Source organism: Aethalodelphis obliquidens, unplaced genomic scaffold (genome assembly GCF_003676395.1).
Source record: "Aethalodelphis obliquidens isolate GAN/ISIS:26980383/991018 unplaced genomic scaffold, ASM367639v1 scaffold4, whole genome shotgun sequence".
NCBI classification, from domain to species: Eukaryota; Metazoa; Chordata; class Mammalia; order Artiodactyla; family Delphinidae; genus Aethalodelphis; species Aethalodelphis obliquidens.
Window position 1 is genome coordinate 15,823,863 of NW_020837948.1, and position 144,179 is coordinate 15,968,041.

General features: G+C 36.6%; 1 protein-coding gene and 1 non-coding gene across 7 annotated transcripts; both read left to right on the forward strand.

The window, feature by feature from the left end:
- Positions 1–30,880: 30,880 nt before the first annotated feature.
- CEP120 (centrosomal protein 120) lies at positions 30,881–109,668 on the forward strand. 6 transcript variants are annotated; one of them, XM_027099195.1, is made up of 21 exons: positions 30,881–31,133; positions 31,610–31,690; positions 35,373–35,529; positions 37,304–37,418; positions 40,536–40,677; positions 50,598–50,746; positions 58,355–58,552; positions 60,233–60,460; positions 61,431–61,647; positions 63,090–63,267; positions 66,352–66,501; positions 67,299–67,481; positions 69,300–69,396; positions 69,501–69,653; positions 70,213–70,302; positions 73,812–73,904; positions 74,962–75,123; positions 78,719–78,841; positions 86,057–86,155; positions 103,837–103,982; positions 107,814–109,668. In XM_027099195.1, the coding sequence occupies exons 2-21, from the start codon at positions 31,642–31,644 to the stop codon at positions 108,046–108,048; spliced, it is 2,964 nt and encodes a 987-aa protein (XP_026954996.1). In that variant the 5' UTR covers positions 30,881–31,133; positions 31,610–31,641; the 3' UTR covers positions 108,049–109,668. The 6 variants fall into 6 exon arrangements, with proteins under 6 accessions (XP_026954996.1, XP_026954984.1, XP_026954980.1 ...); XM_027099183.1 differs by lacking the exon at positions 30,881–31,133 and adding an exon at positions 31,257–31,363 and having other exon boundaries at positions 31,613–31,690; positions 107,814–109,667; XM_027099201.1 differs by lacking the exon at positions 30,881–31,133 and adding an exon at positions 31,349–31,363 and having other exon boundaries at positions 107,814–109,667.
- A 12,477-nt stretch (positions 109,669–122,145) lies between these two features.
- On the forward strand, positions 122,146–122,252 carry LOC113617741 (U6 spliceosomal RNA). Its single transcript, XR_003431750.1, has one exon. It is a non-coding gene; the product is annotated as a U6 spliceosomal RNA (small nuclear RNA).
- Positions 122,253–144,179: the final 21,927 nt, after the last annotated feature.

Here is a 144,179-nt window from a genome sequence, read left to right on the forward strand (position 1 = left end):
TAACAACAATCAGCTTACATATGTGATGTTCTATTTTATTTTAGGAACATCATCTATCCCTTGTAAATCTAAGTAAAAATTAGAGGCTGCTTATATTACTATAAATGAGTTAATATTGAAAGATTTCTAAGTATAGTTTGATTTGAAAGATAAATGGCTCTTTAACTTAGGGGTGGCTAATCAGTATATAAAAACACTGGAATTGTTTATTTCTTAATTTGAGCCCTCTAGCTAAATACTCATGAATAACTATCAAATAAGTGAAGCAAAATTAAAAATATAAAGAGGTCAGTTGAGGTAACTTGATGTATGGAATGGACATGAAGGGAGAAAAAACGAGTTCCATGTTGATTCCTTTGGCCACACTTTTTACCTTAATCACTTGAATTTCCTATGTGAGAGGTTCTGGTAGATGACAAGAAAGGAAAGAACTTCAAAAACCTCCAGAAATGTCAATTTATAGCACAGGAACTCAGTACTCTGTAATGGCCTATATGAGAAAAGAATCTAAAAAAGAGTGGATATATGTGTATGTATAACTGATTCACTTTGCTGTACACCTGAAACTAACACAACATTGTAAATCAACTATACTCCAATAAAAATTTAAAAAAAAATCAGAAACATGCAAACACTATTTCATAGTAGTAAGCTAGTTAAGGAATGATGGTGAGAAAGTAGAATAATACCAAACTCTGGGAAATAGGAAGGGCAGCCTTCCTCTCATTTAATTATTCTACCTTCGGAAAGTAGATGCGTTACAACTTGACGATGGTATCTGCATCTGATGAGAGAAATTTCTGCTTGATCATTAAAAGTGCTACAGATGTTTTTTGGATGTAGTATTTTATTTTCTTTAAGTTCTCATTTTGAGAATTTAGAATAGGGGTTAAGATTTTTTTCAGTCTTATCTGGGCCACTTCTGTGTGTATGTGTGTGGTAAGAACACTTAACATGAGATCCATTCTCTTAACAAATTTTGAAGTGCACAATACCATATTGTTAACCGTAAGGACTATGTTGTACAGCCGATCTCTAGAATTTATTTATCTAGTATAAATGAAACTTTATACCCATTGAATAATGGCTCATTTCCCCAACCCTCCAGCCTCTAGCAACCACTATTATAGTTTCTGCTTCCATGAGTTTGACTGCTTTAGATAACTCATGTAAGTGGAATCAGGCAGTATTTGTCCTTCTGTGACTGCCTTATATTTCACTTAATTTCCTCCAGGTTCGTCCACATTGTCACAAATGGCAGGATTCCCTCCTTTTTTCTAAAGGCCAAATCATATTCCATTGTACGTATAGATCACATTTTCTTTATCCATTTATCTGTCAAAAAAACGTATGCTACCGGCATAAATCAGACATATAGACCAACGGAACAGATAAGAGAGCCCAGAAATAAACCCACATATATATGGTCAACTGATCCTTGACAAGGGTGCCAAGAACACACAATGGGCTACATTCTGTTTAAGTTTTATTCTAGGCTTAAGAAACAGACGCAAAAGTGAATTTACTTTTCTTTCTGGCTTCCCATGATAGACAAAAAGGAAGGGATTCAGGGCCCCAAAACATTGCCCAGGTCTAAAAGCTGACTTAAGCTTGAGCACCAGCTCACAGGACCTTAGACAAGGGGGGAGATCAGAAGGGGGATAAATCCCAAAGACTCGAGTGTATTGATTGGTTACCATATGTGAGGTGCCAAACTTCTGAGTCTTGGTGTCTCACCTATAAAATGATAATAGCATTATATATTCTACTTACTATATTGTATTATTATTACATATTCTACTTACAGAGTTTTTTGATAATTAAATAAGATGACGTGTATGTGAATTCTTAGAAAACTATGAAGATCTTGTTTTTAGTAAGCAGTTATTGAAATGTATGATTTTATATTTACTTGCTATCAGTTTTCATTAATAGTCTTGATTATCTTAATATAATAGGGTTCTATATTAGTAGCAAAATCAGGGATATTACAATGTATTTTAGAAAGTAAAGGTCTTACAACACAACACTCTGCACTCTTATTCAAGCCAAATGACTTTTTCTTCATATATTTTTATTCTTTCCTATTCTTTTCTTTTCATGACTTGAGTTCAGGGAGTATTGGATTTATCTTTATTCTGAAGTTCATGTCACTCAGTAAAATATGTGATGCAGATGAATGAAGATGCAACCAATCAGTGATTCATTAATAGTCACCAAGGTGAACATGTGAAGGAAATATGATAGAATTTTCATCAAGTGAAAAGTGTAGATTCTTAAATAAGTTTTGAGAAGATGAAGTTTTGGATTATTTGTTAAATTACTAAATTAAATGTCCTCAACTCTGGCTTAATGTATTTAGGGATACAAAAATTCTTTCAGGCTACCAGGGTGCCTTTTAGTTAAACTAAAACTCTCATTTGCTAATGGTACCCTAATGACCTTTAAGCATTAATGAAAACTGACCGATTTATGCCTGAGGCTAACTCATTCATCAAGTGAAGCCCTGCCCAGAGAACAGAGCATAAAGAGAAACAGGGTTGGGCGGCTGCAGGGGCAAGTGGGCACCTGCCCAGTGCCCCAGGAGGCAGGATATTGAAAAACACAGCCGAGAGGGAAGAGATGTGGGCCCCAATCCTGACTCTGCCACCAGCTGGCTGTGTGAGCTTGGCAGATCAAGGCCTGTTCCTTCATCTTGAAATGAGCAGTGGCTCTCAACTGAGAAAAGCATACAGGTAGCATAGATGGCACACCTGAATCTTCTGAACATATTCTAAGATGTTATCGTAATGGTAGAAAGTACAAAACTTTTCAGAGAAAATTTTGTAGTTTGGGCTTTGGTTTTTGCTTTTGTTTTTCCTTTTATGATGGGACCCTAGAGCTTGTAGATTTATACCACATAGAGTGTTGAGAGCCAATGGAACCAGCTAATTCCAGATGCATCTTCCAAACCACAGGTCTGTAATTCTAGTCAGTTGCTGGATGAGTGTGTGGAAGGAGACGAAGCTGGCCAAGAGCCAGAGTTGGTTCTGTTATCAAGCCAAAGCCTGCCCTTCCAAATAATGAACTTTTGAAGAGGCCCAAACTGGTTTTGTTCTTTCAGTGAGCAGCCTGCTTATAATGAAAGGAAAGCAGACTCCAAGTTAAGAGTGTTCCACTGCCTATAAATCTAATATCCACATCAAATGAATCTGCCATAGACAATTATCATTGCAAAATTAGAAATGATTGTCCCTTAGAGTTTAACCATTTATGACAGGGAACATCTTCAAGGTTACCCACTGTATTATAAAGACAACCACTCTCTTATTCTGTGTAAAATGCTAAATGCTTTTTTTAAAAATCAAACGAGATAAAATGATCATTTTCTACATCTCATTGAGAAAAAGAGAACAAGACAGTATGTTCCAATTAGCATAAACAGACAATAGAGATTTTCTTTTCTACTGCAGTCTCAGATCTCTGATAGGAGACATTATGTCTGGCACAAATTATCAAGGAAGGATTAGAAGTATTTTGTAGCATGACATAAACAAAAGCTCTGAAAGCAGAAGGGAGAAGAAAACTGTAACCACCATAGTAATAATGAAACAACATAACAGTTTGGTAATCTTTCAAAATACCCAAGATTCGGGAGTGACTCTAAACTAGTGAGTTGTTTTGCAGGATAAAATCAGAATCTGAACATTTTCTAACAATTCTAAAGGTGGAAAGAACAGAAACCATATAATCATTATGAAAACTTACAGTGATGGAAATAATTAGAAATATCAAGGGGGAAAAGAGTCAGTATTTGAAAGGATATGGCATTTTATGTATATATATATATATATATATATATATATGCCATTTTTCATTCTTTATTATAACAAATTTGCCTTTATCTCAAAGTAGACTAGGCTGGCTAATAACTTTTATCTCTAATTTATATGAAGAGGATTCTGGAAGGACAAGATTTCTAGAAGTAAACCATTAGCTTATTCGTTAATATTTTCAGAACTGAGAAGTTTTGCAATATATACTTGTTGGGAGACAATTCTTTGGAGTCTTTCATATTTCTGCACATATTGTAAGTGAGGCACCGATTGCTCTTTGTTCTGGACAATCTCAAGGATGTTTATAAAATGAACACACTTGCAAAATGGAGAAAGTGTTGCCCTTTGGAGCAAAGGGCAGGTTTACTTACAGCCTTGAAAGATAGGGACAGTATCAGCCTCCAGAGCAATGGACAGGCATACTTAATATTTTGTATAGCAAAGATAACATCGCCCTCCAGAGCAAAGCACAGGCATAATCACTGCCCATTATAAAAGATTCTGGCTCTCTAGGCTCAGGGTTCCTTTACTTCAACACACCAACTGTGGGTTACTGCCGTCCCCTGGCCCTCTTCCTGTTGTCCTGTGGAGACAGGGGTAAGGGAACCAGCACAAAAATGCTGGCACTTTAGCTACTGCTACTGTACTTCATCTCTCATCTGGGGATCTTGTGTTTTCTGCCAGCATCCATGATACTGCTGGCAGGCTAACTTGTGAGCTAGCAGGTAGAGTAAAAAATCTCAGAACCTTCACAGTTCTTGACAATACTTATATTGGTAATTACTTTGGAAACATAGTGGTCTCTTCTCTGGAGTTTCGGTAAGTAGTGAAAAAACTTCATGTATTTCAAATTATTTTTCAGGATGTGTACTATAGAGATATGGATGTGTGTATAGAATCTGACTGACCAATTCATAAGCCCTTAAGGGTACTAGTACTTGCTGATCCAGAAATTCTATATTGTCTGGGTCCTTAGAGTTGATACAGCTCAGAGGACTAACAAAACTTATATGAGACTGAGATATAGTCCATAGTGGTGATTTATTTATATTTAAAAAAAGAACATTTCAAAGCAGATCAGAAGTTTGCCAGAAAAGAAAGGTAAATGCATCTCTCTCCCATATGCAAGTCAGTTGTAATAATCTAAGTGTTAATTAAGTGTTCTCAATGGTTAGTGTCATCAAGTCTGATACATGCATGGCCACTTTAGGTTGTTGATTATTCATACCAGTTAGTCACATTGTTCTCTCTTCTGGATAGTACCAAATAACTACAAATTTTACCTTGAAGGATTTCCTTTTCCAGAGTCTATATAGACCACTCCTTCTCTGTGAATAGCTTTTTTCTTTCTACAGATTACAATTCAACCGATTAGATTTCACCTCTGTGTCACAATCACTTTTTAGTAATTTAATCTCATTGAAGGTATGACCTTTGTACCTTGGCCAGACTTTGTGGTTTCCACATCATCTCTGTCACACATTTACAGATAAAAAAAGGACTAGTTTTGTGAGTTGTATTTACATGGCAAAGATAAGATGTTCTGGTGACACTTATATGAGGAAACGATGATGCTTACTAAGCAGCCTGTGTTATATTGAAATCTCTCTTACTTTTGCTCTTCATACCAGAGAGAGAGAGAGAGAAACACATGAGTTCCAAAGATACAATGTCTACTTGGGAACTACATGACAAACCATAAACAATTAAATTGATATTATTCCAAATTGAAAATGACATAGAATACGTGATTATATTAACAAAAAGAGTTTTGTGGCTATTAGAGTTTAATTCATAAAAGTAGATGTGTGAGCTTTATAGATTTTCATTGACATGATCATGCTTCTAAGGATAAAAATGACCATGCGTTAGGGATTGGTCTTTGTATTAGTTCAGGTCCTCTCAGAAGAAGATGCCACAGTAGGATTAGACATGCAAAAAATTTACACGGGAAACGCTTATGAAGGATAAAGGAGAGGAAGTAGGAGTAGGCGGGGAGAGCCATCGGACCACAGTGTAGGTCTAACACCTGTGAAAGGTGAGGGGAAAGCAAAGAGGTTTGGAAAGAAGTCTCAGACTGTAGGGACCTAAGCAAACTTTGCATTCCAAAGGGAGTCCTTGAACAAAATTTGCCTTGTAAATGTGCCCTTCTGCTGGCAGCAGTAGGCCTGCACTAGCAAGTTCTCTGTGCTGAGTCACTGGCTGGGAGCAGCCCAGGGGAAGTGTGTCCTCAGCCCAAACCCTGAGGTGAATCCAGAGGGCTGGGCTGTCCATCAACTATGCACCCTGTAGCAGGAGATCTGAGTGGTGCACTTTCATAGCTATTGGGGTTTTCAAGTGATTTCAAAAACATAAAAGCATAATTATGAAAATACTATATACTCTGTTCAAACTACATAGTTATCAAGACATAGTGGTGTCATACTTCAGATCTTCCAAATCATCTTTCTCATACTTGGAAATTGTTGAAATGAATACAATAAATAGCAACTAAGATATTTTTAAAGGAATTTAGTACTAAGATTTTTGAAAATATGGTTTGAGACCAGAATGTTCTAATGTATCATGTGATGATTAATATAATAGCTTGTATGTATGCACCCAATGTAATTCTTTCATGATTGAAGAATTGAAGGACTTCTGGTTGCTTCCAAGTTTTGGTGATTACGAAAAAAGCTACTATAAATATTCATATGACAATTTTTAACTCATTTGGGCAAATACCATTCAGTTTAAGTTTTTAACTCATTTGGATAAATACCATGGAGTGTGGTTGCTGAGTCATACAGTAAGAGTATGTTTAGTTTTGTACAAAACTACCAAACTGTCTTTCAAAGTGGCTGTACCACATTAATGACTTTTTTATAAGAGAGATTATTGTGTGGCCTCTTTAAAAAGCAAAATAATACCTTTGTGAAATCTTACCAACTTCCCTATTAGCGATGCAAATCTGGTTTTCTCTTCAGGTAGTAGAAGGCAACAATAAAGCAGGGAGGACAGGTAGAGGTGTTCTCTGCTCAAGACACCCCCAAACCTTTCTAGCACAAAACAAAGCTTTAATCATAAGTGGGAATTTCTGAAGGGAACTTAGTGTTTATGTCTGTTTTCATCTTAACCTCAGCTATTAATTAACATCCTACTGGCAAGTAAACTTTGAGACTCTGGCCTGAGGCAAATCTTGTATTTCCAAAACTTTGTGAACAGTATTGTTGGTAGTTTCTAAATATATATTCACAGAAAATAACAGCAGAGTGCTGTTATTGTAGGATGCTGCATTGTAGGAAAGGTATTAATTTTCTTCTCCTAGATTTTCAGTCAATGAGGATGGATTTTAAATCCTTTTCCATCCTCTTAAAAAAAATCTCTACAAAGAGAAACAGATGGAGGCAGGGTCAAAATGGCGGTGTGTGAAGATGCAGAGTTAGCGTCTCCCTGCAACTAGGGTTCCTGCTGGCCACTGGTGGGGGACTCTGACACCCAAGGAGATGGGAGGAACCCCAAAGTGAACTGGCAGCTTGCGGGATCTTGGTTCACGATCCTGGGGTTGGGCTGAAGCTCCTGTGGTGGGAGCTCTGAGTACAAACCACTGGACTAACAGAGAACCTCAGACCCCAGGGAATATCCATCAGAATGAGGCCTCACGGAGTTCCTCATCTCAGCACAAAGACCAAGCTCTACCAATAGCCTACAAACCCCAGTGTTGGAAGCCTCAGGCCAAACAACCAGTAAGACAGGAACACAATCCCACTCGTTAAAAAAAAAAAAGAGAGACGGCAAAAAATATGTCACAGATGAAGGAACAAGGTAAAAACTTACAAGACCAAATAAATGAAGAGGAAGTAGGCAATCTACCTGAACAAGAATTCAGAGTAATAATAGTAAAGATGATCCAGAATCTCATAAATAGAATGGAGGCACAGACTGGGAAAATACAATAAATGTTTAACAAAGATCTAGAAGAACTAAAGAACAAACAAACAGAGATGAACAACACAATAACTGAAATGGAAAATACACTCCAAGGAATCAATAACAGAATAACTGAGGCAGAAGAACGAATAAGTGAGCTAGAAGACAAAATGGTGGAAATAACTGCCAAGGAATAGAATAAAGAAAAAAGAATGAAAAGAATTGAAGACAATCTCAGAGACCTCTGGGACAATACTAAACGCACCAACATTCGAATCATAGGGGTCCCAGAAGAAGAAGAGAAAAAGAAACGGTCTGAGAAAATATATGAAGAGATTATAGTTGAAAACATCCCTAACATGGGAAAGGAAATATTCACCCGAGTCCAGGAAGCACAGAGTCCCATACAGGGTAAACCCTAGGAAAAACACACCAAGACACATATTAATCAAACTAACAAAAATTAAATTTAAAGAAAAAGTATTAAAAGCAGCAAGGAAAAACAAAAAATAACATACAAAGGAATCCCCATGACGTTATCAGCTGATTTTCAACAGAAACTCTGCAGGCCAGAAAGGAGTGGCAGGATATACTTAAAGTGATGAAAGAGAAAAACCTACAACCAAGATTACTCTACCCAGAAAGGATCTCATTCAGATTCAATGAAGTCAAAAACTTTTCAGACAAGCAAAAGCTAACAGAATTCAGTGCCACCAAACCAGCTTTACAACAAATGCTAAAGAAACTTCTCTAAGTGGGAAACACAAGAGAAGAAAAAGACCCACAAAAACAAACCCAAAACAATTAAGAAAATGGTAATAGGAACATATATATCAATAATAACCTTGAATGTAAATGGGTTAAATGCCCCAACCGAAAGACACAGACTGACTGAATGGATACAAAAACAAGACCCATATATATGCTGTCTACAAGAGACCCACTTCAGACCTAGGGACACATACAGACTGAAAGTGAAGGGATGGAAAAAGATATTCCATGCAAATGGAAATCAAAAGAAAGCTGGAGTAGCAATACTTGTATCAGATAAAATACTTTAAAATAAAGACTGTTACAAGAGATAAGGAGGGACATTACATAACGATCAAAAGATCAATCCAAGAGGAAGATATAACAATTATAAATGTTTATGCACCCAGCATAGGAGCAACCCAATACATAAGGCAAATGCTAACAACTGTGAAAGGAGAAATCGACAGTAACACAATAAGAGTAGGGGACTTTGGCACCCCACTTACACCAATGGACAGATCATCCAAACAGAAAATAAATAAGGAAACACAAGCTTTAAATGACACCATAGATCAGATAGACCTAATTGATATTTATAGACATTCCACCCAAAAGTGGCAGAATACACTTTCTTCTCAAGTGCACATGGAACATCCTCCAGGATAGATCACATCTTGGGTCACAAATCAAGCCTCGGAAAATTTAAGAAAATTGAAATTGTATCAAGCATCTTTTCCAACCACAACGCTATGAGACTGGAAATCAATTACAGGAAAAAAAATGTAAAAAACACAAATACATGGAGGCTAAACAGTGTGCTACCAAATAACCAAGAGATCACTGATGAAATCAAAGAAGAAATCAAAAAATACATAGAAACAAATGACAATGAAAACATGACAACCCAAAACCTATGGGACGCAGCAAAAGCAGTTCTAAGAGTGAAGTTTATAGCAATACAACCCCACCTCAAGAAACAAGAAAAATCTCAAATAAACAATCTAACCCTATACTTAAAACAACTAGAGAAAGAAGAACAAGAAAACCCAAAGTCTGTAGAAGGAAAGAAATCATAAATAAATAAATGAGCAGAAATAAATGAAATAGAAACAAAGAAAACAATAGCAAAGATGAATAAAACTAAAAGCTGCTTCCTTGAGAAGATAAACAAAATGGATAAACCCTTAGCCAGACTCATTAAGAAAAAAAGGGAGAAGACTCAAATCTATAAAATTAGAAATGAAAAAAGGGAAATCACAACTGACACTGCAGAAATACAAAGGATTATAAGAGACTACTACAAGCAACTATATGCCAATAAAATGGACAACCATAAAGAAATGGACAAATTCTTGGAAAGGTATAATTTTCCAAGACTGAACCAGGAATAATTAGAAAATATAAACAGTCCTATCACAAGTAATGAAATTGAAACCATAATTAAAAGTGTTCCAACAAACAAAAGTCCAGGACCATATGGCTTCACAGGTGAATTCTATCAAACATTTAGCGAAGGGCTAACCCCAATTATTGTCAAACTCTTCCAAAAAATTTCAGAGGGAGAAACACTCTCAAATTCATTCTATGAAGGCACCGTCACCCTGATACAAAAACCAGAAAAAGATATCACAAAAAAAGAATATTATAGACCAATATCACTGATGAACATAGATGCAAATATCCTCAACAAAATACTAGCAAACAGAATCCAACAGCACATGAAAAGGATCATACACCATGATCAAGTGGGATTTATCCCAGGGATGAAAGAATTCTTCAATATATGCAAATCAATCAATGTGATACACCATATTAACAAACTGAAGATAAAAACCATATGATCATCTCAATAGGTGCAGAAAACGTTTTTGACAAAATTCAACACCCATTTATGATAAAAACTCTCCAGAAAATGAGCATAGGGAGAACCTACCTCAACATAATAAAGGTCATATATGACAAACCCACAGCAAGCATCATACTCAATGGCGAAAAACTGAAAGCATATCTACTAAGATCAGGAACAAGACGAGGATGTCCACTCTCGCCACTCTTGTTCAACATAGTTTTGGAAGTCCTAGCCACAGCAGTCAGAGAAGAAAAAGAAAGAAAAGGAATATGAATTGGAAAGGAAGAAGTAAAGCTGTCACTATTTGCTGATGACATGATACTATACATAGAAAATTCTAAAGATGCCACCAGAAAACTACTAGAGCTAATCAATGAATTTGTTAAGGTTGCAGGATACAAAATTAATGCACAGAAATCTCTGGCATTCCTATACACCACAATGAAAAATCAAAAAGACAAATTAAGGAAACACTGCCATTTACCATTGCAACAAAAAGAATAAAATACCTAGGAATAAACCTGCCTAAGGAGACGAAAGACTCAGAAAACTATAAAACACTGATAAAAGAAATCAAAGATGACATAAACAGATGGAGAAATATACCATGTTCTTGGATTGGAAGAATCAATATTGTGAAAATGACGATACTATCCAAAGCAATCTACAGATTCAGTGCAATCCCTATCAAACTACCATGGAGCTCAATATCAAAAAAACAAACAACCCAGTTAAAAAATGGGCAGAAGACCTAAATAGACATATTTCACCAAGGAAGACATACAGTTGGCCAAAAGGCACATGAAAGGATGCTCCACATCACTAATTATTAGAGAAATAAAAATCAAAACTACAATGAGGTATCACCTCACGCCGGTCAGAATGGCCATTATCAAAAAATCTAGAAACAATAAATGCTGGAAAGGGTGTGGTGAAAAGGGAACCCTCCCACACTGTTGGTGGAAATGTAAATTGATACAGCCACTATGGAGAACAGTATGGAGGTTCCTTAAAAAACTAAACATAGAACTACCATGTGACCCAGCAATCCCACTACTGGGCATATACCCTGAGAAAACCATAATTCAAAAAGAGACATGTACCACAATGTTCATTGCAGCACTATTTACAATACCCAGGACTTGGAAGCAACCTAAGTGTCCCTTGACAGACGAATGGATAAAGAAGATGTGGCACATATATACAATGGAATATTTCTCGGCCATAAAATGAAATGAAATTGAGTTATTTGTAGTGAGGTGGATGGATCTAGACTCTGTCACACAGAGTGAAGGAAGTCAGAAAGAGAAAAACAAATACCGTATTCTAACACATATCTATGGAATCTAAAAAAAAAAAAAAGTACTGATGAACTTAGTTGCGGAGCAGGAATAAAGATGTAGACATAGAGAACGGACTTGAGGACACGGGGTAGGAGGGGGGAGCTGGGGCGAAGTGAGAGTAGCATCGACATATATACACTACCGAATGTAAAATAGTTGGCTGGTGGGAAGCAGCAGCATAGCACAGGGAGATGCTCGGTGCTTTGCGATGACCTAGAGTGGTGGGATATGAAGGCTGGGAGGGAGGCTCAAGAGGGAGGGGATATGGGGACATGTGTATGCATATGGCTGATTCTGTTTGATGTGCAACAGAAACTAACACAGTATTGTGAAGCAATTATGCTCCAATAAAGATCTATTGAAAAAACAAAAAAAGAGAGAAACAGATGGTCTACCCCACCCAGCACATCTGTTTTACTGATTACTCTTAGACAAAGCTTCCAACACAAAAGACTCATGCCGATTTACTAAAAATACTGCATAATTATAATATGCATGTTCCTCTACAAAGTGTAAAGGAACTGAGGTGTCTTCTAGTTTTATTTTAAAATATCATTGTCATCAATAAAAGATTTTACTTCAAAACTGAGGAGAGGTCAACTGCTTTTTCTTCAAACTATAAAAGTAAAGCATGTTCAGTGTAATAATTTTAAGAATGTGGAAAAATATTAAGAATGTGATAAAAACCACCCCAGATTTCAACACCTAGAAATAATCACTATTAATATTTTGGGTAACATACTTCCAGGTGTCTTTCAACATATAGGCTTATAAAGTAAGGATAATATTATATAAGACGTTCAGTAATATGTTTTTTAAAATCTGTGTTATGTTCTATACTTCTTTCCATGGTAAATACAGACATAATTAATCATCATCATTTTTATGGTTGCATAGTATTCCATTGCATGTTTATATTATAATTTATTTTATAAATCTCTTATTGATTAACAGTTAGCTTATTCTAATTTCTTAGTTTTATATGCAAATGTTATATACCTATAAAATATTTTTTAGGATTTATTTTATTATCTTCTTCAGATAAATTACTAGCAGTGTAATTATCAAGTTAAACTTGTATAGTGTATTGAGGTTGCTATATTTTGCCAAACTGCCCTCCAAAAGATTTGTACCAGCCTAACTCTTACCAACATGAAAGAGTTGGCATTTTCTCAACAACTCACCAACCATGGGCATTTGATAGGTTAATAAAGTACTTATAGGTGAAAAATTATATTTCAGTGATATGCCTACTTACATTTATTTAAATTTGAAGTGAAGCATATTTTCATTTGCCTGTTGACCATTTGTTTTAATTTTGTCCTTTGCCCATATTTCTATTAGATAATGTTTTTCTAATTGAATGAAGATCTCACTCTATATTAAACTAAGCAAAATGAGTTTATTGAATTTTTAAAGGAGCTGCTTTTCTTACATTTCAGTTTGGAAGCCTCAAATTTTATATTTTATCTCTAACTGTACAGGCAAATTACTAAAATTCTGCTAAGAAAAAAAAATGCATATTGCTAGGACAAAATGATTCAAAAGGCTTTCTTTTCTACTCTCAAAAGAGAGTTCAAATGACAGTTGTAAAAAAGTAATTTCTAATAGTCACTTTCTGACAAATTCAGTTATTCACTAGCAGTGAAAATCAAGGCAAACCAAAGAACACAAAACTAATTTATGTATGTACATACACCACTTTCAGTGTATGGTCCCTGTGAATTCTTTTTTGCACTCTAAAATGATAGCATGTAATGTCTACTCTCTGTATCACTTACAGAAAAGAACTGGAACTGAAGAAGTAAATTAGCACCAGAGCATGCTCCCTTTGTGACAGAGCCACCTGTGTCCCCAGTTATGCTTAATTAGTTAGTCCACGTCACCCCCAGGAGAGCAATCCACCCTAAATTAATGCTTCTACATTGTTTCCTGAGGAACATGGTAAATTCAGACATCTACTCAACTAAGTCTCCAGGTTCCACATAATTATTCCACATTATTCCAGGGGCCCTAGATGAAAGCTTTTCTTATTCTCTCTGAGCCTAGAAAATAAGTAGGTGCCACCCTCTGAGGTCTCTAGAGAAGAGTCGAAAAACAGAGAGCAGAAGTACATCATATGTGGGTTTGTTGCCACTGGATGGATTTTTTGGTTAGTTTTTCAACCTATCAAGGATGTACTACAATATATGCAGATTTCCTGTCTGTATAGAAGAATTGAGTAGAGATTTAGGCTTATATTCTGGGTTATCAAGAAACAGATCTACAACAAAATTTCTTAGCCTTTATAAACTGTAAAAGAACACACCTCATGGAGACAGGAAACATCTTATTTAATCTGGCTCTGTTTTTCATCCCTTTCCAGTAGAAAACATGAGCTGTTTATTCAATGCATATGCATAGGATTATTCTGCTCTTGAAAAGCATAGGATCATTCATCCTGGTCAAGCCACAAGTAATACAAAATTAAAAATGAAACTGTGAATTTCTTCTTTCTCTAATTGTCTTTTAGAGAAAGGATGTGTGGAGGAGGTGTCAAACGTTTGTATAAAATCAGAAAAAAGAAGTGATTTTTGTGTTTGTGTAAAAGCCTGTCTTATTCATATGTTCACTCTTGGTTTTATGAGAATATCTTATTTCCCAGTTAGATTGCAAACTCCTTTTGGGCAGCGACTTTATCTCATAATTTTCTTGTATTCTCTCACAGCATATACAATGAGTATTTGCTTATAGATTGCTTTACAAGGCTTTGGGAAAATGAGCTAAACATTTCTACAGTTATGTGACAGAAATTATTCATAATAAAATAGTATCTTGAAGAAGATATTATAAACTCTATTAAAGAATTCTGCAGGACAGGTTGTATCTCAAAATAATTTAAAAAGACATATTTAATAGTTTCATAGACTATAGTGAATCTCTACTGAAAATAGGCCATTATACATTCTTTGTGTATGTGTGTGTCTGCATGCATTACCTACCATGGTGTAAAATCAATTTTAATCCCAGACATGATAAATAATTAAGGATAGAAACACAGCACTTGATAAGTTTGATTCCTAGGTTAAAATACATGATTGAAAACATTTATTTTTCCTGCAAAAATAGCAATCAAATCGAAAACTGACTATCAGCTATTTGTTCTTCTGTAAAAGGCTGCCATTAGATATATCTCTAAAGCCAAACTGGAATTTCAAGTTTCCTTAGCCTCTCTCTTTAACTACAACCCTTTATATTCAGAGGACCCAAGAGTTTATGTTCCTGAAATACACACCCACACACCTACACTCGCTTCTAGATAACAGGTGATTAAATGACATTTTACTGCATGCATTTTTCAAACAGAAGTGTTTCATTTAGATGCTTATATAAATCAGTCATAATCTGAAGTTTTCATAATTATTTGCATTAATGTCAGGATCCTATATGGACAATTCATAATGGGTAAAGATGTGGAATGCTCTGTTAAATACATAATAATTTTTAAAATAGTTTAATACATTTTTATGCTGTAATTATTTTCAATAAATGTCTTCATTAGCCTACATAATAAATTATGAGTTAATTTTGCATAAAATATGTCAACTAGATTTGAACACCAACATTCTAAAATAAAAATAATAGACTATGATTCTTATAACTAGTACAGTATAAAATGAGCATTTCCAAACATAAGTTTTGGTGGTCAGGATTCTTTTTTTTAATAGGAATCTACAAGGCACACAGAAAAAAAAGAGGTAGTAATAATCAATGATTTGTATGATCTGCTTTTGCCCAAACAGTCCTTTCTCTGTCAATTAAACAAACAGATTCCATGTTTCTGTTATCTTAGAATAATTATAATGATACTAGTTTTTACTAGGCACTTATGTACCAGGTGCTACGCTAGCTCATTGAATCCTTAAAATAACACTACAAAGTAGGTATTACTATAACTACCTCACAGGTGAAGAAACCAAGGCTTAGGAAGGTTAAATAACTTGGCCAAGGTCACAGAGCTGGTGAATGGGACACCTGAGATTCAAATCTAGTTGCTCTAGCTTCATAGCCTCTGCCCTTAGCTCTTATTTATTACTTCAGAAAATACTTCTTGGGCATATACTATGTGTCAGGCACTCTACCATATACTGAGGATAAAGTAGTCAACTAGAAAATTCCTGATCTCAATGGGGCTTAGCAGGAGAGACAAACAACAAAAAATTTAAAAGACGAATGACTAAAATAACTACATTTGTGTGAAGTGCTGTAGCACAGGTATATATCTCCAGAGAATGAGGCCTTGCTGAGTTAGATGGTTCTCCCTAACATAACTGGGACATCTAGTTTATGCAGTAGCAACTCTTTGATATTCTGCTGTCCTGCACTGTCTCCATTCTCAAGGAGGTTGAAGTAACAGAACACAGAAGAGCCTTTAGTGTGTATTACTCACAAGTTTATCAGTGGCACTATCTCTTCAACCATAAGGGAAATTAGAGGAATATATGCCTGGATGGATGATCCACATTTTATATCGGAAGTTTGCTGTCAGCCTCAGGAGTCACGCCACCCCTCAAAGTGGCCAGAGTGGGTCTCAGATCCACCTGGTAGACTGGGTCAGACTTTTTAAATTGTACACCAGGACAGATGGCTATCACTTGATGGAGACAACCCAATTACTATCCCATTTATGGCTTATTTTATGATTTTATGGAGGCCTCATTTTGGAATAAGTTCCAGTTGCATCTTGTGGCACTTCTAAGAAGTCTGTCAGACAGACTCATGTCTCCGTTTTTACCTGAGACTCTTTCCTCACTTGCAGTACACACCTCATGACATACCAATACACAGGATTGCTTTTAATCACTTGAACTGAACGGGTCCCTTATATATGTATTACTGGAAGTCTTCTTACACACAAGTTTCATTAGTAGCCTTAAAAATACCCATTACTACCCAAGGAAGCTAATCCAAATGGTCTCCACAGGAGCTCTAGACCTTAGTACCTTTATGATATTTCAGGAAACAAGTCAAAGCAGTTGTACACAATTCATCTCTTGAATTTTGTACCACTAGGAAGGTGTATTAATTTGCTAGGGCAGTCCTAGCAAAGTAGCACAGTCTGGGTATGACAGAAGTTTGTTTCCTTACAGTTCTGGTGGCTAGAAATCTGAGATCAAGGTGTCAGTACAGTTTGTTTCTTCTGAGGCCTCTTTCCTGGCTTGTTGCTGGCTGTCATGCCTCTGGGTCTTCACATGGTTTTCTGTGTGTGCGTGTGTATGTGTCCCAATTTTCTCTTCTTATAAAGACACCAGTTATGTTGGATTAGGGCCCACCCCTAATGACCTCATGTTAACTTAATTACCTCTTTAAAGGCTCTATCTCCAAATATAGTCACATTCTGAGGTACTGGGAATTTGGACTTCAACATGTGAACCTGGAGGGGGAGTGGGGCACAATAGAGCCCATGACAGGAGAGTTTACAAGAAATGAGAGTGAACCCAGTCCAGTCTACCATTCACTTACAGAGTATAGGGGTTTATGGTAACTCCTCAACTCCTAATAGCTCCTAAGTATGGCCTAAGAGCAACACTGGGATCCTCTCCCTACCCCTTTACAGAGGGCAGCTTCCCCTAGCACAGTGCTTGCTAGAGAGGCGTGTACACTACTGGACAGGAAGCTAGGTGGTATAAATAACATTGAATCACTTTGTGAAAGTGATTTCATTCCCTTGCAGTTCTTCTGAAGGAGTCCATGGGCTCCTGGGTTTGTTGGTCATGTTTTTAACACTTGCTAATTCCTCCCTACCCACTCCCCAACTTCCTTTCCCTACACAAACAGAAATCAGGCCTCAGGCTCAAGAGCCTTTGGCAAGCACCAGTATCTAGCCCTAACTAAATACTGTTTTTGTTGTGTATTTGTTTTCAGTGAATTCATGAGGTCACCCACCATTGCATTTGTGGCAAGTGATTCTGTTTTCCATTTAAAATCATGATATATGTTTTAGCTAACATAAAGTATTTAAGTTAAAAAAAGTGAGTCAGTTCAAAGAAAAATATTAATGATAGCACAGGTGGTAGGCAGACATGGAAAAACCATGAAGGTGGTCTACAAGAAAACTAAAGTCTTAGAAATGTGACTCTAACATGTAAAATAAACAGAGATATTGGTCTTACTGACTCTTGAGTTGTTCACTAAGGGACATTCCTTAGAAAAATGGTACTTCCAACTCCACCCTGAGCCTCCACTGCCAGTCAACTCTTGCTGCCAGGGGCCTGGTCCACTTTCCAAAGTGACATGACTTCTCCACCAGAACCCAAGAGAAGACAGGGTAGGACAGAGCTACCTACCTCTTTTTGTCTCCTAGAAACTCCTCCATATCTAGCATCTAATCAGTCTCTACCCACAGGACCGAGGTTCACTCTCTGGATCCTTTCCCTTTTACTTTAGTTCCAAACTTGATGTAAAGCCCTCACCTCAATTAATGAGCAGCTAATAACAGAAGTTTAGTGCAGACACATGTAGACAAAGTATTTTTGACTTGGATCTGAAAACTTCCAGGAAATTCCAGTACATATCTGATTCATAATTCTTTCCCATGCTTGTTTCCTCTGTCACACTTTTGTTTTACAGTTTGGAGTTTCATTCCTAGCTTTCCATCTGGATTTCTGGTTTAATACTAACTTTAAGACTCAGGTAGTTCATATAGGAGGCTAGGCTTATGTTTGTGTTGGACATTCTAGCTTTGTAAACATTTGTAAAATGTTTTATTTGCAAGACTAAACTATCTGCCCACTAGAGACTGCTTAAATGATCTATCGTGTAGCTATATGATGGTTTTAGAAGAATTATTAATACATGGGGGAAGTGTTCATGGTATAATAAACAAAGAAAGCAGGTTACAAAAACAGCATTTCTGGTAAAGTACTACTTTTTAAAAGCATTATATATACATATTACAATTTATTCATCTATAATTGGAAGACTATGCTGTAATGTTATCAATGGTTCTTTAGCTAGAGAGATTATGAGGATTTAAAATTTTGTTCTTTATATGCTTCTATATGTTCTTACTTTTTTTTGGACTATACTTTTTTTTTGCAATTTTTAAAATTGAGGAATAGTTGATGTACAATATTATGCAAGTTTTAGGTGTATAACACAGTGATTCACAATTTTTAAAGGTTATACTCCATTTATAGTTATTATAAAATATCAGCTATGTTCCCCATGTTATACAATCTATCCCTGTAGCTTATTTATTTTGTACACAGTAGTTTGTACCTCTTAATACCCTACCCCTCTCTTGCCCCTCCCTTCTTCCCTCTCCCCACTGGTAACCACTAGTTTGTTCTCTGAATCTGTGAGTCTGTTCTTTTTTTTTTTTATATTCACTGGCTTTATTTTTTTTATTCCACATCTAAGTAACATCATACAGTATTTGTCTTTCTCTGTCTGACTTATTTCACTTAGCTTAATACCCTCCAAGTCCATCCTTGTTGTAGCAACTAGCAAAATTTCATTCTATTTTATGACTGAGTAGTATTCCATAGTGTGTGTGTGTATATCTATATCTATATTTATATAGAGATGTAGGTATATATCTCATATTCTTTATCCATTCATCTGTTGATGAACAGTTGGCAATTGTAAATAATGCTGCTATAAACATTGGGGTACAAGTATCTTTTCAAATTAGTGTTTTCATTTTTTTCAGATATATACCCAGGAGTGGGATTGCTGGGTATTATGGTAGTTCTATTTTTAGTTTTTTGAGAAACCTCCATAATGTTTTCCACAGTGGCTGCACCAATTTCCATCCCTACCAACAGTCTTTGAAGTTTATATGTTCTCAATTTTCTGCATTGAATTTTTTTTTTTTTGCAGTACGCGGGCCTCTCACTGTTGTGGCCTCTCCTGTTGCGGAGCACAGGCTCCGGACACGCAGGCTCAGCGGGCATGGCTCACGGGCCTACCCGCTCCATGGCATATGGGATCTTTCCAGACAGGGGCATGAACCCATGTCCCCTGCATCGGCAGGCGGACTCTCAACCACTGCGCCACCAGGGAAGCCCTGCATTGAATTTTTATTTTGTTTAAAATTAGAAAAAGAAATCATTAGATTTTAAATTAGCTCACGTAAAAAGAAATTCTCCTATTCAAATGTTTCCAAGATGAAGTCTATACAATGTAAAAAGGTGACCACTGCTGGTCAGGGCTTTTTGAGAAATTATTTTTGCCTTTTTTTTTTGAGAAAGGGCTGACAATGCTACAGTTACTCCTGAACCATCCTCTACCAAAGAGACACAGTCTGAGGTGAGATACAGGGTCAACAAAACAAAACAAGTTAGGCTGCTCTCCTTATCACTAGGTTAGGTGAAATCTGGTTTTTTGCCTTTTTTTTTTGAAGAGATATTTTTAAAAACCCAGTAATAGCCTTTATCACAGGATTTCTGAAACCAAAACAGCAAGTGAAAAGAGGCTGACATCAGGATGAAATATGAATAACCAGCTACATTATTTTATTCCTTTACAACCATTTATTTTGGCCCCTCACATTAAAAAGTTTTTTCTACAGCCATAGTTCTCAATAATTTTAAAGTCTTCATCCATCAGATCCAACAAGTCTCCCAACAGTAACTAATTTTCAGTGGGACAAGGAAGAGAGCCTCATACAGGTGCAAATCAGAATAGGGAGGGGAATTTAACTTCAATAAAAATGGTTTTAGATGCTTGTAATATCCCCCTACTTGGATGATTACTGCTTTATATTGTTTTGTTGCCTTTAACTGAATATTTAGTTCAACATCACAGGCAATTACCTATTTAAAAAAAAGCTTTATTCTGCCTAACATTGTTAGTGCTCCTCCATTCTCCATTCTCCCTTCCTAACTGTATCCTATCTTGCTGTCCTGTCTCTGCAAACCATGTGCTTCAGAGAAAGGTGACTTCATCTCCAGCCTCCGGACTAGACCTGGCTGGTTTAAAGCTAATCTCAAACTCTTGCAACAATGTCTGGTTTAGGAATAGGGTATAGACAAGTCAACTGTGGCATTCCCCTGGCCATAGGATTGTTCAGAAATGAGCCCGAGGGAGAGTGTGAGCCCATGAGATTCCAGCTGCTTAAAAGGGAATGTCCTTACTGTTAGGAGAAAGCCCCCCCAAAAAGATGCTGTTTCTCTGGAAATCATTCTGTGCTGTTACAGTCTCTCCCCAGTGAGGGATACTGACCTGAGGATGAAATAACTCAAAATGAAGAGCACAGGCGATGGACTTGTAGGGATTGCACGAACCCTGAAGCTCTCCCTACTTCTAAAGTACCAAGTACAAACATTTCCTTATGCTATAAACCAGTTGGGGTCAAGTTTTCCACTTCTTGAAGCTAAAAGCATACTGATACTTATACAAATATGGAATATTGAAGAATTCCTCAACATACTGTTTTATAATTTTAGTGTGAACTGTTTCACGTCATAGGCTGGAATAATAGGGAAAGAGAAGCTGCTTGAATCTCTGTAATTATCGATTTAAGTTAATCACTTTAAATAGCATCTGAAATATTAATTCTAAAAGTTTCCATTAAATACAACATAATAATATGGCTGGTTATAAGAGACGAGGGCTTTTAGCAATCACAAAATGCCAAAGATCTTAAAGCAAATCTCAGTAATAGGATTTGTGCTTAAACTATGTTTTACCTACAATGTCCTTGAGATCTAATCTTAAAATATCAATGCTGATAAGAAGTGATTAAGATACATCTCTTCCTGAATAATTTATGTACTACATCATCAAGTTGAAGAATTACATTGAAGAGGGAGTTCAATAACTATTTATAGTATTACAAAAATAATCCTTATGTTTTTAAAAAGTGGTCTCTTTTCAGATAATTCATTCATTCCTTTAACTTTATTGAAATATTTAAAAATAACATCAAAAATCCAAAAATAGAAGCAAGTGACCTTTAGAAATGAACTTAACTTTTTCCTTCTTTGGTGAAATTTTGTGTTTTGTTCCATAGCTTGGATGTCTAGGAAATCAGTATCTTTAAGGGTATGAGGAGAGGGGGAGGTGATAAAAAACAGATGGAAGGTAATCCACATGATTGTTTTCTAGCAGAAATGTAACTGCATTGAAAATATATGCTTTTGAAGATTACTTAGGTGCCAAAATAATTGTGGAAAACTTGTGCTGTATTTTGATAGAAAATCTTCTGCCCTTCAAAGATGCTTATTTTGGGGTTTCTACGTTCTCTCCATTAAACTCAGCAGTATTTATTCTGCAGACTACAGATCCATAGGCTCTTTGGCATCCATCCTCCATTATTTACTTACACTTAATCTGTTGGATTCATAATTCCTACATATTATAATACCATGTGGCCACAGAGGAAATAAAATATTCAAGCTAGCTAAATACTGATCATCTAGATTTAAATTGATTTCTATTTTGCTGATATAAGAAAGTAGAAAAAAGATAGAGCTTCATCAAAAGAGAAAGTTCTCAAATTAAGGGAAATGTATTAAATTAACTCTCTTCTTCTTTTGTGTTTGGTGGTTCATGTATGAGATTTTAGAATGGAAAGCAGTATCTGATAAGGTACAAACAACTAATATAAGCAGATTTGTTGGTTCTGTTTCCAAAAACCTGTAACATTTTAATCCAATGAGATTTTGTTTTGGGGGGAGGACTTGTAAACAAAATGTCCCAATGAGTGAAATTTTGACCAAAGTAAATAACGTATCTGGATGTTATTATCTTTGAATATAATCATGGATGATTTGAGGGGAGGGACAGAAAAAAAATGTATGGAATAATTGCCTCATTACCAGGTATCAGATTAAATTGTTTGATTTAAATGAACGTGAAGGTAATGAATACAAGGAACTGCTATGAAGTTCCACCTTTTCTTATCAAAATGATAACATTAGGCACCCATACTCATGAGAACCAGGCTGGGTAGGGAGAAAGCTAATTGATCTAGGCAGAAACCCTTCAGGGGAAAGGACAAGAAGAAAAGAAACCTGGCCACCTGTGTAAGATGAGCACTCCCTAAGCTCTACTCTGAGAAGTGGTAAGTTAACCATTTGGATGGGCTGATAATTGGGTCCGTTGCAATGCATTTGTTATACCATTTAATACTTTTTAAATGGGAACAAATTCAAGCCCTGGAATCTCTGCTCCGTTTTCCTAAAACTTAGAAGCTTACTTTAATTAAAAAAAAAAAATCACCAGTGAACTTGACTGAACATAGATATATGATAAATTTATTCAATTCCTCTGATTGAGTTCAGAGGTAAATTTTCCAAGATAGACGGCAATGTGAGTTTGGGTATTTGAAATTTGAAGAAACTCCTGGGAATCTTACGGTTCTATTTTGGTCAAGGTAAGAAACAAGAGAAAGTCCTTGAAAACTTCTGATTGCTACATTAAAAAAATTGAAGTATAAAAGTTTGACAAAAGTAAGCTACTAGCTAAGTATAACAAAATAATATTATAGCATTTTATTTGGAAGAAATGAATATTCCAAGAAAATGTTTAACCTTTTGATAAATTTATTTTATAATAGAGGATATTAGTCAAATAGGTCATGTCACGTTAGGTTTAGAGTCCATCTACTGGCTAAAATCCTTGTACTTTTGTCCATTCATTCAACAAATATTTATTAAATGCCTACTGTGTGCCAAGCACTATTCTAGACCCTGGGGATAGAAAGTAGAACAAACAAGATCCTGTCTCATGGAACTTAGATTGTACTTCATTGGCATGTGTTCTACTAATATAATGACTTGTTAATTTAAACAAGGATTTGGGATGTTGTTAATTTAAACAAGGATTTGGGATGTGCTGTATCAAAACAGTGTTAACATTCCCGACAAGAAAATAATAGCAAACAAGTAGTAAAATATCTTTTTAACTTCTCCCTGTTAAAAAGACATCATTTTGGCATGTACATATTCCTTGATAGAGATGACAGAAGCCAGTTTGTTAATAAACACTGCTGGATGGTGGCCAAAACTATAATATTCCATATCTTGATACAATGCAAATGTTGTTTAACTAAGAATTATTAGAACTGGTTGATAAACACTTTTTAAAATGTATTTCGAAAATACGTCTCATTGTGTCTATAACTATTGGTTTAAATTCTGCAGAAGTCTAGATTTTAAAATAGTTCGTTTTTCTTATTTTAAGTATCCTTCTCACTCCCTAATGGAGTAATCCTCTTTCCTTGTCAGGCTTCTTGAGAACACTAATGAAACATAGAATTTAATATTATATCTTCTTTTCCTTTTCTTCAAATTTTCCTTTCTCCTCTTAACACGTGTAGAATAATCACTTTTTCAAGGGTAGCTCACTCACTCTCATCCTTGACGTCCTTGACGTCATCTCTTTATTGTCATCTCAGCCTTTGAGCCTTTCCCAAAGCACCACTGTAGGTCTTTCTTCTCTCCTGTAGTCCAATAAATCATTTCTTTTCATATTGTTAAAAAGTTGCTGAAACTAAATGGATTACACAGTGTTTTTAATGTATCAGAGAATGGTTGGTGCAATCTGATCAAGAAAATTTCACAGCTACACTTCTTGAGCTGCACCGAATTATGTATTCACCTCTGTCCTCTGCACACGTACAAATTACATCTCTATTACTCTCTATAACTGATGCAGATATAATTCTATGATTGTTGTAAATTTGGCTTGTTTACTCAATAAGAGTGTATTGATCCTCTACTACACATTTACTCAGCACTCTTCCAGGCAATAACAATAGGACAATGAACAAAATAGACATGTTTTCTAACTTACTGGAATTTACATTTACTGATATTTGGAAGATGGTATATTTCTGGTTAACGTTAGGATAAGCCACTCAACGTTAATGTTGCAGTTTTTAGCCAAAATTTTTTTTTAAATCACTGCTTTTTACTTTTTAGTCAGCTCTCATCTGGGACATTAATTATTTTTATGATAAAAAACCAATTCACAGTTGTGAAAATTAACAAAGTGCACTAATATTCCGTTATCCCACTCAACTATCCTAAGAGTACCCCTCCGCTGAAAATGTCCAACCATTTAAATCTGGCGTAACTAGAATATCAAAGTCAACCTTCCTAAGGACTTCATTCACTGTATTGAAATAACAATGATTTCAACATATAATTAGGATGACTTTAATCTTCTCTAACCCCACGGAGTGTCATGTGGAAGTAGGATATTACTTCCCCTTGGACATTGTATTTCCTCCTTTCACTATCGCAAGCAACTTTAAAGATGAATCTAGCTCAAGAGTGTAAGTGAGGGGCTTTTCAAAGGGTCCACTAAATTACCCACTAACTGGAGAGGAGGGTTAACATGGATGGAGTCTGGGTTAGTCGAAGGCTGACCGTGTAGTCCAAAGCAAACTTCTTTGAAGTGTTATGTTCTATCTTTAAAAATCATGCAAAATGTTCATTGTATCCATATAGTTTCATGCTTGTTTTAATATAAAAAACATGTTTTCATTTCTCACCACTGATTAACATTGTTGCCCCACAATGTGATATAGAAATTTCTACTCCAGAGCTCTGGCACAGTTCCATGTTCTCAGGTCATATGTGTACCCCAGTTTGAGAATCACTAGGGTACCTTAACAGAAGCACTCAGAGGACCTGACCTCTGATGGTTATCAAATTGTTCAAGTTATCCAACTTCAGATTTTCGTATCTGTTGAAAAGTGGTAAAAACCCTGCTTTATTCTCCATAATGTTGCTGGAAAGATCAGAAGAGTCAATAGAATATTATTATTATCATCATCACCATCATCATCATCAAATGACTGGTTTGTTCAACAATCAGAACTTAGGTCAGGGTACAAATATGAAATGGTTCCTTTTTTCTGCAGTTACTGCTTTCAACTATGCAGCATTGAGTTTCCTTCTCCCATCCCTTTATGACAGCTTAGTCAGACCCCACAGCTTTCTGATCACTTTCAGCTATTAAAATATCAGTTCAGTCCAATTTATTTCCAGTTGAAAATTTTACCTCACATCTGTTTGAAATCTCATCTCCTCCCGCCCTCCCTGTTTCAGTGAAGTTTCCATTTAAGTAATTTAGATTGGGAAAGGAATGGGATCAACTGTTCTATTCCCTTTCCTCTCTTTCTTCCTCTCTTTTCTTTCTCCAAAGAATTGGGATCAAAGATGCAAGTATCCCTAACTCAGCAGATACAGGTGTTATCCTCCCTTCTCCGTTGCTCTTTCTTGGTTCAAGACCCATCTATCCCTGATGCCCTCTGAGTGGCTCCCGGCTCAATGCTGAATTTCTCCTGGGACACATGTGTGAGTTCTTGTTATGCTTACTAGAACCTGCTTGGAAAAGTACACATTTATGCAAATAAAAAGTATTATGTTGGCAGCAGGAACACATATAAAAATTCGGGAAGTATAGTATTGTGATTTATGCAAAATCGCATGGGATAACAGTGTTGTTGTACCGCTCATGAAATGGTGTGATGCAGCTTGCTATAGCTGCTGATTAGCGGAGCTGCTTGTGCTACGGCTTAGGGATGTGGGTGAGAAGTTAAGGGAGGCTTCTGTCTTCTCTGAATCTAGGCCATATGTTTAGAGACTTTCTCTTAATTTAAGAGGTGGGGCTGTAATTATTTCTATGTAATTTGTTGTGGTTGGTTCAGTCTAACACAGTGAGGTAGGGAATAGCGTTATACGCTTCAGGTGTACTTGTAACATCAGCATTAAATAGAACTCTTGTGCCAGGGATATCTTTTAGCACAGAAGACTCTGTTACCATTTAGTGGGGTCAGACTTCTATGGGCCCAACACTCACCCAGAAGCCTGGGGAATTTCTCCACCAGACAGCTGAGTAGACTGGCACCAGCTCTTCCACCAGTATTGGTTTCAGTTTTTCAAAGGGGAGCATTTTAGAGAAAAACAAACAAAAAAAACACATCAGACATTACATAATAGGTGAAGCAAAGTCCCACAATGTCACATAATGTTTCTCAATGTCAGTGTTACTGTGGCGGGTCTTTCATCCCAGCGTCTACCATCTGTTCTATCCTATACCCCTAAAATGGACCCCTGAAAGTCTGCTGCCCCTAGTATGTGGCCACTCTACTGATGGCATAGTCTTTGTAAAGCAAAACTGAGCAGCATTTTCTATTGGCCTGCAGCCCTTTCCACAGTTCCAGGAGTGTCTGCAGCTCTTCTGTCTTGAGTAGGGTGCATTCTCCCACTCTCTACTCTACACCTTGCCTCAGAGAGAGCCACGGTGACAACATACCATAACAGGGTGGCTCAAAGCTCACCTCAGCCTAAAGTAACCCCATGAAGCTTACTCCACATAGGAGAGAGTGCCAGAAATGTTGCTTTTCTTTAGACTCTTAACTTCAATCCGAAGCTCCTTTCAACAGCAGAAATTCCATTTCAGTCATCATTGGAGCTCCCCTCATCCACGCACAAAATGTTGTGCAAAGGTGCTAAGGTTCTTACACCGAGTAAATATTGAGGAGGCCTTGAAAATTTTTGTCCTTGCTGGTCACTGCTCAGCTGTCTCTCATCCAAGCCCTTGAAGTCTAGTGAATTTGCTGATTCTATGTGAAATTAGGGGCATAAGAACCTGTGCCAAGGATGGTAAATTGGGGCCTAACTCCTCACTTCCCTCCCCATTTCCATCCCCTCCTGAGGGGTTTGCCAAGAAGTGGACTGTGGGTCCCCACCACGTTCCCCTTCACTCCTCTCCTTCCCAGCCAAAGGCAACCTCTTCTCCTTTCCTTACCACTCTCCGCAGTCGGTCAGGGACAGCTATTAAGACCACCTTCATGAATTTAGGTTGGGAGTGGGGGATGAGGTGTGGTGTTGGTAATTAACCTGTGGCTGGCAGAAGTTTTGGTTTGGTTCCTGCAGTGGGTTTTTTTTTTTTTTTCTTTAAACTGAAATCAGTTACCAGCATTTAAAAATTGAATCGTTTCACGTAAATATCTATAATGCTAGCTTCTTATGGAAATTTGGAAAATCTGCCTATTACTGCATGACAATACCCAGCTGGGGCAGAGAAGGGCTGTCTCTGCTTCTGCTCAGGCCAGGCCCAGCCCACTGCACTAGTTAACAGCACCTGCCTGACATGAGGAGTATCTGACTTTGGAAGGTTCTGCTGTGGTCTTTCACAAAAGGCAAGGAGAGGGGCTGTATGGGGGGATATTACCCCAGAACATAAATATAGGCATAGGTGGGGGGGATATAGAGGATCTGGTTATTTCTGAAGAACCAGAAAAGGAACAAATCACAAAATAATAGCAGAATAAATTATCCCTCCACATTCACAATAAAAATAGCTACCATATTCAGAGATTTCATCACATCCTAGGCCCTTAAAAGAGGCAATGCCATTTAATCCTCACAAAAACCATGTGAGGTGAGGACTACTAACTCTGTTTTACTGATGGGAAAACTGAGGTTCAGAGCAAAGTAATTTTGGCTAAGCCGCAAGGCTGATAGGTTGAGAAACTTGGAATGCAGGTGTGTATGACTCTTTACTATGAGGCTCCATTGTCTCCACTACCATAGATATTAGTGGTCCTTCTTTAAGGGATTAAAGGCACAGAAATTAATGACCAAGTTTAATGAGATCAGACCCTAGATTGGAAGTCACCTTGACACTAAGTGAGTACTAGTTATTAAGTCTATTCCTGCTCCCTCTTCTAGAAGGAGGCAATTTTCTAAGCATGCCTTGAAGGTCAGGGTGGCACCATGCTTTTACAAATAGCAGTTATTCAATAGATATGTTAGTTTTATTAGTCCTTGGAGCTTGCCTTAAATTTTACTAAGTGTGAAAGTGTGAGTATGTGGGGAGGGGACAAAAAGAGGCAAGGGGCTGAGGAAGGGGAACACAGCTCATGATCCCTCCTGTGGTGGCCACAGACGTGTTGATAAGAAATATAGAGACATACTACTAGGAAAGAGGTTTGTGGGAATATAAAATAGCTACAGAAAAAGAAAGGCTTGAAATGAGTCAAAATGCTTTGTTTGGTTCTGGGAAATCCCTAGAAATAGAAAGCTACCTAATATGATAAGCTTTTAGGTTGACAAACATGATTTCAGAATCAAGGATTTAATCAAACTTGTTAGTTTGAATTTGCATGTTTACAGTGTAATGAATCTCACATTATGTAATAGACACAAATTTTATATCTTATTAGCACTTATGTATTTTGAAACAGTATTGATACTTTATAAACTTATAACAAAATTTCCTCTCATGAATTTAAGCTAAAATACGATGATTTATGCAAGAACTGAAGTTATTACTGCTAAATATCACATATGAGAGGAAATTAGATTGTAGAATAACAGATAAGGAGGCTCTAGATGCTGATAGAATTATAATTCCATTTCTAGGTGGGATAAATGAGAAATTTCATGTCATTAGTTTTATAGTTGTAAAAACAAAAAAACCATGCCAACTAAGTTGATGACTTTTCATTAGCTGTGATGAGGTGATTTTAGAAGTAATAGTGTTGTTTTGGGGGGAAAATCCAGAGAAAGAGCCATGTGAAAATTTTACCATGTGAAAAAGTTTCTTAGTTTATGTCGACGATTTGTCAGATTTTTTTCTCACCTGAGATTATTCTCTGGCATTCAGCGATGGTTTACAATCCAGGTTTTCAGCCCTGGTGGATATCCTAAAGCAAAACAATGAGGTATATTGATGGCAGTTCCTAGTTCTTTTACAGCTACTATTTAAGGTCTGAGATTGTTCATATAAAAAGGTAACAATTAAATGGCATTTACTACATTTAAGTTCTGAACTAAGGCATCATCTATGCTACCACTGTATAGCTGAAACGGAGGCTAAAACAGATAGTGACTTGCTTAAGGTAACCCAGCATGCAAATTGGCAGAAGTAGGTCCCAAACTCTGATCTCTTTCCACTGGAGACCCTTAGTCTCATGCTTTGACCTCCCTTTTTCTAGAGTTTAAGGCTAAGTAGTGTTTTACACCACTGATAACCTTGTATTTTGCTTGTTGTTCATCTGTTTGCTAATATTCTTTGAGTATTGTCAATGTGGACATATTTATTAGACTGCTCAACAGAGGATATGTTAAATAACAACATTGGTATTGCATCAACAAAATATTGACAGGGGTAAACTCTATAAAATTACGCGGCCAGTTTCCTCAATGAAGAGTTTCAAGGAAAAAAAAAAAGTGGAGGCGAGTACCTACAGATTAAAAGTGGCAAGAGATAGATCAACCAAATACATTGTGTTTTGGAACTTGTCTGGGTCCTGATTTGAGCAAACCAACTGAAAAAAAATTATGAGACAATCAGGGAAATTTGAACAGTGTATATTTAATTGTATTAAGGAATTATTGTTAACTTTTAAGGTGTAATAATGCAATTGTGGTTAAGTATCTAATATTTTAAGATATTTTAAAAAATCTTTCTTTTAGAGGTACATATTGAAAGAGATGAATTGATATGACCTTAGGGATTTCCTTCAAATCCCTGCTCCTCTGCAACAGATGAAGATGATTGGTCTTTAGTTGACAATTTCTGAAGCTGCGTTCTGAGTACCTGCTGGTTCATTATACTATTCTACCTACTTTTGAGTCTGTTTGACATTTTCTGCAAGGGAATGTATTGTTCAATGATGAACCCAAAGTAGATCACTACTTTGATATTATTTTGCATAATGCTTTCTATCAGGGAGGGCTCTGAAGGGGCCTGAAAGGGTCTTAGAAGTAGTGTGGTCTCCACATCCTCCTTTTCTTTGGGGCACAAAGCGGAGGTCGGGGTTGAGTTGGGGTGAAGGAGTGGAAATTATTCTCTCTTCCTCCTCCCTCCCACCTATCCCGCCCAAGATCGTTTCAAACTAGGTGCCCTCCGAAAGATTTCTAATGTTTTCTAAAATAAAGGCTGAAGTGTGTGGGGAAGAAGGGGTAGAAAGAGGAAAATGTCGGTTTACAGCTTTTAGATGCCTTCTTTATTCTGGTCTTGACTTTGCTCATTACTTTGTCGTCAGGGGGTAGAAGCACGTATACCTTTAATTCCCCGGCCCACGTGACAATGTTTTTGTTTTAGGGTAAATTTTACTGGACAGGAAATTCTCAGAGAGCTTACGTCATCGCCAACAGTTTACAGCAATTACCGTATTGACGCTACTTGTTTACAAAGCATGGAAACTTGAGCAGCCGCGCGAGGACAATTTTAGTTGATTTTAGAGTTCAGACTTAAATCATTATTTTTATGTGACTTAAATCTTAAGCAGTATTGACAATGAGGGCCTGAACAGAGCTAGTTTTTTTTTTTTTTTTTTGTAATCTCTATTGATATATTTCCCAGGCTGTGTCTAGGGCGTAAAGCAGAGAACAAATCCACTTTCGTTTCTGGGGAACTTCCGGAAGCGTTTACTGCAGTAGTGCGCCTGCGCAGTTGGTCTCCACCAAATTGCCCGCTTTCCTTCGTCCGGCTAGCAGGGGGCGCTGTGAGGTAATGGCTAGTCTTCTCCTCAGGCCTCTGGAACTTTGCGTAAAACGGTAGGAGGCGAAGCGGGCTGAGGGGCGTTCTATCCTCGACTGCCCTGGTCTCTATGACCCTTTGTCCTCCAGCCTCGCCCAGGCTGTGGGCCTGCGGGCGTGGTTGCTAGGTGGAAGCGGGGCGCGGCGGCGGCCGCGGCGGCTACCCGGGCGTTTAAAAAACTGCTACGCAGGCGGCAAAAGGTCCTCAGGCGGCGGACTAGCGTCTCCCTGGAAACAGGCCGGGCCGGGTGGCCGAGCGGCTTTTGAGTCGGGGCCGGGTTGCGGGTGGACTGGCGGCCCGGGGCCGGGGAGCCGGGCGCGCTGCAGGCGGACCGCAGAGCGGGGTCCGGGTGTCCCGGGCCGCAGGCGGGTGGCGGGAGCCTCGGCGGGAGTCCAGCCGGGGGTCGCGGGCTGCCAGCCACTCAGCCGGGCTCCTTTTCCTCGCAGCAGACCCCGCCTGCGGGCCGCCGACCGCGACCATGGTCTCCAAGTCCGACCAACTGCTCATCGTCGTGTCCATCCTAGAAGGTGAGTGGCCCGGGACTTGGCGTTTGCGACTGCTGCTTCCTGAATTTTAACAGAGTAGTATGGGACCGAGGCTTTATTAACCTGAAAAACTCTGTCATCTTTGCTTGTGCCGTCCCCAGAGACTTCTTCAAAGTTGTACACAGTGAGGTCTATTGGCCAGTTGATTTAAAAATCCCCCAAGGGAGTGTGAGAGCTCTTAGGGATAGGTGATATTTAGCGTGACTAGCCGTAGACCCAGAGAATGTTGGAAAAACGATTTCCATCAGAGGCAGCACGTCGATGACGTATATTATGAGCCGAAAGTGTGCCTGGAAAGCACGTTCTGTTCAGCAATCTCCTGGTAGTACCATTGGTGAGAACTTTACTTTGACTCGAGTACACGTTTCCTGCATTTTCAGAAGTGTTGCGGTGGCTGTTCCCTTTACAGCTCTTGACGGGGGACGTAGAGGACTACAGTTGTCGAGAGGGTCTATTACACATGCCTCGAAGTTTGGTTTGTTGAATGAGTGACAATTGTTTATTTGGAGACTCACTGAGTGTCAGGCACTGTGCTGGGAATGGAAGAGTAAAATAGTTCTGGTTCTAAAAGCTAAGGGAGTAGCATGGAGAACAATAATCCAAATAATTCATCATGATGTGGAAGAGAGAATGACCACCTCTGTCTGGGGAAGAGCTGGGAAAGGTTTCCCAGAGGAAGTGACATTTATTTGGGTCCTACAGGATGATTAGAAATTTGTCAGGCGCAAAGAAAGGAAGGAAGGGCATTCCAGGCAAAGGGAAGAGCCAGTGGCGTGTTTAAGGTATAGAAAAACAAGGCATGTTCTTTGATTGCTTGAGTTCAGTGTGGTTGGAGAGCAGGTTGCAGGAAAGTGGAGGGTATAGGAGTTGATAGGTAAATTGAGGATAGGTTTTGAATAACATGACGCGAAGACGTCATCTTGAGTGGTGAGAGGAATGGCTGGGGACCCCTGCCCTGCCGTGGGAGGTATCTTGTGGAGACCTGGCACCATTTGGGTGGTGAGAGGAAAGAAAACATTACAAACCCAAATTTTGAGTTTTGGAAGAGAAGACTGACCAGAAGCTTTAGTGTTGGGGCAGATTTAACTGTTAGGTTACTGACTGTTTAAAGACATACGACTGAAATCCCATTGTAATTTGGTGAACGTAAGCTTTTGGACTTGGAACTGTGCCCATGCTATGAGGTAACAGTAATGTCAAGTGCTCTCTCCCTTCAAGGTTGTAGGGTTCTGTCTCCTTGGGGAGATCAAATTAATGTGCAGGACATATGTTGGGATGTAATATAAATAAAATAAAAATAAATGATACAGGCTGTAAATGCAGGTTTTGGAGGTGGGAGAGGATGATGGCTGAAGTGCCTTGAGTGGTAGGTAAGCTTTAGATAAGCGAGGATAGAAGAAAGTCATTCCGGGAGATTGGACAACCCAGGCCACTGTGGGATTGAGCATGGTGGGTGGAACAGTGAAGAGGTCAGCAAGGTGACCAGACCCAAGGAAGGTGAATATTCAGGAATATTGTGGTAAGAAATAAGCTTGTACAGATAGAGTGAATAGGCCTTGGAGGACCTTGAAAGCCAAGGAATTTAGGTTTAATGTTCTAAAAAATAGGGAGCCAGTGTATATTCCTAAGTAGGAAAGAGTTTTTTTGCAAATGTACTTTAGTAGCAGCATGCAGGGAAGAGAACCTGGAGTCCGGAAGGTCAGTTAGGGGTTGCTACAAACATATCTAAAACTGGCCCACGGTCCTCCAAACTGTTCCTCCTCTTGTGTTTGTATTTTCATTCATTGTAACCACACTGTTGCATCAAGCCAAGACCCTGGGAGTCATCATCTTCCTGCGTTCCCTCTCCATCCCCAACTTATAAATGGTCACTGAGTGTTGATTTTATTTTTAAAATAATAGTACGTGCTTCACATAAACTTTTAAATGAATGAGTTTCCATTCTGGGTGTCTTGCTTTGGGCCGTCATTATCCACCTAATCTACTGTAGTAATCGTCTCAGTAATCTGTTTCATGAATGTTTTCTTTTCAGAAAACACTTAGTGTCCACCTTACTGTCTGGGGATAACCTTTCTGAAGTGCCAATCTAATTTTCTTAAAATCCTTCGGTGTGCTGAGGGGTAAGGTCTGTACTTAAGAGTGGCGTACATGGCCCTTTATGGTAGACCTGTTGCCTATCTTTTCAGCCTCATCTCCCCTCCTGCCATATGTTCATGTGTTCCCAGTCCTTCAACTATATTGAGCTGCTTGCAATTTCTTGACCACATTTCTAGAAATGCCCTTTATTCAAAATAAAATGATTGGCTTTCTACTATGAGCAAACTTTGGGCTATTTACTGGATTCCAAGGACGAAAATGACAGCGTTTCTGTTCTCAAGGTATTCATTGTCTTTGGGACGAGGCAGGGACCTGTTTGTTCTATTGCTTATCCTCTATTTTCAAGTTTATTGGAGGTTGTAGTTAGGATAGTCTGAAAATACAGGGTTTTTTGACATATATGAAATTCATTTGGGAAACTTAGTGATCTTTCAGAGCAGCTGAAAATGAGGTCCAGCGAGAGGCCTCCAATTAGTGCTAATTGGGAGAGCCATGCCATGTGTGGTAAGACTCTTAATAGGGAGTTTCAAATGAGAACATCAGGTTGAAACTCACAGGTTTGCAATCAAGCTCTTTCTGGCCAGCTTAATTTCTTACTAAGTGGCTTGTAGCAGGGTGAGTAGCAGCAGGGATGTATTTACTTAACAGTGGTTAAAACTCCCCTAACTGAAATCCCGCTCACCGAAATCCCCCTCACCAGACCTGGAAACATGTTGGCTGTAAGACTCTTAGTGCTTCTTTCTTAGTTTTTTAACTTTCTGTTTTCAGTGTTTTAAGTTTGTCTCTTTCCACTAGACCCTCAATTCCTCAAGAACAAATACTCTGTTTTACTCTTTGCATCCCATTTTCTGGCGTATACCCGACTTTGAATATGCCTTCAACAAACAGTAAAGGAATGAGGTCAGGCAGTACAAATGGACAGTAATGTGTAGATAGAATATTTTAAGATTTCTTGATAATATACAACATTGTCCTTGAAAATAACATGAATGAATAAATGTGTTTATTTTCCTTTGGCTAATTTGTAAAGTATTCTTAACTGTGTTAGCAGGAAAATTAAGATGCAGGTGAATTTGTTTTTGCTAATTTATTTCTCAACTCTCCAGATGATTTAACTGTTCTATATTAAGTACTGGTATCGTAATATCTAAAATTGGTGTAATCACATTTTTAACTCTTTAATTCAAATGTTATTAAGATCATTGCTGCTCACAGTGTGAACCAAGGACAACACCATGGACATCTCCTGGGATCTTGTTAGAAATGCAGACTCTCTGGCCCACCCCAGACCTACTGAACCAGAATCTACATTTTAACAGGGTTCCTGGGTAATTCATTGCACATTAGTGTTAGAGAAGCACTAATTTATTAATTATAGCTTTCAATTTGATAAATGTTTTTTATGAATCATGAATTTGAGTGTATCTGTGAGTATGTGCTAGTGAGGTAGTTTATGGACTATACAAGTCAACCACTGTTAACATATGTCAGTTTTTAAAACACATGCTAAATGATCATATTTGATTTTTGTACACTTGTGGTTAACCTGTACAGTCTTTTTTTCTAGGTCGCCATTTCCCCAAACGTCCAAAACATATGCTTGTAGTAGAAGCAAAGTTTGATGGAGAACAGTTGGCTACTGATCCTGTGGACCATACTGACCAGCCAGAATTTGCTACTGAGTTAGCCTGGGAAATTGACAGGAAAGCACTTCATCAGCACAGGTGACTGTTATTTTCAACTTGTTTGGCTCTTTTTCAGTCTGTTATAAATAAATACATATATATCTCTAAGTAGATAATAGTAATATTTGTTGAGTGGTTTTTTAATGTGTCAGGAAATTTGTAAGTACTTTGCAACAGTAATTCATTTAAACATCAGACTAACCCTATGAAGTAGGTATTATTTCCCCCGTATTACAGATGAGAAAACTGAGGACTAAGAGGTTAAGTAACTTGCCTTAAGTCAGTCAGCTGGACCGTGGTAGAGCCCAGCAGCCAGTTCAACTCCAGAGCTAAGCTTTTTTTTTTTTTTTTTTTTTTTTTTTTTTGCGGTGCGCGGGCCTCTCACTGTTGTGGCCTCTCCTGTTGCGGAGCACAGGCTCCGGACGCGCAGGCTCTGCGGCCATGGCTCACGGGCCCAGCTGCTCTGCGGCATGTGGGATCCTCCCGGACTGGGGCACGAACCGGCGGCGTCCCCTGCATCGGCAGGCGGACTCTCAACCAGTGCGCCACCGGGGAAGCCCCACTGTAATTTTTATTAATAAATTTATTGTATATTTTACCTGGCTTGCCAAGGAGATATATATATATATATATATATATATATATATATGTAGTAATTATATAAGGTATTCTTTCTAATTTTACACTTGATTTTAGACCTCTAAATACTTTATTGGTATATAAAACATATTTAAAGTTGTTATAGCTTCTTCTTATTTCATGAACTATTACGACCAGAGCAGGCAAGAACACTAATACTTTTATTTTAAAAAGAATTGAAAATATGGTTCCTCTGGGGAACATAGAATCTCTTTAATATTTGTTCTTTCTTAGTACTAAATGAAATAAAAGTACCAAGTTTAAAAAATGAAAGCAAGGAGAAATTTAATTTCTTCTATTGTTAGATTAGTCCATGGATTTATTTGAAAGGGTATCAAATTCCTAGAGGATATTAGAATTTTGTATTTCATCTCAGTGCCTTCTGTAATATCTGCTCAGACAGAGACTTGATATATTAGTGCCTGCCTTGGTGGTTGTGTATCTAATTGTGTTAGTGCAGAGTGGTAGCACTCTGTATTTTGTAGACTGAGAAAATAACACAGATAAATTAAATATAGAAATGATGATCTTGTGCCAAGTGCAGGTTTCATAGTCATTCCATTAGATGACAGTGGTGGCAAAATCCAATCAGCTTACTATATGAGTGGCCAGTATAGGGGTTCCAGACTCAAAAGAAGCCATGTTATACGAGTGAAGGTCATGCTTATATGACCTTATCATCTAGTAAATTGAATTGTTGTTAACTTAATTTTAATAATTTGTGATATGACATTTGATTCTTAAGTTTATTTCATTTTTTTAGCAACAAAAAGAGCTATAAGCATATACGCGTGTGTATTTGAAGCTTTATGTGTGTGTGACAGTCTAAGAAAGACAATTTAAAATCAATCTTGAAAATTCATGGTAATTTTTGACTTTAAGAGTTTTGTATGTTACAGAAGCTTGAGAAACATTGATCTAGATGTTAGCTTCTTCGATGAGAGACTAAAATTTTTGACATGTTTTGTATATTACTTTAGTTGGTGTATAGATAAGTAGACATAATTAATAATTACGCCAGTTGAAGAGTTTTTCAGAAAATATAGAACAGATATAGGTTATCCAACAAAATTATAATTGTCTTGATAGTAGTAGGCTGCTTTTTCAAAGCTAATAAAAAGTTCAGTATTAAGCAAAAGCGATTTTATTTATCACATAAATTGTTATGTTGCAGGCTACAGCGTACTCCTATCAAACTCCATTGTTTTGCCTTGGATCCTTTATCTTCCTCCAGGGAAACTATAGGTTACATTGTTCTAGACCTAAGAACTGCTCAAGAAACAAAGCAGGTACTGACCTTTTGATGTTTTGTTACTGATTATGTAAACAGTTGGTTATATTCAATAGATAACAGATTGATGGAAAGAACATGGAATATTGGACCTAATAGATGATGGGCTTGAGCCAATATGGTAGTTCTTAGTTCTTATGATGAATTTGATTTAGAAAATCCTGACCTTTTGGTCATTCTTTTGGCCTAGAACCATCTCTCTCAAAGAAACTTCTCTCTGAGTTCAAATCTGTGTTCAAGTTGCTATTACCTTTAACACGTTCAGCTCCTGCACTTCACCTTCAAAGGTGTACCTCTTTTAGAGTTCCTTGCTTCAGTGGATGGTCACCACCCTCCTACCAGTTAGGGGAGCTAGAAGTATAGAAGTCTTCCTTGACACGTCCCTTTCCTGGCCTCCTTGGCCACCCTTTGCAGTTGGTTTTCCCTCCTGATCCATCTGCTATTCTGCATTTTCACACTGCCATTTCAATTTAAGCCACTATCTGTGCTTCTTACCTTGGCTGTCTTAATAGTAGCCTTCTAACTGGTTTCCCTGCTTCCCGCTCCTTGCATTCCTTATGTAGTGGTTAGAGGAAGGGAATTTCTTGAAAGACACTTGTTATGTAAATAGTACTCCCACCACAGGAAGGAAGAACAACTCGGGGTCTTGATTCCTGTGCTTTTTGTTATTGAAAATGCTTCTTATGTCTTTTAAAATATCTTAGAACCTTTTTTGTGTGTTATTGACTTTAGAAATTCTAACTTTCAGTTTTTCCTAATGACTTTTTTCTGGTCCAACTTTCTTAAGAAAATAAAGTAAAAAAAAAATTTCTTTTATTTTTAAAGTCCTCAATTGACTTGAATCTTAAATTAGGATTCTGTGAAGAAAAATTTACCTGTTACTAACATTTTTGGTACTGATAGCAACGATAGAGGCATACCTTGTTTTATAGCAGTTCACTTTATTGTGCTTCACAGATACTTTTTTTTTTTTACACCAATTGAAGGTTTGTGGCAACCCTATGTCAAGCAAATCTGTTGGGGCTGTTTTCCAGCAACATTTGCTCACATTTTGGTAATTCTTGTAATGTTTCAAACATTTTCATTATTATATTTGTTACAGTGATCTGTGATCAGTGATCTCTGATGTTACTATTGTAAAAAGATTATGACTCACTGAAGGCTCAGATGATGGTTAGCATTTTTAGCAATAAAGTACTTTTTAAATAAGGTATGTACATTGTTTTTTTAGGCATAATGCTACTGCACACTTAATAGACTACAGGATAGTGTAAACATAACTTTTGTATGCACCAGGAAACCAAAAAATTTGTGTGACTCACTTTATTGCAATAGTCACTTTACTGTGGTGGTCTGGAACTGAACTTACAATATCTCCAAGGGGATGTTTGTATTTGCAAATGAGCCAGTCAACCTGGCCCAAATTTGGAATTATTCAAAAGAAACTGAACTGCTTTAAAAGAGGACTTGTTTCTCCTCCATCTTTAGGTACTCATCACCTCTCTGCCCCCAAGTTCTGAAAAAGGTTTTCCTTCTTTAAGCTTAGACCCTGATTACTTCTACAGTTGCTTTGGTTAAAGAGAAGGTAAATCCTTTCAGGAGGAGGATATCTGAGCTGAGATCATGCCTCTAAATGCTTTTGGTGTTCCTTTTCCCCTTGTCTAGTCCTTTAGGGCAGTTTGTCATCGTATTGGTGAACAAAGTTAAGGAGAAATTTTTTTTTTTTTTTGCGGCACACGGGCCTCTCACTGTTGTGGCCTCTCCCGTCGCGGAGCACAGGCTCCAGACGCGCAGGCTCAGCGGCCATGGCTCACGGGCCCAGCCGCTCCGCGGCCTGTGGGATCTTCCTGGACCGGGGCATGAACCTGTGTCCCCTGCATCGGCAGGCGGACTCTCAACCACTGTGCCACCAGGGAAGCCCCCGAGAAATTTTTTTAAATTATGTTAGTTTTGGGAAAACCAAATATTGTCTTGTTTAATGTCTTCTGTTTGCCAGCAGAAGAAATATTTGAAGTTGGATAGTAGAATATTTGAATTTCAAGATAAATTGATTCTCTATAAATAAACACAAACAGAAGAGCCTAGATTTATTTTTCTGAGTTAATAACAAAAATATATCATAGATCCTGTGAACAGCTAAAAATCTTTTTTTCCAGGCTTATATACTTAAGATTAGAAAATATCTGTCATAAGAAATACAGCAACAAACTGAGTTTTTGCCTTTAAAAAAACTTGGTTGTGGAATTTTTTTAAATACCTGTGCGCTAGTTCACTCTGTTTTACTTACAAACATAATTTGAATATAAAGCTGCAGTTTTTGGTTTTGATCACTATAAGCACCAGTTCCTATGCCTTTATATTACAGTGGTCAGAGTAAGAATGCTGTTTACACGTATTGAAATGGTGCCCCTTCACTAATGATACACGTGGTCTTGGGCCATGAGATTTTGATTTCGGTATTAGAATTCTTGAGGTGACCTTGCGGTTTGGGGGAGGAGGTGGCTATTCAGGTAATTTAGGATACCTCATTCTGTGAGAAACCCTTTCTATTTCAGTTTCAGTCAAATACATGGTTCATAACCCAGAACTCTACCATTAGACCTTACTTAAGTATTTTGTTAGTATTTTTATTAACACTAAGCTTTTCGTTTTCTGATTTGGTATAAACAGAACAAAGCAGAAATGTGGCAGGCAGAAAACGTATAACAGAAAAAGTGAAAAATTAGGGGTTAGGAATGGAAAGTTGATAGTCTTTGTTGTTGTTGTTATAAGGGATGAAGTGAGATTAGGGATATGAGTGAAGATAGAAAGAAATACACATACTGGGTTTCCTCCTCTTTAATATATTATCACCTGTTGAAGCATAGGAGTAGAAACAAAGAAGGCAATCTAAACTTATACTTAATTTTTTCACGAGGAAATTCAGTTAGTTTCCTAAGCAGGATTAATTTCTTTTGAGGAAAATGGGGAAAGAAAATACTTTAAAAGAGGAGAAAGTACTGAGAAACTACAGGAAATATATTTAGAACCTTATAAAACATTTCCCACCTACTGTATATTTCCTATTAACAATTAAGGAGTTTTGCTTTTATTTTGTTTTGTTGTTACTCTCTAGGCACCAAAATGGTACCAGTTGCTGAGTAATAAATACACCAAGTTCAAGTCTGAGATACAGATAAGCATTGCTTTGGAAACGGATACAAAGGCACCAGTGGATAGTTTTAAAGCAAAGGGAGCCCCTCCTCGAGATGGAAGAGGTTTGTACATCATCTGTAAGGTTATTCTCTGAGAAGTTACATCTGTGCACTGGAACTTGAGGAAGGGAGGGGAGGAGGTATTATAGGAAGATAAATGCAGGAGTGTAAACTGATCTTACTCTAGAGCAGCAGACAAACGTTGGGACATTGTTACACATGAACGCTTGTTGCTCTTATCTCTTGTTTACAAAAATTAGAAATAGGGAAAGATTGTCTTTTCTTTATTTGATATGTATAACAGAACAAAACAGAATTTTATATTGTTTATAAAAATAGCTATTTAGGAAAATTTTCTTCCTAGGATGAGTGCAGGATAGCCAAAAATGCTTATGCTGGTCTCTGTTAACTCAGCTTTAGTTTAAGAAAACCTTCATTTTTTTTCCCCTTTATTTTTAAATTAATAAACCTTTTTTTTTAGAGCATTTTTAGGTTCACAGCAAAATTGAGTGGGAAGTACTAAGTGTTCCCAGATATCCACATACACACACAGTCCTCCCCACCACTATCAGCATCTCCCACCAGAGCGGTACATTTGTTGAAATCGATGAACCCACATTGACACATCATGATCACCCAGTATCCATAATTAATATTAGGGTTTGTCCTTGGTATTGTATAGGTTTTGACAAATGTGTAAGGACACATATCCATGATTGGCGTCTCCTACAGAATAGTTTCACTGCCCTGAAGATCCTCTATGTTCTGCTTGTTCATCCCTCCCGCCCCTCTGACCCTTGGCAACTACTGATCTTTTTACTATCTCCGTAGTTCTGCTTTTTTCAGAATGTTGTATTGTTGGAATCATGTAGCATGGAGCCTTTTCAGATTGGATTTTTTCACTTAGTAATATGCATTTAAGTTTCTTCTGTGTCTTTTTGTGGCACGATAGGTCATTTCTTTTTAGAGCTGAATAATATTCCATTGTTTGGATGTACCACTGTTTATTTAAACACTCAGCTACTGAAGGATATCTTGGTTGCTTCCAAGTTGGGGCAGTTAGGAATAAAGCTGTTACAGACATCTCTGCAGGCTTTTGAGCAGACCTGAGTTTTCAATTCATTTGGGTAAATACCAAGGAGCGTGATTACTGTATCTGGTAAAAGCATGCCTAGTTTTATAAGAAACTGCCAAACTGTAAGAGTATATGGTAAGAATATATTTAATTTTGTAAAAAACCAACAAACTGTCTTCCAAAGTGACTACCATTTTGCATTCCCACCAGCAGTGAATAAGAGTTCTTGTTCCTCCATGTCCTTGTCAGCATTTGGTGTTGTCACTGTTTTTGATTTTGTTCATTCTAATAGATGTGTAGTGGTGTCTCATTGTTTTAATTTGCGATTCTCTAGTAATAAATGATGTTAACATCTTTTCATGTGCTTACTTGCCATCAGTATATCTTCTTAAGTGAGGTGTCTGTTCAGGTCTTTTGCCCATTTTTTAATTGGTTGTGTGTTTTGTTTTGTTGCATTTTAAGAGTTCTTTTTATATTTTGGATAACAGTCCTTTATCAAATGTTTCTTTTGCAAATACTTTTTCCAGTCTGTGACTTGTCTTCTCGTTCTTTTGACATTGTTTTTAGTAGACCAGAAGTTTTTAAATTTTAATGAAATCTACCTCATCAGTTCGTTCATGCATTGTACCTACAGTGTCACATCTAAAAGGTCATTATCATACCCAAGGTCATCCAGGTTTTTCCTGTATTGTCTTTTTAGGATTTAATAAAGTTTTGTGCTTTACACTTTGGTCTATGATCTGGTGGGGTTTTTTTTGTTTTTTTTTGTTTTTTTTTTGCGGTACGTGGGCCTCTCACTGTTGTGGCCTCTCCCGTTGCGGAGCACAGGCTCCGGACGCGCAGGCTCAGCGGCCGTGGCTCACGGGCCCAGCCGCTCCGCGGCATGTGGGATCTTCCCGGACTGGGGCACGAACCCGTGTCCCCTGCATCGGCAGGCAGACTCTCAACCACTGCGCCACTAGGGAAGCCCTGTGATCCATTTTGAGTTCATTTTTGTGAAGGTTTTAAGGTCTGTTTCTGTATTCATTTTTTTTTACATGTGGATGTCCAGTTGTTCCAGCACCACTTTTTGAAAGAGTATCTTTGCTCCATTGTATTTCCTTTGCTACTTTGTCAAAGATCAGTTGACTGTATTTATGTTGGTCTATTTCTAGTCTCTCTATTCTATTTCACTGATCTTTGTGTCTGTTTCACCAGTACCACACTGTCTTGATTACTGTAGCTTTATACTAAGTCTTGAGGTTGAGTATTATCAGTCTTCCGACTCTGTTGTTCTTCAATGTTGAGTTGCCTGTTCTGGGTCTTTTGCTTCTCCATATAAACTTCGGAATCGTTTTGTCCATGTCCACAAAATAATTTTCTGGGATTTTGATTGGGATTGCATTGATTGTATAGATCAAGTTGGGAAGGACTGACATCCTGACAGTATTGAATTGACCTATTAGCATAGAATATTTCTCCATTTATTTAGTTCTTCTTTGATTTTATTTATCACAGTTTTATAGTTTACCTCATATAGATCTTCTGCATGCTTTGTTAGATTTATTCCTAAGTATTTAATTGTTTTGGGTGCTAATATAAATGGTATTTTATTTTATTTTTTGATGGTACATTTTTAAGAAATTTTATTTTATATTGGAGTATATTTCATTTACAATGTTGTGTTACTTTCAGGTGTAGAGCAAAGTGATTCAGTTATACATATACGTATATCTGTTCTTTTTCGAATTCTTTTCCCATTTAGGTTATTACAGAATATTGAGTAGAGTTCCCTGCGCTATACAGTAGGTCCTTGTTGGTTATCTATTTTAAATATAGTAGTGTGTATATGTCGGTCCCAAACTCCCAATTTATCCCTCCTCCCCACCTTTCCCCTTTGGTAACCATGAGTCTCTAAGTTTGTAAGTCTCTGTTTTGTAAATAAGTTTATTTGTATCATATTTTTAAAATTTCTACATATAAGTGGTATCATATTAGTCTTTCTCTGTCTGACTTCACTTAGTATGATAGTCTCCATCCATATTGCTGCAAATGGCATTATTTCATTCTTTTTAATGAGTAATATTCCATTGTATACATGTACCACATCTTTTTTATCCATTCATCTGTGGATGGACATTTAGGTTGCTTCCATGTCTTGACTATTGTAAATAGTGCTGCAGTGAACATTGGGGTACATGTGTCTTTTCAAGTTACGGTTTTCTCCAGATATATGCCCAGGAGTGGGATTGCTGGATCATATGGTTGCTCTATTTTTACTCCATTGGTTTGTTTTTGTTTTTGTTTTTATTTCCATTACTCTAGGAGATGGATTGAAAAAGATATTCCTGCGATTTATGTCAAAGAGTGTTTTTCCTATGATTTCCTCTAACAGATTTATAGTATCTGGTTTAGGTCTTTACTCCATTTAGGTCTTTACTCCATTTTGAGTTTATTTTTGTGTATGGTGTTAGAGAATGTTCTGATTTCATTCTTTTACATGTAGCTGTCCAGTTTTCCCAGCACCACTTATTGAAGAGGCTGTCTTTTCTCCATTATATATTCTTGCCTCTTTTGTCGAAGATTAATTGACCATAGGTGCGTAGGTTTATTTCTGGGCTTTCTATCCTGTTCCATTGATCTATCTTTCTGTTTTTGCGCCAGTACCATACTGTTTTGATTACTGTATCTTTGTAGTATAGTCTGAAGTTGGGGAGCCTGATTCCTCCAGCTCTGTTTTTCTTTCTTAGGATTGCTTTGGCTCTTCGGGATCTTTTGTGTCTCCATACAAATTTAAAAAATTTTTGTTGTAGATCTGCAAAAAATGCCATTGGTAATTTGATAGGTATTGCATTAAATCTGTAGATTGCCTTGGGTAGTATAGTCATTTTGACAATATTGATTCTTCCAGTTCAAGAATATGGTATATCTTTCCATCTGTTTGTGACATCTTTGATTTGTTTCATCAGCATCTTATAGTTTTCAGAGTACAGATCTTTGTCTTCTTAGGTAGGTTTATTCCTAGGTATTTTATTCTTTTTGATGTGATGGTAAATGGGATTGTTTCCTTAATTTCTCTTTCCGATCTTTCATTGTTAGTGTATAGAAATGCAAGAGATTTCTCTCTATTAATCTTGTATCCTGCAACTTTACCTAATTCATCGTTGAGCTCTAGTAGTTTTCTGGTAGCATCTTTAGGATGTTCTATGTATAGTATCATGTCATCTGCAAACAGTGACAGTTTTACTTCTTCTCTTCCAATTTGGATTCCTTTTATTTCTTTTTCTTCTCTGATTGCCGTGGCTAGGACTTCCAAAACTATGTTCAATAAAAGTGGTGAGACGGAATGCTTTCAGCTGTTCCTGATTGTGAATGGTTAGCTGTGGGTTTGTCATATATGGCCCTTATTATGTTGAGGTAAGTTCCTTCTGTGCCCACTTTCTGGAGAGCTTTTAATCATAAATGGGTATTGAATTTTGTGAACAGCTTTTGCTGCATCTCTTGAGATGATCATATGGTTTTTATTCCTTAGTTTGTTAATGTGGTGTATCACACTGATTGATTTGCAGATATTGAAGAATCCTTGCATCCCTGGGGTAAATCCCACTTGATCGTGGTGTATGATCCTTTTAATATATTGTTGGATTTGGTTTGCCAGTTTTTTGTTGAGAATTTTTGCATCTATGTTCATCAGTGATATTGGCCCGTGTTCCTCCATGGGTTTATCCTGCCTGGGACTCTCTGCGCTTTGTGGATTTGAGTGTTTCCTTTCCCCTGTTAGGGAAGTTTTCACCTATGATCTCTTCAGATGTTTCCTTGGGCCCTTTCTCTCTCTCTTCTCCTTCTGAGACCCCATGTAATGAGAATGTTGTTGCCTTTAATGTTGTTCCATGGGTCTCTTAGAATGTCTTCATATCTTTCCATTTTTTTTCGTTTATTCTGTTCTGCAGCAATATATCCACCATCTGTCTTCTAACTCACTTATCCATTTTTCTGCCTCATTTAGTTTGCTATTGATTCCTGCTAGTGGGCTTTTTGTTTCAGTTCTTGTATCGTTCATCTCTGTTTGCTTGTTCTTTAGATCTTCTAGCTCTTTATTAAACATTTCTTGTATCTTTTCAGTCTCTGCCTTCATTCTTTTTTGGGATCTTGGATCATCTTTACTATCATTACTCTGAATTCTTCTTCATGTATATTGTGTATCTCCACTTCACTTAGTAGTTCTTCTGGGGTTTTATCTTGTTCCTTCGTCTGGGACATACTCCTCTGGCATCTCATTTTGTCTAACTTTCTGTGATTGAGGTTTCTGTTCCACAGACTGCAGGGTTGTAGTTCTTGCTTCTGTTTTCTGCCCACTGGTGGATGAGGCCCAACTAAGAGGCTTGTGCAGGCTTCCTGGTGGGAGTTTCCTGCCCACTTGTGGGTGGCCTGGGTCTTGACCCTCTGGTGGGTAGGGCTGTGTCAAGGGATTTGTTTAGCGGGAAGCTGTGGGCTCAGAAAGACTCAGCCTGTCTCCTGATGGGTGGGGCTGTGTTCCTGCCCTGTTGGTTGTTTGGCCTCAGGTGTCCCAGCACTGGAGCCTACAGGCTGTTGGGTGGGGCCAGATCTTGGGGAGAAAATTGCAGTCTCCAGGACAACTCACGCCAATGAGTACTCCCCAGAAGTACTGCCACCAATGTCTCTGTCCCTGCAGTGAGCCACAGCTGCCCCCCGCCTTTCCCGGAGATCCTCCAGTACCAGCAGGTAGGTCTGGCCCGGGCTCCTATGAGATCACTGCTTTTTCACCTGGGTCCTGGTGTGCCTGAGACCTTGTGTGCACCCTCCAAGAGTGGAGTTTCTGTTTCCTCCGGTCCTGTGGATTTCCTGCGATCAAACCCCACAGGCCTTCAAAGCCAGTTTGCTCTGGGGGCTCCTCCTTCCCATGCCAGACCTCCAGGCCGGGGAGCCTGACATGGGGCTCAGAACTTTCACTCCTGTGGGAGAACCTCTGTGACATAATTATTTTCCAGTTCGTGGGTCGCCCACCCAGGGGGAATGGGATTTGATTTTACTGAGTTTGCGCCCCTCCTACCCTGTCTTTGTGGCTTCTCTATCTTTGGATGTAGGATATCTTTTTTGGTAGGTTCCAGCATTTTTTTTGTTGATGGTTGTGCGTCAGTTAGCTGTGATTTTGGTGTTTTTTTGGGAAGAGGTGAGCTTACATCCCCTACTCTGCCATCTTGTCTCCGTGGTGGTTAATTTTCTGCAAATGGTATTTTAAATTTCAAATGCCACTTGTTTATTATTGGTCTGTAGTGAAGCAGTTGACTTTTGCATATTAACCTTGTCTCCTGCAGCCTTGTTATAATTGCTTATTATTAGTTCCAGTAGTAGGTTTTTTTTGTTTTGTTTTTGGTCTTTCCATAGATGGTCATTCTACAGTTACTTGCAAACAAAGACAGTTTTGTGTCTTTCTTTCCAATATGCATGACTTTGTTTCTTTTCTTGTGTTCCTGCATTAGCGAGGACTTACAGTGTGCTATTGAAAAGCAGTAGTGAAAGGGGACATCCTTGCCGTACTCCTGATCTTAGTGGGAAAGCTTCTCACCATTAAGTATGATGTTAGCTGTAGATTTTTTGTAGATGTTCTTTATCAGGTGAGGAGGTTACTCTCTATTTCTAGTTTGCAGAGTGTTTTATCATGAATGAGTGTTGGATTTTGTCAAATGCTTTTTCTGCATGTATTCACACAATCATGTGGTTTTTCTTCTTTAGCCTGTTGACATGATGGATTACATTAATGGCTTTTTGAATGTTGAACCAGTCTTGTGTACCTTGAATAAATCCATTTGGTTGTGGTGTATAGTTCTTTTTACACATTGTGTTGATTTTATTGGCTAATACTTTGTTGAGGATTTTTACATCTATGTTTATGAGATATTGGTCTGTTGTTTCCTTCTCTTGTAATGTCTTTGCTTGGATTTCATATTAGGATAATGCTAGTCTCATATAATGAATTAGGAAGTATTCCCTCTGCTTCTGTCTTGTGGAAAAAAAAAATTGTAGAGCCTTGGTATAATTTTTTCCTTGAATGTTAGGTAGAATTCACCAGTGAATCCATCTGGATCTGGTGTTTTCTGTTCTCTAAAGTTATTGATGCAATTTCATTAAGTGATATAGGCCTATTCAGATTGTTTCTTCTTGTGTGTGTTTTAGCAGATTGTGTTTTTGAAAGGAATTGTCCATTTCATCTAGGTTATCAAACTTGTGGGCATAGAGTTGTTCATAGCATTCCTTTATTAAACTTTTAATTTCCATGGGAATCTGTAGTGATGTCCCCTTTTTCATTTCTGTTAATAGTAATTTGTGTCTTCTTTATTTTCTTAGGCTGGCTAGATGCTTATTGATTTTATTGATCTTTTCAAAGAACCAGGTTTTGATTTTGTTAAATTTTTTCTCCATTGATTTCCTGTTTTCAATTTCATTGATTTTTGCTCTAGTTTTTATTGTTTCTCTTCTTCTGCTTACTTTGGATTTAATTTGCTCCTCTTTTTCTGTTTTCCTAAGATTGAAGTGTAGATTATGGATTTTTTTTTTTTGCCTTTTAGTGTGCCTTGTAATTTTTTATTGAAAGATGGACATGATATACTGGGTAAAGGAAAATAGACTTTTAGTAATATAGCGGTAAGGGGGAGGGGAAGCATTCTATAGTCTTGTGATTAGGTTTCAGTCTTGGTGAGGCTGTGTCCCCTGTACTGTTTGGGCTTGTCTGGTACTAGATTTTGGTTATGCATCTTTGGCAGGCCTATTAAGATGCTCTGTTCTCATTGCATCTTATCAGGTGGCGCACTATTTTGATGTAGTCTCATTACTGATTATGTTCACTTGATTACTTGATTATGGTGGTGTGTGTCTGTGTTCTCAACTATAAACTCTTGTTTTCTTTTGTACTTAATAAATATTTTGTGGGGAAGATTTAGAAAATTAGAAAAATATTTATTCTTCATTATACCTTCAATTTGTTCACTTATTTGTATTGCCTAAGTATGGACTTGACAGTTTTCTCTTTATTTAGCGGGTTATAATCTTTAGCCATCATTATTTGTCCCAGATTTGGGCATTGAGAACCCCTTCAAGCTGCTTCTGTTTCCTTTTTATGATCTCAATAATCCTTTGAGCTTTTTTAAAAAACTGTTTATTTATTTATTTATTTATTTGGCTGTGTTGTGTCTTAGTTGCAGCACATGGGATCTTCGTTGTGGCATGCAGGATTTTTTGTTGTGGCTCGCGGGCTTCTCTCCAGTCGTGGTGCGGGCTCTAGAGTGCGCCGGCTCAGTAGTTGCGGCACATGGGCTCTCTAGTTGTGGTGCACGAGCTCTAGAGTGCGTGGACTCAGTAGCTGTGGTGTGCAGGTTTAGTTGCCCCGCAGCATGTCGTATCTTAGTTCCCTGATCAGAGATCCAACCTGCATCCCCTGCATTGGAAGGCGGATTCTTTACCACTGGACCACCAGGGAAGTCTCTTTGAGCTTTTTTTTTTCCTGGTATAAGAAGATGGTCCAGGTTCATCAAATAATTTTCCTATCTCAGCCCTGGATTCAGCCATTACTTTAAGGAGCCCTGCTTCTTTTTAGAAGAGAATGATGTTTACAAGTCAAGATCCAGCTGCTAGGTGTGCTGTTGGGGTGTTGTTCCCATGTATGTATACATACACACGCAGACACATGGATACATTTACACAGACACACGTATATATACATATATACTTTATATATCGATTTGCCCATATATATACTGAACAACATACATTCACATTGACACGTTCAATCCTTTTAATCCTACACCACAAGATTTATCCTAGTGTTCTCCCTTTCTGATAATGCGAGACCTGTCATAGTTAGTATTTTGACCTCTTAAGCTCTGCTGACCTTACTATTTAATGGCTACCTTTATTAAAGTACTTAATTGTCAGGTACTGTGCTAAGTGCTTTTGTTATCTAATTTGATCCTCTCAACAACACTGTAAAATCTTTGCAGAAGGAAAAATGGAGACTAAAGGAGATCATATAATTTTCCCATACAACTACTGAATGACAGAACTAGGGTTGGAACTTTGGTCTATGTGAATGTAGTGTCTATACTCTTAACCATTAAACTATTTTTAGCTAGTGCTACTGTAAGCACATTTCTTTTGGCTTAACTCCTGAAGGAGTCGAGGATTGCTGGTTTACAGGGTATGCATATATAAAATTTTGATAAGCCCTGATATATTACCCTCCAAAAGGTTGTACTAGTCTGTACCTACCAACGTGGAGAGTGCCAACCTGCTGGCAATCTCCCTGACACTGAATATTGTCTATTATTTTAGTTTTGTGTAGTTTTGTTTTTTTCATTAATCAGTTTTGAAAAATCCTTGTCCCTCTCCAGTCTCTTCATAACGAAGCCTATTTGATTATAGCTCTTCTCTCCTCAAAATTGTTTTATTGTTTTCTCTTATTCTTAGAAAACTATCCAAATGTTTCAGCATGGTGTTCAAGGAAGCTCTTTATGATACGGCCTCTCCCCACTTTCTCTCAGTCTATGATCCAGCATGCCATATCTATTTCAGTTCTCTAACCACATGCTTTCTCTTGCTTCAGTGTCTTTGTATATATTGTTTCTTCTGCCTAGAACACCATTTTCCACTCCCTCATTCTCTATCTAGTCACCTTGCTCTTTTTAGCCAAGTTTTACTTATTTTTCAGTTCGCAGTTTAGATTTACTTCCTTGGGGCAACCTGTGATACCTTTTCTACATGGTTTATTAAATTGAAATCAAAGGAAACCTTACTGAGATGTTAACTGTATCTGTGAAAACTGCCAAGTAAATTAAAAAGTATAACCAGCTTTCAAAATCTTATAATGGTTTATGGCAAACTACAATGTAGTTTAATTGTGTTTTTTTCCATAAAGTACCTGCCGGCCTGTCTGGACTTGACGCAAAGGACATTGTGGCGGTGCTGAATGAGGAGGGAGGCTATCATCAGATTGGACCAGCAGAGTATTGTACTGACTTCTTCATGATGTCCGTGACCATAGCATTCGCCACCCAGTTGGAGCAGGTGAGATGAGTGATTCATGAAGAACTTGAAAACATTTTATTTTTAAAATCTGTCTTTTAGGTATTAAAAAGACTTGCAAGTAGACTTACAAAAATAATTTAGAAAAATGTTTTCTTTCATATCAGAAAGCATTTTTGTTTTAGGAAAAGAATAAATTGGGATGATCTTGGTAGTAAGAGAATAAATTAAATCTCTTAGAATTTAGAAGAAAGACCATAAATAAGCATTGTTTCACATTGTATTGTGTGACATTGTAAAGACTGTTATGAAATGATTTTTTTCTAAGTGTTAAATACTTTACTTTTTGGAGAAATATACAATGTTGGGAACATTGTCTCAGTCAGACCTTAATAGCTGTCAGGTCTGGGATTAGATTTTACCTTATTTACACACTAACAAATTAGCCTACATACTGCCAGAAGACAGAAGATTCTTGGGTCAGAGAGAAAGGAGTGTACTACTCTTAGCACAGCAAGCAACATGAATATCAGCATATTGCTTGCAGTTCCCCCTATCCCAAGTCCCATGGAGGTGACATAGAGGGGCTCAGGTGGTTGCTCCACACTCATTGGGAGCGTATCACAGCTGAGGAACACAGAACTTAGGGAATGTACGACTTTTACTGTAAGTAGTCTAGGTCTTTGTCTGGGAAGACACGTTGCTTTATGAAAGTTATGAGCTGCATAAACAACGCTGGGAGATGGCCTGGGTAAGAGTGGTCAGGGCCTTGCATTCTTGTTACACTCAGCAAGAATGTGCAGGGATGCTCAGGGCCTGTTGCCGATTGCTTCCTCCCAGCATTGGTACAACACAAAAGTAGCTGTTATTTCATTGTCCTTTTCAGGATCGAGTCCAGATTTTTTGACATTATGTTGATCTATAGCACCTGAAATAAATTAATACTTTAAAAAATAGAGAATATGGCTTATGACTTTAAATTTTTTATCAGACTATTCACTTCCTTAGTGTTATACATTTCCCAGATAATCCGCATTCATAAGTGAAATATGAGTTAGTGACCACACTAAATCTTAATAAGATCTATCAGGTAAAGATTTTTCTCAGGAAATGTGTTTAGCTCTGTCACACTGAATTCATGCCCACTACAAAAAGTACTTTTTATATATACGTATTCTTTGAGCTTTTTCTCTCCCAATTTGGTACTGTCATTTTCTCATTGACACTATATGTATGTGATTTTGTCTCTCTCCATCAATTTCCTTTTTTTCCTCTCTTCAAAAAGCTCTGCTTGTGGATTGCCCCGGCTTAATATGCCACCCTGGTTGGGGGGGAAGCTAGATGTCCACTGTTTGTTCATTAACCACATCAGAACACACATTAGATAGTGAGTTTACTGTGTTTTTACTGTGTTATTATTAAATACCTGCAAAGTATTTTAAATTGCTACTTTATTTTTAAAAATATTTTTTCAACTCCCTAGGAAGGCATAATTTTACTTGTGTTATGTTTTGTGAAATAGGTATGTATTCACTACTTTGCTAATGTTGTATTTAATCCTAGCACAACTTTAGGGGATTATTTTCATTTTTGAGATGAGGAAACCAAGTTTTGAGAAAGTTTTTTAGCTAGTAAATATTCTAGGAATTTCTGGCCATATGGTCACTCTCCACATTCTCTTGTTCCCATATTTTGCTCTCTTGTCTCTGAAGGGGTTTTGGAGTAAGATCAATTTGAGTTGGAATCTAATTCTCACTACTTACTGGCTTCTTTAACTTAGGCAATTTACTTAACCTTTCTCAGACTTGAATTTTCTCAGTTGTATGGTGGCAGTAGTACCAGCCTTGTGGGTGTGCATGAGGAATGAGATAAAACTAATGTGCTTAACATGTAGTTTGTATGTGTGAACCTATATTTATATAGTGAAAGCTTGTGGGTAATTGACCTACTGAATCCACGACTAAAACTAATACAGTTCTTGGTAATACAAAGTAACTTTTTAGGACAAGTCACTCAGTTTAGTTAAAAATAAAAAAACAGATTGATGTCTGGCAAGCTATTTGCTATCTCTGATAAAAATTAAGCCAAGTAGGTTCCTCAAAAGATTAAACAGAATTACCATAGAACCCAGCAATTTCACTACTGGGTATATATCAAAAGAATTGAAAACAAGGTATTCAAATAAAAACTTGTACATAAATGTTCATAGCAGCACTATTTACAGTATCCCAGAATATCACAGAAATAACCCAGATGTCCATTTATGGATGAATAGATTAACAAAATAAATAAATACACATGCACACACACACACACACACACACACACACACACACACACACTCTGGAGTATTATTTAACTATAAAAGAAATGAAGTACTGATACATGCTACAACAAGGATGAATGTTGTAAACATGTTGCGTGAAATAAGCCAGACACAAAAGGTCACATACTGTATGAGTCCATTTATATAAAATATCCAGATGGGCAGACCCATAAAGACAAAACGCAGATTTGTGGTCACCAGGGGAGGGAGAAGTTATGGGGGAGTGGAATAGGAGTGGCTGCTCAGTGGTTCTGGTGTTTCTGTTTGGGGTGATGGAAAAGTTCTGGAACTAGGTAGCGGTGATGGTTGCACAACATTGTGAATGTACTTAATGTTCCTGAACTGTACAGTTTTTAATGGTTAAAATGATAAATTTTCTGTTATGTGTATTTTACAATAATTTTTTAAAACACAAAAAATTAAGCCCAATAATTTATTCATCCCTTGATACTGCTTAGTATTACTTGTTTGCTTTTTTCACTCTTTATGGACAAGCCAAGGATTTTAAAAAATAGTTTAGTTTTTTTCTTCTCAAGCTAGTCAAAGGTAGTGTGAGAAAGCATCTAGCAATAAACAAACATACCTTTCAGATGCAAACAAGTGACTGAGAACATTGATACTATAAAGTAGTAGAACGCAGGAATGAAATTAGAGTAAGAATACTGGATTGTGATAATCTTGCTTCCTTTTTAAATATTGAAATTAGGGCAAAAAACCTGTTTCTAAATCCAAGGATGATAAAGGATTTTTAAAAGCATCTCTTCTCTTAGTGGGAATTACTTAGAATTAAATGTGCTATGAAATATAAAAGGGCTATCTTCATTTCTTAAAATTTTTATTGCTTTCTAACTATGGAAGAAAGTAAAAGAAAATGAAAGTCTCTTTTAATTAAACTCCTCAGAAATAATCACCCATAAGAGCAGTATATTCTTTTCCTCAGATATTTTCCCATTCACATAATAGCTGACTGTGTGCTAGGCCGACTTGTAGACGTGAACATGTATTATCTCTTTTAATCCTTCCAAGAACCCTAAGAGAAATGGAGGTACAGAGTGATTAAGTACTTGTCTAAAGTCTCATAGCAAGCCATTGGTGGAACCAAAGTTGAGGGTCGGGGCTTACTCCAGAATTTGCACTCTCAACAACTAAAAGTGTATAGGTGTTGGCTCTCAATAAATATAAATCTACATGATTAAAATCTAATCAAACAAATACATTTTAAAGTATAGGATTAAAGTAATAACTTGCTTTGTATATAAAATATGTTTAATATAAAATAAATAACTTTATTGACTATTTACTATGTGCTCAGTACTGGGTTGTTTTAATCTAAGTGGTTAGTACTTTTATTTTCACAAACTTACAGACTTACAAACTGTCCTGTAAGTTTTTTTGACCTAAAAATATTTTAGGTAACTTTCATGTCACTATATCATTATTTAGGAGCCATATTGTTTGATAACTATAATATTTTTAAGCCATCTCCTGTTGCAGAACATGTCAGTTACTTATAGTCTGTTACTTTTAACAATGTGCTAGCAAACATTAAAGGTCTGTTAAAAGGTATTTTGCATTTTATGGGACAAGCATCCCATGTCTTCATGTCACATAGCCAGGAAACTACCAGCTTTGAGAAATAACACTCCTAGTATGGAAGATATCCTTTCTTTTTTTTTTTTAATTTTGTATTAGACTGTAGTTGCTTTACAATGTTGTGTTAGTATCAGGTGTACAGCAAAATGATTCAGTTATACATACATACATATATATATATTCTACTTAAGTTACTACAGAATACTGAGCAGAGTCCCCTGTGCTATACAGCAGGTCCTTGTTGGTTATCTGTTTTAAATATAGTGCTGCGTATATGTCAATCCCAAACTCCCAATTTATCCCTTCCCCCCCACCTTTCCCCTTTGCTAACCGTAAGTTTATTTTCCATGTCTGCAGATCTGTTTCTGTTTTGTAAATAAGTTCATTTGTATCATTTTTTTCCCACATATAAGTGGTATCATATGATATTTGTATTTCTCTGTCTGACTTACTTCACTTAGTACAATAATCTTTAGGTCCATCCATGTTGCTGCAAATGGCATTGTTTCATTTTTTTTAATGGCTGAGTAGTATTACATTGTATATGTGTACCACATCTTCTTTATCCATTCATCTGTCAATGGACATTTAGGTTGTTTCCGTGCCTTGGCTATTGTAAACAGCACTGCAGTGAACATTGGGGTGCATGTATCCTTTCAAACCATGGTTTTCTCTGGATATATGCCCAGGAGTGGGATTGCTGGATCGTATGGTTGCTCTATTTTTAGTTTTTTAAGGAAACTGCCTACTGTTCCCCTCTGAGCATATTTGTGTGTGGATGATTTACTACCTTTACTTTATGTTTGCCTTTACTGGTGAGCCTTCCCATTTGTAATTTTCTTTTTTGTAGTTGTGTCCTTTTCTTTTCTACCTAGAGAAGTTCCTTTAGGATTTGTTGTAAAGCTGGTTTGGTGGTGCTGAATTCTCTTAGCTTCTGCATGTCTGTAAAGCTTTTGATTTCTCTATCAAATCTGAACAAGAGCCTTGCTGGGTAGAGTATTATTGGTTGTAGGTTTTGCCCTTTCATCACTTGAAATATATTGTGCCACTCCCTTCTGGCCTGCAGAGTTTCTGCTGAAAAATCAGCTGATAACCTTATGGGGATTCCCGTGTATGTTATTTGTTGCTTTTCCCTTGTTCCTTTTAATATTATCTCTTTGTCTTTAATTATTGTCAGTTTGATTAACATGTTCTCTGCATGTTCCTCCTTGGGTTTGTCTTGCCTGGGACTCTGCACATCCTGGACTTGGGTGACTATTTCTTTTCCCATGTTAGGGAAGTTTTCAGTTATCTCTTCAGATATTTTCTCAGGTCCTTTCTCTCTTTTTCTGGGACCCCTATACCTACATACGAATGAGTTCTGTTCTGAGAGTGCATTTGTAAGTACTATTTGTTCGTAAGTCCAATGAAGTTAGCCTAGGTAACCAACTAACACAATCAGCTGTATAGTACTGTACTGTAATAGGTTTATAATACTTTTCACACAAATAATACATAAGAAGAAAACATTTTTACTCTTACAGTATAGTACCTTGAAATGTATGGTAGTACAGTACAACAGCTGGCATACAGGGGCTGGCATCAGGTGAACAGGCAAGAAGAGTTACTGACTAGAGGAGGGAGAGGAGGTGGGAGATGGTAAATCTGAAGGATTATCAGCAATAGATGGAGGGTAAGCCGCAGTTTCACTCATGCCTGACATTGATGGCACAGGTTCTGGTTCCTTGCTGGAACCAGATGCATGTTTGCATCTTTGAAATTTCGCAACTTGAAAGTTCGTATGTAAGGGACTTACTGCATTGCGAATGTTGGTGCTCTTAATGTTGTCCTAGAGGCCTCTGAGAGTGTCCTTGCTTCTTTTCATTCTTTTTTCTTTATTCTGCTCTGTGGTTGTGATTTTCACCATTCTTTCTTCCAGGTCACTTATCTGTTCTTCTTCCTTGTTTATTCTGCTATTGATTTCTACTAGTGTATTTTTCTTTTCAGTTATTTTATTGTTCATCTCTGTTAGTTTGTTCTTCAGACTTCTAGCTCTTTGTTAAACATTTTTTGTGTTTCTGTGGCTCCATTCTTTTTCCAAGACCTTGGATCATCTTTCCTATCATTACTCTGAATTCTTTTTCGTGTAGATTGCCTGTCTCCACTTCACTTACTTGTTCTTTTGGGGTTTTATCTTGTTCCTTTGTCTGGGACATATTCCTCTGTCATGTCATTTTGTCTGTCTTTCTGTGATTGTGGTTTCCATTCTGCAGACTGCAGGGCTGTAATTCTTACGACTTCTGCTCTCTGCCCCCTGGTGGATGAGGCTGGTCTTAGTGGCTTGTGCGGACTTCCTGATGGGAAGGACTTGTTCCTACCCACCGGTGGGTGGACTTGGGTCTTGTCCCTCTGGTGGGCAGGGCCATGTCAGGGGGTGTGTTTATTGGGAAGTTGTGGGCTCAGGAAGTCTTTAAGCAGCCTGTCTGCTGATGGGTGGGGCTGTGTTGGTTGCTTGGCCTGAAGCATCCCAGTACTGGAGCCTAGAGGCTGTTGGATGGGGCCAGGTCTTGGTGAGAAAATGGTGGCTTCTAGGAGGGCTCATGCCAATGGGTACTCCCCAGAAATACAACCACCAGTGTCTTTATCTCAGTAGTGAGCTACAGCCAACCCCTGCCTCTACAGGAGACCCTCCAATACCAGCAATTAGGTCTGGCCCAGGTTCTTATGAGGTCACTGCTCTTTCCCCTGGTTCCTGGTGCACACAAGACCTTGCGTGCACTCTCCAAGAGAGGAGTTTCTGTTTCCCCTGGTCCTGTGGATTTCCTGCGATCAAATCCCTCTGGCCTTCAATGCCAGATGCCTTGCAGGCTCTGCCTCCCGATTCCAGACCCCCAGGCTGGGGATTGTGATATGGGGCTCAAAACTTTCATTCCAGTGGGAGAACCTCTGAGATATAATTATTTTGCAGTTTGTGGGTTGCCCACCCAGCAGGTATGGGATTTGATTTTATCGTGATTGTGCCCCTCCTACCATCTCCTTGTGGCTTCTTGTTTGTCTTTGGATGTAGGATATCTTTTTTGGTAGGTTCCACCTTTTTTTTTGTCGATGGTTGTTCAGCAGTTAGTTGTGATTTTGGGTGTTATTCTTGAGAAGAGGTGAGCTCATGTCCTCCTCCGCCATCTTGTTCCACCCCCAGTAAACATTTCATTTGTGAAGGGCTCCATTTTCCCCCTGCAGCAGCTCCTTACAGTGGGCGGAAGACAGCCTTTTGTAACTTAATTTATAGGTCTCCAAGTTTTGTAAGAGTAGCTACAAAGCTTTTTTTTTCCCCATCAAAAGAAGTTATAGTAAATAGCTTGGATTAAGATTTTTAAAAAACCTTCTCTCATTTACAGAGAGGATGGTGGAGTAAGGATATGTGGAAATAAGGAAAGCTCAGTGTAAAATATTTGACCACTTTCTTCTAAAAGAACTTTTATGGAGTTTTCATCGACTAGTTGAATGAAACATAAGCTTTAAAACAACATTAATGTATAAAAATATTTTAGTCTCTGTGCTTGTGTAAGATAAACCTTTAAAAATTAAACTAGTGATTTGGTAGTAATTTGGCAGAGATTTAGAAATTTTGAGTTATTAATTTAAGGCTTGAAATAAAAAATCATTTTAGCAAATATTTTTGGAGGTTGTCAGACATCTTTAAGGATGTTTAGTGGTTTATAATATAATAATCCTTTTTTTTCTTAAATATTTAGTTAATTCCATGTACCATGAAACTTCCAGAAAGACGGCCTGAGTTTTTCTTTTACTATTCTTTACTGGGGAATGATGTTACAAATGAACCCTTCAATGATTTGATCAACCCAGACTTTGAGCCAGAGAGAGCATCTGTTCGAATACGTAGCAGTATAGAAATTCTTCGTGTTTACCTGGCTCTTCAGTCTAAACTACAGGTAGGTATGGCAGAGAATTGTTTCCTATGAGATGATTTTTTAAGCATTAAAGAGGTACCCAAACTCTGTCTTATTTCTGAAGTGGATATCATCTTTCTGCCACATCTTTTAATTTTTAAGGAATTATCCTGACTTGTACAGTCACAGCATGACAGTTACTTCAGAATTTTAGGAGATATACCGCCTTACTTTGTTACTGTGGAAAGAGGTAGATCAGTTATCGGTCATTTATAATAAAAAGTTGTACCTGGAGCTTAAAGCTGCGGGCACCAGGCAGGTTTTATTATTGTTAGTGGAGATTAGCTGTCACCACACAGATCACACTCTAGATTTCAGAATTTATACACCTTATTGCTATTAAAATCAAAGAGATAAAACAACTTTCTAAAACCTGTTCTTGAACTTGGTAGTTTTGTAAACCAGTTTTATATTGGACTTTATTTAAAAGTGAACCTTATCTAGTCCAAAATTACTTTTCTGTTTGTTATGATTAATTTTAATCAGACTGAAATGGGTGGTGAAGTAGGGTGGGGTAGTCATTTTTTTTTATAGTAAAGTGATCATTCATTAGACTTTGCGTTTTGAGTGGATAGTGAAAAGAGGCATTAAGAAATTTTAGTGGAACTAAATTTTAGAGGTGGTTCTGCTAAATCCAAGGTATTTATTTAGAAAGTTGAAGATGATATAAAATGAAATGCAGGAAAAAAGCACTTTGAATTTTATCTTATAAAATTCCTTACCAAAACTATTTATTAGTTTGATTCTCATGGACATTTAAGTCATAAAAATCCTTTCTCTCCAGCCCATTAAAAATATCACACCTAATAACATTAGGACTGTTATAGGTCATTGCTGATAGTAGAATTAAAAGTTTTGTTTTGTTTTGTTTTGTGGTAAGCGGGCCTCAGTGAATACCTAGTATCCATTGTTCATATGAATACTAGGTTTGCTGTGGCTTCAATGTAGTAAGGGAAAAGAATAGTTATGTGACACATATCTGGAGCAGCCTTTCTTTTTTTTTTGGTCGTTGCAAAAGGTGGTAATGTTTAAGTTTTGATTAGCTAGCAGTGATTAACAGTACATTCCACCACCCCAGAGGTATTCTCTTTTACCTTTCACTGTTAAGCACTCTGTTTTATATATAAAGTTTGAAAAGCAAAAAAAAGAGAGAAAGAAACATTCATGGTGTTTTATGGGTGAATAAAACAGAATTATTTGAGGTTCTTTATTTTCCAAATAGGGCTGGACCCATTCACTTATTTTTTAAGAACTGTGTTTAGTGTTATAATGGAAATAGAAAAGATGCTTGATGTATTTGTTTTCCGTTTAAATTCATATATTCATGATATAATTTGCATATGTAAGATAGCATAGTAAAATATTAAAGTAACCATAGCTCACCAAAGAGACAGAAAAGAGAACGTGATAACATAGGAGGGTACAGTACTGAAAGGAAAAATGAAAAGAATTAATAACTTTATTATTGAGTTCTGGGTAAATTTTGTGCTTTAGCAACAGTTTTAACAATCATGTGTGAGTACCTTAGTCACTGCAGGTCAATAAGATAATCTGCATTCTGTTTTCCTTCTATGGATCACTTTATAACTTTTTGTTAAGTTTGTGTGTTTAGAATAAAGGAGAAAATATAAAGCCTGATTTTGATTTTCCCTGTCATGTTAGATCCACCTCTGCTGTGGAGACCAGTCACTGGGAAGTACAGAAATACCCTTAACTGGACTACTGAAAAAGGGTAGTACAGAAATCAACCATCGCCCAGTCACAGTTGAAGGTGCTTTTATTCTGGACCCTCCAAACCGAGCCAAACAAAAGCTTGCACCTGTTCCTGTGGATCTAGCCCCCACTGTGGGAGTGTCTGTGGCTCTGCAGAGAGAAGGCTTAGATGCCCAGGCAAGTAGTGACCCTCCTTCCCCTCCTCCAGCTTCTTCGATGTAGTTCATGATTAGTCACAAAAGTTGAGCTTCAGAAGCATTACCCCGCATAAGAAAGTATTTATTATTCTTAGGTAGTGGCCTTCATTATATGATAACCTCCTCTCCAAAAAGACCCTTCTGAAAAGTGCTGTGGCTTCTGCCGCATTTCATAGGTGACACTGTCCAGAGCCCTTCAGTCCAGTCTTTTCATGTAGTGAAAACCATTCCCCACACCCGCAGCTCGTAGTCAGTGACTGTGGCAGAAGAGGGACTACGGTAGAAGAGAATATTTTTAGACCCAGTTTCTGGTAATCTGCGTTAATGGATCCTTTTTGGTTGACTCAGCCTTAGCTAAGATAAGGTTTTTGGCTCAGTATTTTATAGTCCTCATATTGTCTCTAGGCAATAGAGACATTTATTTGAACATATATGTTTTTTGATTATATATAGCCCCAGAATCAACTTTAGTGTCATGGTTCTTTTAAAGAACTGATTTTTATGTAGGCTGAACTGAAGTGAGAGTTTAAAAAGACATATATGCATGTATTTTTAGAGGATAGTGGAGCAAAGGAAGAAAATCATACTAGACTTCTGGGTTTTTGGTTTTTTGTTTGTTTTCTAGTAATATAGACCTCCTTTGTATTGCTTTGGTAGGAATAACCATTACCAAGGACACCTATGCCTGACTTCTTTTACTGAATATCCCTTCTTATGCATTAGGATGCATTTTGATACGGAGCTCTGGATATCATATTTCCTTCCTGTTCATCTTCCTTTTTATGGTCCTAGATGCTATAAGAAAATTTGCAAATTATGAAGAGAAATAGACTAGGAATGTCCAAACTGGGAAAGGAAGCTAATATTTTTTAAAAACAACATCACGATTTTTGCTTAATTATGAAGGAGAGTTCTTTGCAAATTATACTTTATTTAAAAATTGTTTTTAGTCTTTAATTGAATTAAAGACCCAGAATGAACATGAGCCACACCATTCAAAGAAGACAGTTTTCACCCCCACAAAGGAGAAGACACACACTGGGGCCAAGTCTCCACGCATGTCCCCTGTTCCACCTCACAGTCAGTCACCTCCAACAAGAGACGACGCAACAGAAAGTGAAGTGGAAAGCTTACAGTATGATAAGGACACAAAACCGAATCCAAAGGGTAAGGTATTCTTTTCACAGATCTTTTAGGTATAGATTTTTCAGCCATCTAATAAATGACTGTGCGAGTTTTCATGGGTGCTAAGTAAAAATTGAGTTTTTTAAAAAGCCAATGTAAAAAAAAGAATCAGATTAAAGTAATTGCAATTTACTTAACTTCATAATAGAATTTGCTAAAAAGTAAGAGAATTTTTCATTTATTTTCATACTAGAAATAGTAGCTTATTCAAAAGAAATTAAAGAATATAGTTCTTTCTAATAGATCGTTAGCAAACTCTTCAGTATCTCAATTTCACTGGAATTTTAGAGAAAAGAGATACTAACTGCCTCTTATAGTAAACTTAAAATAATCATTTTTGATCCTAAAGTTGAGACAGTCTGAGAATGCATATTTATCTGGTCTTATAAAATTTTTCTATCTGTTACGTAAGAATCTACAGTTAAATTTAGTAGTATAAATTGTAAGAGCAGTGGTGGATTAGGAGTTAGAAGTTCGGGTGCAAGTTATAGGTCTGTCACTGAGTAGCTATAGGACTTGGGCCATTCATTAAACATCTCTGGTGTATAATAGGATTGGACTAGATACCTCTGTCTTTTCAAGTGTTTTTGTTTGTTTTTAATTTTTGTTGGAGTATAGTTGATTTACAAACGTGTGTTAGTTTCAGGTGTACAGCAAAGTGAATCAGTTATTCATATACATATATCCACTCTTTTTTAGATTCTTTTCCCATACAGGCCATTACAGAGTATTGAGTAGAGTTCCCTGTGCTATACAGTAGGTCCTTATTAGTTATCTATTTTATATATAGTAGTGTGTCTATGTCAATCCCAATCTCCCAGTTTATCCCTTCCCCTCCCCTTTCCCCCTTGGTGACCATAAGTTTGTTTTCTACATCTGTGACTCTATTTCTGTTTTGTAAATAAGTTCATTTGTACCATTTTTTGATTCCACATACAAGCAATATCATGATATTTGTCTCTCTGTTAAGTTTTAGTTTTTTGTTAGACATAGTCTAACAAACTACTTTTTAAACCCTAACCAAACTACTTTTTAAAAAGTGATGTAATTATATCTGCAATAAGTCTCAAATACAACCCTTCAAATACTAAGCTATATTCACCTGTCTCTTAGAAATATTAGTGCCTGCCAGGCTGCTATCATACATTACCGCATTGGTACTGTATGCTTTTATATTTTGCAATATATGTTGAGAGTGAGAGTAAGCTCTTTTTTTTACACAGTTCTATAATGGGAATTAAAGCCTACATAATATTGGACAAGTCACTTTAAGAAGTTTATGCCTCAATTCATATGTTTATAAAATCAGATAGTCAAGTCTTTGCTTGAAGGTAAATGAGATGATATCTTTAAATTATCTGAATAAACTTAAGAGAAATTGTTAGCAAACAGAATTTTTTTTTTAATTTTTATGTTCATTTTAGCTGTCAGTTCTTCTGAACCTGCTTTACTGGCCCAGCCAGTGACTACATCCATTGCTTCAGGAACAGCTTCAGGACAGAAAATTGCTGTTCCTGCAACATCACATCATTTTTGCTTTTCAATAGACTTAAGGAGTATCCGTGATTTGGAAGTTGGTTTTCCAGTCAACTGTATATTAAGGTATGATTTGATTTTGTTTCAGAATATTTTCTGAGGAGAAATGCCTTTCCTCTGTTTGGGGTTTGCAGAGGAGAAATGTCACCAAAGAAGTTATGACATTTGTTAAATCAGTGGACTAAAAGGGTGTAAGGCTATTATGTCCTAATGACTTTGAACTTAATCAAAGGTGGCATTGGTAGTATGAGAGGTAACAGTCTTGCCAGTAATTGTAGGTATTGATAATAATTTGTTAATGTTCCTTTTTAAAATATAGTGACTCTTGAACTTAAAGTGTATTGTTTCCAGAAAAGGTGCCATAGGTCAAAATAATGGGAGTATAGTGTCTGATTTTTCTATAAAACTGTGTTATAATGGGAGGTTATAGTCTTAATATCTACCTTTTATACCTATGAATCTAAAAACCATACCTAATGAACTGGAAGTGTCCACACTGTTCAGTTTAGAGAATTGAAATATATATATTTCAGTCAGTTAAATGGCTTTTACATAATGGCTTGTTTTTTTTGTTTTTTTAAATTTATTTATTTTGGGCTGCGTTGGGTCTTCGTTGCTGAGCTTGGGCTTTGTCTAGTTGTGGTGAGCAGGGGCTACTCTTTGCGGTGCATGGGCTTCTCATTGTGGTGGCTTCTCTTGTGGAGCACAGGCTGTAGGTGTGCGGGCTTCAGTAGTTGTGGCATGTGGGGTCCAGTAGTTGTGGCTCGTGGGCTCTAGCACAGGCTCAGGAGTTGTGGCACACGGGCTTAGTTGCTCCGCGGCATGTGGCATCTTCCCGGACCATGGATCAAACCCATGTCCCATGCAGGGAAGTCCTAGGACCAGGGAAGTCCCCATAATGGCTTGTTTTTAATAATATTACATTTCCATAGACTTTGTGGCTAATATATATATTAAATGTAATATAATTATGTGTTTTAGTTTGGAGTCTTTAGGTCCTCATAAATTACTTTGGAATAAGCATTAGCATTTGTAATAAAATTTTTGGTCTTTATTTGATTAAAATGAGAAAATCAGAAAATCTTTCCATCATCTTGGATTGCCATTCCCAGGAATGTCAGCAACTTCTCATTGCTTCCTGCTGTTATTTGAGGCATGTCTGTCTTTCAAATGCATAAATCAACTCCTACTTGTATCTAATTTTTCAGTTGTTTGATTCCTTATCAAGTTGTTTCCAAAGTCCTCTGAGCTTTGGTGTGAATAATGGACAGAATCAAAGGGACCCAGCACTGAGTTCACACGGTGAAGTCATAGAATGGAAGTCTGTCCTCACAGCCTAAGTTCTGCATTTTACCTCATGTTAGAGGCTGAGAATCATGACTAAAATGTTTTTTTAAAAATTGAAAGCCAGGAAAAAGTTTTCTGCCATAGACATAGCTTTTCTCACAGGGTTTATATAACATAGAACTGTTCCTTTTTCTCTCCTGCTACTACTGGAGAAACTGATCTTAGGACACTTAGAGATGATGTTGGCCAGAAGCACAGGGATGATCTGAGATTGGATGCTGTGAGGGAGGAGCCTTGAACAAGCCCAGTTAGAAAGCACATATTAGTTTTGTGTTTCCTGCTTGCCATAGGGCCATTTGTTTAATCATTAAGTGCCTACATTATGCCAGCAGTTTGTCCGGTATTAGGGCATGGGGCATATAAACAAAGAGCTCAATCTAGTGAAGACGACAGAGTCAGAAATATGTCAGTACATGAGGGAGGCTACTAGTTCACTTGACAAAGAAAAGGGAAAGAATATACTACCCCGAGGAAATAGGTATGATCCACTTAATACTCTATAGAAATCACTTGAGGACTACTGCTTGTCTTTGATTCATTTTAAGGCTTTTTTTTTAAATGTTGGGCATTTTATGTTTGATAGATTTTATGTTATCATGCTCTGTGTTGATATGAAATTGTAGTGTACAATTGTCTAATGGAATTTGTGAAATAACTGATATTAGAAAAAATTTAATGTGTTTGCTTTTTTTTTTCCTTTTAAATCACTACATCTGTAGTAGGGGGTTAAATTTCTAGGGGATGAGCTCTCTGAGATGACCTAAATTCAGTTTATGTAATTGTGTAGGAATTGAGTTTATGAGCAGGATTCTTCTTGTAGGAAAAGCAATTTCTACTAGTAGAGTTTAAAGTCTAGTTTTATTAATGAATAACAAATTATAAAATGAAATTTAAGTGAGCATTACAATATCTCTATTTGGCTTTACGTACAAAATAAGTTCAGCAGTAGTCAGACATTCTTCTATTTAATCTGATGTGACTTTTATGATGAAAGAAAGTAATAGTGTTATGCCACTCTTTGATTCATCTGTAGTATATTTGAGTTGCTTTCATGCTTGCTTCTCAATTCAGAGACAAAATACCATGAATGCATCCTTTTGGAGTTGACTAAGGGTTTTTTTAGCTCATACAAAATCAGGACATTATTATATAAAGAAAAATCGGTTTAGAAATTAAATTTAGCAAGCATTTCTTGACAGTTTACTATATGACAGAAACTGTTCTGGGAGCACAAAGATGAAAAAGGTAAGACCCATGCCCTCAGGAACTCTTTTTTTTCCCCCCCCCACATTTTAGTATTTATTTTTTTATAAAAATATTTTTGACATATTACATTGTATGAATGTAATGTGTACAATATGTTAATTTGCTACATTTGTGTACCTCAGGGAGCTCTTAACAGATGGCAGCTCTGTCTTTGTTTAGTGGAGTCATTTTCACTTCTGAATCTTTGTCTTATTTGAAGTGTATCAAAGTGACTGTCTCTTTCTTATTTGGTGTATTGCCTTCAAAATACCAGTGTATACTCCTCCTTCCCCAGAGGATCTTGTAAAGGAACTTTGGAAACCAGTGCTGTGCAAATAATGCATTTTCTCTATAATTTTCTCTATAATTCTCTATAATTTCTGTGATTTTTATATCAACACTGAAAATATTTGTATAATTTTAAAGTTGGTGATAGGATTAAAACCATAATGTATTTGTACCATTTATCTATGAAAAAATTTTTATTTAATATTCATATTATACTTTTTAACAGACTAAATTTGTAAACTATAGGATTTTGTTTTTCTTAAATTCTAGGTACTCATATCCTTTCTTCGGAAGTGCAGCTCCTATTATGACTAATCCTCCTATAGAAGTTCGGAAAAACATGGAAGTTTTTCTTCCCCAATCTTACTGTGCATTTGATTTTGCAACTATGCCTCATCAGCTGCAGGATACCTTCCTAAGGTAATGTATACATGGTGTGTATGATATTATATTATGATATTATTTTCTCAAATCAACTCTTGAAAATTTGTATCATATTAACAAGAGGAATTCCTATATTTTTACATCCATAGCTGCTTATGCATTTGCGAATCTAGAAACAAATTTAAAATCTGTGACACTTGTGGTTCCACTATAAAGTTTTATGTGGTTACGAGGGCTCTTTTTAGATCTTCATATCTTGTTTGCCTGAGTTGGGATATTACAACTTTCTTAAAACAATATATGAATAATGAAGGAACCTTGAAAAGTAATCTTGCTTTTTCCTAATATAATATGTGATGATAAATAAACTGTTTAGTTTTTATTATTGATTTACTTAATGACTAATGCATTATTTGCTTTTTCTGTTTCTTCATCTATATAAAATGGAAATGTTGATCCAGCCATCTGAAATGGATTTGTGACGAAAAATGAGATCTGTGAAGTGTCTTTTTACTTTCTCAGAGTATCACAATTTGAAAAGAATTTTAAAAGAAAGAATGAAGAGTAACTAAACGTTATGTAACCATTTGTGGGAATAGTAGTGTTCGGAAGGGTTTTCTTTATTGCACAGGAAGCGGTGTAAAAAAATCTAATAGTATTTTCTGTTTGTTACCTGTGGAATTGAGCCTTTACATTCCAGGTAGCAAAAACATCTTTGGCTACATTAAAGGAATTCAAAAATTTTAGTCCAGAAAAGCCTTAGTTCAGAGTTGATAGAAAAGCCTTAGTTCAGAGTTGATAGGTATGAACATATGTTTCTCTTTTCCTTTTAGGATTCCATTGCTGGTTGAATTATGGCACAAGGATAAAATGAGTAAAGATTTACTTCTGGGAATTGCCAGAATCCAACTTTCTAACATCTTGTCTTCAGAAAAAACTCGCTTTTTAGGTTCTAATGGTGAACAGTGTTGGCGACAAACTTTCAGTGAAAGCGTGCCTATTATAGCAGCACAAGGGTAATGCATTTCCTAGAGCTGGTCTTAGCTTTGCTTTTTATTCTGTTTAGCCAGCTACAACCTTATCCTTTCATGTCATTTTTTTTTTTTTCTGATCTTTTTTCTTTGACCTATGGGGGTTATATCCCAGTTTGCTCTTTAGCTTTCTGATACCTACTATATCCTCACAGAGTGAATCTGTGCTACCATAATACTGTTATACTTAGAGTGTTGAGTAAGTATTTCTCTCTCCTCTCTTTAGACTGATAATTTTAAGTTCAGGATCAGTTTGTTTGGTTTTTTTTAGCTTAGTAACTCAGGGTCAAATTTATAATGTATTTTTACATTATTTTGAATTTTTCTACTTGAAAAATATTTAAACTTTTGCCTCAAATATACTTGGAGAACGTTCCAAACGTTCGACACTTTTAAAAAATGAATATTCTTTTTTTGCCCTGAAATTCACTGCCACAGTGAAAAACTTGAGTTCACATATTTTACACAAAATCATTCAACAAATATGTTATCTTTTTATATTTAACAATAGAAATTTAAATTGACTTTAACCTTACATATCACATGCCTTTATTTTTAAAGCATAGTAAGACTGTAGAAGAAAATCAGGCCCAGTAAAAAGCTGAGATGTAGAAGTATTATTGGAATTCTTCCGTTACTTTTCCTCATCCATGCCACTTCCAGAGAGTGAAGGGTTTAGTAGACCTTTATTCACTTGGAGATCTGGGAACAGGTTTTTAGAGAATCACTTATTCTGGTTAACTGAAAATTCTTTTAAAAATCAGCATTCTTTTCTCTTATTGTAAGTAGAATGTAATGAAGATAATCATTACTTGTTGGAAGTTATTTTAATGCTGATTGCTTTGAATAACTTTTATCGCCCTGCTCTGTAGACAGACATTTTAAGAGATTTACCTAAGTGAAAACTTCAGAGATGATAGCGCTTCATTTTATTTTATTCATTTCTTCTGAAATCTGACATTAGAAGAAGAAAACGTAAAAGTTATTAAGAGTTCTAATCATGTGGGATCCATTCATTAAAGCTTTGTTTGATTTAAACAAAGCCACATTTTTTTGTTGGTAGAATTTTATTTTCCTCTAACATTGTCCTTTTATTTAATGGTAAATGCTGCATTCAGGTTCTGTGATACAGAAAGGTATTCGTTATAATACAAGTAACATAATTATCCCACTTCTAGGATTTAATCCTGAAGCAGTGCTCATATCCAGTAAAAGATTTATGAACAAGGCTGTTCATTCCAGGCAAAGTAGAAAAAGAGTCTAGAATAATCTATATATAATTGAGTAGGGGAATTGTTAAGTTTTTAAAATTTTACTACATAAATTCATTAGTGTGTTTTACAGGCATTAAAAATTATATTTTTAATTAATGTTTGTCATTACACAGGAGGAAAATGCAGGAGGATAAATGGGGAAAAAAGGACAAAACTGTATGATTTTATGTGCATGAGTACATGTGTATCTACAGATCTAAAAAAGAGGAAGGAAATGAAATTTTAGCAGTGATTATCTGTGGGCAGTGAGATTTAAGATTTCTCTTTTATACTGTTCAGTTTTTTCAAATCTGTAACTGTTGTAGGTCATTTTGTAGTGAATGTAAGTATGTACTTCATACTGTGTTTGTGATCATATAATATCACATATATAGAAGGTCTTGAAGTCTGCAGAAGCTGTTGCACTTTGAGCAGCAAGTGTCAGGTGCAAGACATGCTGTCTACTCAGTGCTCTAGCATTGGGGAAGTAAAAGGAAATAATATAAAAGTGTTTCCATGAGTTTTAAAATATTTCTGATTTCATTTGTAGGTCAAATAACAGGATAGTAGATCTTTCTTACACAGTGACTTTAGAAGATTACGGACTAGTGAAAATGCGTGAGATTTTTGTTTCTGATTCATCTCAGGTATATGTCATTGAATCTTATGAAATTATTCTTTAAAACAGACCTAACGTGTATATATGCGTGAGTGTGTTTGTTTTAGTATGCTTCTTTCATTCATATCTTAGGGTGTATCTGCTGTACAACAAAAGCCATCTTCTGTTCCTCCAGCACCTTGTCCTTCAGAAACCCAGACAGAGCCTCGTGAAACCTTAGAGTACAAAGCAGCACTTGAGCTAGAAATGTGGAAAGAGATGCAGGAAGACATTTTTGAAAATCAGGTTACTTTTTAAATGTTAACGTAAAAGATTTTTTGTCTATTTAGTATATTTTCCCTTCTCCATAGTAGGCTTTTCTCTCTTTTCCATGGGTACTCTGTCTAGTCTCTTTGAATTCAAGAATGCCTTACTCTTTAAAAAAATGAAGAATTAAAAATTACTCAAAATGTGACAGCTTCACAGAAGCCACTCAGAAAGGATTCTCCTAAACTTTCTCCATGATTTGTGGGCAAAATTAGCACTGAAGGTTAGAATTCAGAGGTTAAGGACTTGAAGGTTTCTTTTAATTTCAAGATCTCATTTATCATACCCTCCTGGAAGCTGGAATCATTAGTTGTTAAACAAGAGAGGTAGAAAACAGCTGTTAACTTTATACTGTCCTGAATTATACTCATATGGGTATTACTCACCTCAGGCATCCTCTGTTTTGTTTTAAATAAAATGGAATGTCTGAAAGAAATATATCATGATCAATATTAATTATTTAACTGAAAACAGCTGGTTTATTTATTTGAAATATTTAGGGTTTCTCTTTTTTACTTTATTTTTCTTCCTTTGACAGCTAAAGCAGAAAGAACTGGCTCATATGCAAGCTCTTGCAGAGGAATGGAAGAAAAGGGACCGAGAGAGGGAATCACTAGTAAAGAAAAAGGTAATGACTTTTATAAAAATCGAAGGAGGAAAGAAAGAATATTAATGATAGTATCTTCTATATACATTAAAGAAAATCTCTGGAAGGAATAACTAATTATAGTGGTTATATATTGGCTTGGATAAAGTGAATGAATGGGTCAGGGATAGGAAGAAGGGTTTTCACTGTAAGTTGTTTTGTACTCCTTAGATTTTGAACCCTGCAAATGTGTTACCTGTTCAAAAAGTGAATAAATATAGAAAGTGAATACTTTAGAGAAGAAGCCTATCTCTGTATTTAAAAAGAAAATAGAACATTTAAGTATATATAAATATTACATTATAATCTATTAGTTAATAAAAAGGACCAAAAACTCTTAAGCTGTTTTAAAAGATTGAATCATGAAATGTTATAAGTCACATCTTTTAGAATGATAACGTGAGACCATCTGATCTTATCCAGAAAGCCAAAATTTAATATTTATCTATTTATACTCAAGGTATTGAGTAAAACAACCCTGAAAATTAGACTTGTCTAAAATATTCCAAATTCAAGTCTGTAAAAATACTCTCAAATTAGTGGTTAATGAAATGTCTATAAATCAGGGTAGTTTGCTACACTAGATCAAGAGACAGGACAGGGTATGGACTAGAAAATTCTTTAAAGTTTTTTTCAGCCATTTATATTTAATTATTGACGTGCTTGGGTTTAAATCTGTCTTGCTCTTGGTTTTCAATTTGTCCCGTACATTCTTTGTTTTCTCTCTTTTCCTGCTTTCTTTTGCATTCATTGAATTTTTCTTTTTTTTTTATGATTCCGTTTTATTTCTACAGTTGCCTTATTAGCAATCTCTTTTTTTAGTGATTGCTGTAGGGCTTACGGTATGCATCTTATCACAGTAAGCCTTCAGATGATACAGCACATTTAGCTTTTAAGACAAGTTGATCTTTGAGCCATTTTTTAATGTGACTGATGTGTTTTTCAGTGTTGATGCTTACATGTAAAAGCAAAATATATGATGAAACTAACACAAAGTATGGAAGTGAGGAAATGGACAAACACTGTTGTAACGTTCTCATATTATTTTACTAGTTTAAGCAATCACAATCTCTTTCCTAGATAACTACGTTTACTTCTTTATTTATTTTTATTTTTTTTATTATTATTATTTTCAGCCGCACCGTGCGGCATGTGGGATCTTCCCCGCTCGGGATCAAACCTGTGCCCCCTGCATTGGCACTGCGGAGTCTCTGCATTTACTTCTTAACTTGGTATCCTGTCCTCCGTTACTGACCCCTGTAGCTTGAGATATCAGCCCAGAGTAGAGGAAGTCAGATTATGTACTCCTCCTCCTTAAAACACATCATACTCCTCATCACATTTAGAATAAAACTCAAAGTTCTTACCAGGACCTACAAGGCCTTTTGTAATCTGTCCCCTCGCTTTCTCTGTGACCTCATCTTCTGTCAGCCTTCTGTTCACACAGTCTATTCTAACCATCTTGGCCTCTGTGTATTTCCTCAAACATGCTAAGCCACCTCTCTCCTCAGGATCTGTAGACTGCTTTTCTTTCAGAGATACTTTCTGGTTTCTGCTCAGAAATGTGAGCAAGGCCTTCTCTGACCACTGTATCCAAAATACTGTTCTCTTCCCCTGCCCCCAGGCACTAACTGTCCCCTCATTCTGCTGTATTTTCTTCGTAGCATTTACCTACTATTACATTAAATATTCACTTCTTTGTTTATAGTTTGTCTTCTCTCAGAGTATGGATTCCACATGACTTTGTTTTGCCCAGCATCTGCTACGTATACAATAAATATTTGTTTAAATTAAAAGGATAGGGCTTCCCTGGTGGCGCAGTGGTTGAGAGTCTGCCTGCTGATGCAGGGGACACGGATTTGTGCCCCAGTCTGGGAAGATCCCACATGCCACGGAGCGGCTGGGCCCGTGAGCCATGGCCGCTCATCCTGCGTGTCCGGAGCCTGTGCTTCGCAACGGGAGAGGCCACAACAGTGAGAGGCCCGCCCGTGTACGGCAAAAAAAAATAAATAAATAAAAGGATAATGAATGTTTTCAGGTTTTATAGTTTTGAGTTTGATATTTATGGGGACTCTTGGCATGTTCAGCAGGTATTTGGATTTACAGGTCTGCAACTCTGGAGGGGGGGTTGAGTTTGCAATATAAATTTGGGAGTACTTCGTATCTGTGATGGTACATGGATAAGATGTTTGGGTTGCCAGAGGACGAACATGTGGTTTGAATACTTCCTCCCCATCCTGTTTACCTGTCTTTCTATAAGGCTTTTTTACATGTGGCACTCAGAATTTGACACACTTATATTAGTGATTTGGTTAAGAATTTAAAGATGAACCAAAAATCAGTGGTAGAGTTAACAGAATTAATAAATGATCTTGCTTGGTTGGTATGTTGAGCTAAATCATCAAAATAAAGTTTAATAAAGAAAAATGTCATTCTGTAGTCAGAGTAAAACATTCACTTGGACAATGGGTGTAGTTATTCCAAGTGTAGTTATTCCAAGTTTAAAAACAAAGACCTTGGGGATTTTCTTTGACATAATGAACAGTGTGACTAGGATCCTCAGATAGCAAATGCAATTTTAGATGGAGTTAAAATTAGGAGACATTTGTTGACCTGTCTTTAGCAGTGCACATTCTTTAGTCTCTGAACTAGTGAGATCACATCTGGGTACCATTTTTTTTTTTTTTTTTTTTTGCAGTAGGCAGACCTCTCACTGTTGTGGCCTCTCCCCTTGCGGAGCACAGGCTCCGGACGCGCGGGCTTGTAAAGAGAAAATCAGGTTGGGGCCTGGGACCTGGAGACTTGTTGGTGAGGAGGACAGAAAATTTGGTTCAGAAAGTCCTAGTAAATATGATCAGTCTGAACTAAAAGATAGAAAACCATGAGAGAGGATCCTATACAGGCCAAGCAGGTAGACCTCTATCCTTAATGGGACTCACATCCTTAAAGACAGAGCAGAGCAGGGCTTTAGGCTTGTACAAATTGGGGTACTAGGCTAAGGTCCCAAGCAGGAACTGTAGCTTCAGAAGCAATTAAGAACTCAGTTGTTTAAACTGTAATAAAGGACTAGATCTCAATAATAGGAGAACTGACTTGAAACTGATTGGTGATAGCTGGCCTATCACCAGTCTTAGTTCCAGAGAAAGAGCATAAGTGACTAAGAGGGCTTCAGAAAAATACTGGAATATTGAGCAAGGCAGATTTTTAAGGAGCTAAGTTTTTACTAAAACACAAGATTTTACTGGCAGTCTAACTTACCACCCAGTGGGAGAAGGGCTTCCTCAGGAGACTGAATATTACTAGAGATACCCAAGCAGAAGCTAGATTGGCTTCCTTCCTTAGAGTATAGTGGAAAGAATTTCTGCTTTGAATTGGTATATGTAATTCATGATTTTCCTAGTCTCAGATCCTGTTTCAGTAAAATCATAATATATGCATTTTTGAATTTGTGTTTTGAATTTGGGGAAAAGATAACTTTTATTATATTTTAGGTTGCTGAATATACTGTTCTCGAAGGAAAACTTCAAAAAACCCTAGTTGACTTGGAGAAGCGAGAGCAGCAGCTGACCCTTGCAGAATCAGAGGTACTCTATTCATCTATCATGTCTTTATTTCACAGAATCCATATATTAAATTCATACCATTCATTTGTTTTTCCTTTGTACTGTATAAAGTATATTTCATGGAAATAGTCTTTCAGACATTATGGAGAAAACTGCTATTCAACTAGATGAAGCATGTTTTATATGTTAGAAGGTGAGGAATTAGGTAGAAAACTGTTATTTGAAATTCTTAACTATTATTCAGTCAGCTTTGGCTGACTTTTGCAATAGTGGAGATTTTTGGTTACCTTTGCAATTATGTGGAAGGAATGGATAGTTGCACTACCTAGAGAAAAGAGAAAATTAGTATAGGCTCAGGGATCTAGAATCATGACTTCGTATTTCACTAAGAAGGGAATATACCTCCTTCTTGCCTATTGAAGATTAGATCCCAAGAAAGGATAAACTTACGTTAGTACCATGCCTAGTTAGCATTTTTGTTAGGTCTTATTAAATTGTACCCTAACTACTTTTTAAAATTACTATAAAGTTCACCTCAAATTATTAGAATTTCTTCCTTGTGAAATATTATGTGCCCCTTCCTTACCCAAATGTTTCTTAAAATTTTCTCAGCATATCACCCTAGCCTTATCTCTACACATTCTCGGCAATTTCTAAATTGATTTAGATTGTTAAACCTAAACATAATGTGTATTTGTTCTTAATACTAAGGCTTTGTTATCTTCTATGTGATTAGGTAAAAAATAAGAAGTTTCTAAAGACGTAAAGAAACTTGGGCATATTTGCTTACATAATAAAATGGGTTTATTCAAATAGGGGTTTTAAGCATTTAGGGCCTTTTCAATTGAATTTATGCATCATATATGGATTTTGGGATATACTTTGTATTTTAGGAGTAAATGATTGAAAATTTATAATTTAGTACACTTAAACATTAACTCTCTAATACCTGAAAATGATATAAAAATCACTTCATAAAATATTCTGAACATTTGACCATATATAAGGGTAATAGAATATTGACTAGTATAATGCAGGTAGTAATAGGTCAGCCTCTTAAAGATGTACCTGTTTTAAGCTTCAGAGAGAAAGAAGGGAACTGAAATCAGAACGTGAACGGAACCTGCAAGAACTCCAGGACTCTATCCGTAGGGCCAAAGAAGATTGTGTTCACCAAGTAGAACTAGAAAGGTTGAAGATGAAGCAACTAGAAGAGGATAAACACCGACTTCAGCAACAGGTTGGATGAAAATACCTGTCATCTCTTTAAACTTAGAGTTTATTTGCATTCTAGAAATAATAGAAATCATTCACTAAGGAGTTATAAAAATTCCCAGTAATTTGGATTATTAATCACATTTACTACACTGAGAGTCAAATGTAAGTTGGATCTTCTTTTCCTGAAAGCTGAGGACTATATTGGAATAATCTTACTTCCCTTATAATTATTTGTATGAGATTGTGCTATATTTTAGTTAACTCTCATCTTAAAATTTTTTGCTCCTTTGAGCAAATGTAGATATTCTTCATATATCACTGGACCAAGTTCAGTTAAGAACCAAATTTCATGAGAGAATTATCTGTGCTCCTTTCCATTTTCTCACCTCTCAACCCATCCACCTCAGCTTTCCATCCCCATTGTCCCAGCCAGCCAGTTGTCAGAGAAGCCACCAGTGGCTCAGTCATTAAATTCAGTGGGTGTTTTTCATTTCTCATCTTACTCAAACTTACTGACAAACTTATTGACAACATCAACACTGTTGTTCTTGTTTTTATATATTCTCTTCTCTCAATTCTATAACATCACTCTTCTTGTTTTTCTCTACTTTTCTGGCCATGCCTCAGGTCCGTTGCAGGTTTATTTTCCTTTATGTAGCCATTAAATATTGGACTTCCTCCAAGCTCCAGACTTACACTGTGCTAAACAATCTTATTCGTGCCTGTGGTTTCAGAGACAGTCTGTATCTCTGAGACTTGTGCATTTATATCCCAAACCTTTCCTTTGCACTCTCAACCCATTTATCTCATTGCCTTTTAGACATCTCTACTTGGGTGTCTTAAAGGCATTTAAAACCCACCATGATCCTCCTATCCATACTTGACCTTGCTGTAAGTATTCTTTGTGTCAGTAATGGACCCCTGTAACCTGTTCTTCCTGTCGCAGCCTGAGTGATATTTTTGAAATTTGGAATCATGACACCCTCCTCTAAATTCAGGGTTGTCTTAGTGCTCATAAAGATCAGAATTACTACCTTGCCCTACCAGTCTTTGCATAGTTTGGACCCAGCCTACCTCTCTCACCTCATCTCCCACTCTTTCACCTTTTCTGTGTGCTCTCCAGCCACACTCGTCCTCTTCAGGTCCTCAGGCATACCATGCATGCTTCACCCTTAGGATCTTTGTGTGTGCTGCTTTTTCTTGGCCTAGTGAACTGTACTAACCCCTCAGTTTCCAGCTGAGGTATCACTTTCCCAGAGAAATCTTCCCTGACCCCTGCTGTCCAAGTCTAGGTCAAGTTTTTGTTATATGTTTTCTTGGGGTATTATTCTCTTATTCTATTTCTTTATGATATGTTATAGCAGTTTGTTTTTATTTTCATTAGTGTGATAATTTGATCAGTGTCAGATTATTAGTTCCATAAAACTGTTTTGGTTTCTGTCTGTATGCCTGGAGCCCAGCCAGTCTTCAGCACATAATAGGGGCTTAATAAATATCTGCTGGAAAAAGGAAGGCTCAGGCTTTTAAAAATGAAGCTTATCTGTCTTGAAACATTTCAGTGTAGATTAGATATGTATGATGAATGCCTCTGAAGTCTTTAGTAAATCCTGGCATGAAGAATAGTTTCCATAGCAGTTCAGGGTCAGTTAAGATCATATTATTTAGGTGGTTATAAATATAAATTTGATTGTTATTGTGGTGGTCACATGTAAATTTATGAAAGATAAAGTTGTAAAAGTGGGCAATTGTGATGGGATTCGCCGGTAATGCTGCTCTTCTACCACTTATCAGGGAGATTCAGCCATCTAGAACAAAGGCTTCTAACATGTATTAGAATTACCGGGGGAGCTCATGAAAAAATCCACGTGTCCACCCTGTCCCAGACTGGTATAATTAGCTTACAACGTTGTGGGAAGAACCCTGGCAACGTTGTGGGAAGAACCTTGGCGGGAAGAACTGGTATTGTGGAAAAATTCCCCGGGGCACTTCTAAAACATAAGCTAAGACCTGGGGAAGAAACTGTGGTGGGCAGCAGAAGTTTCTGGGATGCCCAAATTGCAAAGTCCATGACTATAAACATTTCCCCTTTTATATATAAGAAAACTTTTTAGGCCCTTACTCTGAACCAGGTTACATGTACTATACACACAATTCTAACTGGACAGGTAGAAGGGACAGATAGATACACTGTCAGTGCAAGGTGATGAAGATAAAGTATACATATTCAAATATGTAAAGGCAGTTATCAGAACTGAAAAAAATCAATGTAGTTTATAGGCCACTTAGCAAAGGAAAAAGAACCCAGTATGCCTAGTAGCTTGATTAGTAATTCTTAATAGTAGATTGATAATGTCCTGAATGGTCAAAAAAATGCCAAATATTAAGTTTATTAGTTTTTGTTTAAAACAAAAATGTGACAGATTCTTTAGAGAGGTTTCTATTCAACTTTAAACAAAATTTACATGTTCAAAGAGGTAAACTTCAGTTATATGGAAAATTTCCATGTGTGGGATATTCATTACCTAAAGATGCTAGATAAATCCTAATTAGAATTATTGATAATTATTAGCATAAAACAAGAATTTATTATTGGTAATTTAAGTTCCATTTTTGCCACCAGTTTTCTCAGTATTTCGCATTTAGTTAAGTCTTAGTCTTAAAGAGGTAATTGGGTTATCTAAAGATGGCTAGTCATATTGGTGTATGTTTTCAGAAAGCATCTTTAAACAGTGCTTCTTTGCATTTGGTTAGAAAAATCCCACATTTAAAAAAAATACCTTTATATCTTTTTTTCTTTTTCTTGGTAGTTTTGAAACCATTCTAAGGGAAATTACAGTGTTTAGTCAAGGCAGTCTCTCTCTTTTTTTTTTTTTTTTAATTTAAGGAACTATTCATTAGAGCATCATTCCAGGGGATGACAAGATCTGAATTCTCTTCATTCGTCTCCTAGTGACTAGCTCACTAGCTCTTTGGCACTGCCTCAGTAATTTAGCTCTTTGATCCTCAATTTTCCTACCTATAAATATGAAGGGACTGGGCCAAATAATCTGTAAGTTGTAATAGCATTAGAATTATGAAATTCATACAGTATCAAATTACAGGAACAATAAATAATACTGCATTAAAATTACTTTCATCGATAATCAGGTATAATGCTTTCATTGATAATCAGGTATAATGCTTTCATCGATAATCAGGTATAATGCTCAGTCTTACATGTTGCATTTTTAAAAATTATTTTCAGTATTTTTATAAACCGACTTTTCCATTTGCCATCCAAAATTTAACAAAAATGTTCTCAAGATACTGGTTTTATAAGAAATTTCGTACTCCTAAAAAGGTTTTGTATATTGTTAATCGATTGTATTGTATTGTTAATTGTATTGTTAATCAATACAATTGTACAATTGTATTGTAATCAATTGTATTGTATATTGTTGATTTACTGAATTTTTAAGATTACTGGAGATCTTAATTTTCGTTATACTTTATTTTCTAAATTTTCTAATATAAACATGCCTTAAAGTAAGAAAAAAATGACACTATTGAATTGAATTCTGTAATACTAAACTTTGCGTACTGCTGTTTTACAGTGGCTATAATTTGTTTTGATACAGCTCAATGATGCTGAAAATAAGTATAAGATTTTGGAAAAAGAGTTCCATCAGTTCAAGGATCAGCAAAGCAGCAAACCAGAAATTCGGCTACAGTCTGAAATAAATCTTCTCACTTTGGAAAAGGTACCCATGTCAATTTATGGCAATTTAACTATCCTTACTGGTAAATTTATAAAATAAAAAATGATACTTGAATATACAATGTAATAACATTTAACTGTAGTATTCTGATACCAAATAACATATCAGAGAATTTGAGGCACATGACATTGTCAGTACTTGAATTTCATAGCTTTTATCAGTTATAGCCTATACTACAGTCCTTGGTTACAGACAACAGAACTGAGTAACTCTTGGACTAGAGGAATTCACAAACCTGTCAAGAAAGCTAAAAAACCTGGGGGAAGCAAGTCATGGGCCCATCCTGTCATAAAACAGTCTACTCAGGATGCTACTGTTGGTGCCATGACTGCCATGTCCCTGGATTCTGTCTCCCCTGATTCTAGTGTTAGGCTGTTGAACTCTCAGTTTTGCAGTAGCCATTGTGAATACCCTCTCTCCGTATTAGTGCCCTTTAGATTCACTGTCTCAGGTAGGAGCACGCATTTAAATCACAGGTCTGTACTCTACTCTTAGTTTGGAAGAAGCGATAGCCATCCTATTTTGCTTTCTGCAGTTGGAAGCCAGGTCCTGACTCTCATTTATATTGGGATTCCCCACAGACAGAATGTTCAAGTTCTAGGCATTAAAAAATGTGTAATATCCAACAGACAATCTAAGTTTGACAATATGAGCTCTTGCATTTTAGAGTTTGATAAATTTTAGGCATTATTAAAAAGATATAGCATACTTAAGAAAATAACGGAGTTAATAATAAACAGGAAAATAAGCTTTAGAAGCTTAAGGATTTAATTGTCGTGGCAGCCATTGCCTGCCTGTTCCCACTCAGCATTGTAGTGAAGGCTTCCTTGCCCTTTCTCTTCTGTAGATTCAGCCACTAGGGGACACTAACAGAAGATTGGTAGATAGGAGTTGGGAAGATGCCATAGTAGTTCTTTCTTCTCTCTCTTTCTGCCTCTCTACCTCCCTTATTTTCTCTGGCAGTAGTTACATCTTTTTATGGTTCCATCTCCCACCAGGCATCCCTTCTCCAGCTTCCTTTAGTCAGTCTCCACTGTGGTTCTAGCCCACTGGACATCCCCAGTTTGTGGGTTGCTTGCATTAAGAACTACTATTTCCTGGTACCTTTTTGTAGTCCCTCCTACCTAGGAGAGGTGGGGGCTTCTTGCTGCTGCTGATTACTGGGTTGCCTCACCATATCCTCTTTGGCCTTTCTGCTCTTCCTTTATCTGTTGAACCGGTTTCCTGTATTAAATTGCTTCTGATTTCTAGATTCCTGGCAGGATGCTGATTGATAGAGTTGGTTTTTCATTATCCAGCAAAGTTGTATGCTATTTATGATACCATGCTAAATGCCATTATGAATGATTCAGAAATGTTCAGGATACCGTCAAGTAAATAACAAGTTACAGAAGGAGACGAGGAACATACCCAAGTAACTAAAGCAAAAGGCAAACGAGCAGATATCGTCTAACTTTCTCTTGCTAAATGCCATGAGTCCAAAGGGAAAACAAAGTCAACTTCTGAAATCAACACACTAAGTATAAAGAAGGAATGACATTGTATATGGAGCCTAAGAATAGGTGAAACTTTAAATAGGTAAATATGTGGGTGAGGTTATTCCAAAAAGAAGTACTGAACAAAAGTATAAGAAAGATTAAAATATCTATTGCATATTTGGATAGCTGCTTGACTAGAACCTAATCATTATAGTAGTATGGTTTACCCTTGAACAACATGAGTTTGAACTGTGAGGGTCCACTTATACACAGATTTTTTTCAGAAAATACATTCTACAGTACCACATGACCCATGGTTGCTTGATTCCTCAGATGCGGTACCACATATTCAGAGGGCCAACTGTAAAGTTATAGGCATTTTTTTGACAGCATGGAGGATTAGCATTCATACCCCTGCATTGTGCAAATGTCAGCTGTAATTTTAAAATAAATGTAGGCCTGATAAGAGAATGCTGGAAATAAAGGTAATTTTCAGCCATATGAGGGAAGAGCTTAGATGTTTGCTTAAAGAATTCATATTTCATCTGGTAAGAAAAGTCAAAGATTACTCTTTGTAAGCCAATTTATAAGATTGGCTTAATGGATGTTAATATTAAGAGAAATGAAGATTTTCGATGAACTTTTTTGGAGGGATGGAAGTTGTTGAGAATTCAGATTTTAGACATACTACATTTGAGATGCTAATGCAGTAATCTAAGTGAAGGAGTTAACTAAATGGTTAAAAAATGAGAAAATACAGTAGGGAGAGAATAGGGCTAGACAAACAGATTTGAGAGTCATTTGAATAAAGTAACAGCTTACAGGTATATGCAATTGCTTAAGGAGTGTTTAGGAAGGCTAATTGATGATAAAACTTAGGGGGACGTTCAGCTTTGAGAACAATCAAGAGTTGAGGAAGGAGGCTAATGAGATTTAGAGAAGTAATAAAAACAGTCTAGTGCTGTGCCCAAAAGGAAAGGGGGAGTTTAAAGAGTGAGGAAGTGAAAGTAATCTCTCATGATGGGCAAGTCAAGAGTGGTTGAGGAAAGACCCCCCCATGTGTTTGGCAGTTAAGAGGTCACTGATTTTTAAGAAGCCAAATTGCAGAAGGTTATAGAAAGTTTGGCTTTGAAAAGAAAACAAGAAAAGGGCTTCCCTGGTGGTGCAGTGGTTAAGAATCCACCTGCCAATGCCGGGGACATGGGTTCGAGCCCTGGTCCGGGAAGATCCCACATGCCGAGGAGCAGCTAAGCCCGTGAGCCACAACTACTGAGCCTGTGTGCTGCAACTACTGAAGCCTGTGCACCTCAAGCCCGTGCTCCGCAAGAGAAGCCACCGCAGTGAGAAGACCACGCACCGCAACGAAGAGTAACCCCCGCTCACCACAGCTAGAGAAAGCCCACGCGCAGTAACGACGACCCAACACAGCCAAAAATTTAAAAAATAATAAAAAAATAAATTTCAAAAAACCTCAGAAGACAAGAAAAAATGTAGCCCAAGGGCCTAAAGCTCTTGAGAAAAGCTTATTTAGAGGTAGGAAAATCAGAGAATATTTTTAGATTAAGGAGAAGAAATTAACAGCAAGGAGAAATTGAAGCTTTAAGAGAGATGGGGATGGTTGGAGCATAGATATAAAATTTAGCCCTTGATATGACTATTCAAGAGGCAGAAGGGTGCATATAGAAAATTTGGAGACAAGAATAAGAGTGGTTAAAAAAAACTGAGTTGAAAAGGGTATTAACTGCTTTCCTCCAGCGTTTCTGAATTCATTAAATGTTTCTGCAGCTTGTCAGATGCCATGCTATTTTTGGTTCCTCTTCTTACCCCAATATCTATTTAATTGCAAAGTCTTGTTGATTCTGCTTCGTTCTTTTCTGGACAATCTCTTCATTCTCCATTTTTGGCCTTCTCATTTCTCTACCAGTAACCTTGAATTTGAATCAGACTGGACATTTCCCACCCCTTTTGATTAAACCAAATGTTAAAGTATTTCTGTTTATATATTATGAATTATGTGGCCTGCCAGAGATATTTGAAGCATTCAGACAATATCTCATCAATTCTCACAAGTTCTCTTAAGTAGGTGTCAAGAGTATTTCCATTTTATCTTGGGGAAATTCAGGGCCAAATATCTCAAAATTGGAACAGAGGGCTTATGATATTCATCTTTTCTGAATATATACTAGATAATATCACCATAGAAATAATTGTAAATGATTTTTTAAAATTTCTTCTTCCAATTACACTTCTACCAAAAGGATAAAAATCACCAAACATATTACAAATATAAACAGCACCATGAACTTGTTGAGGGAAAAAAAAAAGTGTAATGGAAGCACCTTTATATCAGACCTAATGAATTCATCCACTGTTTTTAAATGCCTAGCAAAACAAGGCTTCTCAGCTGTTTTGAACATTCTTTGTAAGTTTTTTTGGAGCCAGAAGAGGGCAGAATCTTATTTCTTAAGTAACAAAGAGATAAAAGCATAAAAAGGAAAGCTTAAGTGAAAAAGTACCTGATTTAGTCTACAACTTCTGGTTATGTCTGATTGAGAGCTTTTTTCTTTTCTGTTTACTGGTCTCTTCAGTATAACACAAATATTTCCATTTTCACTGAAATAGTCTAAAAATAAGTTAACATTAAGATACAGTTTTACCAAATGTAATTCTTGATTCCCTTAAGAAGTGAATAGTTTGATGTGCTTTTAGTTAGGAAATGACTTTTAGATAGCTTAAAAACAATTGGAACTTTTAACAAATAAAATAGGGAAAGCATTATAATTTAGTAATGCATACAGAAGATTAAGACAGAAACTAAATTTGTGTATTTAAGAACATTCGGTGAGTATCTAATGTGTCTTAGGACAAAGGGAAAAATGAGAGAAAAGAAAAGAGTAAAAGTATGTTATCCTTTTTGGGACCTCACTTTTTTTTTTTTTTGATGACCATTTTTAAAGTCTTTATTGAATTTGTTACAGTATTGCTTTTGTTTTATGTTTTGGTTTTTGGGCTGCGAGGCATGTGGGATCTTAGCTCCCCGACCAGGGATCGAACCCACACCCCCTGCATTGGAAGGCAAAGTCTTAACCACTAGACCGCCAGGGAAGTCCCTGGGACCTCACTTGTAGAAGTTTGTAATATAATTGGGGAGATGACTCAGAGAACCTTAAATGACCATATATAATCGAATACCAGGGAATGTGATAGGAACTCTTTGCAATTCAGAAGTCATTTGGTGTTCAGAATGTAGTAGTTTTAAGACAGCTCCATGGAGAGGTAGAATTTGAGCTGAATCTGAAGTTTTAAATAAGCGATGAAGAAAAAGAATCGACAGGCTCAGGAAGTAACTTGGACAAGGTGAATGTAGGGGAGACAAACCCGGTGGTTGGAGTAGAGGGTTTCCTGTTGAGGAATACCAAGAAAGTAGTAGAACAAGTAGGATGGAAATTATATCTCGGAGTGCTTTAACACCTAGGCAGAGGAGTTTAGGCTCAGTCCTGTAGGCAAGTAGTAGCTGTTGTAGATCTTTTAGTAGAGAGTAAATTGATATAATAGTTATTTCCAGGATTTGTAGATAGAATACGTTTGAGGCTGAGCAGACAAGAGATGAGATAAGCCTGAGCTTAGGAAATGGTAGAAAGAACATAAAAGAATAAAACTGGAAAATATTTCAAGGGAGAAATCTATAGTTTTTTGTGACACATTGGAACTGGGGAATAGGAAATTAGAGGCAAAGACAATGCCATGCCTCCAGTAGAGAATTAGAGTTGTGGGTATATCAGGGATAGAAACAGGGACATTGAGAATCAGTGAAAGTCTGTGCTTGGTCTTCACTAGCCTCTGAATTGACTCTAGGTCCTGAGCCAAGTTTTAATTTGAGTCTGTAACTTGGCTTATGATTTAAGTCAAGAAAGCCTTCCCAAAGTCTCATGTCTACCCACAAAAAAGGGCTCTTAACTCGAGGTCTTTGAATGCCCTGAAATTGTGTCAAAATTTTGGTTGTGTACCTTTTTTTGGGAGTTGGGTCCATATATTTCTTTAGAATCACAGAGGCATCTGTACCCTTAAAAAAAGTTAGGCATCACTGATTTGGTAGTTTGGGATGAATTAGAAAAATGATGTGTAACGTCTCAGATTTGTTAGCTGCAGTTTTTTTTGGTTTGTTAAGAATAAAGACATTATATGTTTTGATTATATATGCATTTTAAATTAGTGTGAACTACTGTGTGAATATCAATGCAAATGTGAGTTATTTTGATAATCATGGCAAAACTGACAAAACCTCCCCAGCTTTTTCTGATGGAGTCAGTTAAGTGGGTATAAGTGATCTCTCTAGGTTGTCCTAACCCTCATTCTGAGGCTCGTCTAGGATACTGTACCTTCTCCAAGACCCAGGGACATGGTCACTTTTATAATTGAATACTATTCTTTTATCACACAGTCATAAAACAGATTTTTGCTTTTCCTCTGACATATGTCCTCTTGTTAAAATTACCAGCTAATAAGTATAAGTCTTTAGGGCATAAGTGGAAGAGATCATCTTTGATAATCTCAGAGTATTAGTCAACTTAAGATGTATGAGTATAGTTGTGAAATGTCAACACATTTAAATCCAAGCACTAGGGATTTGTAAAGCAGAAAAGACCTTGACTCCATGAAGTCATATATTACTGCAGAGAACATTCTGGTCTTTTGTGAAGGGATTTTGGCAATCTGCTTTTCCTTTCATTTTATTTTCCTTCTGAGCTTTCTGAAGCTTGAAGTTTTGGATAGTGTCTTCGATTTTATTTTTCTGCAAAACATTAGGAGTTGTGTGTATGGGAAAAACTAGACTTGATATAAAAAAATTAGACCAGTTTAGATTAACAGTATTTTACTGTAATTCATCCATATAATTACCTTATCACTTAAATAGTAAAACTGTCTGTTGGCTACATGAATTTGTTTGGTACTTGGTTTGAAACTTTGAGAGAGTACATTCCAAAACGTAGCCAAGTTGGCTTCAGTTCATACACAACAGATTGCCTGCTGCAAGTATAAATAACCGTATTTTAAAAATCAAATCTATTTCGTGTTTTTCTTTATATATTTGAGGAAAAATAGAAAATAAAAGTTAGATGAGTGTTTTTAGGAGCATTATTTTTCTTACTCTTGGGTTTAACATTCTTAAAATATTTTTGACTTTGTACTCTCAGTAAACTGCCTTCTGATAAAACAGTTCACTGTTCTCAGCATTCTATGATTTTTGCCAAAATAGAGTTATAAAAGTATCTCTACAAGCTCTCTTCAATGTAAGACAAAATTCCACATAATGATAGGTCTCCAAAAGGAATAATTTGGTTTCAAGGTTGAGAGTGTCAGTGAAATGGAATGCTAACAACTGCTTTTTGTTATATTAAAAAAAAAATGTATTTTTCACTCTGTGATCTTTATGTAATATATATGTTTTAAATACATTTATAGTAACTGCCTGGAGGTTAAGACTGATTCAGTTCCTTTTAGTATAGGCTGTTAGGCAGTAAAAATACAACTATATTTTAAACAAGAAAATGTTCATGTGCCATAATATTTACAGTAAATTATATAACAGTTTTAGATGATGTCGTATGTTACACTATATAAACTCTTTTCTTAAGCCAGAGTCTTTGTATATATTATCTTTCAGTGATTGTACACAGTGGTATAGTGTTTCACTTGATATGATTTTAATCACTGTTAGGTTGAACTTGAAAGAAAGTTGGAATCCACAACTAAGTCTAAGCTGCATTATAAGCAGCAGTGGGGACGAGCTTTGAAAGAACTTGCCAGACTTAAACAGGTATGTAGTTTATAGCTAATGATGGATTATTCTTTTTATGTCTTTCTCCCTTGATTTTTTTTTTTTTACAAGTTTGCACATTTGGCAATATCTGTTAGGTTCATATGTCTGTATTTAAATGTCCAGTTCTGTATTTGAGATTAGGCCCCACCCCCCCTTTTTTTAATGTGTTACATATAAGATCCTCCTTTATAAAAACTAAAACTTCTAGTTCCTTTTTTTTTTTTTTTTTTTTTTTTTAAAAGCCAACTGTCCTCTTCCCCACAGCAAGTTGGGAATAATTTCTACTTTCACTTTAAAAACAATCATTCTTTTTCTCCTTTTACTTTCACTTATAAAACTACCATCCTTTTTTCCTTAGTATTAATTTCCTTCTATTGGGAGTGCCTTTGGGGGGAGAATTTTAAGAACATATTTTAAAAGTCATTCCTAGGAAGACACAGTAATTTATTCATTAAAGAAAGGAATCACGGGATTTTTGCATAATTTTACAAGGATTTAAAAGTGAGAGTAGTTTCCTAAATTCTTTACATTACTTTTTTTTTTCCTTCCTGGTACCAGGTAACAAATGCCATTAGCTTCCTGAGGAATTAACCTTAATTTTGGCTATAATTTCTTCAAATTATTAAGATCAAATAAAATATGAGCAAGATTTTTATTTTGAATCTCATCTATGTGACCTAAACTTTTAAGGATGATTAGTGGTTAGTTTATTGTAAGTTTTGCTTTTCTGAAATGTGTCCATTATATGCCGAATGCAATTTTGGTACGTAGGGTCTCTCAGATTTGTATTTTTTTTAATGTGTCTCCCAAACCATCAAATGTCATTAAACATCTTTGAGGTATTGTACTAAATGCTTACCACCTTCATAGAAGAGTATGTACTAGACTGCCTGAGAATAAATAGTGCAGTTTGCCTTAACATAGCTTTTAGATGAATTGAGATTATAAGCATAAGTATAAAATAATATTACACACACTGAATATGTTTTATAGATGCTCACAAGACTAAGCATAGATGAATGAATGAATAGTCATATATAGTACTGAGGGCCTCCTGTGTTCAAGGCACTGTCCTAGATTTATAGTTATAAGTAAAACATAGGTCTTTGCCTCAGGGAGCTTGCAGTTTAGTAATAGGGAAGAAAACTGTAAATACAACATTTACTGCCAAATAGTAAGAGCCCTGAAAAGACCTGTACAGAGTACTCAGGAGGGGAAGTACATCTATTTAATAGAACTTAGGAAAGGTGTCATAGAAGATGAGATATTTGAGATGGATCTCTGGAGAATTGGTTGTGATTTAGGAAAGCTGTGGGGAAAAGGTATATACAATGAATAGAATGATTATAGCAAGGAGGCACAAAGTCAGAAAGCATAGACTCTCCATGGAGAACAGAGGAGGTCCCATTTTAGAGGTCATTTCAGGAAATAAGGACTAGGTAGCAGTGGGAACATGACAAGGAGATTATTTTAAAAGACATGGTTTTGGTAGATTCTATACAATACACTACACCTAATCAGAATGCAGAGTGGAAAGTCAAAGATGATGTCAAGGGTTCAAGCCTTAGTGTTTGGAAAGAGAGTTTTCCAGGATTGTAATGATGGTTATTAAGACAAGAAGCTGATTGAGGCATGGGGAGGAGACAGGACTTGCAGATTTGAACATTTTAATTTTTACAGAAAGAAATTCAGCAAGCATTTAGAAATATGGACTGATGTTGGGAGGATGATTGAGCTTAATAACATGAAGGAATCCTTTTGCAGAGGTGATAATTGAAGATGTGGCAGATAGAACTTAGAATTCTTATGTTTAAGGAGGAAGGAAAGCTGATAAGTGCTTGGTATTATGCTAAGCCCTTCATACGTTTTCATTTGATCCTAACCAAGATCCCTATATAGCAGGTAATATTTCCATTTTATCGATGAAAGAAACAGACTTAGAGACATTAAGTAAGTTGCGCACGATCACACAGGTACTAAGTGATAGAGCAAGGATTAGACTCATTTGACTAGAGTGCGGTCTCAGGCTCTTCCTGCTTTATAATGTTATGGTTTAATTCCATAGAAGCCACATAGTGAAAGAATTTCAAATAGAACAAAGTGAGCTGTGGAAGACATTAGGGATTTCTGACAGAGTGAGTATTGAAGCAGAAGAAGTCATGATTTGGCATATCATAAGCAAGGAAAATGACATCACTGACAGATAGACTAGCTCAGGTAATGAGAATTAAAGTGACTTTGAAAGAGAATAAGCTAATATAAAGTCATGATGGCAAGATAGTTAAGTTACATTTAGTACCACAGGGAGGAGTCCCTGTGGAATTGGGAGCAAGGAAATAATGTGGTGAGAGTGGCTATTAAAAATAACAGGATACAAATTCTACCACAGGCAGCATACATAGCAGTTTAGAACATGGCCTTGGAGTCAAGAGAGCTGTATTGAATCTTGGCTGTACTTCTTAACTACCTCTGGGACTTGGGGAATATAATTTCTCTGATTAGTCTCCTCATTTGGAAAATGAAAAATCTTTCCTCACAGGTTGTTCTGAGAATTAAATGAGTGGTCTGTAAAGCATTTAACACAGTGTTTCGTACATAGTGTATGCTCAATAAATGGTAACTGTTGTTAAAAGGATATGAGCCATAAAGCTATTGTGTAGTATTCTTGGTTTCAGTCATTGGGGACCTAATCAGATGGTAGCTTTGGAATATTGATGAATAGAACAAATATTAGAAGGATTTACGACTGAGTAGCTGAAAAATGACAGACACCAACCAAAAATAGAAAATTTTTAAGTCTACAAGATAGGAGAATGTTGTTATATAATAGTAGCAGTGAGGAAGTGAGGTTCAGTATAGTTTGACTAGTAACAGTAGTTTGTATTTGGATGGTAGATTTAATATAGATGTTCTGTAGAAACTGACAAAAGGGGGAAAACCTATGTTAGGGCTAATTGTGCACATATGCAATACTGTCAGTAGGTGAACTTCCTAAAGTTAGGTGTAAAGAGATGAGAGTGCATTGAGTCTGAAGAAACATCTATAGTTGTTTTATTTGTTCATTTTTCATTCATCAAGTACTTATTGAGAGCCTATTATGCACCTTGCACACTGGTAGATGCTCTAGATACAGCAATTCTCTCCCCACAGTAAACTTAAAGTTCAGCTGGGAGGGCTGATATTTAACAAGAACATGGCAGAGTGGTAAGAAATGCAAGGAAGTTAGCATAAATAATAGAAAATAAGTATTAGAAAAACACGAGGACAGTGGGTTATCATTGTATTTTGTCATTCAAAGCTGAGGGAGAAATGGTTCAAAAACAGTGTTTCAAATATCAGTATTAGAAAAAGGAATCCAAACTGGAAAAGAAGTAAAACTGTCACTGTTTGCAGATGACATGATACTATACATAGAAAATCCTAAAGATGCTACCAGAAAACTGCTAGGGCTCACCAATGAATTCGGTAACACTGCAGGATACAAAATTAGTGCACAGAAATCTCTTGCATTTCTATACACCAACACCAAAAGATCAGAAAGAGAAATTAAGGAAACAATCCTGTTTACCATCACATTAAGTAACTAGGAATAAACCTACCTAAAGACCTGTACTCTGAAAAGTATAAGACATTGATGAAAGAAATTGAAGATGACACAAACAGTTGGAAAGATATACCATGTTCATGAATTGAAAGAATCAATACTGTGAAAATGACTTTACTTCCCGAGGCAATCTACGGATTCAGTGCAATCCCTATCAAATTAGTAATGGCATTTTTCACAGAACTAGAACAAAACTTTAAAATTTCTGTGGAAACACAAAAGACCCCAAATAGCCAAAGCAATCTTGAGAAGAAAAAAACGGAGCTGGAGAAATCATGCTCCCTGACTTCAGACTATATTACAAAGTTACAATCATCAAAACAGTATGGTATGGGCTTCCCTGGTGGCGCAGTGGTTAAGAGTCCACCTGCCAATGCAGGGGACACAGGTTTGAGCCCTGGTCCGGGAAGATCCCACATGCCATGGAGCAACTGAGCCCGTGCACCAAAACTACTGAGCCTGTGCTCTAGAGCCCGTGAGCCTAGAGCCCATGCTCTACAACAAGAGGAGCCACTGCAATAAAAAGCCCACACACTGAAACAAAGACCCAGTGCAGCCAAAAATAAATTAATTTAAAAAAAAAAAACACAGTATGGTATTGGCACAATGACAGAAATATAGATCAAAGGAACAGGATAGAAAGCCCAGAGATAAACCCACGCACCCATGGTCACCTAATCTATGACAAAGGAGGCAAGAATATACAGTGGAGAAAAGACAGTCTCTTCAATAAATGGTGCTGGGAAAACTGGACCAGCTACATGGAAAAGAATGAAATTAGAACACTCCCTAACATCATACACAAAAATAAACTCAAAATGGATTAGAGACCTAAATGTAAGATCGGACACTATAAGACTCTTAGAGGAAAACATAGGCAGAACACTCTTTGACATAAATCACAGCACTATCTTTTTGGATCCACCTCCTAGAGTAATAAAAATGAAAACAAAAATAAACAAATGGGACCTAATCAAACTTAAAAGCTTTTACACAGCAAAGGAAGCCATAAACAAAATGAAAAGACAACCCACAGAATGAGAGAAAATATTTGCAAACAAAGCAACCGACAAGGGATTAATCTCCAGAATTTACAAACAGCTCATGCAGCTCAATATGAAAAAAACAAACAACCCAATCAAAAAATGGGCAGAAGATCTAAATAGTTCTCCAGTGAAGACATACAGATAGCCAAAAAGTGCATGAAAAGAGGCTCAGCATCACTAGTTATTAGAGAAATGCAAATCAAATCTACAGTGAGATATCACCTCATACTGGTCAGAATGGCCATCATCAAAAAGTCTACAAATAGTAAATGCTGGAGAGGGTGTGGAGAAAAGGGAACCCTACACTGTTGGGAACGTAAATTGGCACAGCCATTATGGAAAACAGTATGGAGATTCCTTAAAAAATTAAAAATGGAGCTACCATATGATTCAGCAATCCCACTCCTGGGCATATATCTGGAGAAAACCATAATTCGAAAAGATACATGCACCGAGTGTTCAATGCAGCACTATTTACAATAGCCAGGACATGGAAGCAACCTAAATGTCCATTGACAGAGGAAAGGATAAAGAAGATGTGGTACATATATACAATGGAATATTACTCAGCTATAAGAAAGAATGAAATAATGCCATTTGTAGCAACATGGATGGACCTAAAGGTTATCATACTATGTGAAGTAAGTCAGAGAAAGACAAATACCATGATATCACTTATATGTGGAATCTTAAAAAAAAAATGATACAAATGAACTTATTTACAAAACAGAAACAGATGCACAGACATAGAAAACAAACTTACGATTACCAAAAGGGAAATGTTGGGGGGAGGGATAAATTAGGAGTTTGTGATTGACTTATACACACTACTATATATAGAATAGATGATCAACAAGAATATAAGCACAGGATTGTATAGCACAGGGAACTCTACTGAATATTATGTAACAACCTAAATGGGAAAAGAATTTGAAAAAGAATGGACATATGTATATGTATAACTGAATCACTCAGTTGTACACCTGAAACTAACACAACATTGTAAATCAACTATACTCCAATATAAAATAAACATTAAAAAATAATAAATATCAGTATTAGATATGAAATCATTTCAAGTGTTTTGTTTTTTGCGGTATGCGGGCCTCTCACTGTTGTGGCCTCTCCCGTTGCGGAGCACAGGCTCCGGACACGCAGGCTCAGCGGCAATGGCTCACGGGCCCAGCCGCTCCATGGCATGTGGGATCTTCCCGGACCGGGGCACGAACCCGTGTCCCCTGCATCGGCAGGTGGACTCTCAACCACTGCGCCACCAGGGAAGCCCCTCATTTCAAGTTTTAAAATGGAGAGTAGATTGGGAGGAAGTGGCAGACAGTGCCTACCACTGAAGAAATTTATGCAACTTATGAAGGATAAGAGCTAATGCAATCGTAATTAATTACAAGGCATTGCCAAAGTTAGTAATGAAAAGATGGAAGCCTGTGAGCTGTTGATAGGGCATTTCTTCTGGAGAAATGAGTGATTAATTATCAGAGCATAATTTCATTATAATTGTTACATTTCTTAAGAAATATCCATGCAAAAATTCATTACTTTGAGTAAATTGATTTTTAAGTTATGTTAATATGTGTATGTTGACAGACGACATTGTTTTCACTGTTTGAGGTGGTTTTTCAAATGTAAGAAAATAATCTGAACAAAAACCCCCCAGTTCATGGACTGAGACTCTTAAAAAAACGTTCAGTTTAAAAGGCTCCCACCCAAGCACCCCTCCTTCCTAACATATGCATTCTCATACACTTTTGCTATCTTCTGGATTTTTCCTTTAATTCATTGTTTTCTGTTTACCCTTTTTTCCTAAGTGTTTTCTGTCTTCTTGCCTAAAAAGCATTGGCAAAGTAATTTTAACTATTTGTGCCTAATAACAGAGGATATCACAAAAGTTCAGATGCCTCTTTTCTCTTAAGTTACTGTAAGTGAATTAAGAAGAAAAGAAAACATGGTGTTAAATTCCTGGTTCAACTCCAGACTTCTACTTCATGAAAGAAAATAGTCTCATTCTTTCAGTACAGTAACCTTCATTGCAGACCACTTCTATTCCTTATCCCACAGACTTTCTGCTTTAGAAACAACATTGTAAACATATTTCAAGGTCACTAGGAATCACTGATGTTCTACAGACCACATTTGAGATGCAACACTTTAAGAAGAAATTTAATAGACCTTGCGATTACCATAGTGAATTGTGTTCTGCCACTGTTTTTGGAAGATTAAAATTAATACCTTCATCAAATAGGCACAATTTATATGTGTGAAAGTTACTTCAATTTTTTTTCTAAAGCTTTTTATTAAAAACACATTGTATTTGAATATAAAATTGGAATCCTCTATCTGCTTTTGTTCAGAGGATTGTTTGTGCAACTTCTTGTTTAAATTGGATTAGTACCATGTTAATTTTACATTGCCTCTGGTGAATAGCCACGGGGCTATAATCTCTGCCAGTAATTTGTCACAGCAAAATCCTCTGGAGGGCCATACAAAACATTTGTGTAGTACGGATTAGACGGCGAAAGCCATATCTTAGATTGTTAATAAATGTTAATGACAAAACCCAGCTGGTAAAGCTTGGAAATAAGACCTAATGCTCCGTGCCTGTTGCCAAAAGAATGTTTAAACAGAGATTTCCATTACTCAAAGGTGACCCAGTATAGTCAATTTGTGAATTTAAAAAATCATAATCTTCCAATTATTTGGAAAAAAATCTTTTGTTCTGATTCAAAAGCATAAAACCCTGTTTCCATGTTGTAAAACTTTTTTGTTCTTGGGTAACTGGGTAGGCGACAGCTGTAAAATATAAATAAGTGTAACGTAAAATGGGTCCTAACTTAGAAGACAAGGAAACGATATCCATACAGTCTGGATATGCTATCTTTGGTATGATGTATAACACTGACTTTAAAGAGTTCTGGTTGTTAGACATTTAAGGGGTAATTTAGATTCTTTTTTTCCCATCTCCAAGTTAAGATTGTTACTTTACTGTGTTCTAAGTAGCATATTTATTTTAAAACATTTCTTGACACATTAGAATATAGTTATGGAGGAAGAATAACAGCCACTACTTTTTAAAAATAAATGAATCATTATTAAAAGGTATGAATTTGTTGTTCTGAGAAATTTAACATTTTTATCATGTCTGATACATTAAAACTAGGTATGTTTGTTCACAGGACAGGAAACAGAACTAAGATTTTGGGTAGGATGTGAGTCCCTTACCATATTTGTGCACAGTAGATCTGTTTAAAACTAAGCTGATATATTTAGTTAAAACAACACAGACTTCATTGGCTGACATCAGCACTATCTTGTCCAGCCTCCTGCTTATCCACTCAGAGTAATTAATTTGATTAATTTACAAGTAATTTAGCCAAGGATGGGATGTAAATCTTTGTTTAAGAAAACAGTTGGAGGTCCAAGTCTTGGTTAAAAACTGTGTCTTGAAACCATCCAGGCCCTCCTACTGACTTGTCAGCTCTGGGTTATTTTCAGAAAACTTGACTTGAGCTCCTTAGTTTAGCTGTAAGTTTTTTCCCACAGACTTACATGGTATGTGTGAGTGGGAGAGTAAGTAGTGGCCACGTTTTAGCCGCTGTTTAGTCTAGTGTATGCATGTTTACATCTCCTCTCTGGATTTATAGGCAGCCAAGGCAAAATAAAGATTATACTCACTTGATTGAGGAGCCTTTAACCCAGAGCACCTGGCAGCAGAGAGGATTTCTTCCTCTAACCTCTAATTTTTGTGTGTGCATGTGTGATTATTATTAATGATATATACTTGACTAAAAATTCAAGGCATTTAAAGGCTTTTCTTATGTTTAAGGATTAAAATGTTTCAAGTTTCATACAGTTTTACAAAATAACCTAAAATTAAATAATTGACCATTTTTTTCCTGTTTGCAATTATATTTGCTTCGTGTAAAAGAAATCCAAATTTTGCAGCATCATGACATAGAAAAATAATAGTCACTGGTAACCTTATCACCTCCTCAGCCAGAGATAACAACTTGGTGTATCCTTGTCTGGATTTCTTTTCCTTTCTTTATTTTTTAATAATTACTCTTTAAATGAAATATATCATACATTCCAAAGAGGGGGAAGAAAGAAGATTCTTCTGCACTTCAACCCCCACCTTCTAGTGTAAGAAACAGCATTATCAGTGCTCCTTGTGCCTTTTCTAACCTGCATCCTCTCCACAGGTAACTACTTAGCTGAATTTGGTATTTATTATTCCTTTGCTTTTCTTTATAAGCTTATAAGGTATTAAAAATATCAGTAAACAACAGTTTACTTTTGTATGTTTTTAAACTTTATATACATGGAAATATTCTGTTTGAATCATTCTTCTGTGACTACCTTGTGTGATTCAAAATTTAGCTATTTTGATGCAGTAGCTAAAGTTTATTTTATTGCTTTATAAAACTTAAACATATGAATATTCTAAGTTTTCTCATAATAAGACAACAGTGAAATATTTTATACATTAAAATTTTTCTCTAGTGTTTAAAAGTAGAACTTCTGGTCATAGGGTTCACTCATTTCTTCTGCTTCACTAAATGTTGTGAAATTACTTTCCAAAGTGGTTGTACAAATCTGCAGTTCCCAAGAATGGTGTATAATTGTTATTCTTCACACCATGTCTAACACTTGGCTGTTATCAGATGTATTAATTTTTTCCAGTTTGGTGGGTCTGAAATCATATCATCCTGTGGCTTAAATTTTCATTTCCCTTTGAGCATCTTTTCATTTGTTTATTAGACTTGCATGTGGAATGTCTTATTGTCTTTTGCTCAACAGAAATAAATCAACAGATTTTGGAATCACCAGACACAAAGTTAGAGATAACTACTAGAAAATAGGTGATATGATGGAGAAATGTATTAGAGAAGTAGAACCTTTTCAATCATATAGACATTCTGGAACTGAAAAGTATCACAAATGAATTGTAAGATTCAATAGATGAATTAACAGCAGAACCAAGGATATGTGAACTGAAGATAAACCAATAAAAAGTGTCCAAACTGGAACAGAAGAAAGGATGGAAAATACAACAAAGAACATAAGTGACATACAGGATAGGGTATGTGAGACTGACTACTTTTTGTGTAGCCACAGACCCCTGTGTTAGTCTGTTTGGGCTGCTGTAACCAAATAGCACAGACTAGATGGCTTATAAACAACAGAAATTTGTTTCTCACATTTCTGAAGGCTGGAAGTCTGAGATCAAAGTGTACACATGGTCAAGTCCTGTGTCGAGAGGGCCCACTTCCCCATTCATAAATGGCCATCTTTCCACTGTCTTCACATAATAGAAGAGCTAGAGAACTCTGCTGGGTCTCTTTTGTAAATAATTTAAAATAGTCAAACTACTAGAGTTCGTTAATGAATTTGGTAAAGTTGCAGGATACAAAATTAATACACAGAAATCTCTTGCATTCCTATACACTAACAATGAAAGATCAGAAGGGAAATTAAGGAAACAATCCCATTTACCATCACATCAAAAAGAATAAAATAGCCAGGAATAAACCTACCTAAGGAGGCAAAAGACCTGTACTCAGAAAACTATAAGATACGGATGAAAGAAATCAAAGATGACACAAAGAGATGGAAAGATATACCACGTTCTTGGATTGGAAGAATCAGTATTGTCCAAATGACTACGCAAGGCAATCTACAGATTCAGTGCAACCCCTCTCAAATTACCAATAGCATTTTTCACCGAATTAGAACAAAAAAATTTACAATTTCTGTGGAAACACAAAAGACCCCAAATAGCCCAAGCAATCTTGAGAAAGAAAAACAGAGCTGGGGGAATCAGATTCCCTGACTTCAGGCTATACTACAAAGCTACAGTCATCAAAACGGTATGGTACTGGCACAAAGACAGAAATATAGATCAATGGAACAGGATAGAAAGTCCAGCGATAAACCCATGCACCCATGGTCACCTAATCTATGACAAAGGAGGCAAGAATATGCAGTGGAGAAAAGACAGCCACTTCAATAAGTGGTGCTGGGAAAACTGGGCAGCTGCATGTAAAAGAATGAAATTAGAACATTCTCTAACACCATACACAAAAATAAACTCAAAATGGATTAAACACCTAAATGTAAGACCAGACACTATAAAACTCTTAGAGGAAAACATAGGCAGAAACTCTGACATAACTCACAGCAATATCTTTTCAGATCCACCACCTAGAGTAATGAAAATGAAAACAAAAATAAATGGGACCTAATCAAGCTTAAAAGCTTTTGTACAGCAAAGGAAACCATAAAGGAAAAGACAACCCACAGAATGGGAGAAAATATTTGCAAATGAAGCTACTGACAAGGGATTAATCTCCAAGATATACAAACAGCTCATGCAGCGCAATATGAAAAAAACAAACAACCCAATCAAAAAATGGGCAGAAGATCTGAATAGACAGTTCTCCAAGGAAGACATACACATGGCCAAAAAGTACATGAAAAGAGGCTCAACATCACTAGTTATTAGAGAAATGCAAGTCAAAACTACAATGAGGTATCACCTCACACTGGTCAGAATGGCCATCATAAAAAGGTCTACAAATAATAAATGCTGGAGAGGGTGTAGAGAAAAGGGAACCCTCCTACACTGTTGGTTGCAATGTAAATTGGTACAACCACTATGAAAAACAGTATGGAGATTACTTAAAAAACAGCTACCATGTGATCCAGCAATTCCACTCTTGGGCATATATCTGGAGAAAACCATAATTCGAAAAGATACGTGCACTGAGTGTTCATTGCAGCACTATTTACAATAGCCAAGGCATGGAAGCAACCTAAATGTCCATTGACAGAGGAAAGGATAAAGAAGATGTGGTACGTATGTACAATGGAGTATTACTCAGCCATAAAGAAAGAATGAAATAATGCCATTTGCAGCAACATGAATGGACCTAGAGATTGTCATACTGAGTGAAGTAAGTCAGAGAAAGAAAAAGATCATATGATATCACTTATATGTGGAATCTAAAAAAATGGTACAAATGAACTTATTTACAAAACAGAAATAGAGTCACAGTTATAGAAAACAAACATATGGTTACCAGGGGGTAAGGGGGAAGGAGGGGTAAGTTAGAAGTTTGGGATTGACATATACACACTACTATATATAAAATAGTTAACAAATAAGAACCTACTGTATAGAACAGGAAAGTCTACTCAATACTCTGTAATGACCTATATGGAAAAAGAATCTAAAAAAGAGTGGATATATTTATATGTATAACTGATTCACTTTGCTGTAGAGCAGAAACTAACACAACATTGTAAATCAACTGTAGTCCAATAAAAATTAATTTAAAAAAATAGCCCCAAAGCAAAGAAAATATTTAAAGCCATGGATGAAGAGGGAAATGTTTCCTTCACAGGAGCAACAATGAGATTGACAGATGAACTTTCAACAGTAGTAAAGGAATTCATAGTGGAGTAACATCCTTAAAGTACTGAAAAGAAGTAATGGCCCACCTAAATTGAGTAGCCAGTGAAAATGTACTTCATTATTGAAAGCGACGTAAGACTTTCAGACTAACAAAAATTAGGAGAAGACAATAATCACAGTATTTGTTGGGTTTAAAATACAGAGAATTAAAATTCATGGCAAATAATAATACAAAAGATATGAAGGGATAAATAGAGTTAAAATGTTTAAAGTATGTTGCATTTTCTGTGAAGTTGTAAAGGTCCTAATTTCTATGTAAAAGAAGAGTAAAAATAAGCTGATAGAAGGGAAAAATAGAATGACATAAAATATTAGGTAAATCTAAAAAAAGACAAAAGGAGAGAAGCAGAACATAAAATAGATGGAAGTAGAAAATAGTAATATGTAAAGATTTAAACCCATATATATCACCCATTTCTTTAAATATAAATGGACTGAATACCATTATTAAAGACATATTCAACTAAAACCTGAATTAAAAAAACAACAGTATGTGACTTAAATATAAGGACGCTTTAACTATAAGTACAAAATGGTTGACTTTAAAAAGAGGGGAAATTGTATGTTACATTAATATTAACCCACATCTTAGACTCTAGGGCAAGAGGCATTACTGTAGATTAAGAGAGTTTTCATAATCATAAAAGGGTCAGTCACCTAGAAGTTGACAACAGTTCTGCATTGAGTGTTCCTGGTAACAGCCACAAATTTATATAAAGCAAAAATTAATAGAACTAAAAGGAGAAATGGACAAACGCATAATAATGTAGATTTTACCGTAACTCTCCTGGGAACTGATAGAGCAAACCAACAATGGATAATAAGATTTAGAAGATTTAGATGACCTAACCATTGTTGTATGGAGAATACTTCATCAAAAAAGTCCCAGGGGGCTTCCCTGGTGGTGCATTGGTTGAGAATCTGCCTGCTAATGCAGGGGACACGCGTTCGAGCCCTGGTCTGGGAGAATCCCACATGCTTCAGAGCAACTAGGCCCGTGAACCACAACTACTGAGCCTGCGCTCTGCAACAACAGAGGCCACGATAGTGAGAGGCCCGTGCACCGCGATGAAGAGTGGCCCCCACTTGCCACAACTAGAGAAAGCCCTCACACAGAAATGAAGACCCAACACAGCCATAAATAAATAGATAGCCAAGCATTTGAAGCCCTTTAAAAAATAAATAAATAAGTAAACAAGTCCCAGGATACACATCATTTTCTAGTGCACTGGACACTTAGCTAAATTGCTCATATGCTGAATCGAACAGCAATTCTAAACAAATTTCAGAAGATTGTAATTCAGAATATGTTCTCTGAGCACAGTGAGATTAAGCTAGAAATTAGTAATAAAAAGATAGTAAGTATCCCCCATGATTGAAATAGTACACTTCTTATAACCCATGGCTAAATTGGAGACCACAAATGAAATTAGAAAATGTCTTGAACTAAATATTTAAAACATGTTTAAATATTTAAAACATATTTAAAGACATGAGCTTTAATGACAATTGTGCTTAAGGAGATTTATAGCCTCAGGTTCACTTGAAAAATATCAATAAGAAAAGCATGAAATCTATTCTCTAAATATCTCTTTCAAACAGTCAGTAAGCAAATAGGAAATTAGGAGGAAGGAAATAATCAAAATGAGTAAAAATTGATGAAATATGGGAAAAATGTACAGCAAAATCAACAAAGTTGGCAAAGAATGTTCAAGAACCAAAACAATAGGCAGTAACTCCCAATATCAACGTTTAAAAAAAATGGGACAGGGCTACAGATCCACAGACATTTAAGGAGATAAGAGAATGGTATGAAACTTTTATGTGAATATGAGAGACAGAACTCATAAAACCAATACAAAAAGAAACATAATAGAAGTAGTCATATAGCTATTAGAGAAATTTAATATGTAATGAAAAACCTTCACCAAAAGAAGGCTCCAGACCTAAGTGGCTTCACATATTTTAGTAAACATTTTAGAAAGAACTAACACTGATCTTACACAAACTGTTTCAGAAACTATGAAGAGAGAATACTTCTCACTTTTTAAAAAAACGAGACCAGCATCATCTTGATCCTAAAATCTGACAAGGACATTATAAGAAAATTAATTGGCCAATCTCATGAACATAGATATAAAACTTGTAAGCATCACAACTAAGTTTATTTATTAAACAAAGGGGAAGTTTACTATTTACCCCTTTAAAAAATAAAGGAGGACTTCCCTGGTGGCGCAGTGGTTAAGAATCCGCCTGCCAACGCAGGGAACACGGGTTCGAGCCCTGGTCCGGGAAGATCCCACATGCCACAGAGCAACTAAGCCCCTGTGCCACAACTACTGAGCCTGCACTCTAGAGCCCGTGAGCCACAACTACTGAGCCCACGTTCCGCAACTACCAAAGCCCGTGCGCCTAGAGCCCGAGCTATGAAACTCGGAGAAGCTACTGCAATGAGAAGCCCACTCACCACAACTAGAGGAAGCCCGCACGCAGCAACGAAGACCCAACAACAAAGACCCAATGCAGCCAAAAATAAATAAATTTATAAAAGAAAAAAAATAAAGGAGAAGAAATCAAATGCTCCTATCAAAAATGCAGAAGAAGTTAGTACCCATTCATAGTAACAATTCTTAGCAAACTAAGAATGTAGGGGAAATTTCTTAATCTAATAAAACCTACCAAAAAATATTTCTTAAAGGTTTTCCTCTGAGATCAGGAATGAGAGAAAAATGCCCTCTATTATCATTTCTTAATATTGTACTAGAGGTTCTATCCAGTGTAACAGGCCGAAAGGGTCTATCATCTGGAAAGGAAAAAGTAAAGCTGTTGTCATTTGCAGATGACAGTTGTTATGTACATAGTAAACCAGAAAGTATCTACAGATGAACTATTAGAATTAATAAGTGAGTTTAGCAAGCTTGCTGGAAACAAAATGAGTATTTAAATATCAATTTTAATTCTCTATACCAGAGACAGAGAACAGAAATTTTTAAACTCTGCCATTTGCAGTAGCATTTAAAAACTTGAAACTCCTAGGCGCACATTCCAAGAAAGATGCTACTCAGTATATAGAGAAGTATAAAATATTGTTAGACAAAATTAAAGAAGACCTGAATAATTGGAGAGGTAAACTATGTTCACTGTTTGAAGAATTAATATTGTAAAGATAATGGTTTTGGCCAAATTGATTTGTAGATTCAACATAATCATAAGCAGTTCCAGCAGGTCTTTTTTTTCAACCCTAGAAATTGATATTTATATGAAAATACACAAGTCAAGAATAACTAAGAATTTTGAAGACAGAAGACATACTATCAAATGTTATTGTTATTGTTATTGTTATTGTTATGTTATTGTTATTGTTATGAGTTATTGTTACAAAAGTTACAGTAATTAAGACAGTGAACTTTACTGGAAGGATAGAGAGTCCAGAAACAACTCATATATAAAAGGACAGAGGTGATGTATAACAGGTGACACTGCCAAGCAGTGGGGGAAAAAGTTGTTTTCCAGTAAATGTTGCTAAGTCAATTGGAGCTCTATATGCGGAGAAGAAGAAACTTGATCTCACCATACACAAAACCAATTGCATATGAGTTTTTGATAAATGAAGCTTCAAGAGGGTAATGTAAAGTAATGTCTTCAAAACAGGCACATAGGGACTTCCCTGGTGGCACAGTGGATAAGACCCCACACTACCAATGCAGGGAGCCTGGGTTTGATCCCTGGTCAGGAAACTAGATCCCACATGCATGCCGCAACTAAGATCCCATACAACCAAGTAAATAAATAAAAATTTAAAAACTGAGGCAGACAAAAAGATAAATTTGGACCATATTAGAATTAAATAACACCATTAAAGTAAAAGGCAAGACAAAGACTAGTGGAAAATATTTACAATTTAAATAATTGACAAAGGATTTATCCAGTATATGTAAAGAACCACACACATATCAATAAGGAAGGATGGACTGCCAAGTAGAGCAAAAGGCCAAATGGTTGAACAGGAATTTTACAGAATAAGAATGCCATTAAAAATATTAAAACACGTTTAACCTCATTAGTATTTGAAAAAATGCAAAATAAAATCATGAGATACCACTGCATAAGTTATCAGAATGGTTTAAATGAAAAAAAAGAAAAAAGAAAAAACTGACATTACCCAGTTTTGGCAAGAGTGTAGAGCACTGGAATGCTTACATGGGAGTGTAAATTAGTACTACGACTTTAAAAACAGACCATATTTACTAATATTGAAATTCTTAAACCCAATGACCCAGCACTTTGAATCGCACGTATATACACAGTAGAAATGCATACAAAAGCCCATGAATGTACGATAATGTTCACATCAGCTTTAAAATACAAAACTGGAAACTTAACGCAAATATCCCTCGGCAGTGGAATGAAAAGACTGTATATTCATCCAATAGAATGCTAAGTAGTACTGTGAATCATCAACTACACATAATACGAACGGATCTGAAAAAATGTTTAGCGAAAGAAGCCAGACATAAACTTACATTGTACAGTTCCACGTACACAAAGTTCAAAGCAGTGAAAACTTACTCATGGTGTTAGAAATTAGTCCTATCTTTGGTGAAGGATGAGTGGTCAGTGACTTGGGCGGGAGCACAGAGGGGCTTCTGGGGTTATGATAATCTCCTGTTTCTTGTCCTGGATGGTGGTTATGTGAGTAGTTCACTTTGTAAAATTTGACCAAAGTGCACCTTTATGATTTGGTAGTTTTGTTATTATTCAGTAAATGCTGCTTTTTTAAAAAAGATGATATTACCTATTGATCTAAGCTTTCCCATTTAGGGGTTCTGTCCTAAAGAAAGAAAAGCACTTCTGGTCCCTAAGGAAATATATAGAAAGATTCATGAGCTAACTATGTTAGATGACAGGATGTCTTACTGCAGCATTCCAAAATGTCTGTTATTGAGAGAGTGGTTGACTAAATCATGGAATATCCATTGTGTGGAATGTCACACATTTATATAAAAGAAATTTTATCATGTGCATAGATTTCTATGTAAGCCTGGAGAAAAGAGTGGAAAGGCATATTATTTCTTGAGGTAGGAGTGGAGTTACTAGTACAGGGACAGTTACTGAATCTTAGTACCTCTTTGTATAATTTGTATTTTGTATAATCAGTTTGTATAATTTACCATTCCTTTATATAATTGTAATTTCTTAGATAATTTTGTATCATTAACCATTTCTTAAATACTACTCTTACCATTGGTCCTGTGGCAACTCATTGTGTTGATAGCAGACTCTTTCTTGCCTCTAACTACTATTAGATCTTACGATATTTAGCTAACCTCAATCACTGATTGGGCCATGAGTGGTTATGGCTTATAACAAGAAGGCAGATCACAGAAAAGTTTGTAAAGAGAACCTGGGCTTTCTAGATAATAGAATCTGCAGTGTGTGGCTCTATCATGGGTGCTGTCAAGGAGGATTATAATCATAAGTCAAAGTCATATAAATATATTTATTCCTAACATTAGAGATCTGGCTTGTTTCTTTCAAGCGGGAGCAAGAAGGTCAAATGGCTCGTCTTAAAAAACAGCAAGAAGAGTTGGAACAGATGAGACTACGTTACTTGGCTGCTGAGGAAAAGGATACAGTAAACACCGAGAGACAAGAATTGTTGGATATAAGAAATGAACTGAACAGGTATAATAACTAAGAAATTACTTTTTTTTCATACAAAAACTAAAGTTCAAATAGGACAACTTTTTATTTAGTCATTGGTCTAGGGAAAGTACAACATCAGGTCTTTCAAGAATAAGGTACATCATATATAAAATGTAGCTGAGTTATACAATAGAAAATCTTTGCCAAAGACCATTACTCTTAACATTTTTTTGCCATGAACGTAGCCGTATTTAGCTTTTTTGTTTCCACTCATAGCATTAGTACTTTAAATTTTATTCCTGTGTGACTATTTTAGGATTATTGCTACTATTTCAAGGTAATTGATTATACTGAATTTTTAATTACATAAAGTAAAATAAATTTCGAATATTGTTATATTCTTGATGTAAGTAATACAGAATATAGCTCTTAATTATTGCCGTGTGTGTCAGCAGCTATTTTAAATGCCTTATATGCCTATCTCCACTTTTTTTAATCCTCGAAGCAACTTTTTGAGGAAGATATTATCCCCATTTCGAGATGAAGAAACCAAGGATTAAAGAGATTTAAGTACCCTTTCCAAGGTCACACAGCTAGTAGATCGGGGAGCCAGAGTTCATATCTGATTCCAGAGGTTGTATTTTTAACTACTCTGCAACAGTGGGCTTCTCTATAGTGTCATGTTCATCTTAGTTACAATTTCAAGTATTTGATATTAGAAAAGTAATCATTAGGAAGCAGTATTAGAACAAATTACTGTCTTTTTAAGGGGAGTATACAGGAAGACTTTCTAACTTAGTTTAGCAAGAGACTAGTATTTTTGTTGCAGCGAAGCATACTGTCTTAGCTCAGGCTGGCATAACAAAATACCATAGATTGGGTGACTTAAACAACAGAAATTTATTTTCTCACAGTCCTGGAGGCTAAAAGTTCAAGATCAAAGTGCCAGCATGGTTAGTTTCTGGTGAGGACTCTCTTCCTGACTTGTTAGACAGCTGCCTTACCTCTGTGTCCTCACAAGCTCTACTGTGTCTCTTCTAATAAGTGCATAAATCTCATCATGACACCCCTGCTCATGATCTCATCTAAACCTAATCATCTCCCAAAGGTTCCATCTCCAAATACCATCACATTTCGGGCTGGGGCTTTAAACATATGAATTTTGGGAGGACACAATGTGTACATAGGACATACATTTGACAGAATATCCCATGATATATCCCTATATAAATGGGGAAAATTCAGTCACTATATTAGGTGGGTTTGGAGCTGAATTACACCACTGCATTTAGAATATTAATGTATAAATATCAGTTGGAAAAGGTCAAGGTCTATAATGCATGCTACAGGGCTCAATTCACACTATTATTCTCTTTTTGTTCAGCAAATATTTATTTGGTATCTACTATGTCATAGGTTTGGAAGATGTTACAAATTAATTTTAACATGTCCTTTGCCTTGCAAAATTTTGCTATTATATATAGCAATTCGTTTTAGTTTAGCAAATACATATTAAGCACCTACTGTTTGCTGAGCACTGTTTTGGTGGTTTAAACAAAGATAGCTATTTGCCGATAAGTCATATAAAATTAAAACTTATTATTAATGTCTTAATCAATTAAGATTTAGGGAGAACTGAAACCAACAAGATTAAATACATTTAGAAACAAAAGCAGAGTTCTCTGTATAAATTATAAGAAAAATCTCTCAAGTGATGGGCAAGACATAATAAAACAGTTGATGTGAGGAAGCCTAGGAGGGTTTAAGTGACTACTACTAACAATGTGACTTGGCTGCCAAAGAGCCAGTGCAGTTAGGGACATTCATAGAAGGAGTGTTCAATACACACTGTGGTAAAACCACCTCTGGGTTGTTCTTACCAGTGTGCAACAGACTTTAAGGGAAATCAGCTACCTAGAGAGCTGCCAAAGGAATGTGACCAAAAAGTGGTTAGGAGAGTGAGGGATATTAATTTGTAGAGAAGTCTTGGGCAAAGTATTAGAAAGTTCTCTTCAGATATCTGGAGGGCTACCATGTTAAAAATAATTCAGTAGGATTTCCTCTTGAACAGAATCATAGCCAGTTATTGGAGAGTATAAAGGCGCATAGTGAATTCAATATAAGAAGGAACTTTCTAACAGCAATTCTAAAAGCAGTAGGTTCCTAGTGACACGAAGCTGGGTGAGTGGAGTCCATACATAGTGTTTGTCAGGGAAGTAAAGTTTCCTTTGATAACTTTATGGACTTCTTCAGCCACAGGGTTCTAAAATCCTGTTGTGATCATGAATGTTGATTGCATTTTAGTAAAGACTTGATAGGGATAATCTCTCAGTTGTGTAAAAATTTCATTTGTCCTTCATGCATAAACAGATGAACAGGGAAATGGTTGAACTTCCTGGTACATAGTCTGGCACTGTGTGTCATTAATCTCCCAAGAGGACCTCTTCCTCCAAGAGAGATGTTGTAAGAGTTAGAGTAGGGGAAACAGCTATTCAGAAATCTTCTCTTATTCATCCCCATGTGTTGCTCAGTTTTACTAGTGTCCCATTAATCACTTGATTTCCACCCCAGTCTCAAAGCACAGGGCCCTCACTATTTAGGGTTTTTTTCTTAGAACAGAGAGAGGTATTTGGTGTCCTTTTCGGACTGTATACCTCAGTTTCTTGTTCTTTTGTGAGGGATCTTAGGAGTCAGTTCAGGTTTCAGAGAGGTATATGAACAAACAAGACTGTACACTCCCAGTGCTCCTTGTCTGTCGGGGCAGGACACTCTCCTCCCAGGCTCTTCCTCCCTCTCCCCCTAAACGCCACGTGTAATTTGAGAAGTGGATTTGGTTCTCATTGGCTTACTTACCATGAAGACCATCTAGAAGCAGGGCCTTAGACTCAATTGCTTTTTTATCTTATTTATAAAGACAAAGGTTAGGAGTAGTTGCAAATTAAATATTTTCGTAGCCAGTTACGTAGAGTATAAAGTTATGTCTTAGTTGTAGATTCCAAATTAAATTAAAACCTACTCTGTGTCCAAACTTAGTATACTTACTAAGTGATAGTAATGCCAAGTATACTTCCCATTTTCAAGGTAAAGTGATTGATGATATTCCATTGTAAAGACCCAAATCCCAGGCTGGCACCTGCTCCCCTTTCTTCATCTCTTAGATAAGATCATCATGCATATAACTTGAAGCTATCCATACAGTCTCTTAAAATGTACATGCCCTTTGAACCAGGCATTCACATCTATAGAATATCACTTTCTATGAATACTTAGTAATATAAGCTCCATAATAACGGGAACTTTTCTTCTTGATTCAACTGCAGTATCCCCCAAACCTAGCACTGTTTAGTAAGAGTAAATATTTGTGGGATGAATTTAGAAGAAAATTTTATGTTCAAAAAACATAACAAAAGTTTAATAACAACCTAAAGATCAATAATAATGATATAGGAAGATATTCATTATAGTAATAAGTGATACATATAATGTACAGAATTGCCTATATAGTTTTCTAAAAAGTTAGCAATACTGTGTTTAAAACACATGCATTTTTAAATTGAGAATACAGAAAATTATTACTCAGATTGGTTATCTCTGGTTAATAAGATTGTGATGATTTTCTTTTCTACACATTCCCCAAATTTCTACAGTTTTCATGTATTTTATAATTAGAAAAACAAGTATTGTTTTTAAAACTGTCTTTTATAAGTGCCCTAACTCTGCCCAACCAAGTGGTTTTTGTTTTCTTCCTGAAAATATTACTAAAAAATGTATTTTACCACTAAATCGTTTTGTTTTTAAGTGGTGTTGTTAACCGAAAACCAAAAGAGTGTTTGTTGCTTGCTAGAGTGGCATGCGTTCTTGACTTCTCAGGTTAAGGCAACAAGAACAAAAACAGTACCAGGATTCCAGAGAGATTGCGAGTGGAAAAATGGATGGCCCACATGGCAGTGCATTGGAAGAAGGTTTGGATGATTATTTGACTCGCCTCATAGAAGAAAGGGATACTTTGATGAGGACGGGTGTGTATAATCATGAGGATCGAATAATAAGTGAACTTGACCGACAGATCGGAGAGATTTTGGCAAAAAACAATGCCAGTAATTAATAACATTTGGAAAATCTTCACAGAGACTCCAGGTCTAAATTTTAATTTAATAGTAAAGCCCTCAAAAGAAGGGAAAATGGATGTTTTACAATGCAATTTTCAGTTTTTTATAAGCAAAATTTTGTATGTTATTGTATAGTATTTATTCGATTTTATTTACTTTATGCTACCTCTCCCACTCTGGTTTATTTGTAATTGCGTTTTATATTCTCATTTTTAATGACTTTTCAGTGTTTCTCATAATTTATAATTTCATGGCTAACTTTCAAAACAGCTTTTCACTAAATTTGTTCTCAGAGAAATGACTGTAGTAATTTCCAGTTACATAATTTTTTATGTTGAGCCAAAAGAGTACATGTTGCACTTTAAAAACGCTGTCCTGTTCATTTGAATAGAGGTATCTTAAAAGTTGAGACCACTTGTAAATGCAACTAGTTTTATTTAATTCATTTTAGATGAGCTGTCTTTTTTAACTTGTAACATTTGCAGGTGACACGTTCGAAAACAGAAAGCAGGATCAGTGCAGAGAAGCCATTTGTGATCTATTGAGTGACAAATTAGTCATTTATTTAAATAAAGTTAATACAGATTAAACTTGTTTCAACAGCTATTGAATTTTCAATTTTTTAGTATACTCTTAACTTTTAAGAATATGAAGTAATAGCTTAGTAAGTTTTCTCTGTCAGTCTCCTGCTCAAGATTGCATTGCTTTCTTTTGTTAAAAATAGAGAATTCATTTTGCAGTAATAGTAATACTAGTTGTTAATGTAAACCCTCTGTAATAAAACATGGAAACAGATGCATAAGCGCTTTAGCTAAGAAAGTAGAGTGAAGACCTACTATTTTTGACTCCCCCTGAATTTAATCAGTCTTTTACAAAAGAACATGAGATTAAGCCATTGGATTTATGTAGTGCCATGTCAGTATAAATTTTTAAGAATTCCTTTACATTGTATTCTTCAGAGCCAACATTTGCCCTCAAAGCAACACTTCCCACTTCCTTTTACAGGGTACTAAAAAGGTTTGATTAGCAAATTCACAGATTAGGTGAGCTTTGAAATATATGTAGTTTAAAATTTCTTACTTCCAAATATAATAAATTTTAAGTATATATTTAAGAAATATTTACTGATAACTTCCACAAAAACAGAATAGGCTATTTGGTGACACTAAATTTTCTGTTGTTTTCAAGGTGGTGTATTTCTTGTTTGGGAAATTAAAGTCCCTACGTGCTTTATATGTTTTTTTCCTCCCCCCTTGTTAACAAGTATTAATCTGAAAACAACCCAAGAGTAAATAGAGAAATTACTGAGAGAATAATGAATATGTGAATTATAGCAAGAATGTGAAGTATTAATTATGGCTATATATTTTCTCTCATTGATTTTTGTGCCACATGAATGGAACAGAAGTATTCTTTTTATTTGGGAAGGTCTTGGGGAAATATTGTGACTGTGCCTTCAATTGCACTGTGTGCTGCATGTGACTGTTTTCAAACACTAGAGGGGGCCTTAGATTTAAAGAAACAAAAAAGGACGTTTCTAAAATGGATGTGCGGTTTGCCTTCTCTAATCTTTTGGCTATGTATTTCATCAAATAAAAATGACACTTGTATGCATCTTTGAGTTTCTGAGCAGTCTGTTACTTTTTTGTTAAATGGATTGGGCAAGTGCTTGGCACTTCCTGTATCAAGTTACTTTGTATTTTTGGTTTTTAAGTGCTTACATTGCAGATAGATACTTTTATATGTTCTAAAATTGATTGGGAGAGTCTGAAATTTTAACACCTTTTTGTGGTCCTGTAGCAACAGACATTTCATTTGTAAGTGGCATTTACCGTATTTATACTGATTGCTCTTACTAAATTATCATCGGTGCCTGGGAGTTGAGTTATGACCATGGTAGAGAGATGAGTGAATGACCAAGTGAGTAGGTGAGTGAATAAGAAGTTTCCTCAGTACTATATGTAACAGCAGACCTTTCATCAGGTATTTTCATGTGAAACAAAGTTTACCTTTAAAATGTTTGTGATTCCTTTTCACGGAGAAAGCCTAGTTCCACGTGTAAGGCTAGCACACGCTGCGCGGAAGGTGTATTACTACGTCTTCCCGGTATGTGTGGTGCCGTGTCTGTATAAATTGCAAGAGTTCCTTTACAGGTATATCCCAGTGATTTCTATATAGACTTGGGATCCTGTTGCTTCCAGCAGGTGTGGAAGTTTTGAGTATGATTTAAGGATGTGTTAAGGCACTGCATGAACAATTTAAGATTACAACAGGCAAGTCTGATCAGATGACTTTCTCATCCACTTACTGCTCTGTCCAGATACGTCCCAGCCCGAATCTGAGTCCTCAGATTGCCCCAGTACATATTGCTTGTCCTCAGCCACCTCAGAATGGACTGACTGACCTGGTTCTTACAGTCTATAAAAAGGGTCCCCTGGTAGCTATGGGTGGACTTTGAAAATTTGGCCTCTCACTACCATTGTGTCTGGCTTGACTGAATACCTGACTTGACTTTTTTATTGATATAATTCACATACCATAGGATTCACCATTTTAAAGTATGCACTTCCGTGAATTTTAGTATATTCACACGGTTGTGCAGCCATCATTGCTATCTAATACTGAAACGTTTTCACCATCCCCTAAAGAAGCACCACGCTCATTAGCAATCATTCCCCCTTTACACTCATTAGCAATCATTCCCCCTTTACCCCTCTCCCCAGCCCTTGACAGCCACTTAGCTACTTTCTGTCTCTGTGGATTTGCCTATTCTGGACATTTCATATAAATGAAATTCCAAATTTGATCCTAAAACTGGAAACCTTAAGTATTTTTGTATGCCCAGCTTCTATGGTATATAGCATTTTATCAGATGTTAAATTAAATGAAACAGATGCAGAAGGCCCAAATAAGGGTATAACATTTATCAATCAGTTAGTATAGCTCAGCTGCTCTTATCCATTACCTAGTAAAGCAGTGACCTAAAATAGAGAACGGTAGATAATGTTCTGCCATAACACCTCTGAGCAGTCCTCTTATGCTGGAAATGGATTATTGATACCGGGCATGTGTCGTGCCACTGGTATCCTATCAAAATTGCACACTTTCCCAGGTGATTTCTAGAGTGGGGATAAGGAGAAGCATGGTTAACTAGAATAGAAGGTCCATGAGGACAGAGATTAGGTCTGTCTTACTTTCTGCCATTTGCCAGGACTAAAATAGTGGCTTCCCCAGGTAGGTACTCAATAGTTGCTGCATTCATGAAGAAAAAATAGTGTATGGTCTGCCAGTCAAAATAGACATAAAAATTAATGACTGAGGTACTGGGAGAATGCGCTTTCCTGGCCTCACTGACCCAGCTCTGTTGAAACTGAGGGATTTGTTTGTTGGATTGTTTGGCTTTTATTTATTTATTTTTGTTTTTGCGGTATACGGGCCTCTCACTGTTGCGGCCTCTCCTGTTGCGGAGCACAGGCTCCGGACGCACAGGCTCAGTGGCCATGGCTCACGGGCCCAGCCGCTCCGCGGCATGTGGGATCTTCCCGGACCGGGGCACGAACCCACGTCCCCTGCATCGGCAGGTGGACTCTCAACCACTGCGCCACCAGGGAAGCCCTGTTTGGCTTTTTAAAAGTATGCTTCAATTGCATTGCGACAGAAGGTACAATAGAGGTTACCTGGGAGAGGGGGTGCAGGAATTGGGGAGTTACTGCTGAATAGATACAGAGTTTCTGTTGAGGATGATGATAGTGGAAATGGTTGCATTGTGAATATATGTAATGCCACTGAATTGTATGCTTAAAATTGTTAAAATTTTGTGTTATATACATTTTACTACAATTTAAAAAAAAAGTTTGCTTCAGATCTGCCTACCCAGTGTTTAAATACTAAAAGGGTTTTTGCCCATGAGCCTCCTGGCAAGCCATTTTTAAAGATACTATCTTTTCATTCCTTGATTGTAGGAGTGGATCAGATACTTCATTATACGTTTGTAGTGCCTTTGTTGGCAAATTCTGAAATTAGTGAAAATTAATGGCTACTTTTTCATCCCAACCTCTAAAGGTAAAATTGGAGCATCCTTGAAACTTGGAATTGTAATGCCTTCATGTATTATAAAATTAAGGTCTTATTATCCTTTTAAAAAAGAATAATGACAAAATCAACACAAAACAGTACTGGTTATTTAATTTAGCAGGTAGTCCAGAACACGGACATAAATTTGAGTGAGAATTTTTCACAGTGGATTACTAGTTCCCTAAATTAGGCTTAATATCTTTTCGATTGAGGTAGTCTGTTAGTTTGGTAGTCTGGTAGTTTGTTGCTACTGTGAGGTAGTCTTATTGTTGGTTGGTGGTCTTATTAATTGATGAAATGGTTTGTGTGGGAGTGCTGAATAAAGTCTGGGTGGATAATTTTTAACATGATATGACTTGAAAATTCAAATCCGTCTTTGATATTTCTGTTTTGGCAACTGGGACAAAGGCCTCAGAACCCAGACTTTCCAGCATGCACTTCTTCTGCCACCTGCCTTAGAACACAATCTATGTATCTTCCTATCCGATGGGCCCTCGGCTTCTGTGACTTGGCAGACAAAGACATAACTCCTCCATCTTGGTGTAAATGTGGAAGTACAGACGGAAATGTTTAAGCACCTAAATTTTTCACTGAAACCAAAAGCACTAGAGTGCTCACTGATTTTGTTATATAACCTCTATTTGGCATCAAATTAGAACCCACTATTGTTAGGAATGTAACAGTAGAAGGGCTGCTATATACTTAAATCTCATTTTATTTGCTTCTCTGGGGGTTGTCTTCATGTTTTCTTTAGAAATGTTTTTACAGATGTAGGCTCTTCAGATATAAAGTTGCTGAAATAGAGACTCAGAAGTTTAGCTTTCAAATTGAAGGGGGGTAGAAATCTGTTTAGAAAGATTAATTTATAGATAAATAATTTACTGACTCTGATACGTTAATGTACAATAATCCCTAGAGGCTTTTAAAGATGTAGTCATTATATTCTTAGGGTTTCTAAGAATGTTAAACCTGTCATTCATAATAGGAGAGAACTAAAATAGGGTCCATTTATAATTTCTTCTTGGAAACATTTCATCCACAAATTCACAGACAAATATTTTTTCTTTTCCAAATAGCTTATCTAATAGTTGGACAGCACAACCCTTTTCTTGATTAACATGTTAACTAGTCAAAAGCATGCAGATTCATTGGATGAGTGCTGAATTTTCCTCAATATTTTAGATTAGAACTTGGCCAGGGCAAATGAAATATTATTGCAAAATCCTACTTTGATATTATTGTAAATTTTAGTGAATGCCAACCCAATAGTGACAGAGTCTATGCCTAGTAGATTTGCTCATTTTTTAAGCAAATTCTCATATTAATGCATAGATGGAGCAAGGTGAAAAGCATTAAAGAACTCATTTCATTTCTATGACTTCTTTCTGTAATCTGAAAAATTGAGAAAGATTTGGTTACTAAAATTTCCATCTGTTTTCTTGAGAGAAATTCTGAATTTCAAGCAAGGCTGTTATTGCATTACTTGAATTCAGTTCAGATTGTGTGCCAAGATGCCCTGAAAATGGGATGTCAAATCAAGAACTTGAGATATTAATATTCAGCACATATCTTGAGTCATCCTGTTTAGATTGGATGAGATAGTATAGCAGACTGGTGTAGTGCCCAGTTGTTGCCTCAAGGAAGGAACTTTCAATTCCTGATTTAGCTTCATTGTTGGCAGATGAGATTAATGGTATTCTCTTGAAGGTTTCTGGCAGAAGTTTATTTAGGTAACCAACTGAAATTTGTAAAATTTGCACAAAGAGAATAAAGGTACCAAATAGGAAAGTTTAATAAATAGTCTTCAGAAGTGATTTAGCCCACAGACTTTTTTTTCACCAATAAAAACTGTAATAGCCAGCCCACATTTGGCCTACCACCTCTCTCCCTGTTATCAATCCACACTTCTTTCTCTCTTATCTCCCTATGAATGTGTAAGTGTTTACTGGGAACAAATGACACCCAAAATTTGTCTGTAAAAGATTCTTTATAAACCCCCCAAAAACGAAAAGGAAGAAAGAAAGAAAAACGGGGGAAAGAAAGAGTGGAAAGAAGAGCTCACACCTCAATTTTCCTGTGGTATACCTTTTCTTTTTCTTCTTAAGGTCTATAAAATTGTCAGGTGGGTTCACTGGTTCGATTACTCTTTACCCCTTATATTATCACTTGAACCTCAGTGTCACTGTCCAGATCTATCTGAATATGTCTATGAATCTAGCAGTATACGTACACATGAGAAGTAATTGTCAATCTAGTATATTCTGGCATGAATCTAAGCTTAAAATTTGGAGCACATGTGCAGTATTCATTTCAATGCTTCCTTCAGTGTGTGTGTACATACTTAGCAATTGCTAGTGGCATGCTGTTCTACCAAGTGAAAGAGAATAATCTGCCTGTTCCACAGAGATCAAATTATAGATTTATATACATTTATTATATATAATATATATATATACACATACACACTATATGTAAGTGCTTTATGTAGTATACAGTTCTACATACAGTTGATTATTGAACAATGCATGTGTTAGCAGTGCCAACCCTGGCAGTCAAAAATCCACCTGTAACTTTAGGACGACCCTCCTACCTGCGGTTCTGCATCTGAAGATCCAACCACAGATCACATAGTTCTATAATATATATTTGTATAAGTGGACCCATACAGTTCAAACCCATGTTGTTCAAGGGTCAACTGTAGTTATATATAAAGTATTACTATTGTTCTTCCTAGTATGTAATCTTGGGAAGAGATTATACCCTTCATGGTTATCAGGAAAAACTACAGGTGACAGTGTACCTCCAATCCCTTCATGTAATCAACAGCAAAGAATGACCAAAATAGCATTTCTGCATTTTCCTTCTCCTCATCCTTTATCTACACTCACTGTTCTGTTTCTGATAGATTCTGTTACTATAAAGTAGAGTAAGCAACAAAGTTTCCAATCACAGCTTTATTAGTAGAAGCTTTGCTCATGCATGTTATTTTATATCAAGACTTTTTCTCAGATTTTGTAAGAGTATTTGGATACTAAATTTGATATTAAAAGTAGCATCAAACTTGTTTGAACCAGCGGAACAATTTATGTCATAAGCTACATCAGAGTAGTTGCTAGTCACACTAAAACTTCAGAGGTAGGTAAAGGGGGAGAATGAGAAAAACAACAACAAACCAGTATGTTTATAAGCCTGTGCTCCCAAAGCTTAGCTAGCAAAGCGGGGTGTGTATGTAGGCAAACTCAGCTGGAATCTAAGATGGCCTTAAAATCCATAGCGTCCAAAGCATTTCCATAGAATGTGTCATAGCCAATTCTGGGTACGAGTGACAATAGCAGTCAAGTGAGAAAAAGCATTTGTCAAAATCCAACATCCATTCCTGATAACACTCCCAGCAAACTAAGAATATAAGGGAACTTCTTCACTCTGATAAAGGACATCTACAGGACCCTATAGCTAACATACTTAATAGTAAAAGAGTGAGTGCTTTCCCAAAAGATCAAGAACAAAACAGTATCTGCTCTCATTATCTCTGTTCAAGACTGTATGAAAGGTTCATAGCCAGTGAAATAAGGCAGAAGAGAACCAGATAATGGAGTAGGAGATACCAGCCTTCATTCCTCAAGAAAATATAACAAGTCTGCAGCTATTCATGAATGAAAACAGCCCTGGGAGGACTCAAGAGTCCAATTAAGAGCCTATAGCAACACAGTAGAACCAAACGAGAATAACTGCACGACAAAGATCTCCGAGGAGATCAGCATAGCTGAGGTATCCAGAGACAGCTAGGAACCAAAAAATAAAAAAGGTGAAGGCTATCGGTGTCAGCCACATGGCAAAGGCCACCACATTCCCCATGGCATGCTCTGTGGAGAATCCCAACAGACTTTGCCACTGAGGAGCTCAACAGCCCCCATGACAGTATGGACTACTCCATTGTGTTTGTGCATATGAATCCCAATGGCCTGCTCCACAGAGAATACAAGCAGATTTCACTACTGAGGTAAGCAACAACCATTGCCATCATGGACCCCTCAGAGTGGAGATACTACAACCCCCCAAGAAAGAGTCTGGTGTCCTGGGACCAAGGATGCCACCCCTCCCACCAAGCCCCATACTTACCCCAGACCCCAGAGCCACAGCTGTTCTGCATGTCCCAAAACTTCAGACCCTGACTGTGCATGTGCTCTTTGTGTGCCTGTTCTGTGTGTACCCACATCTTGGGCACTGGAGTCAACACCACTGAGGGCTAGGCAGTGCCCCAGATTCTGGAGTTACTGTCTCTACAAATGCACCCGCTCTCCAGCTCCCAGCTCCTTGGCTGCTCAGCTTGCACCAACATCTCAGATACCAGAGCAACCACCACTGTGGGCAGCCAGCGGCTCCAGTGCCCTGGAGCCGCTGTTGCTCTGTGGACATCCACTCCAGAGCCCAACTTCATAGCTGTTCCATGGTGCCTATGCATCAGACACCAGTGCCAACTCTACCACGACGGCTCTCATGAGCTGCACATGGATCCAAAAGGGATACCCTTTGCCATGACAACCCCAGCAGGAGAAGAAAGATCAGGAGTTCCCTAGAAGACTTTACCGCCAAAGACCCCATCAGACCCCACCACTGCTTCAGACAGTCACGGTCCTGGCCAATGAAGACCCCAGCAATCTTTGTGAACAGTGACCTCAGCTGATGGAGCTGCAGGGAGCAGCAGCACCAGGACTTACCTGGAGCCAGAACTACCAAACCCCACTCAGCCACTGCCCTTGTACCACATGCTGATGATCTTTTCCCACCAAAACCTGTCCATAAATTCTGGAAGAGGTTACTGTTCCATCAAATGCAGAGACATCAACACAAGCCTACAATAAAGGTGAAAAATCAAGGAAGCATGACACAACCAAAGAAACACAATAATTTTCCAGTAATCAACTCCAAAGAAATAAACACTATGAATTGACAGAGAATTCAAGATAATTGGTTTAAGGAAGACTAGTGAGCTATAAGAGAATACAAATAGACAAATTAGGAAAACAATACATAAACCAAATGAGAAGCTCAACAGAGAGAGAGAGAAATCATAAAAACAAAACAAAACAAAATCCAAAAAAAAAAACATATTCTGGAGCTGAAGATTATAATGGAATGAAAAAAAACGCAAGAAGAACATCAACAGCAGGCTTTAATGATACAGAAGAAAGAATCTGTGAACTTGAGAACAGGTCATTTGTTATTATCCAGTCAGAGGAGAATAAAGAAAAAAAAAAAGAAAAACAGTGAAGAAATCCTATGTGAATTATGGGATACCATTAAGTGAAACAATTTATGTACTATGAGAGTACCAAAAGAGAGAAAGGGGGGAGAAAGCTTATGTAAAGAAATAATGACTAGAGAGATCAAGATGGTGGAGTAGGAGGACGCTAAGCTTGTCTCCCCTCCATGAACACATCAAAAAAAAACATATATATATATATACATGTGGAGCAATTCTCACTGAAAACAAACTGTAGACTGGCAGAAAGACTATAAAGGTGATAAAGAAACCAAGGCTATAAAGAAAGAGCCACACAAAGGTAGGAAGGAAAGAGAAGTGATCATCTCAGGACCTGCACCCCTGGGAGGGGACACAGAAGGGGGGTATTACACAGGCCTGGAGATACTTCCTGGGAAGTGAGTGGTTCAAACCACATATGGGACGTGCCAGACCTTGAGTCCAATACCAGGAAGATGAGTCCCCTTGGCTTGTTTGAGGACCAGTAAGACTGGTAGGGGGCCTGTGAGAAACTTGGACTGCACTTGTGAAGTGCAAGCACATGCTTCCTTGTTCCCCAAACAAGGCTGAGTAAGCAGTTTGAGACTACCTGGGACTCTGGCCAGTTTCCCATGACACCCCACCATGCACCCTGGCCCACACTGAGTGCCCACTCTGGCCCCTCTTGCTCTGTGGAGCAGCATCCCACTAGGATGAAGGTTGCTGCTGCCAGGGGGAATGTGCAGTTGTGGAGGACGGAGCTGGCTTATACCTGGCACTACATCTGAATGGGTTTGGAGTGGCCCTTCCTGGCACTCTTGGAGGCAGCAGATCAGGAGTGGTCTGGAACTCTGAATGGTATATGGGACCACTCCAGTACAGGCCCTGGCCTGCACTGGGTGCCTGATCTGGCCCCTCTTGCTCCAACTCTGCTTCCATCTGGAGCTAAGGTATTAATGCTGGGCGGAGTGAGGAGCACACACTTAGAACAGAACCAGCTTGGATCCAAACCTCAGGGCCTCTTCTTTAGCACCTTGAGACCTGAAGCCACCCTCAATACAGTGGTGTCAGGCACTGAACATAGGAGAAGCCCCAGCTCACACCTGGCTCTGGTTCTAGCTCTGCCATCTCTGTGGCCCACCTCAGTGATAGCTGTCAGCATACCCTGGGGGAAGGCATGACTCGTGTTCTCCCATCAAAAGCCACTAGACACACACAGACTGTAGATGGACACACCCACATAAGGACACCCCTTCAAGACCAGGATGGGTAACTCTTACATCTAATTTCATAGAAATAGAGAAACTTATGGAAAATGAAAAGACAGGAATTTGTTTCAAATGCAAGAATAAGAAGAAAACCTCTGTACACATCCTGAGCTGACATGTCAGTGCATCCATTTCTCACCAGGATCTCTACCTGAATCACCAGGTAAAAGGCCTCTGCTCACAACACATTATAAACAAGTGAAACTAGACAGAGCACAAAGGAAAACAAAAGCTTTGTAGGGTCTGAGGACAAGAAGGCAGAGTAGAAGGACCTGAGCTCACCTGCTCTCATGAAAACACCCAAATCACAACTAACTGCTGAACAACCATCAACAAAAGAGACTCGAACCTACTGAAAATGATATTCTACTTCCAAAGACAAAGAAGAAGCAACAACAAGATGGGGGCAGACACCAGAAGCAGCAGCAACTAAATTCCTGCAGCCTGTGGGACTGCAAACACAGAAAGTTAGATGAAATGAGATGGCAGAGGAATATGTTCCAGATGAAGGAACAAGATAAAACCCCAGAAAAACAAGTGAAACAGAGATAGGCAATCTACCTAAAAAAATAATTCAGAGAAATGATAGTAAAGATGATCCAAGATCTCAGAAAAAGAATGGAGGCACAGACCAAGAAGACATAAGAAATGCTTAACAAAGAGCTAGATGATATAAAAAAACAAACAGAGTTGAACAATACAATAACTGAAATGAAAAATACACCAGAAGGAATCAATAGGAAAATAAATGAGGCAGAAGAATAGATAAGTGAGCTGGAAGAAAGAATTGTGGAAAGCATTACCGTGGAACAGAATAAAGAAAAAAGAATGAAAAGAAATTAGGACACTTTAAGAGACATCTGGGACAACATCAAATTCACCAACATTCACATTATAGGGGTCCCAGAAGGCGAAGAGAGAGAGAAAAGGCCTGAGAAAATACGTGAAGAGATAATAGCTGAAAACTTCCCTAACATCAGAAAGGAAACAGTCACCCAAGTTCAGGAAGCACAGAGAGTCCCAGGCAGGATAAACCCAAGCAGGAACACACTGAGGAACATATTAATCAAACTGACAAAAATTAAAGACAAAGAAACAATATTAAAGCAACAAGGGAAAAGCAACAAACAACATACAAGGAAATTCCCATAAAGTAATCAGCTGATTTCTCAGCAGAAACTCTGTGGGTCAGAAGGGAGTGGCATGATATATTTCAAGTGATAAAAGGGAAAAGCCTACAGCCAAGAATACTCTACCCATCAAGGCTCTCATTCAGATTTGACAAAGAAATCAAAAGCTTTACAGACAAGCAAAAGCTAAGAGAATTCAGCACCACTAGACCAGCTTTGTAACAAATGCTAAAGGAACTTCTCTAGAAGGAAAGGAAAGGTCACAACTAGAAACAAGAAAATTACAAATGGGAAGGCTCACCAGTAAAGGCAAACGTAAATGTAGTAGATCATCCACACACAAATATGATATCAAAACCAGCAATTGTGAGAAGAGGAGAGTACAAATGCAGGATATTGGATGTGCATTTGAAATTAAGAGACCAGCAACTTAAAACAGTTGTGTATATATATAGACTGCTACATCAAAAACTCATGGTAACCACAAACCAAAAGTCTACAATAGATGTACACACAAAAAAGAAAATGCAATACAAACACAACACTAAAGATAGTCATCAAATCACAATAGAACAAAAGAGGAAGGGAAGAAAAAAGACCTACGAAAACAAGTCCAAAACAATGAATAAAATGGCAATAAGAACATACATATCAATAATTACCTGAAATGTAAACAGATTAAACCAAAAACATAGACTGGCTGAATGCATACAAAAACAACACCCATATATGTGCTGTCTAAAAGAGACACACTTCAGATCTAGGGACACATACAGAATGAAAGTGAGGGGATGGAAAAAGGTATTTCATGCAAATGAAAATCAAAAGAAAGCTGGAGTAGCAATACTGATATCAGACAAAATAGACCTTAAAAACAAAGACTGTTACAAGAGACAAAGAAGGACACTACATCATGATCAAGCAATCCATCCAAGAAGATATAGCAATTGTAAATATATATGCACCCAACATAGGAGCACCTCAATATATAAGGCAAATGCTAACAGCCATAAAAGGAGAAATTGACAGTAACACAATAATAGTGAGGGGCTTTAATACCCCATTTACATCAAGGGACAGATCATCCAGACAGAAAATCAATAAGGAAACACAGGCCTTAAATGACACATTAGACCAGATGGACTTAATTGATATTTATAGCTCATTCCATCCAAAAGCAGCACAATACACCTTCTCAAGTGCACATAGAACATTCTCCAGGATAGATCACATGGTGGGCCACAAAGCAAGCCTCAGTAAATTTAAGAAAATTGAAATCATATCTAGCACCTTGCCTGACCACAACACTATGAGATTAGAAATCAACTACAAGAAAACAATTGTGAACACAAACATGTGGAGGCTAAACAATATATTACTAAACAACCACTGGATCACTGAACAAATCAAACAGGAAATAAAAAATACCTAGAGACAAATGAAAACGAAAACAGGATGATCCAAAACATATGAAATGTGGCAAAAGCAGTTCTAAGAGGGAACTTTATAGCAATACAATCTTACCTCAGGAAATAAGAAAAATCAAAAATAAGCAACCCAACCTTATACCTAAGCAACTAGAGAAAGAACAAATAAAACCTAGAGTTAGCTGAAAGAAAGAAATCATAAAAATCAGAGCAGAAATAAAAGAAATAGAGACGAAGAAAACAATAGAAAACATCAATGAAACTAAAGGCTGGTTCTTTGAAAAAATAAGCAAAATTGATAAACCTTGAGCCAGACTCATCAAGATAAAAAGGGAGAGGGCTCAAATCAATAAAGTTAGAAATGAAAAAGGAGAAGTTACAACTAACACCATAGAATTACAAAGGATTATAAGACATCACTACAAGAAACTATATGCCAATAAAATGGACAATCTAGAAGAAATGGAAAAATTTCTAGAAAGGTACAATCTCCCAAATCTGAACCAGGAAGAAATAGAAAGTATAAACAGACCAATCACAAGTACTGAAATTGAAACTCCCAATGAACAAAAGTACAGGACCAGATGGCTTCACAGGCGAATTCTATCAAACATTTAGAGAAGAGTTAACACTGATCCTTCTGAAACTGTATCAAAAAACTGCAGAGGAAGAAGCACTCCTTAACTCATTCTATGAGGCCATCATTCTGATACCAGTACCAGACAAAGATACTGCAAAAAAAAAAAAAAAAGAGAATTAAAGACCAATATCACTGATGAACATAGATGTAAAAGTCCTCAACAAAATACTTGCAAACCGAATCCAACAGTGCATTAAAAGGATTATGCACCATGTAAAGTGGAATTTATCGAAGGGATGCAAGGATTTTTCAGTAACTGCAAATCAGTGTGATACTCCATGTTTACAAATTGAAAAATAAAACCATATGTTCATGCTCACTTTGGCAGCACATATGCTAAAATTAGAATGATACAGAGAACATTAGCATGGCCCCTGTGCAAGGATGAAATGGAAATTCATAAAGCATTTCATATTTTTAACAGACATAAAGGGAGAAATTGATAGGAATACAATAATACTAGGAGAATTTAACACCCTACTCACATCAATAGACAGATCTTCCAGACAGAGAATCAATAAGGCAACAGAGGTACTAAATGATACACTAGAACAGTTAGATTTAATTGAGATTTTTAGGAAATTACATCCAAAAAAACCAGAATACACATTCTTTTTGGTACACATAGAACATTCTCTAGGATTGAACACATACTAGGGCACAAAACAATGCTCAGCAAATTTAAGAGTATAGAAATTATCTCAAGCATCTTTTCTGACCACAACAGCATGAAACTAGAAATTAATGACAGAAAAAGAAATGAGGGAAAACAATTACACAGAGACTAAAAAACATGCTACTAAAAAACCAATGGGTCAATGATGAAATCAAAGAGGAAATTTAAAAATACTCAGAGACAAATGACAATGAACACACAAAATCTGTGGGATACAGAAAAGCAGTTCTTAGAGGGAAGTTCTAATAATACAGGCCGTCTTCAAAAATATAAGAAAAATCTCAAATAAACAACCTAACCTACCACTTAAAAGAATTAGCAAAAGAAGAAGAAACAAAACCTAAAGTCAGCAGAAGGAAGGAAATAATAAAGATCAGAGAGGAAATAAATAAAATAGAAATTTAAAAAAATAGAAAAATTCAATAAAACCAAGATCTGACTCTTTGAAAGGATAAACAAGATTGACAAATCTCTGGCTTGGCTCCCCAAGAAGAAAAAAGAGAACCCAAATAAACAAAATGAGAAATGGAAAAGGAGACATAACAACACATACTGCAGAAATATAAAAAACCTTAAGGGAATACTATGAACAATTATATTAAAACAAATTCAACAATCTATTAAAAAGGACAAGTTTCTAGAAACATACAGTGCACCAAAATTGAATGACAAAGGAATTAGATAATTTGAATAGACTGATCACTAGAAGTGAAATAGAATCTGTAATTTAAAAAATCCCTACAAACAAAAGTCCAGGACCAGATGGCTTCACAGGCAAATGCTGCCAAACATACAAGGAAGAAGTCATACCAATCCTTCTCAAACTCATCCAAAAAACTGAAGAGGAGGGAACACTCCCAAAGACATTCTATGAGGCCACCATCTCCCTGATACGAAAACCAGACAAAGACACCACCAAAAAAGAAAATTGCAGGCCAATATCTTTGATGAACATAGATGCAAAAGTTCTCAACAAAATATTAGCAAACCGTATCCAACAACCCATAAAAAAGATCATACACCACAACCAAGTGGAATTCTTCCTAAGTTCACAAGGATGGTTCAACATACACAAATCAATCAACATGATACACCACATCAAAAAAAGAAAAGACAAAAAACACATGATCATCTCAATAGATGCAAAAAAAGCATTTGACTAAATTCAACATCCAATCATGATAAAAACTCTTATCAAAGTCGGTATAGAGGGAACATATCTCAAAATAGTAAAAGCTATTTATGACAAACCCACAGCCAATATAATACTCAATGGTGAAACATTGAAAGCCTTCCTGCTAAAATCTGGAACAAGACAAGAATGCTCACTCTCATCTCTTCTATTCAACATAGTATTAGAAGTCCTGGCCACAGCAATGACACAAGAAAAAGAAATAAAACATATCCAAATTGGAAGGAAAGAGGTAAAACTGTTATTATATGCAGATGATATGATACTATGTATAGAAAACCCTAAAGACTTCACACAAAAAGTACTAGAACTGATAAACGAATTCAGCAAGGTAGCAGGATACAATATTAACATACAGAAATTAGTTACATTTCTTTACACCAACAATGAAACATCAGAAAGGGAATGCTAAAAAAAAATAACTTTTAAAATCACAACCCCAAAAATAAAATAAATAGGAATAAACCTCACCAAGGAGGTGAAAGACATATGTTGAGAACTATAAAACATTAATAAAGAAAATTGAAGATGATTCAAAGAAATGGAAAGATATCCCATGCTCTTGGATTGGAAGAATTAATATTGTTAAAATGGCCATACTACCCAAAGCAATCTACAGATTGAAAGTGATCCCTGTCAAATTACCCATGACATTTTTCATAGAACTAGACCAAATTATCATATAATTCATATGGAACCATAAAAGACCCAGAATTACCAAATCAATCCTGAAGAAAAAGAACAAACCAGGAGCATAACCATCCCAAACTTCAGACAATACTACAAAGCTACAGTAATCAAAGCAGCACGGTACTGGCACAAAAACAGACATATGGAGCAACAGAACAGAATAGAGAGCCCAGAAATAAACCCACACATCTACAGTAAGTTAATCTTTGGCAAAAGAGGCAAGAATATACAATGGGAAAAAAGACAGTATTTTCAGCAAGTGGCGCTGGGAAAGTTGGATAGCCACATGTAACTCAATGAAGTTAGAACACACCTTCTTACCATACACAGAAATAAACTCAAAATGGCTTAAAAACTTAAATATAAGACATAACACCATAAAAATCCTAGACGAGAACATGGGCAAAACATTCTCTGACATAAATCGTACCAATGTTTTCTTAGGTCAGTCTCCCAAGGCAAAAGAAATAAAAACAAAAATAAATAAATGGGATATAATCAGACTTACAAGCTTTTGTGCAGGAAAGGAAACCATAAACAAAATGAAAAGACAACCCACAGAATAAAAGAAAATATTTTTAAATGATGTGACTGACAAAGGATTAATCTCCAAAATATACAAACAGCTCATGCAGCTCTATATAAAAAAAAACAACCCAATCAAAAAAGGGGCAGATCTAAATAGACATTTCTCCAAAGAAAACACACAGATGGCCAAGAAGCACATGAAAAGATGCTTAACATAGCTAATTATTAGAGAAATGCAAATCAGAACTACAATGAGGTATCATCTCACACTAGTCAGACGGCCATCATTAAAACCTCTACAAACAATAAATTCTGGAGAGGGTATGGAGAAAAGGGAACCCTCCTACACTGTTGGTGCGAATGTAAATTGGTGCAGCCACTATGGAAAACAGTATGAAGGTTCCTCAGAAAACTAAAAATAGAGCTGTCATATGATCCAGCAATCCCACTCCTAGGCATATATCTGGAGAAAACCACACTTTGAAAAGATACATGCACCCCTATGTTCACAAAAGCACTATTCATAATAGCCAAGACATGGAAACAACCTAAATGTCCATCGACAGATGAATGGATAAAGAAGATGTGGTACATATATGCAATAGAATATTACTCAGCCATAAAAAAGAATGAAATAATGCCATTTGCAGCAACATGGATGAACCTAGAGATTATCATACTAAGTAAGTCAGAAAGAGAAAGACAAGTACCATATGATATTAATTATATGTAGAATCTAAAATATGTCCAAAATGAACCTGTTAAACAGAAACAGAATGACAGACTAAGAGAATGGACTGGTGGTTGCCAAGGGGGAGGAGAGTGGGATAAGGATGGATTGGGATTTGGGGATTAGCAGATGCAAACTGGCATATTTAGAATGGATAAAAAACAAGGTCCCACTGTCTCACAGAGGGAATTATATCCAATCTCCTGTGGTAAACTATAATGGAAAAGAATATGAAAAAGAATGTGTGTGTATGTGTATATATATATATATATATATATATATATATATATATATATATATATATATATATAAAATGAAGTCACTTTGCTGTAAAGCAGAAATTAACACAACATTGTAAATCAACTACACTACATTTAAAAACAAAGAAAAAAACCCCATATTATCATCTCAATAGATGCAGAGAAAGCTTTTGACAAAATTCAACATCCATTTATGATAAAAACTCTCCAGAAAATGGGCATAGAGGGAACATACCTCAACATGATAAAGGCAATATATGATAAACCCAGAGCTAACATCATACTCAATGGTGAAAAGCTGAAAGCATCTCCTCTAAGATCAGGAACAAGATAAGTATGTCCATTCTCACCACTTTTATTCAACATAGTTCTGGAAGTCCTAGCCATAGCAGTCCAAGAAGAAAAAGAAATAAAACAAGTCGAAATTGGAAAAGAAGTAAAACTGTCACTGTTTGCAGATGACATGATACTATACATAGAAAATCCTAAAGATGCTACCAGAAAACTACTAGAGCTCATTAATGAATTTGGTAAAGTTGCAGGATATAAAATTAATACACAGAAATCTGTTGCATTTCTATACACTAACAATGAAACATCAGAAAGAGAAATTCAAGAAACAGCCCCATTTACTATCACATCAAAAAGAATAAAATACCTACCTAAGGAGGCAAAAGACCTGTACTCTGAAAACTGTAAGATGCTGATGAAAGAAATCAAAGATGACACAAACAGATGGAAAGATATACCATATTCTTGGAATGCAATAATCAATATTGTCAAAATGACTGTATCACTCAAGGCAATCTACAGATTAAATGCAATCCCTATCAAATTACCAATGGCAATTATCTTTTTTGCAGATCTAGAACAAAAATCTTAAAATTTGTATGGAAACACAAAAGAAGCCAAATAGCCAAAACAATCTTTAGTAAGAAAAATGGAACTGAAGGAATCAGGCTACCTCACTTCAGACTATACTACAAAGCTACAGTAAGCAAAACAGTATGATATTGGCACAAAGACAGACTTATAGATCAGTGGAACAGCATAGAAAGCCCAGAAATAAACCCACACGCCTATGCTCAATTAATCTACAGCAAAAGAGGCAAGAATATACAATGGAGAAAAGACAGTCTCTTCAGTAAGTGGTGCTGGGAAAACTGGACAGCTACATGTAAAAGAATGAAATTACAACATTCTCTAATACCATACACAAAAATAAACTCAAAAAGGATTAAAGACCTAAATGTAAGACCAGATACTGTAAAACTCTTAGAGGAAAACACAGGCAGAACACTCTTTGACATAAATCGCAGCAATATCTTTTTGGATCCACCTCCTAGAGTAATGAAAATAAAACCAAAAATAAACAAATGGGACCTAACTAAACTTAAAAGGTTTTGTACAGCAAAAGAAGCCATAAATAAAACAAAAAGAAACCAAAACAAAACAAAAAACCCACAGAATGAGAGAAAATATTTGTAAATGATGCGACCGACAAATGAGGCGACAAGGGATTAATCTCTGAAATATACAAACAGTTCATGCAGCTCTATATGAAAAATACCCAATCAAAAAAGGAGAAGATATAAATAGACATTTCTCCAAAGAAAACACACAGATGGTCAAGAAGCACATGAAAAGATGCTTAACATAGCTATTAGAGAAATGTCAGTCAGAACTACACTGAGGTATGACCGCACACTGGTCAGAATGGACAGCATCAAAACGTCTACAAACAATAAATTCTGGAGAGGGTATGGAGAAAAGGGAACCCTCCTACACTGTTGGTGCGAATGTAAATTGGTGCAGCCACTAGAGAGAACAGTATGGAGATTCCTTAAAAAAATAAAAATAGAGCTACCATATGATCCAGCAATCCCACTCCTGAGCATATATCCAGAGAAAACCATACTTTGAAAACATACATGCACCCTAATGTTTATTGCAGCACTATTTACAACAGCCAAGACATGGAATCAACCTAAATGTCCATCGACAGAGGAATGGATAAAGAAGACGTGGTACATATATACAATAGAATATTACTCAGCCATAGAAAAGAATGAAATAATGCTATTTGCAACAACATGGATGAACCTAGAGATTATCATACTAAGTAAAGTAAGTCAGAAAGAGAAAGACAAATACTGTATGATATCACTTATATGTGGAATCTAAAAAAACGATACAAATGAAGTTATTTACAAAAGATCAACAGACTCACACACTTCAAAAACAAACTTATTATTGCCAAAGCAGAAATGTGAGGCAGGGGTATAAATTAGGAGTTTTGGATTAACATATACATACTACTATATATAAAATAGATAATCAAGAAGGACCTACTGTATAGAACAGGGGACTGTACTCAATACTCTGTAATAACCTATTTTGGAAAAGAATCTTAAAAAGAATACATATATGTATATGTATATGTATAACTAAATCACTTAGTTGTACACCTGAAACTAACACAACATTGTAAATCAACTATACTCCAATGTAAAATAAAAATTTTAAAAACAAAGCACACCTCTTGGAGGTAATGTAAACTGGTAAAACATCATGAGAAGGCAATTGGCCATTAATATATATCTATGATATATTTAAAGGGAAATCAGCTTACAGAGCAATATGTGTAATATGATACTATAATGTGTAAACCATACACATGTGTATATATGTCTAATATATATAAATATAAAGGCACACAAACACATATTTTGGTAAATGCATAGAAATGGTTTGGGAAGGATGTGGTATACAAAATCATTAACAGTGTTTATCTCTGGATGAGGAAAGGGGTATTATGGAAAAGGAATATAAAAAGAGCAAATGTCACTCTTCTCCTTTATACATGTGTATGTTTTTGCATTTTTATAATGAACATGTTTTCATTTAGGGGAAAAATTACATTATTATGATAAATACACTACTCAAAAAAAGAAAGAAAAAAACCTCTGAAATAAACAACTAATGAAACAGATACATAATTTACCAGATACAGTTCAAAGCATTAGCAATAAGAATGCTAACTAGGGAAAATAATAGATGAACATAGAATTTTAACAAAGAGCTAGAAAGTTTTAAAGAGAACCAATCAGAGCTGAAGAATACAATAACTGAAATGAAAACCACACTAGATGATACAGAAGAACACATAAGTGATCTGGAAGATAATAGAATACTGGAAATCATTCAATCAGAAGAGCAAAGAACATATAAATTTTTTAAAAAATTAGAACAGTTTAAGGGACCTGTGGAAAAACATTGAGCATACTAACATTTGTATTATAGGGGTCCCAAAAAGAGAAGAAAGAAAGGGGTCAAAAACGTATTTGATGAAATTATGTCTGAAGACCTCCCAAACCTGAAGAAGGAAGCAGATATTCAGGTGCAGGAAGCAGACAGTGTCCCACACAAGATAAACCCCAAAAGACCCACACCAAAATATATCATAATTAAAATGGCAAAGTAAAAGATAAAGAGAGAAATCTAAAGGGAGCAAGAGAAAAACAGAATCACATACAAGGGAACCCCCATAAGTTTATTAGCTGATTTTTCTGCAGAAACTTTGTAGGCCAGAATGGAGTGACATGATATATTTAAAGTGCTGAAAGGGAAAAACCTACAACCTAGGATACTCTACCCAGCAAGATTCTCCTTCAGACTTGAAGGAGACATGAAGAACTTGGATAAGCAAAAACAGTTCATCAATACTAAACTGACCCTAAAAGGAATGTTGAAGGATCTTCTCTAAGTGGGGGGAAAAAAAGGGTTACAATAAGAAGTAAAAATTTATAGGAAAAGAAAAATCCCACTAGTAAAGGTAAATAAATAGTAAAGGTTGTGGATCAACCACTTAAATAAGCTAGTATAAATATTAAAAGGTAAAAAACTGTACAATCAACTATAACTACAATAAACAGTTAAGGGATAAACATGAAGTATAATACATCAAAAACAGAAAATGTGGGGGAGGGGAGTAAAAAATGCAGATCTTTTAAAATGTGTTTGAACTTAAATGATTACCCGTTTAAAACAAGTAGATATAGGTCATCATATATGAACTCCATGGTAACCACAAATCAAAAACATGCAAAGGCACACAAAAACTAGACAGAAAGAAACATAAACATACAACTAAAGAAAATAATCAAACCAGAAGGGAAGAAACTGAAAGAAGAAAATAAGAGAGAAGAACTACAAAAACAACCAGAAAACAAGTAACAAAATTGCAGTAAGTACATACCTATCAATAATCACTTTAAATGTCAATAGACTAAATGCTACAATCAAAAGACATAAGGGGCTGATTGGATTTGAAAAAAAAACAAGATGCATCCATATGGTGCTTACAAGAAACTCACTTCAGAGCTAAAGACACACACAGAATGAAAGTGAGAGCCAAGAGAAAGATATTTCATGAAAATAAAAATGACAAGAAAGCTGGTGTGGCAAATTCACACCAGACAAAATAGACTTTAAAATAGTCTATAAAAAAGACAAAGAAGGACATTATATAATGATAAAGAGATCAGTACAAGAGGAGGATATAAAACTTGTTAATATATATACAACTTATATAGCAGCACCTAAATATACAAAGCAAATATTAACAGACACAAAGGAAGAAACTGACAGTAATACAATAATAGTAGGGGACTTTGATGTCAGTGGGATGTTAAAGGACAGGTCATCCACACAGATAATCAGTAAGGCAACAGAGGTCCTAAATGACACAATAGACCAGTTGGACTTAACAGATGTCTATTGAACATTACAAGCTAAAACAGCAGAATACACATTCTTTTCAAGTGCACATGGAATGTTCTCCAGGATAGATCACATGCTAGACCACGAAACATGTCTCATTACATTTAAGAGGATATAAATTATATCAAGCACTTTTTCTGCCCACAAGGGTGGTTGGAAAATGGTAAAGAAGAAAGGGGGGGGGGACACAAGGAAGAAAAATTGGAAAACTCAAACACATGCAAACCAAACAATATGCTACTAAAAATGGGTCAGTGAAGAAAGTGATGAGGAGATTGGAAAATATCTCAAGAAAAATGAAAACAATAACACAACTTTCCAAAATCTATGGGATGCAGCAAAAGCTGTTCTAAGAGAAAAGTATAGTGATACAGGCCTACCTCAAGAAATGAGAAAAATATCAAATAAACAACATAACCCACCCTCTAAAGGAATTAGAAAAGGAAGAACATACAAAGCTCAAAGTCAGAAGAAGGAAGGAAATAATAAAGATCAGAGAGGAAATAAATAAAATAGAACCCCCTCCCCCCAAAAAAGAAAGAAAAAAGAAAATATCAGACAAAAAGCTGTTTTTTTTTTAAAGATAAAGAAAATTGATAAACCTTTAGCCAGGCTCATCAAGAAAAAAAAGGGGACCCAAATAAACAAAATAAGAAGTGCAAGAAGAGAAACTACAAGTGCAATCACAGAGATACAAAAAATCATAAGAGACTACTACAAATAGTTATATACCAACAAAATGGGTAATGTAGAAGAAATGGATGTTTCTAGGGACATACAATCTTCTAAGACTGAATCAGGAAGAAACAGACAATCTGAACAGAGCAATCAGCAGTAGTGAACTTGAATTTGTAAGTTAAAAACTCCCAGCAAAGGAAAGTCCAGGACCAGATGGGTTCACAGTGGAATTCTACCAAACACAGAAAGAAAAGCTGATATCTATCCTTCGCAAAGTATTCCAAAAAATTGAAGAGGAGAGAACACTCTCAAACTCATTCTATGAGGCCACCATTACCCTGATACCAAACCCAGACAAAGATGCAACCAAAAAAACAAAATTACAGGCCAATATATGATAAATAGATGCAAAAGTCCTCAGCAGAATATTAGCAAACTGAATTCAACAATATATAAAAAGTGTCATACACCATGATCAAATGAGATTTATTCCAGGGATGCAAAGATGTTCAATATCCACAAATCAATCAAGATGGTACACCACATTAACAAAAGAAGGATAAAAACCATATGGTCATCTCAATAGATGCAGAAAAAGCATTTGACAAAATTCAACATCATTCACAATGAAAACTCTCTCATCAGATCAGGAATATGATAGGCCACTTATAAGAAAACCACAGCTAACATCATACTCAATGGTGAAAGCCTGAAAGCTTTTCCTCTAATATAAGGAAAAAGACAAGGATGCCTACTCTCACCATTCACATTTAGCATAGTATTGGAAGTCCTAGGCACAACAAGCATACAAGAAACAGAAAAGGCATCCAAATTGGAAGAGAAAAATTTAAACTGTCACTATTTGCTGATGACATGATACTATATAGAGAAAAACCGATAGTATCTTTCTGAAAACTATTAGAATTCAGTAACTGAAAGGTATAAAACAATGATGAAGGAAATTGAAGATGATACAAAGAAATGAAAATATAAACTGTGTTCATGAATTGGCAGGTATAGTATTGTTAAAATGGTAATACTACCCAAAGCAATTTACAGGTTTAATGAAATCCCTACCAAAATACCCATGACATTTTCCTCAGAGCTAGAACAGATAATCCTAAAATTTACATGGAACCACAGAAAACCCTGAATTGCCAAAGCAATCTTGAAGGGGAAAAAAAAATAACAAAAAAACCAAAGTTGGATGTATCATGCTCCCTGACTTCAGACTAAGCTACAAAGCTACAGTCATCAAAACAGTATGGTACTAGACTTCCCTGGTGGTGCAGTGGTTAAGAATCCACCTGCCAATGCAGGGAACACGGGTTTGAGCCCTGGTCCAGGAGGATCCCACATGCTGCAGAGCAACTAAGCCCATGCACCACAACTACTGAGCCTCTGCTCTAGAGCCTGTGAGCCACAACTACTGAAGCCCATGCTCCACAACAAGAGAAGCCACTGCAATGAAAAGCCTGTTCATCACAACAAAGAGTAGCCCCTGCTCGCTGCAGCTAGAGAAAGCCCACTCTCAGCAATGAAGACCCAATGCAGCCAAAAATAAATAAATAGATAAATAAATTTATAAAACATGCAAACAGTATGGTACTGGCACAAAAAGAGACATATAGATCAATGAAACAGAACAGAGAGCCCAGAAATAAACCCACATTTATATGGTCAATTAATCTATGACAAAGGAGGCAAGAATATACATTCTCTTCAATGAATGATGCTGGGGAAACTGGATAGAATGAAATTAGAATATTTTTTACACCATATGCAAAAATAAAATCAAAATGAATTAATGACCTAAATGTGAGACCTGAAACCATAAAACCCCTAAAAGAGAACATAGGCAAAACACTCTGACATAAATTGTAGCAATATTTTTTTTAATCTGAGTCATAAGGCAAAGGAAACAAAAGCAAAAATAAGGGGATCTAATTAAATTTAAAAGCTTTTGCACAGCAAAGGAAACCATCAATAAAACAAAAAGACAACCTATAGCCTGGGAGAAAATATTTGCAAATGAGGCAACTGACAAGGGGTTAATATCCAAAATATTAAAGTTTGTCATAAATGGCCTTTATTAGGTTGAGATATAAATTTACACTGAAATATCAAGGACCTAGAATAGCCAAAGGAACTTACCAAAATGAAAAACAAATTTGGACAATGAACACTACCCAATTTCAAGTTTTATAAAGATATAGTAATAAAGACCACATATATACACAGAACTGATTTTTTACCAAAATGCAAAGTCAATTCAGTGAAGAAAGAATTGTCTTTGACAAATTGTTCTGGAAAATTTGGATGTCCTTAAGTAAAAAAACTGAACTTTTCATATTTCACACCATATACAAAAGTTAACTCAAAATATTTCATAAAACTATAAGACTTCTGGCAGGAAACCTTGTAGTTTGGGGTTAGAAAAAAATGCCCTATATATAATACCAAAAGCACAATCCATAAAGGAATAAATTGATAAATAGAACTTCATCCAAATTAAAAACTCACGCTTCAAAGACACTGATCAGAAAATGAATAAACAAGCTACAACTAGGGAGGAAAAAATCTGCAAATCACATATCTGATACAGGACTTGTATTCAGAATATATAAACAGCTCTTGCAAGAAAATAATAGAAAACAAACCACTCAAATTTTAGGAAGGTAAAGCTTTGAACAAATGCCTCACTAAAGAAAGATATATGAATATCCAATAAGTACATGAAAAAATATTCAACATCAATAGTCATTAAAAAATGCAAATTAAATCCACAATATTACTATACAACAATTAGAATGGCTAAAATTAAATACACTAAACAGACTAAATACATTAAATAGTCCATTCTTTTCCTAGGTGTTTACCAAAAAATAAATAAATAAATAAAAATAAAGCATATGTCCATACAAAGACTTGTAAATAACTGTTCATAGAAGCTTTATTTGTAGCCACATTGGAAACAGTCCAAATGTTCATCAGTATGAGAATGGGTAAATTATGGCATATCCATACAATGGAATATTAGTCCCCAATAAAAAGGAATGAGTTATTGATGCAACAAGGATAAATCTCAAAATAATTTCAAAGAATGTATTCGTAGGCTGAATAAAGTCCAACTAAAAGAGAGCATTTAATGAATGATTATACTTATAGAGATTCTTAAAAGCTAAAATTAATGCATAATAACCAAAAGCACATCAACATTTCATTTGTATTAGGGTGTAAGGTAAGGAAAGGAACAGTGTGGAGGAATTATAAAGTGATACAAGGAAACTTCTAGGGGTGATGGATATGTTTATTATCTTGACTTAGGTGGTGATTTCACAGGTTTATACATATTTCAAAACTTTTTCAATTGTATACTTTGAATATTTGCTATTTACTTTATGTCACTAATGCCTTAATAAAGGCACTCTTGGTTGTTTTTCAATTGTATTCAGTTTTTAATATACTATTTACTATATTGATAATGCATCTGTTTCCCATATTAGGGCATAGAGAGTTGACCTTGAATAACATGGATTAGAACTGTGCAGATCCACTTATATGTGGGTTTTCTTCAATAAATACTTACTACAGTACTACACAATGAACAGCTGGTTGATTCCATAGATGCAGAATATCAGATACAGAGTGCCAACTGTAAAGTTCAATTCTGAGGAAGGTCAGTGCCTCTAATTCCTGCATGTTCAAGGATCAACTGTACATTTCCATGTAAGTGGATTTTCCAGATAACTGAGAAATACTGCATTGAAAATTGCTTATTCTAACCATTTTAAAGATAAATATTTAAAGTGTCAAAGTCATCTTTGCTTTTTGAAACAGAGAATACAGAAACCAAGTAATCTTTATGTCACAGACTAACATTATGACAGCTGCAGCAGAGGTGGAAAAGTACTCTATTTGAAGTTACTTGATATTATGTACAGGTTTATATTTGCTGCCCTTAACAAGGAATTTCAGATGATTTACAAAATTAAATTTAATTCAAAAGGAAATAAAAAATAATTGAAGAATCAGTATGAGAGAAAAACATAAACTGGCAAATACTAATGCCAGAGAAAATATTAGTGATATCATCATACTTAAGTCTCTTTCTCTAAGTGACAGAAAATCCAGCTTGAAATTGCCTGGGCACTAAAGAGGATAAAATTGCCAAAAAAATACAGCAGTAATGAAATGGGAATGGCCTTCAGATTAACGTCATTAGGATTCTGAGTGTTGTTATCTTTGCTTCTCTGTACTTAAAGGCTCCTTCCTTCACTACATTAAGGGGCAAAAAAAAGGATGTAGAAGACCTTCAATATTATTAATTAGATAGATATAATTTTTATATATGCATTTTGTACCCAGAAAACCGTATATAAACCTTTACAAGTTCACATGAAATATGCAAAAATTGAGTATGTTAGGCCATAGAATATTTCATGACCTAAAAATGTAGAAAGCACAGTCTTGATAAAACTAAAAATTAAACCCAGCAATCCCACTACTGGGCATATACCCAGAGAAAACCATAATTCAAAAAGACAAATGCACCCCAATGTTCATTGCATCTATTTACAATAGCCAGGTCATGGAAGCAACCTAAATGCCCATTGACAGACAAATGGATACAGAAGATGTAGTACATATATACAATGGAATATTACTCAGCCATAAAAAGGAATGAAACTGGGTCATTTGTAGAGATGTGGATGGACCTAGAGACTGTCATACAGAGTGAAGTAAGGCAGAAAGAGAAAAATATCATATATTCACGCATATATATGGAATCTAGAAAAATGGTACAGATGAACGTGTTTGTAAGGCAGAAATAGAGACACAGACATAGAGAACAAATGTATGGACACCAAGGGGGGAACTGGGGGAGGGATGAATTGGGACATTGGGATTAACAATATATACACTAATAGGTATAAAATAGATAACTAATGAGAACCTGCTGTATAGCACAGGGAACTCTACTTCACTTCGCTGTTTGTTAGAAACTAACACAATATTGTAAAACAACTATACCCCAGTTAAAAAGAAAAAACTAAAAATTAATACAAAAACTAGATTATAAAGAGGCTCTTCTTAAAAATTACTTAAACACTCTCTTTACACTTGCATCAAAGAGAAAAATACAAATCAATACAAATTACAAGACCTCTAGAATATAAAAGTGATGAAAAGTACACTTATTAAAATTAATGTTATAGTGACACAAGCAAGATGGTGGACCAGGAAGCTCCAGGCCCTCATTCCCCCATGGAAACATCAAGCAAAACAACGGACTGACTAGAATAATTTTGGTGAGCTCTAGAAATCGAAGTTATGCAGCAACCAAGTGAATAACAATTAAAAAAAGGCACACAAAAAATCACACAAAATGATAGGAAATTTTGTGGCATATTCTGCTCACATTTACCCCTCCCTATCCCTGATGTGGAATAGTGTAGAGTAAGGCAGTCAGGAGAAAGCTGCCAAATCCCTGGTCCTCTCCTCAGGACAGAAGGGAAAGAGTAGAAGTTGCTTGCAACATTTTGGCTTATCTGAAAAACCCTGAGGGACTAGTTTCTGTTTCTCCTGACTTGAATCTCAGACAGGAACAGTGGCATAATTTTGATTATCAGGTTGGAGGCTGCTGAGAGCAGTGGCAGGCAAAATAACACATAAAAACTACAGGGGACTGCAGACCCATGGGTGCCTGGGGGCAAGATAACTATAGGCTGAAGAATACAATAAAGCCTTGAAGACCTGAGAAAAAGCAGGGGTAAAACTCAGGGAAATTAACAGATTTAAAAGCAGGCATGTATACTGGGGAGTTAGGGGAAAACACACACACAGGCTCAGGGAAGACACAAGCCCTGAAAAGGTCTGAAAAGAATTAAACCTTCAGGCCAGTTGAACTAGTGAAATTCTTCCTTTGCTCAGAGCCTGCCTGCAAAGACTTGGAGAGGTGGCTCATTCCTCCTGTGCCCAATTTTCAACAAAAGATCTCAAGTCATACAAAGAAAAAAGGAAACATGGCCTATTCAAAGTAACAAAATAAATCTCTAGAAACCAACCCTACAAAAACACAGGTTTCAGTTTTACCAGACAAAAATTTTTAAATAATTATATTTAGGTAATCAACTATATTGAGCACCTAAATACATAAAGCAAAAACTAACAGAGCTAAAAGGAGAAATAAACAGCAATAGAATAGCTGGAAACTTTAATACCCCACTCTCAACAATAGATATATCATCCAAAAAGAGAATCAATAAAGAAACAGTGGATTTGAACAACACTACAGACCAAATGAACCTAACATATATAGAACATTCAATCTGACAGCCAGCGAAATACACATTCTTCTTAAGCACATATGGAACACTATCTAGGATAGAGCAAATGTTAGACCACAAAAGAAGTCTTAGAGAGCTCGAGAGCATACCATATACATATCTTCTCTGACCACAATGATATGAAACTAGAAATCAATAACAGGAGGAAAACTGGAAAGCTCATGAATTCTTAGAATTTAAACAATACCCACCTGAACAACCAAAGGATCAAAGAAAAAATTTAAAGAAATTAAAAAGTTTCTTGAGAAAAATGTAAATGGAAATACAACATATCCAAACTTATGGGATACAGCAAAAGCAATTCTAAGAGGAAAGCTCATAATAATAAATGTGTACATTAAGAAATAGGAATATCATGGGGACCTCCCTGGTGGTCCAGTGGTAAAGAATCCTCCTTGCAATTCAGAGGACACTGGTTTGATCCCTGGTCAGGGAACTAAGATCCCACATGCTGCAGGGCAACTAGGCCCATGTGCCACAACTAGAGAGAGAAAACCTGCATGCCACAACTAGAGAGAAGCCCAAACACTGCAACAAAGAGCCCACATGCCACAAGGAAAAGATCCCACATGCTGCAACTAAGACCTGATGCAGCCAAACAAAAAAGAAAAAAAATGAAATTAAAAAAATAATAAAAAGATAAAAAAAAGAAATAGGAATATCGTATGATATCACTTATTTGTGGAATCTAAAAAAATGATACAAATGAACTTATTTACAAAACAGAAATAGACTCATCAGACAGAAAGCAAACGTATGGTTACCAAAGGGGATAGTAGGGGGTGCTAAATTAGGAGGTTGGGATTAACATATACATACTACCATATATAAAATAGGTAAACAACAAGGACCTACTGTATGGCACAGGGAACTATACTCAATATCTTATAATAACCTATAATGGAAAAGAATCTGGAAAAGAACATATATAATATATATTATTAAAACATAAATATTAAATATTATATTCTTTTTCAGATTATATATATAACTGATTTTATATATATACATATATATATATATAAGCTGAATCACTTTACTGTACACCTGAAACAACATTGTAAATCAACTATACTTCAATAAAAAAATAAAGAAAAACAATTCTTTTTTTGCGGTACGCAGGCCTCTCACTGCTGTGGCCTCTCCCATTGCGAAGCACAGGCTCTGGACGTGCAGGCTCAGTGGCCATGGCTCACGGGCCCAGCCGCTCCGTGGCATGTGGGATCTTCCCGGACCGGGGCACGAACCCGTGTCCCCTGCATCAGCAGGGGGACTCTAAACCACTGCGCCACCAGGGAAGCCCCAGAAAAACAATTCTTAAATAAATAACTTAACTACACCTCAAGGACTACAGTAAGAACCAACTGAGTCCAAAGTTAGTTGAAGGATGGAAATAATAAAGATTAGAAAGAATAAATAAAATAGAAAACAGGAAAACAATAGAAAAGATTAACCAAACCAAGAGTTGGTTCTTTGAAACGATAAACAAAATTGACAAATCTAGCTAAACTAACCAAGGGAAAAAAAAGAGCACTCAAATCAACAAAATTATAAATAAAAAGGAAGATTTTACCAACTGACATAACAGAAATACAAAGAATCCTAACAGGCTACTATGAACAATATATGCCAACAAACTGGACAACCTAGAAGAAATGGAAAAACTCTTAGAAACATACAACCTACCAAGACTGCATTGGAAGAAACAGAAAATCTGAACAGACCAATTACTAGTAAGGAGATGGAATCAGTAATCAAAAATCTCCCAACAGGGCTTCCCTGGTGGCGCAGTGGTTGAGAGTCCACCTGCCGATGCAGGGGACACGGGTTTGTGCCCCGGTCCGGGAGGATCCCACATGCCGTGGAGCAGCTGGGCCCGTAAGCCATGGCCGCTGAGCCTGCGCGTCCGGAGCCTGCGCGTCCGGAGCCTGTGCTCCGCAACGGGAGAGGCCCCAGCAGTGAGAGGCCCGCGTACCGCAAAAAAAAAAAAAAAAAAAAAAATCTCCCAACAAAGAAAAACCCAGGGGCTGTTGGCTTTACAAAAAATTTTAACAAATATTTAAAGAAGATTGCCAATAATTCCAAACTGTCTAAAAATTGAAGAGGAGGATCACTCCCAAAGGACATCATTACTCTAATAAAATCAGAAAAGGACATTAAAGAAAACTACAGGCCAAAATTCTTAATGAATATAGATGCAAAAATTCTCAGCAAAATACTAGTAAATTGAATTCAGCAGCACATTAAAAGGATCATTCATCATGATCAAGTGGGATTTTTCCTTAAGATGTAGAACGGTTAAATATATGCATATCAATAAATGTGATATATCATATAATAGAAAGAAAAAAATCATGATCATATCAAAACACAGAAAAAGCATTTAAAAATTCAACACCCATTCATGATAGAAAATCTTAACAAATTAGGTATAGAAAGAATGTACTTCAACATGGCCTGTACAATGTACAGGCTATGTATGACAAGTTCACAGATAATATCATATTCAGTGATGAAAGGTTGAATGCTTTTCCTCTAAGATCAAGACAAGACAAAGTCTCAACTCTCATCACTCCTATGGAAAACCGTACTGGAAGTTCTAACCTGAGTAATTAGGCAATGAAAAGAAATGAGACGTATCAGAATTGGAAAGTAAGAAGTAAAATTTGCTCTATTTACCAATGACATCATTTTATATATAGAAAATCCTCAAGACTTCACACACACACACACACACACACACACACAAAATCCTGTAAGATCTAAACAACGAATTCAGTAAAGTTTCAGGACACAAAATTAGTATAAAGAATCAGTAATGTTTCTATACACTAGAAACTAATTATCTGAGTAGAAATAAAGAAATTGATCCCATCTATGAAAGAGAAACAGACTCACAGAAGTAGAGAACAGACTCGTGGTTGCCAAGTGGGAGGGGGGATGGGGGAGGGATGGATAGGGAATTTGGGAATAATAGATGCAAACTATTTTACGTATGTATAACTGAATCAATTTGCTGTACATCAGAAACTAACACAACATGGTAAATCAACTATACTTCAATAAAATAAATTTTTAAAAAGGAAATTGATCCCATTTCCACTAACATCAAAAACAATAATATTCTTGGGAATAAATTTAACCAAAGAGGTGAAAGATCTCTATACTGAAAACTACAAGACATTGATGAAAGAAACGGAAGAAGACACAAATAAATGGAAATAAATGGAAAGATAATCCAAACTCACAGATTGGAAGAATTAATATTGTTAAAATGTCAATATTACCAAAAGCCAATGCAATCTCTATCAAGATTCCATTGGCAGGGAATCTTCAAGATGGTGGAGGAGTAAGACGTGGAGATCAACTTCCTCCCTACAAATACACCAAAAATATATCTACACGTGGAACAACTCCTACAGAACACTTACTGAACTCTAGCAGAAGACCTCAGACATCCCCAAAGGCAAGAAAATCCCCACATACCTGCATAGGGCAAAAGGAAAAAGAAAAAACTGAGACAAAAGGATAGGGATGGGACCTGCACCTCTGGGAGGGAGCTGTGAAGGAGGAAAAGTTTCCACACACTAGGAAACCCCGTCACTGGCAGAGACGGGGGGTGGGTGGGTGGGGAAGCTTTGGAGCCATGGAGGAGAGTGCAGCAACAGGGGTGCAGAGGGCAAAGCGGAGAGATTCCTGCACAGAGGATAGGTGCCAACCAGCACTCACCAGCCTGAGAGGCTTGTCTGCTCACCCGCTGGGGCAGGCAGGGGCTAGGAGCTGAGGCTTGGGCTTCGGAGGTCAGATCCCAGGGAGAGGACTGGGGTTGGCTGTGTGAACACAGCCTGAAGGGGGCTAGTGTGCCACAGCTAGCCGGGAGGGAGTCCAGGAAGAAGTCTGGACCTGCCTAAGAGGCAAGAGACCATTGTTTCAGGGTGCGCAAGAAGAGGGGATTCCTTCCCTGTCTGCCCACAGAAGGCAGAGCACCACCTAAATGAGCTCCAGAGACAGGGACAAGCTGCAGTTATCAGCTCGGACCCCAGAGACTGGCATGAAATGCTAACGCTGCTGCTGCAGCCACCAAAAATCCTATGGGCAAGCACAGGTCACTATCCCCAACCCCCTGGGAGCCTGTGCAGCCCGCCACTGCCAGGGTCCCATGATCAAGGACAACTTCGCCGGGAGAACACACGGTGCATCTCAGGCTGTTGCAATGTCACTCTGGCCTCTGCCATCGCAGGCTCACCCCACACTCCAATTATAACTACTGTACCCCTCCCTCCCCCTGGCCTGAATGAGCAAGAGCCCCTTAATCAGCCACTGCTTTAACCCCATCCTGTCTGGGCGGGAACAGATGCCTGAGGGTGACCTACATGCAGAGGGGGGCCAAAACCAAAGCTGAACCCCCCAGGAGCTGTGTGAACAAAGAAGAGAAAGGAAAATTTCTCCGTGAAGCCTCAGGAGCAGTGGATTAAATCCCCATAATCAACTTGATGTACCCAGCATCTGTGGAATACCTGAATAGACAATGAATTGTACCAAAACTGAAGCAGTGGACTTTGGGAGCAACTGTAGACTTGGGGTTTGCTGTCTGCGACTGATTTGTTTCTGATTTTTAAGTTTATCTTAGTTTAGTTTTAGTGATTGTTGTCATTGGTGGATTTCTTTATTGGTTTTTTGCTCTCTTCTTTTTTATTAATTACTTTTTAAAAAATAGTTTTTTTATTTTAATAACTTTATTATTTTTTTCTTTCTTTCTTTCTTTTTCTCTTCTCCCTTTTCTTCTGAGCTGTGTGGCTGACAGGGTGTTGGTGCTCTGGCTGGGTATCAGGCCTGAGCCTCTGAGGTGGGAGAGCCAAGTTCAGAACATTGGACCACCTGAGACCTCCCGGCCCCACATAATATCAATTGGCAAGAGCTTCCCCAGAGATCTTTGTCTCAACACTAAGACTGAGCGCTACTCAATGACCAGCAAGCTCCAGTTCTGGACACCCAATGCCAAACAACTAGCAAGGCAGGAACACAACCCCACCCATTAGCAGAGAGGACACATAAAGTCATACTAAGTTCACAGACACCCCAAAACATACCACCAGATGTGGACCTGCCCACCAGAAAGAAAAGATCCAGACCCACCCACCAGAACATAGGCACCAGTCCCCTCTAACAGGAAGCCTACACAGGCCACTCAACCAACCTCACATACTGGGGGCAGACACCAAAAACAACAGGAACTACAAACCTGCAGCCTGTGAAAATGAGACTCCCAAAAAGTAAGTTAAGCAAAATGAGAAGACAGAGAAATATGCACCAGATGAAGGAGCAAGGTAAAAACCCAGCAAACTAAACAAATGAAGACGAAATAGGCAGTCTACCTGAAAAACAATTCAGAATAATGATAGAAAAGATGATCCAAAATTTTCAAAATAGAATGGAGAAAATACAAGAAACATTCAACAAGGACCTAGAAGAACTAAAGAGCAAACAAACAATGACGAACAACACAAAAAATGAAATTAAAAATTCTCTAGATGCAATCAATAGCAGAATAACTGAGGCAGAAGAACGGATAACTGACCTGGAAGATAAAATAGTGGAAATAACTACTGCAGAGCAGAATAAAAAGAATGAAAAGAATTGAGGACAGTCTCAGAGGCCTCTGTGGCAACACTAAATGCACCAATATTCAAATTATAGGGGTCCCAGAAGAAGAAGAGAAAAAGAAAGGAAATGAGAAAATATTTGAAGAGATTATAGTTGAAAACTTCCCTTACATGGGAAAGGAAATAGTTAATCAAGTCCATGAAGCGCAGAGAATCCCATACAGGATAAATCCAAGGGGAAACATGCCAAGACACATATTAATCAAGCTATCAAAAATTAAATACAAAGAAAAAGTATTAAAAGCAGCAAGGGAAAAACAACAAATAACATACAAGGGAATCCCCATAGGGTTAGCAGCTGAACTTTCAGCAGAAACTCTGCAAGCCAGAAGGGCATGGCAGGACATATTAAAAGTTATGAAACGGAAAAACCTACAAGCAAGATTACTTTACCCAGCAAGGATCTCATTCAGATTCGACACAGAAATTAAAACATTTACAGATAGGCAAAAGCTAAGAGAATTCAGCACCACCAAACCAGCTCTACAACAAATGCTAAAGGAACTTATCTAGGCAGGAAACACAAGAGAAGGAAAAGACCTACAAAAGCAAAACCAAAACAATTAAGAAAATGGTAACAGGAACAAACATACTGATAATTACCTTAAATGTAAATGGATTAAATGTTCCAACCAAAACACACAGACTGGCTGAATGGATACAAAACCAAGACCTGTATATATGCTGTCTACAAGAGACCCACTTCAGACCTAGGGACACATACAGACTGAAAGGGAGGGGAAGGAAAAGATATTCCATGCAAATGGAAATCAAAAGAAAGCTGGAGTAGCAATTCT

What these genes read in the sequence shown, in the direction of transcription:
- CEP120 (XM_027099195.1), top strand. Translation starts at nt 31,642, where the DNA reads ATGGTCTCCAAGTCCGACCAACTGCTCATCGTCGTGTCCATCCTAGAA. An exon ending in CGTCGTGTCCATCCTAGAAG is followed by an intron (nt 31,691 to 35,372) that starts GTGAGTGGCCCG and finishes CTTTTTTTCTAG; the next exon opens with GTCGCCATTTCCCCAAACGT. An exon ending in CTCTTCAGTCTAAACTACAG is followed by an intron (nt 58,553 to 60,232) that starts GTAGGTATGGCA and finishes CTGTCATGTTAG; the next exon opens with ATCCACCTCTGCTGTGGAGA.